The sequence below is a fragment of the Aptenodytes patagonicus genome, chromosome 4 (assembly GCF_965638725.1).
Source record: "Aptenodytes patagonicus chromosome 4, bAptPat1.pri.cur, whole genome shotgun sequence".
Taxonomy (NCBI): domain Eukaryota; kingdom Metazoa; phylum Chordata; class Aves; order Sphenisciformes; family Spheniscidae; genus Aptenodytes; species Aptenodytes patagonicus.
In genome coordinates, this window is record NC_134952.1 from 83031608 (window position 1) to 83142957 (window position 111350).

The 111350-nt window shown below is 45.0% G+C and overlaps 5 protein-coding genes and 2 long non-coding RNA genes across 11 annotated transcripts; 3 read left to right on the plus strand and 4 right to left on the minus strand.

Moving 5' to 3' along the window:
- Nucleotides 1-437: 437 nt before the first annotated feature.
- Nucleotides 438-50756, minus strand: ALPK1 (alpha kinase 1). Its single transcript, XM_076337394.1, has 14 exons — nt 50705-50756; nt 32864-33096; nt 27929-28083; nt 17308-17506; nt 15383-15442; nt 14066-14152; nt 13284-13360; nt 11619-11714; nt 10996-11100; nt 8524-10564; nt 7598-7751; nt 6361-6523; nt 3514-3700; nt 438-2888 (listed from the first exon to the last, which is right to left on the minus strand). Exons 2-14 carry the CDS (start codon nt 32982-32984, stop codon nt 2692-2694), a joined length of 3642 nt encoding a protein of 1213 aa, XP_076193509.1. The 5' UTR covers nt 32985-33096; nt 50705-50756; the 3' UTR covers nt 438-2691.
- A 1220-nt stretch (nt 50757-51976) lies between these two features.
- TIFA (TRAF interacting protein with forkhead associated domain) lies at nt 51977-56282 on the plus strand. Its single transcript, XM_076337679.1, has 2 exons — nt 51977-52157; nt 54929-56282. Exon 2 carries the CDS (start codon nt 54946-54948, stop codon nt 55510-55512), a length of 567 nt encoding a protein of 188 aa, XP_076193794.1. The 5' UTR covers nt 51977-52157; nt 54929-54945; the 3' UTR covers nt 55513-56282.
- A 2389-nt stretch (nt 56283-58671) lies between these two features.
- AP1AR (adaptor related protein complex 1 associated regulatory protein) lies at nt 58672-79891 on the minus strand. 2 transcript variants are annotated; one of them, XM_076337395.1, is made up of 10 exons: nt 79639-79891; nt 74476-74524; nt 72820-72846; nt 71932-71957; nt 70923-71019; nt 70042-70140; nt 66771-66832; nt 65635-65708; nt 64556-64684; nt 58672-61283 (listed from the first exon to the last, which is right to left on the minus strand). In XM_076337395.1, exons 1-10 carry the CDS (start codon nt 79713-79715, stop codon nt 61024-61026), a joined length of 900 nt encoding a protein of 299 aa, XP_076193510.1. In that variant the 5' UTR covers nt 79716-79891; the 3' UTR covers nt 58672-61023. The 2 variants fall into 2 exon arrangements, with proteins under 2 accessions (XP_076193510.1, XP_076193511.1); XM_076337396.1 differs by lacking the exon at nt 70042-70140.
- Nucleotides 79892-80355: 464 nt separating this feature from the next.
- LOC143159874 (uncharacterized) lies at nt 80356-82741 on the minus strand. Of its 2 annotated transcripts, XR_012995257.1 has the most exons (3): nt 82033-82741; nt 81846-81941; nt 80356-81205 (listed from the first exon to the last, which is right to left on the minus strand). It is a non-coding gene; the product is annotated as an uncharacterized LOC143159874 (long non-coding RNA). The 2 variants fall into 2 exon arrangements; XR_012995256.1 differs by having other exon boundaries at nt 81846-82741.
- An 82-nt stretch (nt 82742-82823) lies between these two features.
- LOC143159875 (uncharacterized) lies at nt 82824-84873 on the minus strand. Of its 3 annotated transcripts, none has more exons than XR_012995258.1 (3): nt 84814-84873; nt 84179-84233; nt 82824-82986 (listed from the first exon to the last, which is right to left on the minus strand). It is a non-coding gene; the product is annotated as an uncharacterized LOC143159875 (long non-coding RNA). The 3 variants fall into 3 exon arrangements; XR_012995259.1 differs by having other exon boundaries at nt 84174-84233; XR_012995260.1 differs by lacking the exon at nt 84814-84873 and adding an exon at nt 84472-84540.
- CDKL2 (cyclin dependent kinase like 2) lies at nt 84421-100292 on the plus strand. The gene is made up of 13 exons (XM_076337398.1): nt 84421-84969; nt 89279-89473; nt 90370-90548; nt 91449-91561; nt 91882-92021; nt 93079-93167; nt 93693-93819; nt 94703-94965; nt 95438-95528; nt 96294-96405; nt 96527-96633; nt 97363-97458; nt 99129-100292. The coding sequence occupies exons 1-12, from the start codon at nt 84802-84804 to the stop codon at nt 97420-97422; spliced, it is 1644 nt and encodes a 547-aa protein (XP_076193513.1). The 5' UTR covers nt 84421-84801; the 3' UTR covers nt 97423-97458; nt 99129-100292.
- A 963-nt stretch (nt 100293-101255) lies between these two features.
- On the plus strand, nt 101256-106787 carry RCHY1 (ring finger and CHY zinc finger domain containing 1). Its single transcript, XM_076337399.1, has 9 exons — nt 101256-101312; nt 101433-101552; nt 101679-101794; nt 101915-101993; nt 102526-102570; nt 102675-102733; nt 103715-103741; nt 104020-104140; nt 105170-106787. The coding sequence occupies exons 1-9, from the start codon at nt 101256-101258 to the stop codon at nt 105296-105298; spliced, it is 753 nt and encodes a 250-aa protein (XP_076193514.1). The 3' UTR covers nt 105299-106787.
- Nucleotides 106788-111350: the final 4563 nt, after the last annotated feature.

The following is a 111350-nucleotide window of genomic DNA, read 5'->3' on the forward strand; positions in this document are numbered from 1 at the left end:
TTTGGAGGGGAAGAGGAGAATTTGAAACGAAGGCAGCTTTTCACCGCTCATGGAGCGGGAAAGCTACCTACCGTTTTTCAAGTTAAGAACCCCGTAATACACGTGGGAGTGCACACGCGTATGCGTGCGCGCACACGTATTCTGGAGGTGCTGGCACGGTCTTGGAAGAGTAAAATCTAGGTCTCATCGTAGTTTCTTTCGGCTGGAGAGGCAGCAACAAATGTTAGCTCCAGTCCTCTGTGCTATTCCAGTCGTATGTGGCACTGTTAAGGGGAATACGTGTAACTGTTGCTTCAACTTTCCCAGAAGTAGGTTCTTCTGCCTGCCGGTTAGGCTAGTAACACCAGGGAAGATGTGCTGGAAGAATGTAAGATCACTTTCCTTCTCCTGTGGAACAGAAAAGCAGCTGCAACCTGTAGGTGCAAAGATATGCCCTCCGCTTTTAATGAAAATCTGCATCTCTGACAGAGGCTGAAACAAGCATCTTCCTGTAAGCCCATGCAGGTTAATCACCCATTGGAAACGAAGGTTGAAGCCCACTCACCCTGGCCAGGTAACTCATTAAAAGCCTGTCCGCAGCAGATGTCAAACGGACAGCGGAATTTTTTAGGACAAAATGCATTAGTCAGCATATTTGATTTGAAAATGCGTCTTTCATCATAGTCTGAATTTGGGTAATATTGCCAATAGTTTTAGGGTTTTTTATTTCAACCAGCCACTCCAGTTGGCTTAATTCAGCATTGAAGGGGCGCAGCATTTCGTGTGAGGAGCTCCCATCCCCTCCTTTTTATGGCTGTTTTCTCTACAGCGTATGTATACGTTATCTGACCATGCCAGCAGGTTTGACTCTTCTCAGCTAACCAGCCCGTGCAGGAAAAAAAAATAAGATTTCAGCTGTTCAGCTAGAATTCACGAAGTTGGGAGGGCATTGCTTTCCTCTATGTGCTTCTGAAATCTGCTGTGACAGAGTAACTCTGTCTGCTGGGTCTCTTGGAGGTAGGCGAGTGGTTATCAGTACGTGAATCGCTGTAGGTGTCGAAGGAGGTCACGCGAATGAATTGCAAGCTTTAGTTTTAAAAAAAACCCAACCCAACAAAACAACAACAACAACAACAACAAACCCTCACAAAAGATTGTTTCATAAAAAGTAAAAGGCTGCAGCTGCCTCTAACCCAGGCAGGCACTACTGAAGCATGTGGCCAGCATACACGCCGCGGGCTGTTCAGTCCTGGTGTTAAAAATCAGGAGCTCTCCAAGTATGCTCGGTAACAACCACAAACAATAACAAAACTCCTGCTAAAATGTTGGTGTTGAAGGACTAAGTTGCAGCTGTTTGCATGTGTGATAGCAAAGCGTGTTCCCAGCGCAGGCAGAGTTGTCAGGAAACCCCCCCACCGTGTAGGTACAAATTTAGTCTTCGGCTGTTTGAGTGGAGTGGGGTGGGAGGATCAGGGTCTCGGTGTGGGCTGTGGGTAGGGGCAGCGTGTAAATATATCACTTAAATATTATCGGACATCTGTTTTACTTACATAAATGTATTTTCTGGGATGTGCCAGAAAAGCAGCCGGCTGGAAGCTCTGCAGGCCGTGCCTCCACCAGCACTGAGGCACAACCCATCGGACGCGTCGTCCTTGCTACTGGCAGCAAACTGCAAGTCTCCTGTCTGCTTCTGTCGGCGACTCGGCTGAGAAAGGCACCGCTCCCTCCTGAACACCTTGCACCTCGCAGCTCCGTGAGGTTGGGTGACAGAGGCTCGAAGGGAGGGGGTGTTTTGCCTGCCTAGTTGGAACCAAAATTGGCACTGAGGCTGCTTACTCTGTGCTTATTAGATGCTGGACTTCCCCCCAGAACCGCTCCCTTGTACAAGCGGCTACACTCATGTCCAGTGAGATTATTTGTGGGAATTAGTTATGGTATTAGTCACCAAATCGGTGGTGCTCACAGTTCCATTACAGGCAGAAGAGATGTGCTGTCCTTAACTGAGAACTGTTCTTCTCTTGGGAAAGTCTTCCGAGAGTTTGTTAAATGTAGCAGTCCTAAATTATTCATGCAAAGCATCTCTTGGTTCAAGAACACTATTTTTTCCTTGCAGAGCAGCAGAGTTTTATTGGCTGTTACAGTTAAAACCGTATTTCCACCTGTTTAGATGTTGTGTGGTCACATATGCACATACACATGCACACCTCTGAAAGAAACTTTGTTATTTTTGAAGCAAACCAAAACAGTACCATTTGTTCCCTGAAGCATTGATACAAGTTTTTGAAAATTTTACAGATGGTCGAAGTACAAGTCTCTGCTTCTGTCTCACTCCATCTCATACTCCGTTTCCAAAGAGCAGATGGTGCCTATTGCCCTTACTGGGTCTGAATGGATTAGAAGTTTATACAGTCTTGTAGCACACCTCTAGCTGAATTTGGGAGGCTGTTTTCTTACTCTCCTTATGTTCTTAATTCTTACAGATGGCTCTAACAACATGAGGTTCAGAGGGTACACAAGACGGTATCATGGTATTACCAGCCTGGATGCAAAGGCCAGAACTCGCCAAACTCGTGCAGGTAATGACTGACCCAACTCACATGGGTATCGTCTCAGTGACGCTGTTCTCACAAAGACAGTATGCTCCTAAAGGTGTGTAGGATAAAATACTCTCCAGCTTATGGGTCATTCTTTGTGTGACTGTCTCGTGCGAGTCTACATTGGCAGCTCTACTGAGGGTCTTGTTAAAGAAAGGCAGCGACAGATTTCATTGCACTCCACGTGTTGATTATTAAAGAAGTAATAAATTCCTTTCTTCCCGAAGTTGGAGCGTGAAACATCTTTGCTATTAAGAGAATGAATCTGGGGGTCTGTGAGGTAGATGAGGCCTTTCCCGTTACCTGTCACCCAACCTGTGGAAGAAAGGATACATCTTGGTATCGAACATCACAGCCTTTGTATTATTTGTACTCAGGACTGTCTGCTTGGCACAGCCCACACTCTGTTAACGTCACTTCAGCGATTCCCAGTTTGCACCCATGTCAGCAAAAGCAGAACGCCAAGAGGTACATAATGAATATTTAATTAAATTAATATCCCAAAGAGACTTGTGTGCTACAGGTTGAGTCTGAAAGGTTTTATCCTTGGCTCTTAACCAAAGAGCTCAATTCTCCATTAGCTGAATAGGGGACCTTTTTTTAGGCTTGCCAATTTTAGGAAGGAAGAAGCGTGACAAAACCCACTGCCTCTTTTAGCGGTTCTCCTTTAGATGGTTCCACAAGACACATCCTTGCAGACTGGCTTTAGTCTAATTGGATGCAGATCACTCCATGGCATGAAGCTGTGGCGCACTTGGGAGCATGCGGCTTACGCGCTCTTGCTGTGATGCAGTGGAGAACAAAAGCACTGCTCAAGGCAAAAACATACCTGCACACACCTCCCTCACTTTACGTCATTTAAAGGCAGTACGTCCTTTATATAGCATATTCTGCAACATGAGAGAACACGCAAGAAATGAAGTTGACTGTGATAACAAACCTTGCAGATCAACAACAACGTCTGTTCCATTGGAGAACTCATAGGAGAAATGGCCGTAGGCCAGACCGTACTCCGTGGCTTTGTACTCATTCTTCACTACCTTCGTGTTATTGGACAGCTTCACAAACTCCCCAAGGATGTAGGGCTCCACGCTCACACATCCTTTTATAGTTCTGTCTTCCAGTATCTGAAAAGAGAGTGTTAACAACAGTCACGCAAGCAGAGATATGAAAACAAGGATGCTAAAGCTCCTCTAACTGAAGTCTTGTTTTTCCTCCTAGAACTTGCCATCGTAAGACGGATGGAAAGAGTCTTCATATTAACCCACTGCTGATTCAAAACACAGGCTGTTTAGATGAGGAGCTCACATTTAACTAGAACAAAGGGTGGTACAAGATCCAACACGCGGTCAGCCTGACAGGGCAAACTCCGCGAGCAATGAATTCTAGAAGTATCTAGTTTGTCCAGCAAATAGGAAACTTCTTTCAGGAGACTATGTCTAAAGAATAAGATAGAAAGCTGAAAAGATTTGGGTAAACCTGCACCTGGTCCTTCTTCAGTGTGTAAATAACCAGTGGGAGGGTTTTGGGTTTTTTTTTAGTCATTTCTACGTTCAGAGACTTGTAAGTACTGATGCCAGACTCTCATTAGGCCTTATTAGGGAGTGGCATAGAGCCAGATCTAGGGCCAGAATGGCTAAGAGAAACAGTAATATGCATAGCATGCTATCATATACCTACTCATAATGAAATGGCGAGTTCAGCGCTGCACTGTGGAGGGTAGCTCTCCATTTGAAACACAAGTCAAATGTGTTTGCTTGTATTTGAAACTTGTATTTGAAACACAAGTCAAATGGAAAATTAAGCATAAGAATAAAGAAAATAAGAAATAAATTTAAAAAAAAAGAAGTAATAAAAGAAGAATAAAGCAAAGATCCTTTACTTTCCCACTGGGGGCTGGATGCCAGCTTTAACCTCTGTGCCGGGTCACCCAGATGTGGCTCCTGCCTCTAACCATCAGGCTGGGTGGTGGCACAGCAGGGCCATTTGTCTCACGGCTTTGCATGCTGTCCTCGCAACCACCGTGCAGCAGAAAGAGGGCAGAAGCAAGACCTGTCCTGGCTACAGTTACCTGAAACACATCAGGCCAGTATGATCCGTGCGTTAAGAGTTGAGGGCATGTCTAATGCAGCCTCCTCAAACTCCACGTGTTCAGAACCGAGTAGGCAAACAAGCATCTCCCACAACCAAAAGCGGCTGTTGCTTTGGTTGAGTGCTGGGTATTTTAGCAGCTGGTTTTTGTTGTTTAAAGAGACTAACCCCAAAGTGCTTTTTCTTGAAACTTTTACCTTCAGGCTCCTTGTTTTTTCAACCCACTTGAGAGAGAGTAATTCTCGTGACTTTGCTGCCCCTTCTTCCCAGGCTCTCTCAGATAACTCCATACCTTGGCCAGCTCTCAGCAGCCCATCTCTGAGGCTGGACCATTGGGATGGAGAGACAGAAATGCTCCTCAGTGAGAGATGACCAATGGATCCGTGGCCTCACTGAAGCTCATGGCCCTGCCAATTCCACCAGCCTTTCTTCACCCGTCCACGTATGCTCAGCTGCAGAGAAGGCAACACGCATTCCCTTCTCATGACTGAGTACGGCCCGCACAGGTGGAGAGATACTGGTTGTGCCATCAGGGACAAGCGGAAAAGGAGCAGGCTTTTCCTGTAGGGCATGGATCAGTGGTGAGGTTGTATCATCAAGTTAATTGAACTGTGGTTTAAAGGTGTCCTAAGTCTATGCTAAGGGGCTGTTATTGAGGAAAAGAGCTTTTGTGATAGCCATTTGAAGGATGACTGAGCTGCCAGTGTGATACAGCCATGAAAAATGCAGGTCTCGCTAAGGGTAAGGATTCCTGTTGCCTCTGCAAAAGAGGTGGAGGGGTCTCAGGTGAACACTGTACAATTTTGATCATCAATATTTAAATTCAAAGTAGAACAGGCTCAGGGCTTCACGGATGAACAGGGGAAGAGACACCTGTATCTTGAGGTGACACTAAAACGAGCTTGGCTTCCCTAGCCTAGAGAACAGAGGCTATGAGGGGATGTTATTGCTGCTCCTTCCTTAAAACTAGCCCTCCAAGAAGTTGCAAGAAAGACAATAAATACAAATTGACTAATTTTAGGTTAGAAAATTAGCAGAAATTTTCCACACACCAAGAGAGCAGCTCTAGAATGATTTCTTATTGGAAGCAATGAAGGTTAAAACACAAAACACAACACGGCTGCTTTTAAGATAGGGCTTAATGAGTACAAAAAGGGATTATGCAGTGTTGTTGCCTGTGATATCAGGGTACTGGACCTGATGAGTCACGAGGAGGTCCTTTCCAGTCCTGTGTTCCTGAAATTCAGCATCATGCAGAAAAGGCCTCAAAGCTGTCCTGCAGCAAATCAACTTGTCTGCAAGAACCTCACTTGCTGGGTTCTAGTGAGGTTTAGACATTTTTGTGGTGCTCAAAATGGGTCCCTTTGCTGTTCAGATTTCATGACTACCCCTGAAAACAGATGTTCATATACTGTTAGATGATATAAAAGGCTGGGTAACTCCTGGGCTTCATTTACAAGGGAATTTCTGACTTCTAGAGGACACAGCATCTTTTCTGCCAGTTCACCCATGAACCTGTAGCTCTGCAGGTAAGTGTCTTCTGTCCCAAAATGAGCAAATGCAGCTACCAGGTAAGATCACATGAATGACAGTGTGTCATCTAGAGGTGGCTTAACTGCTAGTATTTTAAAATCAAAATTGACTTAAGACACTCTTCCCACCAATTCCTTTGTATTGCTTAGAAGACAGTTCTTACCAGGAGTACTGCAGATGGGATATAAAAGATTTGGGTAGGGACCTTCTGCTCGTACAGCCTTTTGTTGAATTCCGTCACATAGTACTGGGCAGTCATTTGCCGTTCCACGTCACTGAAATGATGAAGAAGTCCTTTTTCTTCTTTATATTCTTTCCCAACATACCTAAACAAAAAGAGAAGTGTTTGGCGTAGCCAGATTTGCAGCAGACTGCACTTGGGAAGCCCTACTTGTGAGACAGAAACATCACCACAAAGCAGAGCTTGGCTGTTCAGAGGCAAAGCCAGCTGTTGGTGATGCATTTAAAATGGCAGCAGTTAAAGTTGTGGGCTTTTTCTTTTATAGCTCTTACCGGCATAAAAGGCTGTACTGATCAATCAAATCCTAGGATGGGGGTTTCATAACACTAGAATGTTTAAAGTCAACTCTTCTTGACTCTGAAGGGAGACCCGACTTAAAATGCTGTTCTTAACCCATAATAATTCATAAGCTACTTCTAATAACAATCCAAAATCTGCAGTTAGCGGGTAGCAGAGCTCTCCTGGAGCAGAGGCCTTTATGAAGCAAATAGGTGATTTTAATCCTGCTTTCAGAGCAGATGCATCCATTGCATGAACCTGCTGCTAAACTTGAAGAAAAGCAACTGAAACACCTTTCTGCCTACAGGTATTGTGAGATAGACAGGTACAGATATAGATAGCTATATTGCTAATTCTCCAATGCAAAGCTAGAGGTCAAATAAAAAGCAAGCAACATTTAAGCTCCCATGAGATTATCCCAGCACAGACAAAGGTGAAGTCAGGCCTAAGAGTTGTCATGAGCAAATGGACACTGACATGGCCGTTAGAAGACAACAGTGAAGTAGCTTTTTCTTCCCAGAAATTAAAAAGCAGAGAGTTACATGGGGTGATGGGAAAGATTGCCAAAATGCCCAAGAGATTTGGGAAAGCCATAAAACATTCTTGCTACAGAAAATCAGTCAAAATCTAACCAAATGTAAACTAGGTTGAAACAGACTAAAGAAACAATCTTCTCCCACTGTGACTACGATTTCTGTAGTCGTCCAAGTAAAAACTTGTACTGTCTTCTGAAAATACTCGATAAAAGCTACCGTCTAACAAGGCACTGGACTAGCTGAATCATAGGTATAAGACTAATCTTACCAGACAGTTTTCATTCATATTTACACAGAAGTAGCATTGATAAACATTTTGTTTCAGAAATTGGTTTGGTCAATACCTTCCCAGGCTTTCTTCTTGGTGCAGGAAGTGTATCCAAAATGCACTTCTCTGTTTGCCTTCCTTTGCCACGTTCAGGTAGTCCCCAATGAATACAGCCGTTTCTTGGCCTCTCCAGAGGCCCGATTTCTTTGAGTATTTTAAAAGGAGAGCAGCTACAAAAAGAAAACACCACGAGTAGAATGGACAATTCCACAGGACTGCTCTAAGCCTGTGCTGAGGGATGAAATAACCAGCACCCAGGAGAGAAGATATCCAGGCTCCTCTGAAAGCAAAGTACGGGGCTACAACATATGTGCTAAGAGGTATCTAGGTGCAGAGTTGGATATTTTACATTAAGGACAAAAAATTGCTAAGCAGGCTTGAGACATGCAAGATGGGATGAGCCCTAAGTGGGTTTTACTTAATGAGCTCAATGAGGCAGCCTATAGTGGCGTGGCTCCTAGCTTCTGTATTTCTTAGTATATTGATCAAGTGTCTGCATATTAAGGTATGGCTGTTATTTCTGATTAATGTAATAACCATGATCTTAAATACACAGTTTGCAGGGATGAAATGTGGAATCTAAATGGGCGACAAAACCAGAGACTACTCCAGTAATGGGGTAGAAAGGGCTTGATGAACTGGCACAGGGAGGTCAAGCAGCCTAAATTATCTCTTGCATGAAGGGACTGAAGCATGGAGATGGAGCCCATTTCCATGAAGCTGTGACTGATGTGCAGATGGGTAAGAAGGACTAGGAGAAAATGGTTCAAGGGAGTGTTCTTCCACCGCTAAAATTCTTATACAAAAACTCATAAAACAATAAAAAATTAAGTCCTAATAAATGATGACTAAAACATTGTGTTAAAAAGCCTGAGTCAAGACTGTTCTCTGCGGGAGTACCTGTTGCTGTGTGAAAATGCCCATCGCTGTGTGGAAACTTACAGTATGCTTTACGAAGCTGTTTAGACTTAAAAATTCCAGTAGGCATCAGTCTCTGGACAAGCCAATTATGTTCTACCCCTGCCAGAAGCTGCATGTAATCACTGTCCCTCAGAAATCGAGCGTCAAGGATTTCTTCCTTCGTTCTCCCAGGCATGAAGATAAAACCACTTGCCCTTGGGTTCAGAAATGGACCTTCAGGGGAACTCTTGGGCATCTGTGCTGGTTTGTACCATGAACTCAGAGATGAACTGGATTGTCTCTTGCTGCTCACCATGTCCTGAGACCTTTCTTCATCTTCTTCAGTAGTGGCACAGCCAAACTGCTCCGTTATGGATACCTTTCCCCCCGAGGGCAAAGCTGTTGGTGCACTGGGAGTTGATTGATGCTCTGGAACAGATGCCGTAGGATAATTGTTTACTAAGTCTCCAATACTGATGAAGTCAAATTCAGTGTCATCTATTGTTTCTGCTTGGGTGTCAACTTCAGGCACTTCGAGAGATCTGTTCCCCACCACGTCAGATTTCCTCAGCCAGTCACGCACAGAGGAGTCGCTGGCCATTTTCGGCTCGATGCTCACTGATAGTACAGAAGCAACCCCATTCGTGGGGGGACGTGCGTCAAACGAGGGATCCCCTGTGCCATCTGCAGTTTCTCCTTCTGGGTGGACCCACGCAAAACGGCTCTGGGACCGGGACGCGGGGCCGCTGCCGCCCTCCCTGCCGCTGTCCTTGGTCCTGCAGGCCAGCTCCAGGCGGGAGGAGGACTTCTCCTCCTCCTCCTCTGGCCTGGTAGGAACAGAAGAAGGGGTGGAGAGGGAAGGAACTGCCTTGTTCACCTCCCCTGCTTTCTCTTCTGAAGAGCTCTTTCCACGGTGTCTTCCCTCCCGCAGCTCTTCTCCGCAAAGAGACGCCTTCTCTACCAGCCTCCCAGCTAGGGGCGCATCTCCCCCTAAGGAAGGCTGAGGAGATCCCCAACAGCTATGTAGAGGCTCTCGAGGAGAAGGATGCCAGGCTCTGGGAGGCAATGAGCGCAAGTACGCAGCTTGACCGTTTTCATCAGATTCTGTTGTGCAACATTGCTCTTCCGCTGAGCCCTTTTCCTGCTGCTGCCCTTCCCTGGGAGACTCTCTGCTGCTATTACAATTCAGTGCCTCCCAGCTGGAAGAGTAACTTGATTTTGACAGCTTGCACCAAGAGCTCTCTGAAGTAGTGGTTTGACTCCTGTTTTGCCATCTGCTGAAAACACTGTTTTCATGATTTATTTCTATTTCTAATGGCTCAATCTCTTCATCGAAGGAAATTTTTATCACATCAGAACCGATGTATTTATTTTTTCGGCCACTGAGTCTCTCCGAGTTACCTCCTGCTGTCGGTGAATCCAGCATTTTCGCAGCGCCTTTCCTCTGGTACGCTATTTCTTCAGTAGCACACACAGTGTCTATGTTTTTGGTTTCTGTTCTTAAGGTTGTGATACAAGCTCCCACTTGGGTTTCTCCCGGTGCGGTTTTATGAATCTTGCAAGTATTTTCAAACACTTCACACACTGACAGATGATGCTGAGAATGCTTGGCCAGGATTTTCTCAAAGTTGACTTCCCGTGGCAGGATAGGGTTTTCCACTGTGCCTTTGTAACTGTCTGGAACGTAAGACCTGGCATCAGAATTAGGGAAGCTTTCCACTTGCAGGCGATTCTTCACGGATGTGATCAGAGACATGATCTCTTTGGCAAGCATTCCTTTCTCTTCCTCTTCTGTAAACGAAGAGCTGTACGAATGCAGTTTTCCCATGGCTTCTTTACATAGTTGGCTCACCTCACGGAGTTTCTCACTCTCCCCATAGAGCCATCGATGCACTGTTGTGAGGCAGAAAGCCGCTTTCATAAAACTATGGAGCTCCTGCTTGCTGGTGACGGGACTCTCATTGTTCTTGGTGAGGAGGCCGATCTCAAAGGATTCTTTGGCTTCGGAGAGGTAGAACTTTCTCTTTTCTGGGGGACAGTCCTTGGAGTGACTATAGGACAGCAAACACACCCCACGGATGTTCTGGGAGGGGATGAAAGAGGAATGAAGGATTTAAAAACCTGGACTTCTGTCAGAGATAAATAAAGGGAGGAAAAAATATGCTTATTTCCCTTATACAATTTGAACCAAACATCGGCTCTAACTGCCGGCTGCTGTGTTTCCTGGAGGAAATAATCTTGCTCTTTTTCCTTTGAAATACAGCTGTAGTTATAGGAGAAGCAGCATTCCCAGATAGGCTTGAAAGCCCGTCCTCACTCTGTGGACAGATACTGCTTTCCGCTCATCTGCTTAGCTTCTGATTGGAGTTCAGAGCAACATATAGCATCATACCCACAACACAGACACAATACCCTGTGTGATGCAATGTTTGAAAGCCAGATTAGAGCCAAATTTAACAGCCTGGACTCTCCTCTTATACAAATAACACTTTCAGAATGAAGACTAATACTTACCACGGCTGTGAGGACAAACAGCGGGGTGTACTGGCTGTAGGCTGCCGCTAGTTTGCAGGCCTCAGCAGCTGATAATAAGCGATGACTGAACTCTCGGAGAAGGCTCTAGTGAAATCAAAAAAACAAGAGGGAAAACCTCATCTCAAAGGCTTTCTTTTCGAAGAGGTGGGTCTACCTGGTAAGCAACCCTGTTAGATTGAAGCAAGGCAACTTGGGATTTGTTTCTTGTCTGTTGTAGGTTCCCTGAGCTCTCTGAGACCTTTGAGTCTTGATAGAGCGGGACATCTATCTTAAACAACAACAGCCAGGTCTGTTTCTGCAGGAGCCTTTTTGCTCAGATTTACCATCGATGTGTCACTTTTTGACCCTATAAATATTCTATATATTACACAGACACAGACATACACACTCTGTAAATACTCTTAATGTTTTCTTTTTCCTGAGGCAAGGCATTCTTCCGTCTAGGTGCTAATGAACTTTTTCACAGGGAGCAATGGAAGTTTCTTCAGCCCTCTCAGCACAGGAGAGGAACTGGAGGAAGAACAAAGTGTGGGTGAATTTGGGACAACAACATAGAGTCCATCTGAAGAATCTACACACACAAATACCAAACCAAGTCTTACCAGGTCAATCTCAGCATTCGTTTTAAAACGTATGTAATCCTTCTCATTCATGGAAGCAAAGATGTCTGCCATAATACCCAAGGAAGTAGCAATTCCCTGAAAGAGAAATGGAAAGTTATCATAGGGTTTTCCCCCTTGTATTTTGAATTTTACTGCTCACAATAAAGCAGGTTCTGTGTAGAACATACCAGAAAAAAAACCACAACAAAACAAGATCCAAAGAGAAGCACTGCTAAGAAATTCAGAGACGTCATCTTGGTAGGTTTTTATTAATTTCAGTTTGCAGGAAGTGTAGCCTGGTGGATACGTATGAGTTCCCATGAGTGGCAGCTATCCCTATTATCACTAGCTCTAGGTTTCAACTTAAGTAGCATTGCATTTTCCTTAGCACTGCATTTTCCCAAGGTGCTGTTTGTGATAATGAAAGTGAAGTCTCGTGATATCGCCAAAAGCTGCATTAAGCCTTTGGCTAATCACATCTGGAAAAAGACTCAATCTGTTTTACCGTTGTTTTTCAGAAAAGACCACAGAAAGCCAAAAATAATATTTAGGAACTGGCCAGTTGATCCCAGTCTTTCTAAAAAATCCAGGGTGAAGATGTTTAGAGAGGTGACAGAAGTAATAAATACTCATCACGCATAGCCTAAGAAAACAAGCATCTTTTTTAACACACTTTCCTAGCTTATTGCACTGTTTAAAAATCAAATAAACAGAGTTGGACAAAAGTCTTGGTGTTGATACAATTGGGGTTTTTTTGGTAATTTGTAATTGGTTCTACAGAATCAATTAAAAAATAAGACATGAACATGTAACATATAGATCTATGAACTCATTGTCTCCCTCTGGAAGATTTGATCTATATGTGCTAGCTAAGGGTCTGCCCAGCTAAATAGTTAAGAACGCCATGAAGTACCTGGATGCTTTCCGCAAAATTCACTACACATCTTTGCTCCCATAGAAATGTTCTGAGCTTGAGGTCAAGCTTTAAGGTATGGCAGAGGAGAGGTGACGAGGTCTGGTTTTGTGGTGTATCTTATGCTGGGGTACAATTACAAAACTTCTTAAAGCATCACCCTAGGACTTGCAAGACTTAGGTTCACATTCCTGTTTAGCTACGGACACGTGGTGTGACTGTTGCTTCATCTACAGTGGGAAGATGGGTGCGGCCAAGCCTCACAAAGGTTTAAAGACAGATACGGTAGCTGTTGCAAGGTGTTCAGATACGGCAGTGCTGGGTAACATCCATCACCCACAACAGATAGTGTAGTGCAGCTCAGCAAATAGACATGCTTGGTTACTCGGGAAAAAAAAAATTAGCCTTAGTCCTAATAAATAAATAAAATCTACGGCTGCATTCTGGGATTAGTCTGTCCTTTTCAGGGGCACCTGTGACATCCTAGGTGACGGTTCACTTCAGATGATTCTGCTTAATGAAAACTATTACTTTCATTCCCTGCAGGAAAAAAGGTGTCCGTAAGTCTGTGTATGCATGCGGAAACAATGTGCAATACAGACTTCGGCTAGAATATTTGTCCTGCATGTTAACCTTGTCTGAGGTGCGTAATTGAAACATTATTGCTAGAAGACTTTTCTGAAGTAAACAAAAGCTAATCTGGAGTGATTATTAGACTGGCAAGAATATCCAGAGTGAAAAGGAAATACTACCTTTTTATCTGGTTGAGGAAGTTTGAAATATCCCACAATTGAAGCCCAAATCAACTCTGCTGCCTCATACCACATCCCTGAAAGAAATCAGAAAAATAGTCACTAAGCAGATTACTGCTACAGATGGCTTTCAATAGTTTATTTTACACCTCCTTGAGTCAGGAGCCCTCAAAACAGTATAAAACCATACCATGGCATTTTTTGCTTTGGTGACACTGAACATTTATTAGTTTCCTTTAGCTTTTGGATGTGCACAAACACACATTTTATGCTCATAAAAGACTTCAGCTCAACAGTCATGGAAGATGAAAGGTCACATCAAAAGCATAAAATTCAGGCTGTTGGCCTCAAGTACCAAGCCCTGAATACAGAAGCCCATCATGCTGAAAACAAGGGGTTTTCTTGTCTTGAGAGAGGAAATTGCTGTGACGTACCTGTGATAAACTACTGCATGCCTTTGGGAACAGCAAATTTGGGAAAAGCGTTAGCAAACATGGAGTAGTACAGGGAAAAAGGGAACAACGTTTCGGAATGCTCCTCGATCTCTGGTAAGATTAGTAATAAAGTGATAATTTCTAAAATGCGTTTGCTTGGTACGTGGCTCTAGGTCCTTGCTGCAAAGAGATGGGTGTACAACTCATCTTCTGTGGCTGTTACGGGCATCAGGTTCTACACAAGCTAAAACTTGGACGTATGCCAAATGTACCATTTTAAAGCTTGACTGCAAAGACAAAAAAAATAGGGGAAAACCTTGAGCAGACGTTTATAGAAAAAAGCCTTACCAAGCTTTTGCAGAATCTGTCCTCTGATTTGTAAGCAGACTGACTGAACGAGAATCCTATCGCTTTCCTTAGCGTATCGCCAGGTACCTGCAGAAAGAGTGGAAAAACTCAGTAGAGAATGACAAACGTTGCTGCCATTTTAAGCCTCTGAGGGTAACCTAAATCCCAGTAAATTGCCAGGATTCTCCCCGCTGAATTCAGCTGGTTTGAGTCAGGACTTACAGTCAGAGAGATGACAAAGTGACAGCGCATTAAGGAATGTAAGTAGACAGCTATATGGGCATGTAGCTTGAGTGACAGCTATTTAGAGCATAAAAACAATCTAAAAAGTGAAAGGTACCTCTCTTCTCTGAAGTAATAAAAAGTCATTGTATATAAACATTGTACAGAGTTCCACTAAAAAACAGTCAAAAGGATTAATATGGGATATCTTTGTTGTCACCAGTATATACAGCAGAGCCAAATACCTTTAACCATTAGCAAAACACATTTCCTTTTCGGATATCAGTATCTCATGAAGATTAAAACGAAAGTTTTCATGTTAACACAGTATGATTAGTTACACAAAGTCTTTCATTATCAAATCTATATTGGATTTCAGAATAGAATATGAAATAAAATCACTAAGCTTTCCTAAGTAATGTGAACATTTCACTGCAATTCTCAGCATGAAGTATCTGTTCAACAACACATCTTCAGTGTTAAACAAACAAGTATTATCATTGAATATTATGAAAATAATCTTAAAAGAAAAGCATAATCCCAAGGGAGATGAAATGCAGTGTTTTGCATAGCCAGTTCTATTTTAATAGTGATAGCTAGTATTTTGTTTAAAGCCCTCTTGCATGAAGGCCCTTCTTGTAGGAGAATCTCAGTTTCACATGAAAAACAAACCAACAAAACCCAGAACAGGCTTCTTAAATTTTCTAAGTTTCACGGTTGTAGAGAAACCTGAACGTATTGACTAAATAAACCCTGAAGGCTAAGAAAATGGAGAACAGTTATAAAACCCTAAAATATATTGACTCAAAAGCATAACTAAATAATAATTATGGATGTCTGTCAAAATTAATGAATTCTTACCATCAGAAATACTACACATCCCTCCAGATCTGAAACAAGCCACATGACCAGCAGTACAGTCATTTGACAGAAAGAAAAAAAAAAAGTAATTGCTACAAACATCATCAAAATGATGTAAGGAGTCATTACTGAGGTCAGATTGGCTGTATTTGAAACTTGTGTGACTGTTAAAATGAGCATCAAAAATCCCACCAAAATAGCAACTATGAAATTGGAAAAGGAATATATACGTACCTGTTGCTCCATTGTCATTAATAAGGCTGCTTAGGATATATTCTGCTTTTAAAAGTTTACCTGATTAAAAATAAAAAAAAAAAGATAGAAAATGAATATAAAAATGTATCGCGTGGCATGAAGTGAACAAAAATATTCATCAGTGAAAGCCCCTGCAAATTGTACTCTTCTTCCCAGCACTGTCAGTGTGTTGACACCTAGACTAAACTTTCCAATGAAGTATGCGCTGCAGATGCCACCTCCTGCTCAGGAATCTCTTTGACGCAGGCTATTTCACATATACAACAAACATTGCAGAAAACGCTGATGAGGCAACTGTTTCTAGCCAGACATTTGCTTCAGAAAACCTCATCGAGAAGCTGTATGATATTTAACCTGATACACCCTGATATCACCTGCACATAGATTTGTTGCTCTCAATAGTCATAAATGCACATGCGCTACATTCTATAATATGTGGTTGCACAGTGAGATGAAATTACGTGTGTATCTGTTTTACTTAACACAATATACATTCCTGGAAGAGTGCTTAATCTTAAGATGTGAGAAAGTCTTCCTCGAGTCAAGCTCTGGTATTTCTGTTGAATGTCTGTGCACGCTGTCTACGTTCTACAGTGCGCCTTCAGTGAACCGACCGCAAGGAGAAAACAACAGATACTTCTCCTTTACGGGGGAGGCTAAGGCTGCGCGTTGGTTTTAGAGTAAACCCAAGCCCCGCGGTGTAGGCAGATGGCTCCAGGCACTCATTTCTCGCTCTGCTCCTTCCCATGCCTTGGGCTGCTGCAGGATTCAGAGCAGGGGAGGTAGCAACAAGATCGGGGCAGGCACTGAGCTGCTGGCCACCCCACCGGTTGGGATTCCCTGCTCTTATTTCTCTTCCAGAAGCAAGCAGTCCAGTCTGCTTCCTTCAGCAACAGAGCTGCCGGTTTCTGTCCCAAGGAAACACGGGTTTTGGAAACCCATTTTGGTCTCACTAGGGAGTTCACCAGGAGGGGAAGCTCTGCAGATGCACCTCAAAGCCAGCTGACTTAACGTCCCACCACAGAAAGCGTAGCCGCAGGCTATGCTGCCTCCCTGTCGCAGGCTTGATGGGCTGCAGGAGACGCCTTAAGGTCTAATTTGATCAGCTTGATTCATGTTGAACCTTGCTTTCTGTCCCAATTGTCCAGCTGAATTCAAGAAGGCTGCTCCAGCCAGTGAAGCAGTGTAAGTGTTGGCTGAACTAGCTCATCAACTGGAGTGTGCCAGTACCCAGGCACCATGGCAATGGCAGCACAAGAAGTCCACAGCCACAAATAAAAATGGCTGTGCAGAGAACTCATAGTTCTCTTTTCTGCAAGTAAAATATTCCTCAATTGGGTTTTTCAGAGCAGGGTTGTCTGGCTTTGTTTTCTTCTCCCCAACGGGACAGTGGGAAGATACATTAAACATCCTTCAGGTGTTGCCCACGTTACAGGAATGATGGAATTTTTTTTTTAAAATCAGTTTATCCTCGCGGGGTTGTAAGCTGCATTGTTTGCATAGTCAAGTGGTCCCACTCTGAAAAAAAAAAGCAGCTGGGACAGTGCAGAGAAAATGCCGGGATTCTAATTTACTTTTTAAAGACCCTTGGTCAGAAGTATAGCAATTCAGATATCCCTGTTTGAAACCAGCAGGGAAGATTTGTTAAGGAACAAAAGCTCCAATTAGTATTTTCCACACCCTTTCACAATTTTCTCTCCTGCTTTTGGCTCTGAAACCCTTTATACCAGCCCCTTTGTGCTAGTGAGAGGAGCTGGGAGGGCTCAAGGGGGCTGGGAGTGGGCTGTGCGTTTGAAAAGATGGCACCGGGGCCGTAAGCATGTCATCCTCAGCAAGGGACAAAGTGTCTCCTTCAAAGTCAAGTAGTTCCTAATTGGGCTTGAGCTGAGAAAACGGAGCGGTACCTGTGTTGACGGAGAGGCGAGCCTGGCGGATGAGGACCTGAGGACCGATTGGCGTGGTGGGCTGCAGCCTGTGCAGACCCTTGGCAATCTGAAGAAGTTTGCTGGAGGCATCAATCCAATAGAGGAACCGGTCAATCAGGAACACAATGGCAGTTGCCGTCACGCAGTCCTTGACCATGATGGAGGCTTTCAAATAAACCTGAAAAGAACACCAGTGCCATAGGGCAGCCTGGGAGAAACCTCGCAAAGGCTCAGTGAACCGTCCACAGAAAATATTCAGCTTTAGTAACCCTCTGCCTCACGGTGCTGCCTACGTACCGTTTCAGAACAGATGGGATATCCTTAGCTATTTGCTCTAAGGTGGCTACACAGTTTTACAGCAAGTGAAGTACTGAACATTACGAGAAGCAAAAATTCACTAGCAATTAAAAGGCTGTCTCAAAATTTCTACTCACCTTATAATCTTTATGTTCCTAGGCGTTTATAGAATGGAGAAAGTCTTTGTGGCAGTGATCAGATAGGATTTATTATAACCGATAATTATGACTATTCCTGATCATGTTTTCATTTTTAAGATAGGAAGGTTCCAGCTGTTTATTTTGTTTGAGCAGTAGATATAAGTCCTAATTTTTTTTTGATCTTTCTAATTGTTGTTTAGTATTTGGAACCACATAATTTGGTGGTCTGTTAACGAATTTAAATCACGCCCAACAGATTACTAGCAGTAATAACAATTAATTCAAAAGGAGGACATGAGTCTGGAAAGACTGGAAATGGTCACGATAGCCATTGTCCCAGATGGAGCTCAAGCCATCCACTCCTTTGTACACCAGAAACAAGCAAACAGGCCAGGAGTCCAATGTTTTTGCCCTGCAGGTCATCTTTAATGACTACTAAGTCTGTATGAACTCTCTTGGACTCCCACAGCGGTTGAGCCATCACACTGACACGAGGAATCAGCTGGAGCTCCTGAGATAGCATGCTGTTAAGAGGACAGGAGGCCAGCAAAGACAGCCATGAGGAGGCACACAGCCTCATCGCGGTTGCGGAAGTCCACATGGACCTGGGGACATCTACCGAAAACCGACCCCTTCCCACGGTGGGCAGGGGTTGGTACTCCTGCCCGGTGGAGCAAGGAGGTGCTCCACACACTGACATCCAGGAGGTTCCCTTTTTGCAGGTTGGGGATAGGGAAGATGGCATCCAGTCATTGTTTCACTGGAACATCTGCCTGAAATACAGCCATCGGCCGTAAGGAAAGACCCATCTCTTCAGCTGTGGAGCCTCGTGGGTGCCCTGACCTGTCTGGTCTTCATGGCTACCAGCCGTTCAGCAGCCTCACGTTGCCTACGGAGAGCCCGGCTTCCTGCTGCCCAGCCTGGCTCCAAAACCTGGGAGCTGGCAATGGTCGAATACTGCTTTGCAGTCAGTCACAAGAGGAAAGAAAAAACAGAAAACACCTTAAACCATACAAAGCCTCCTCAGAAAAAGGACGCGTTTCTCATCTCACACATGTCAGCGGGTAACTCCACTCATGACAGAGTAAAAGCAACACAAGGGAGGGATGATCAGGCCCCACGGCACCATCAGAGGATGAGAGACTGCCAAGAAAACTTTGTCCAAATCCCCACTAAAACATCAAGTCTGACAGCTATCTCCCATTTTCGTCTTAGCACGAGCCTACTTCCCTTGCCTTCCTTGTGTAAACGCACAGGCAGAGCCAGAGAGACAGCAATGTCCACGAACCGCTTCAGACACCGCTCAGGCTTCTTGGACTTCTCCCCAGCCTCATTCCTATTCTCTTTGCTTTTACCTCAGAGTCCCACAATCTGACAACAAGACTTGTTCTTGATTTTGAGCAGCATAACCACCGTCTGAGGTGTACAGGAGAAAGCCCATGTCAAACCGTTTGGAGAAAAGCCTAGAGCATAACGCACGAAGGCCGGCTTGCAGCACCGATCCGTTGCAAGCATTTGCTAGCTTGTTTGCACTCCAGCGAGGGGGATTTGTACAAATTTCCTTTTTTTCCCTGAGCCCGAGTTGGATTTTCTAAAAGGATGGCACTTGAAAAGGATTCCTGGAGCCGGGCACGCACAGCTCCGCTTGTGCCGGCCAACAATGGAGGAATCCCCCTCTCCAAGCACCTGTAAACTGACACTGCAAACCAGCCATTCGAAATGCTCATCAACAGGCCATATATTTAAGCACAGAGCATCGCCTAATCTATTTTTTTTTCCTCCCCTTCTCCCTTTAATAGATTGGAGCACAAAAGCCTGAGAGAGGGTGACCTACCAAACAAAAGGGCCTTTGAGTTCCTAGGAAAAGTAGACTTGGAGGAGGATGGAAGGAATCCAAGTGGCCCTATTATTTCCACTTGCACTAATTAGACATTTTTCTGTCAGCTATTGAGCACTGCTGAGAGGCCAAACTCACTGAATTCATTTCTAAAGTGTTTACAGAAGTTTGCATCTGTTTGTGTCTCTTCAGGAGGAAAATAAGCACTTCAATAGCATTGTGGAAAATCTAAACGAAGCATCCTATTCTGAAGGGCTTGGCAGTCTTGCAGCTGCATAATTTAACTCTCCGCTCAATGCCGAAACCTCTTGTGTCCCTCTCCAAACCCAAATGGACACAAAATGTAGAAAAGTCAAGCCAGGGAGAGAAACTCGGCTATTTTTTTTTAAAAGGCAGGGCTGCATGCTGTGTGGCACACAGAAACACGGTTCGATGTCAATCTTTGCAATTACGTCCCCCCTGTTCCGAGCAGTACACCGAGAAATTAATACCCGCTCCTTTCATTCCCTGCCAACTCGTGTGGCTGGAAAATTCCTCAGCACCTACAGCTAATGCACCGGCGTGCCGGGCACGCACCCAAACCACGCACAAAGACCCTCCCCATGCCACTCTGAAATGAAGCGGGGGAGCGGCTCCCCGTGACCCAGCCCAGACCCAGGGAAACCCTATTGCCTTCCAAGATGTCACAGCCTACCCCAACACAATCAGAAACTCAGCGCCGCCCGCCGCAGCCGGAGACTTTGTTCTGCGTAGCGGGCTAGCGCCCTAAACAGATTTACTCACTTTCTTTATCGCTTTAAAGCCGGTGTAGGTGCATCTACACAGAGAGAGAGAGAGAGAGAAAGAGCGAGGTACGTGCCCACTTTGTTTTCACATCTGTGTCCATGATGTGAAATGCGTATGTCTAATTGAGTTTATGACACAAAGGGAACCTCGCGGCTGGGAAGTGGAATCAGGTGGTGAGAGAATTAAATTTGCACCAGATTTCTATACATGGACCATTGGGGAAAATGCAAAACAGCCTTTAGTGAAGGGTTTTTTTCCTTAATGGCGATGAGTGGGAGGGTGTGCTGTTTGCATGGTTTCCTGCATTAGTGGGTTAGCTCCTCCTCACGCCGGGGCTGAAGTTTGGGTCCCAGCTTTGGGTTCAAAGCCACGACGCCTCCTTTGCATTGACAATAGGGGCCGCTCCCAAGAGAGGGGAGAAGCTCAGAACCGGGGCCATCTGGCACTAGAACTGGCAGGAAAGCGTCAAAGGGAAATTATTGGTGCATAGTGAATGAGGACGAGGAGGAGGGGAAGAAAATAGGGGAAAATCTTTATGTGGCAGCTGAGGTAAGAGGAATTACAAGCCCACATAAATGAAATATTTAATCCACTCTCTCTGCCCTCTTTATAAAGTGAGGATCCCGGAGGCAACCCCCCCACCCCAAGCCTGTGGGCTCGGGAGGGTCCCCTTTGGAAAAACGCCTCGGCAAGCGGCGAGGTTAGAAAGCAGGGGCAGGAATCATTTAATTTTCAGAGTGTCCCTGCAGTTTTGCAGATGCTCTGCATTTCTGTGTTTGCTTATGTCCATTCGTCTCAGACTGTTTCAGTCTTTGTTTCATTTGTAACTGCAGTTGAGGTTTAAAATCTTAAAAAAACCCCAAAAATATAAGAGCAGTCAACAAAGAATTTCTAATTCTGTGCACAGGGCAGGAGTTTCAGTGGCATGTACTTCCAGGTGCTTCCAGTTTTCTCCCAAGAGCTGTTCCTAGTTAGCACTTCACTGAACCCTAACAAATTGCCCGGTTTTCTTTCCCCCTACGTTCATCCCCTGTCAGATTAAACACAGAGTCACAACACCAATGGATTTGGCTGAAGTCTTTCACCCTTTTACCCCACGCGCTGTTAGCAAAGCCTGTCTTTCCAAGAGACCAAAGCTGCTGTCACCACACGGGACTTCTCTATCAATCTCTGCCTTTCAGCTGGCAATCAAAGCCCACTCGACAAATAACAAGGAATTAAGCCTCCTACCACCTCTGTGATGGGCAGAAGAAAGCATGTCCGCGAGGTGCAGATGGATACGCTTGAAACACGGGACAGTCAAGTCACACAGCAAATAGCTGCAGACTGAGGAATAAGAAGCTCCTGGACACTTTCCTCTCTGCTCAGAGCAGCGGAGGACCCCGTTTAATGGCTTGAGCTTCTGAAGCTGTTAATTAGCTCAAGTTATTCATCCTGAAGGCAATGGAGAGTTGGGTGTTTATTCAATGGGAGCAGCATTAGGTCCATTATTAGCAGCTCAAAACACCACAGAATGGGTCAGTTTTTTACAACCGACCACATCTTGCTTCACCAACTGAGAAAGTACTAGAGCGAGAATAACCCCCGAGCCCCTCTTTTCTGCAGTTTAACTTGCCACTGATTTCATTTCACTGCTGTTGGGATGTTCCACGTGCTGCTCTCGGCTTCGACCCTCTAACTGAGGGCCATTGCTGCTTGCAGGAAGCAGAGCTCCAGCAGACCGGTGCCTGGAGAGTCCCGCTGGCAGGACCAGCTCCGTCCCTTGCAGGACGGAGAGGGCCTCCCGCAGCCCATCAACGCAAAGCAGAGAGGGCACCATCCCTGATCAAGCTGCTGTTGGCATGTAGCTCTCAGCACTGGGTTGCGGTAATGAAGGGAGTGCACCTACCCGTGGGGGCAAGCGGGAGAACCATCTGTGTGATGAATTTGAGCAGTCTCAGCAGGGAGGAAAGCAGCAGGAGGCTCTGGGTGCTGAACAGTGGCATTTTGGGGCAAGGACAGAAGCAGAACCCTTTAAAGTGCCGAGGAAGCTCCTCGAGGGGGAGTTCCTGGGGGCCTCACGTATCTGACAAGGCAGCAGGGATTTGGGGGACCGCAGCCATCTGCAGGAGTGCCTGTTCTTAATTATTACCAAGGATAGGTGCAACAATCATTTCGTGGTCCTGATCTGTCCTGCTGTGCTCAAGCTCTAGACTATTTATAAACTATTGCGGCAATCCCCTGTGGTACGTTAAAATACTGTGTTGAAGGGGATATTTTAATACTTAAAAATAGCTAAGTGCCAGTGCCAGAACCCGCCCGAGAGGGCGGCATCAAGACCATTATAATCAGCCAAAAATCCAAGAGTCTCTTTCCTAAATCTGCGTCCTCAAAACATCAATCCATTTGAGAAGTAGTTTAATTTGGAAGGAAAGCACAACATAGCAATCTCAGTAATACAACATTTAAAGCCTTTTCCAGGGAGGAAATACTCCATGAAGCTGCATCTGAGAAGGGGAAATCCTACCCATGAGCAAAGTGAACTGACAGCCCTACAGGTAGCCAGGATCAGACTTCCCATTTTTTTATTTGGGGTTCTAAATTCATAAATTCTGCTGTAGTTTTCCCACATAGGCAGCGGAAGACCGAGTGCTTTGCAGCGTTGCGCGCTGGCGGCGTCAGGGCGGTCAGCCTGGAGAGCTGAAGCTCTCCTGCCTGCACCTGATCTCTGATACTTCTCATTTACAAAGCGTCAGGGATTGCACAGCGTAAGGGAGGCTGGGGTGCCACGGATTCCCTCTCCGGCTGAATTCAGCCCACAGCCACAGCTCTCCCTTACATCACTCTCCGTTTCACTGGGATCACCCAAGAAGAGCTCTTATGAGGCAGGTAGCAAAAGGTCAGCCTGAACAACCGAGATCCCAGGGCTATGATTTAGGGCTTTAATTCTCCTGTTACCACATCAACAGTTAGAAGGAGGAGAAAACTAAATCCTCAGCCCCCTCTTTAGTTCTTTTTCAAAGGCTCCCAGCTCTTAAGTGCCACACACACACCTAAGGGTAGTTAGGGCATGTCCCTCAGAATGGTTTCCCTAATGGCAATCCATCAGCACGTAATTAGCCAAGGCCCAGGCAAGGGCTGTGGGGCCTTATTTTCCACTCTTTTCAATATTCCCATTAACTCCCATGAGATTCTGTGCCAGCAGGGCCAGGATCCGCGCTCCCCCATCCACGGCAGGGAGCACGGGGTCAGCCTGCACAGCTCCCTGCAGCGGGTACAGAGGGACCTGCAGGAGCCCTGCTCCTGGGGGCTTTTCCTTTTGTATTCGCACCGTACCTATCCCAGCAGATCCTGGTCCATGGCTCAATGCCTGAGCCTGGATGCAGGAACTAGTGATGCGTACGATAAAAATGAAGTAAAGCCCCACATCATTACAATGGGTTTGCAAACGGGCTCCGATCTTGCAAAAAAATAATTAAAATATTAATGTGGCACGAATCATCCCACAAGAGAACTACTTGTGTGCATAGAGTTGTCCTTCAATGAAACCCACAACAGGGTTTGTGGGATCAAAGCATGCGTGTACATGGGCATGTTGCCCTCTATTGGCTGGTCACCGAGCATAAGGCTATTTCCATCCCTTGGGATAGCCAAGATTTGCAGGAAGGGTAACCTTCCTGGCAGCCTCCCTTTCGGATCTGCAGCCCCGGTCCGAACCCCACAGCGCGTGCGTTATTTAGGGAGAAAAAGTAATCCCTCCTTATTTATACTCGCCAGCAAGGATGCTGTTACAGTTCTGATTTTGCTTTGATTTGTTAAAAACAAAAATCCCAGTGCTTCCCAGTTTTTGCTTTGGACACATGTTGGTTGGTTATCACCCTTCAAGTCTTAGCGCAGAGTCCCACCAAAGGGGCGTTCAGGCTGAGTCGGGGGCTGCAGGATGGGCTTGGTTTGCTAGCCGATGGCAGCCGACCGGGAGGCTCTATTAAAACTTGCGAGGAAAACATGGAAAACGGTATGCTGAGCTTGTTGAACCGGGGTGGCCTTTATATTGGTCGGTGAATCCCCGGCGGGGAGGCGGGGGGGGGGGGGGGGGACACACCAAATCAAAAAACCCCACCTTCTATAAGATGCAAAGATTTTGTAAAACCAGAAGTGCTGGTTTGCCTCAAGGATTACAGTAAATCTGTTGCCTTAAAATCCCTAGGGAGGTTTAGTAATTTCACATGGAGAGAGAGGGGGGGGGAAAAATGATAAGTTTACGTACATTGCCAAAATCTGCCCTGAGCCCTGCTCCGGCAGCAGCGTGGTTCCCATTGAACCGAGGCTGAAGCGGGAGAGCGCTGAGGAAAGCCTGGCTTGCCACTACCCCCTGCCCCCCCCCCAGCTGGTTTTGCCATGCCTTCCTACTGCTTCGGCCAGCGTGCAGAAGTAATGAGCATCCCACAGCAAAGGCGAAGAAGAGCACTTTAAAAGGCTGCAGGTGCAGGTGGCTTTGCTTTCTTGATGTGTCAAACTAGCGTGCAGCCGCCAGCAACGGGTATCCCACTTTTTAAAGTGCAACACTAAGGCAAACCCTTGAAGCCAAAACCTAATCCGCTTACTCACTGTGCTGGTCTCATGGAGCTTTTCAGCCTACTCACAGAGTAAAACATCCTCATGGTGAGCCCTGGTAGCCAGCTCTGCCTCCTCGTAACACCACCAGTGTGTTATGGTAATGAAGTGCCTTTCATTCATGGATCTCAAAGCACTTTCTAAATGTAATGAATTACGGTTTATGAGCTTATTCTAAGCATGGCAAATTAAAATAAACAGAGATGAAAAATTTTAAAGGTTTTTCTGAACAATAAATCGACAAAGACTTATTTTTTTTTCCTCCAGGGAATTAGATTATCCTTCTGTCCCTCATGCCAAAAAAAAAAAAAAAAAAAAAGAAAAAAGTTGCTCAGACTTTTATCTTTCCTCATCACACTGTAATCACTTCTCTTCAGCCTCATTTCCCCCCAGCTTTTTATTCAAAGAACTGAAGCAGCCTTTGCTCTGCCTTGAAATTTTATTTAAAAAAAAAAAAGGGGGGGGGGGAAAGGAATGGATGAAGGGGAAAAAAATCCCTTTTCCTGACTAATACTAATAATACAGGTCAAAATGTCAGTCTATCTACAATTAAATGGAAAACAAAAAAGGTTTTCCCTTTTTCCCATGGTACAATGGCACTGGAATATAAATTACCGATGAAGATGAAATAATACTTCAAAGCACATGGGGAAAGGCAGCACAACGTTTACAAAGTATTTTCAACCGCAGGATGAAACATTGAAGACAACGGTAACCAATGGACTTCAGGGGGTGTCGGTGAATAGTCTAAAACTAGCATGCGGTAGGATTTTAGGTCCCTATAGTCTATGACCCCATGATATGCTTTGTTTAACAAGGGCAGCTGCAGTTATCAACAGATGTTTCAGCAATAAATAATTGGTATCATCTCAGAAAAGATCCATCTACCTGGGGAGAGGGCATAATGCTGCAAACACTGCTCCACTATTACAGCCACATTAATCTCCCATCTAGCCAGGTCTCTCAGGGAGTTTACTGCAGGTGTTTATCCTGGGAGAGAGCAGACAAACGCTCCAAAGTTAGAGCGCTGCGCGGGGATTGTAAAGGAGGTCAACCTCTGCCATAAATTTCTGTCTAAGGCCACACACACCAAAGAGAAAAAGAAAATAAATACCCAAGAAGCAGCCGCTCCCCGCCCCCCCCTCCGCAAGCAAATTCAGGATCCCTGCGACGTGGGATGCTGGCGAGGGGATGCTGGGGCTGACGCCTCCCAGCCCTGCAGTTGGCTTTTCTGAGCTTCTCATTGCTCAGTGCTATTCAAAGCAATCGTCGTCCTCGAACAAAACTTGCCGGCCTTCCTTGGGCAGGGCTCTCTCCGAAGCAGGTGAAATCTCCTGGCCACCTCGGAGTTAACAGCAGTTTCGCAGCTGGGATTTCAGCAGGGCCAGACCTCCCTGCCCCAAACCCCAGATTTTCAGGCCGGACTGCCCCTTCCCACGAGGAATGGGACTGTGCTGGCTTCAGACATGCACCACAGTAAGAAAAAAAAAAACCCAAACCCTCACAAAACTCATCTTTACTTTATGTCCGTCCTGCCAAAGGGATATTCATTAGCCTAGATATTACATTTACCAGTGAAAAGGGAGTCCTCTATTTGCTACAAGTCATGTCTGACATGACTCCAAGAAAATGAGAAAAGCGAAAAGCAATCCACATTTCTTGCCGCTTTCTAATCTTTAAGCTCAAACTCATCACCTTACAGGGTGGGATCCCAAGCACCTTTTGGGTCCTGCAACTCCTTATGCAGCCAAGTATCGTTTACTCACAGGAGAAGTCACATTAAATTGTTGCCTTTCCTGCCTAGGTTTTGGCCAGCTTTGGTCCTCAAAGGGATCCTGTCAAATAATTTTCTTGAAAAAAGAAAAGCAGGTGACGAATTGTGCAAACCCTACTAAAGTGAGTAATCCTCATTGCCTCCTAGCAGTGCTGAATTACAAGGCACAGCATTCTTGTCAAATTCGTAGGGTTTTTAAAACTTTATGTAAACATTGGGCATTTTCTTACAATGCCAGTTCTTCAGGGAAGAGGTAAACATTACCTTAGTGGAAACAGAAACAGAACTGCCGTGTGAAACCAGAGGAACAGACAAAGCAAGGGCCCAAACTAGTGTGGGCTGAGCATGAAAGTGAGCAGAAACAGCATAAATGCAGTCAAAGTCATCGTTGCATGTTTCAGTGAACGAGGTGGTTGTTCTGCAAGGTGCTCAATGCATAAACAATCTCTATATACCTCTGGGATCACTTCTAGACAGGGCAGAGCCAGTGCCCTCTGCTCCGCAATGTCTTTGTCGTTATTATCTAGGCACTTTTTTCCTTGCACAGTGACAGCCGAACGCCTGGACACACTCAAAACTTTACCACTTGAATCCATTTTATCTTCCCTGCACTGGGAGAGCCCATAAAACTGCAGGTACCAGCAAGGCCTCAAACCAACAGCCTTGCGTGGTGTTGCACAGCCATCCGCCGCGAGCTACATAGCCAACCGACCAGAAGCCTAACCCCGAGGCAGAGCTCCCACTGATCTCACAACCTTGGCTTGGTTGCAGTGGCAGCAGAGGGCAGGACTTTCCTTCCCTTGGAAGATGCAGTGGTGACATGGAGACGAACTGTCTCACGAGGAGGAGGAAACGGTGATTCACACATGTTGCTTCATAGCAACTCTAATGAAAAAAATGGGAAACTATATGGAGCTTCTGGGACCCTCTCTTGTCTGAGGACCGAAACAAATAAAAGTCACGTATCTACTTTGGCCCTTTGGCCTTTGTGAGCAGCCCCATCCCAACACAGACTCGCTCACCTCTGCTTGCCAAGCAGTTCCTCACCAGCTGCTGCCACCGTGCAGAAAAACAAGCCCTTGAACCCACAGGTGATAGTACCTACCAGGGCTCTGCGTACCCTCAAGCACCTCAGTGGGACATTTTACGCAACAGGTGTGTTGAGCGTCATACCAGTAAATCGAGGAGCCTCGTGCTGATCATATCTTGCAGGTTTGTTTTGTCTTCTGGGCCGAGGTCTTGTTTGTATTGCCACTTCTCCGGCACAAAGGGCCACTTCATTTCCTTTGCCTCCTCCAGAAGGGTCCTCAAGTCCTCAGGAAGCAAAGCTGAAAAGGTCAAAGAGCAGGTAAAGATATTGCAGCGGGTTCAGCCGCAACACTTACGACAGAGCACCTACCCTGCAAAAAGCATACCTCCCCTCCCTCTCCGACCTTTTCCCAGTTGCTACCAGCTCTTAGCTCTTACCACCAGCCTCATCGGGAGGGAAGGCAAGCTCGCCTGTCATCCGTTACCCTTGGCTGCTCTGCCCTCCAGGTAAATGGGAGCCATCAGCCATTAAAAAGGCTTTTAGCAGGAAGTCACACCGGCTGGTGGCTGGCTGGGCGTGAAGAGCTGCTCCAAGAGAGACAGGAGGAAACCTGTTCCCCCGTGTGAGGAGGGGACTCCTGGCAGAGCAAACGGGGCCAACAGCGCAGAAGACCTGTCCCCCTTCCTCAGGGCTTGCTGGTGACAGTGGCAGAGCCAGCTTGAAAAGCCACATCCAAACTGGGAGATAAACCCGGACCATATAATGCAATTAGACAAAAATCTAAAGGGATATAATGAATAACAAGCATACGCTCTTGAGAATAATTATTTCACTGATGATTCAGTAAAAAAAAAAAGTTGTTGGCCTGAGTTACTTAACCTGCTCTCAAAGCAGTAGCCGTAGACTACAGGACACCCTTTCCCTCAGCACAAGAGAGCTCACTGCTGTAGCGAGACAAAATGGTTTAAGCCACATGCCTGGGAACCGCTGTTAACATGGCAGTGCCCACGGACGCGTGGCAGATACCAGCTGAAGCCTCGCTATGGGATTCCCTGTTTGAAGCTGATGCATCTTCTTTGAAGCCGGCTTAGCCAAGTAATTCACACTAGCTGAGGAGCTGGCCTGAGCTTCTGCATTTCTCTTGCATTTGCAACAGAAGTTAAAAAGAAGTTAAGAGGAGAAGGTGCCCGTGGTCCAGGCGTGCTCCCACCCAGGCACGGCCACCCCGGAGCCGCATGGAAACCCCAGTCCTCACACCTTTCACCCGAGGGTTTCCAAACCCTACCCAAAGCACAGCTTCCCTCCCAGCTGGAAAGGCCAAGCACAAAGGAGTCAAAAAACAGATTTTTTTTTTTTTTTTGACGAGGGCGAAGTACTCCCACCTCCCATGCCCGGCCCCTGATCCTCCAGCGACGCAAGGCAAGAGCGCAGTTTGGCCCATGCCCATGCCCTGCTCCCTCCCCGGGCTGGCCCTTCGCTTCCCGTATAACCATCGGCTTCGGTTGGATCTCCAACCTGACCCGACTAAGGATGCAACTGCTCGTTGGAGCACACAGCTAGAGATCTGGGCTTGGATTTGCCCCTTCCTTTCAGCTGCAGCCCATGTTTTAATTTTCCTTGAAACGGGGGTGAAGCTGCAGCCTGAGCGTGCTGTGCTGTGCTAACCACTCGGCCGGGCAGACTCTCTGGCCAATAAAAGTGGATTAACAAGGATTATTGACCAGATGGGGTTAATGGTGATCATCAGCTGCAGACCTAGCCCCTTCTGGCCATTAATCCCCAGAAAAAACCCTGCTCAGAGACCATCATTGCTTTAACGAGGCAATGCAATAAATGTATTACTACGTATTTTTTAATCAGTTCTTTACGGATGACTGTAGAAAATGCACTACATAAAAAGTCCATTTCCTGCTTATATTACAGTGCATTCACCGGTCCGTTTTTCCTAAGAAAAAGTGGCAAGTCAGATATTTAGGGCCCTTTTTCCAAAAGTCACCTTTAAAAAGATATCCCTTTTTCCAACCCACGTTTTCTCACTTGTTGCTGCAGCTCTGGACACGCTCTCCGTTACACATCGCAGCTTCGCGCGCAGCCACGTTTCCCTGCCCTTCTGAAGTGGTGTCTGGAGGGGCTCAGCCCTCCACGCCGTGGCAAGGTGGCCAAGCGGCAGAGCTGGAGGGGAGAGGAGGTCGTGATTCCACCCACACACCTCTCACTGCAAGATCAGCGCGGGAGCAGGGATACCCATCTCATCACAAGGAATGCAAAACGACGGAGAGAGGGTTTTATCCCCCCGTGTAGAAGGACCGAGCTTCCCAAAATCTTTTCCAAAGGAAGATGGGGGGGGGGGGGCCTGAAGGCACTTACAGCAAGCACATGTTTCCCCATATGATCCCATAGGACTGACGTTTTGGGGAGGGATCTAGAGAAAGAGAAATAGGATGCTTACACAGACAGCCTTTCTGTCTCCTTCTCTACCTTCTTCTTCTGTCTTTCCCACACAAACTCACGCTTACTTAACACTAAAACAGGAAAAAAATAATAGTGTCAGCAACTATGAAAATAAACGTTGGGATAACATGGACGTTGGTGTTCTCTCTAAAGCATAAAGGTATTACTGCTGTCCTCTTGTTCCTGTTTTCCATATTATCCTTAATTAAACCTTAATCCCCCTCCTACTTGACGCACTAAAGAACAAAGAACATGGCCAAATTCTTTAATATTGAGCTTTGATTTTTAAAGAGGCATCCTCAGCAGTCACTACTGCCGAGCTGGTTAGAAAAGGAAACCAGGGTAATATTTTCAGAAGGATTTGGCAATCTAGGAGCCTTCAGTCATCTTTGGGGTTGGACATTCGTGTAAGCCTAGCAGGATACCGCTTCGAGCCTCGCTGTGACGTCTAGTTGTCACCGCATGGAAATAAACACAATTAGCGTGTTAATGACAATAAAATGACGTTGTATCGCAAGAACATCCACTAGAACCACACCAACCAGTTGGGGAGCTCGTGTGAACAGTCCTGCAGCTTTCAGCTAAAATCCAACTCCCAGGACAAGAGTTTACTCTTGTAACAGATAGCTGTTCTCACTGCTGGCAACATAAATTCATTAATTAACCGAGGTTGCACCAGCACAGAAGTTGATTGGAATGATTTCTAGCCTAAAAAGAAATAAAAAAGCAATCCAGACCCATCTAACACCCATTCTGCCCCCTCAACTAGAGCGAGATAAGGATGCGCTCCTCTCCCCTCTCCCCCCCATTTATATATATTTGGCTTTCAGTTCCTCCTGCGCCTGGTCTGAGAAAGCCGGGGCAAACAAAGGCAGCCCCGGGAGGAGAGGGGGGCGAAGAAACCCCCTCCGCCTCTGCGCTGGGAGGGTCCCCCCGCAGCCGAGAGCCTGCCTTCCCCAGGCAGAGAGCTCCAGCAGTTATTAATGTTGCTGTCACCGCCCCACTGCTGGGTATTTTTCTTTCAGCTGATGGGAACACGGTCCTCGGAAAAGCCTGAGCATCACTTCTGGCTCTGATCGCCCATTTCCTGAAGCAGTTTACCTGAAGGACCATGTCTAATCGAGTGATTATAAGGGCACTGATTTACCTTATCTGGAACTAAACTGATTATTTCTCATACTTTGTGGTATTTAACAGGAGAAAAGGAGGGAGGAGGATGAGGGAAAAAAGCGCTACCTGATTAGGAGTTCAAGAGCCTATTCTAAGGAGCCATAATAAAACTTAAAAGAATTTGTGATGAGGAAACAAAGTACCCTTTGTTGAAAACAAAAAAAGAAGAGAAAAATCTTCCAGTATCCATAACAGAAACCTATACGCCACCATCCACCGCAAACAGACTTAGGTGCTTCAGAAAAAGGCAGCTGACCTCCCAGCAAGAACAAGGATGGTCGGAAAAACATATTCTCAACGGCTCCGCGCTCCGAGACAAACAAAGGATTTTAAAGATCAAATTAACGTTATGGCTGAGTCATTCATGCAAAGCAAAACTAAACATTATTAACACTGAACTGGAAAATGGACAGTACTGCAGATGTGTCATGCAAAGGAAAACCTGCACATAAATAGATTTTGGGGGTTTTTTTGCTAATGCCTTTGTTTCCCCCCCCAGAAATTCCACCTTCATCCTGTACTATATTCTTCCGTACTTGCTGAAGTTGTTTATCTGTGTGGCAGAAAGGAGTACGTAACCTCCCTACCCTGCATCGAAAAGGTGTAATTCAAACAAGTTCAGCAATTCAAACGTGGCTTTTATTTCATGAATAAAAAAGCTGTGGCAATGAAGTTATGTAGCCCTCTGAAAGTCTGAACCTAGAGAAAACCGAACCGAGTGTATTACATCCTTTCATGATTGACAGGAACTGGACTTCCACTGGAATTAAGAAATAAGAATTTTTTTTTTTTTTTTTACAAACCACTCTCAAAGGACCACGGCAATACCAAAATAAATGCTGGTTTCCAGCAGGTAATGCCAGCATTAAAACAAATGAAGAACCCTTCTATTGCAGCTCTCGCTAAATACTGCTTCCTTTCCCGGTTATTTATTCCAGCCATTAGCCGGCATGGATTTTCCTTTCAAGAGGGATATTGCAAGTTTTTTTCCTTTGGACACCACTTATAGAGGTCACACACATTTTACAAAATAAAGATTCAGGCAATGAGCTCTTTAATATATTAGGAGAAGCTGACAAACAGAAAAGGCCCTCCCCCAGTTCCTATGAAAGGAGAGGAAATCTGTGCCCTTATTCAGAAGTTGCATCCTTTTTTTTTTCTTTCTTTTTTTCTTAATAACTGAAATTTATGTGCATCAGCAAACTTTTGGGCATTGTTCTTCCCAAACTAAACTGTTCCTTACAGCCTCATGTTTACTGAAGCCTAAAATTAGAACTGACAGCAATTCACTGCAACAAAGTGGACTTCTTTCCCTGCCTGCCTGTAGCCCGCGTCCCATTCATGGCCTCGAAATCCAGGCATCTCTTGACACTCATCTGCCAGGAGAAGAAAAATAGGGCAGGGCTGAGGACCGGCGGCTGCTGCCGTGGTCCTGCCGCCTCTCCTGGGGACCTCACCTTGGCACCGCCGGTATTCTCGCTCGTCTTCCTCGCCCGTGTCAGCCTTTGCCGACAGGAGCGCGTCCAGAGCTCGCTTGCACTCCTGCAACAGCATGGCCACGGCGTTTTGATTATTCATGAAGGCTGATCCCACTCGGCTGTGAATTGGGTGTCCCCGGGTGCACGGTGATCAATTACTTAAGAGAAGACACGGATTCTAAATGAAAAGGATCCCTTCAAGGCTGAGGTACCTGGCGAACAAAGGAGGGGGAAAATGATTAACTAAAGTATCATCAATTATCTGAAAGGCTCAAGCAGGGAGAAATAATAGGGGAAATACATGAAAATACATGACAGCCTCGGAGGACTTTATTAGAGCAGTGTGCGAAATTACTGCAGGGTCTCGGTGACAAACTGCGAGGCGAACATCTCCGAGGTGCCAGGGAGAAAGGACGGGCTCTTCAATGGAGCCGTGAAACCCCAAGCAGGGAAGTGACTAGCCAGGCTGTGCCGAAGCCCTTTGCACCTGGGAGGCTCAGGCTGTCGCACACTGTTAGCTGGGATTGAATGGCAGAGCTGTGCGTGCTCTGAACTCACAGAGGATGCTGTGTGCATTTACCAGACCACGAGGGCCGTCTCTTTTACCCTGGGGCACAGGAGCACACTGCTCTCTCACCTCCTCTCACGCTAGCCCTGCTCCTGCCACATAACACGGCATCGTACCACAGTTTGGCTGAGGCAGTGGAGCAAAAACGGTCTTTGAAGGAGCCCGCCAGAATGAAAAGTCTTTTTGCTGGTGGAGCTCACCTAGCACAAAACCTCAGGCCCGCAGGACGAGCGCTGGAGTTGATCGCAGCTTCACCAGCTCTGTGACAGACAGAAAAGACTGGGGCTTTCGACCACCTTATCAAACACACACCAGGCTTGTTTTTGTCACAGACGGGTCTCCCGCAATCAGACCAGCTCTCAGGAGCCTTTCCAAACCTGATGACCCCTCCTTCCCATCTCCCGCACCGACGCCGTCCCTCTGCCTCCCCAGGCTGCCCACCTCGTGCCCCCACCCTCAGGAAGCGCTCCTGGCACCGGCACTGCCCGGGTGCTGCTGAGCATCCTTCGGGGCAGGGGCCAGGGGCACCCACGAGCACCCATAGCTCAGGGCTGAGGAGATCAGCTGGTAGCAGACAGGCACAGGCTTTGGGTACGCTGTAGAGCAACTCACGCGTGATGTGCAAGGTACCAACGCCAAATCCTTCCCAGTCACTGCAGTAGTTTTGGGGGAAGTCCCTAGTAGCAGAGGTCTGCCAGCCTCTGCTTGGACTACTTCTATCCAAGGCCGGCTCTCTGTACATTCACCCGGCTGTCTGGCCTGCCGTAACCTTTCCACTGCAAGTCCTTCAGGTGCTTATGACATTGCCAATGGCGATGCAGAAAAAAACCCACCATTTCCATCCCAGCTATCCGGCTCAGCATCTGCCAAAACAGTCGAGCAGCTTTCAAAAATGAAGCACGAAAGATATACTTTGGGTTTTTTTCCCACCAGTTTGGTGATGGTCTCACTTAGAAAACTGCTCCCACAGTTGGAAGCAATGTAGTCAGAAACAGCCTCTGTGAAAACATTTCTAAAATGGGGAAAACAGTAAGGCTATGAGGGAGGAAGGGGAGTGAAAAGGAACACGCGTACAGGCACAGTTTGCTCTGCTGACTAGAAATGATTTACATGTTAGCAGCTAAATTTCCAGACAGTTTTTTCTCCTTTCTGTTGCAGCTCTGGGATCGCTGGATCCCGGAGCTGGTGGCAGATAGCCTGCGTTCTCAACGGCACCAAGTAAGAACAAGCTGCCAGATTGAAAAGCGGAGGGCAAAAGAGATGCACTCATGCGAAAGCAGAGAGGATCAGAGAGCCTGCCGTGGAAGGGCAGGTGGAGCAGGGCAAAAGATGGGATTCATCAGCAAAGAGCCTGGAGGCAGGAGCTAGTCAGTGCGGCTGTGACTGACTCTGCAGACAAATGTCAGAGAAAGAAGAAATTTAAAAAGTAGACATAAAAGGGAGACTGAGGACAGGAGCACAGGCATGTAAGAGCAACTGGAGAGCAGGGTGGACAAGGAAAAGATCAGCTAGATGCAGAGCCATGGATAAAAACTTAGGCAAGACTAACACAGTTAAATGCTCAACATTTCCTAGCATCTGAGGCTTGGCTTTGTGATTGCAGTGGTGTTTTGTTGGTGTCAATTCTTTCTGTGCAAACCACAAGTGGAGCACCTCGACCGGGCTTCCTTCTACTCCAGCTGTGCTCCGGAGCATGGCACGAGAAGGTCCTGGCACAGTATACAACCAGCTGCAAAAGCAGACTGTAGTCTTCACATTCTGGAGGGTACAAAACATCCTCTGGTAAGAATTAGAATCACAGAATAGAATCATAGAGTATCTCGAGGTGGAAGGGACCTCTAAGGATCATCCAGTCCAACTCCCTATGTAGGGAGTCTCAAGGGCACAGTGTCGGACTGAGATACAGAGGAGCTAGCTTCAGTTCTTAGGTCTGCTGCTGATGTCCTGGTGATGTCAAGTCACATATGCTGTGCCTCATTTCTCCTTCCACCGTCACATACATGAGAGAGGAACAGAGATGCCAGCTGAGATCCGGCCTGTTTGCTGGGCCACCCAACGGACTGCTAGAAACCTCGGGTGCTGTGAAGTCAAGTTTGTCAGTGTCTGCGAGATGTCTACTGTATGAACGAATAAAAAGCCCCTATAGTGAAAAAGTGCTCTGAGGAACAGCACAGGTTTCACTGCTGTGTTTGTGACTCTCAGGCAATCAACTCTGTGCTCAGAAAGCTGTTAAAAAAGAGCCTGTCCTTTCTCCCTGGCACCTCGGAGATGCTTGCCTCCATCAGGAAAAACAATCAAATAAAATATACAATACAGGTCAGAGTTCTTATAATGAGAGCAGGTTAACGTCTGCACTCAGGTTCAGTTCCCATCCCTCCAACAAAACATCGAGGTGGGACTTCTGGCATTTTTCCTCCCCTTCATAGCTCGGCCCAAGCTGATATTTCTACCTTCCTTTTCTCCAATCGCTTTGGATTGTAGAGGATTTAGAGGTGTTTTCAGAAAACAGGTGCACAGGCAGGTATCAACACAGTCCAAGAATACAACTCCTAAGCACGGCAAAGTTAAAAGAAAGCCAAAATTGCAGAATTTGTAGCTGAAGGCCTCTCCTCGTGTTTCTCTCCCTGTCCTGGTAGAGGACATTAAGAAACAAAGTAGAAGGAAAACCCAGAAAGGGTTCTCCATCTTTTTAAGCTCCAAGTAAGAGCGAGCAGGGCCACCCCACGCAGGGCACCGTCCTGCAGGGTTTGAGCCAGGTGAGCATAGCTGGGTGCTGGCAATGGGGTGCTGGGATCGCCCCCCACATGGCAAAGGGATGGATCAGGCACAGGGCCCATTTAGGGGCTCCCGTCAGGAGCAAAAGGAGACGGGGCCAGAGACAGGGCTGGAGACACAGCTACAGCGAGGTCCAAAGTCCAGCCAGGAGACGGGGGCTGAACTACCTGTCACCGACAAAGATCGTTCTAAAAAAAAGGCCACCACACTGATGGGATTTGCTCACAGCACAAGGTCCGAGGCCACATCCTAGTTCACAAAGGTCCCCTCTCCCCAGGCACCTCCAGGTCAGCAAGGACAGACATCTGAACCTGGTGATGACACCCAGAAAGCAGACTCTCGGGAAAAGCAGAGTCCTCTCCTCCTACCCTGCCAGGTCTAGAAAAGCTGATCCAGTTGCTGGGTATCCATCGGGGAAAAGAAAAGCAGCCCCCTCTGCTATAATCACAGCAACACACCTATGCTAGTGTTGCTTGCTCTGTTAACTGCACTGACATCTGCTAATTGATTTATCTGATTACCCAGCCCTGCGGGAATGAGTGTGCGGCTGTCCCATGAGTACCTCCCAGGTTGGGATGAAGCATCCCTGCCATCTGGCCCTGACTCCATTCCTTTGTGTAATTGATTTCTCAAAAATCTCGTTTTCTAGGGAGTCCTCTCTAGTAACCACCGAGCACATATACACGTATCTCAGATCCACTGCGAACATCAGTCCGAGTGAGCGGAGGAGACTGCTTCAAGAGCATGCAGAAGCACGTCGGAGAAAGCCTGCATTCGACTGCCACCTCGCAGCCCTGGTAAACGTATGTTCATAAACACAAATTTCTATGAAGACGCACTAAAGCGAACAAGTGCTGGGATACTTGCCTTTACAAAAAATAACATAGCATTAAGAGCATCCAAGGGAGCTTGCAGACGTGCTCCAACTTATCTATCGATGTTGCAGTCCAGAGCCCAAAATTAGTCTTTTAAACCCAGCTCGTGGAAAGGCTGGAGGCCTGCAGTGCTGCAGCCTGGAAGATCACATTGGGTCTTTACTGTAAGCAGGAGGGCCCCGTGGCTTTGTGAGCCACACAGGCTGCGAGTCTCACAAAGAACTGATGGGGCTTAGCGGGGAAGCTTAAATTAGTGCAGAAGTACAGCACTTGGCTTCCTAGGATTGTAAAGATTTAACTCACCGGGAAACTGCCAGATCTATAACAGTGATATATGAATGTCAGCAGGTGAGAAATTTTTCTTCAAGTACATTTTTCCAAAGAACTGAATAAACAGCAAGGACACTTAGAGTAATAAATAATGATTTACAACAGCAGTGACAACAAAGTGCTGGAACCATACAGAAAAGTGCAATAAACTGTACATTAGTACTCAGAAGGAAGATAGCCTTTTGAGACCCATCACTAGGGACAATGACTCGCATCATAAAATCAGCTTAAAATGCACCGAAGAGCTTTAAACTATAGCAGCATCCTTTACGCAGATGCCACTTTGTAAGTTGTGTTTTGTGACAGCTGTAGCATTGAATGACAGCTGGGACGTGAAAATAACCAAGCACGCAGCTTACGGACCTGGGGCAAATACAGGACCTGAGACTAAAGCCGAAGAGCAGAACAAGCAAAAACTTCTAGAGGCCTTTAGAACCCTCTCAGTGCTTACTAATTAGCTTTCTTAAAGTACCGTTAAATCCTAACAAACAGTACTTTAAGGAGACTACAGTTTTGAAGTGATAAAAATTGCAGCTTGATATGCTGCAAAACTGTCTAGACAAAAATGCTTTCTAAGGACGCACTAACAAATGCTGTAGCTACCGCTTTCAAAACACATAATAAAAACAATTTTGCATCAGACTGAGGACTTAAGCATTTTTTGATGACAGGAAAGCTCCTTTACTCCAGCTTTGGGCACAGAGTGTTTTTAAATGGTTGATGTAATTGTTAGACGCTTTAAAACAGAAATGATGAAAAAAAAATCTGTGCCATTTCTGGTTGGAGCCTGGATTAAAATAACTTCTTGCACCAAATACGATGAAAAAAAAATTGCAAAGGTCTCGGGATGAGAAAGTATATTTCTGTGGCTGCCCTCTAATTGGAGCTGGGGTTCAGAACAAGAAGGCAGGAGGAATTGGGTGGGCTACAGTGAAATGATCTCTTTAATAAGAAATGGGCCATACTGTGACATTTCGGAGCCCTTGGGCTAGAAGACCGAAAGATCTGTCAAGAGAAAGGAATTTTAAGTTCTACTGTGGATAGGAGGAAGCCTGGGAGTCAATCTAGCTAGTTTAAGACCGCAATTAGCTTTGGAGGCTTTAAGAAAAAGAAGATGTAATTGCCGCATTCAAACTTCAAATACGGCAAGCATAACAAGCATTGGTTTCTCAGACAACATCATTTGGGAAATTTTCCACAGCATTATGGTCCTGAAACACAAATTAGAGGTCGCCAGACCTTTTCTCTCCGAAAATATATTCTCCTAATTTTCATCTTATTCAGGCTACCCTCCAGTTCCAGGGAGACTAATGAAGAGGAAGCAAAGACCTGATGAGTTCCATGTGGAGACTACATTTATGGATTAATCCCAACAGGGAGCAAATAAACCTTATTCCCAGAGCTCTCGGTTGGGACTCGACACAATCAATCGAGGAATGGATAGTTATTTATGACTGAGGCTGTTTTGACTTTCAAATAAACATTTTAATTATTTTAAGTGCTACACTGGAGCTTAGAATCTGAGCCCTGTTTTCATTTTGATGCCTTGCTCTCCTCCCTCCTAATCCCAAACCACGCCGGTCATTATGATACCGTGCAAATGATACTGATTTTCATGCCTATAACATTTGGAAATGTCTGCCAAGCTAAAATCCACCGGCCGGACAAACTAGAGAAAAGGTAGGAGGAAAAGGGAGGAGGATCCCTCCGAGCGGAGCCAGTATAAATGAAAGGAACACCCTCAAACTACGCTGGGCCTAAAGAAGCAGAGGTGCCCAACTCTGAAACCCCCTTGTAATCTTGTCGGCACACCCTGATCCACCTTTGTGTGCTACTTTTCTCTGCCTGCTCTTACAAGCAATTTTAATAACCAAAGTACTTAAGAGTGTTTCTTTTTTAACAGCTGTTTTTCAATTCAAGTATCTGCACCACTTGCACTTCTAGCTTTTCCCTCCGGTCTAATTCAACAGGCTTTCCCGTACACTTTAGCCATGCCAACACCACGGGGCGGGACAGCATTTTTCGTGCGTGCTGGGGTAGGAATCCTTACCTCTGACTCTATGAAATCCAGTCTCCTTGTTCTAATCAAGTAATTCACTGCCCAACACGAAGACTGCACACAGCAGCTCGTGGTGTACCGTGGCCTATCTAGACGTAGCTTCACTAAGGTTGATGAAGCTACACTAATTTTTGAGGGAGCTTTTTAAGCTGGTATAGTCTCTTGCTAAATAAGGAGGACGGGTGAAATCATGACACCGATGAGCTGCACCCCCTCCTGCAGCTGATCGAGTTATGGTCTCATCTTCCCTCCATATTATGATATTTTGTCTCCCCTTGCTTTCTGTAGGGAGACTGAAAAATCGTAGAAGACTCTCCCTAGAAGAGGGACTGAACATTGAGGCTGGTATTTTTTCCTTCAGCAGGTAACAGGGAGCATGCAGATCGCACGGCACCCTCCGCTGCTCTCCCTCCTGCGGATTTGCGCACAAGCCTTCTGGAGTCCTTCCCATTACATGTGTCAAAAACAACAGGCTCAACTTTATTTTCAGATTTGGCAGCTTGAGGGAAAAAAAAAAAACAGAAAAAGAAAACACGCTTACGAAAATTCAGCAAAGGTTTCACTGATTGAGTTAAATATCATCTTCCACTGAAAGCAAATTCCGTTTCCCGACTATTTCAATGCACACATGCTTGTGTTTTCCTAGAGCATTTACCTTTCTTCTCAGTGCGCAGAGGCTTTGCCACATGAAAGAGAAAAGATGGTTTAAAAAAAAAAAAAATCGATTTGCTAGGGGCTTTATTTATTTATTTATTTAGTTTACTTCTCTGGCTTAAAGATTAGATGTTTTCTTTCGGTAAAGCTGGATATACCAACTGGCATTGGCTGTATTAAAATAAGGAAGAACCTCAATCAAAAAGCCTCTCCTAAGGCAAGCTTTCTTGTTAATATGCACCAACATGAAAGGCTTTCTTTTCATCCTATACAACTACAGTGTGTGTAAATTGCAGGGGGCTCATTGGCATAAATCTTGGCTGTGACCTCTGAGGTAAACTGGATTTACATTACTTTCTGACAAGAATTAAATGAAGGCCTTGTGGATATATGAACAGCCTTCTAGACTGCAACAGATGGGCATGAATGTGCTCCCTAGGCAAACTATCAGTGACATCTGTGTCCTCCAAATTCTGGTGGTCTCAGCCAATTAGCAGGCAAAAGGGAAAAGAAAAAAAAAAAAGCCAGCCTCTGCACAGCTACCCCAGCCAGAGCTGAAGCAGCAGTGCTTCTGTTTAGATATGGGATCAAGAACAGCCTCCAGCAGCAAGGAGGTGGTTAGCCGGCTGGGTATAATACGGAGGTAATGTTACAGAAAAAGCTGAAGTAATTAGGTAGAACAGATATTAATATTAATACAGAACAAATCCCAGCCTCAGCTAAGCCTGCATAAGGCTAGTGTAATGGGCTACCGCGATGGATTTACACCGCTAGGGCAAAGAACAGAGTTTTGTCAGTCGTAAAAAGCAGAGGAGGGGTCAAAGCGGAGCCCGGTGCCTGGCACAGCTAAGGCAGGCATTGCAAAAGCCCAACTCTTGATCCATATTCAAACCTCCACCACATCCCGCTCTCCCTGCAGCAGCGCGAAGCAAGTAACCGAAGAGAAACTGCCCGTGCAGACCGGCACTTAGGAATCACAGGGTATCTCGAGCTGGAAAGGACCCATAAGGATCATCAAGTCCAACTCCGAGCGTGCCTCCTCAGGTGGATGGGGTCGGGCAAGCGACATACTCAACGGCCGCTGCACCTGCCTGCTCCAAAGCTGAGCTTAGCGCTTTGTAGAAGAGCATTTAAGTTGCAAACAGACCAGGAAAAGAGCTTTTCTGGTTTTCTTTGTTAGAATGAGGTTTGGGATTTCTTAGTGCAGCACAGACACAAAACGGAGCTTCAGGAAAGTTACTCCTATTAAAAAAAAAAAAAAAAAAAAAGGAGCTCCGGAGCTTGACTTGAAAGCTACCCTTAATCAGAGAAGGTCGTTTGCCAGCACTGTGGTAGGAGCAGTCAGGGTGTAGGGTCTCAGGGGGGTGGCAGGTGGGGGGGGTGTGCGTGTGTGATTACCCACAGAAAGCTGTAAAAGCCAAAACCACACGGCAAGTGCCCACCGCCTGGAGCTGGCAGAAGGGGGTACCGGGGAGTCAAAACTGATCACCGAACTACACAAACTCCAGTTTGCTAAACGCTCGCTGCCCAAGATCCATGTTTTCAGGCCGTTCAATTACACCGGAGGAGCGACCCGGACAAACACAAAATGTGCAATAAGCCATTCCTTATGAAACATATTCTCTGTCTCCCAGTTTTTAACCCAGCTCTACACCCAGCCGCGCACCCTTCCCATGGCAGGAGCAGGCGGGACCTCTGGCTAAAACCAGATCTGTGACGGAGCCGGCGCTGGGCGCCGAACAAAAGCACCTGTTGTTTTGCCCTGGTCATGACTTTTCAGAGAGGCCATGTGGGCACTTTCCCCTCACCATTGCTATCTCATGTACTACCAGGGGATGCAAAAAAGGGAATAATTGAGGGGCAGATCAATAAATTAAAAAGTTCTTTAAAAAAAAAAAAAAAAGACATAATGAATTTGGTACAGCACATATTTTTAGATCAAAGATGCCTTTGAAGTGACAAACCCTTAATCCATAAACTACTGAAGCACTTCCTTTCTCTCCCAAACTACTTGTTGTCAAATAAAATGGAAGTTAAGGAAATTATCTTTATCTGAAAATGGCCAAAAGAAGCCATCACCTAATGACAGCCTTGTCAAAATGACAATTGGGGAAATTGTTAGGAAGGGGAGGCCTGACGACTGGAGGAATAAACTTGCTGTTTGCTCTAATCTGGTCAGGCAGGCCCCACACAATTCCAGTCAGCTTGCTCTGTGAAACAGCTAAGTCTTTGTCAATGCGAGCAGGGGCTGGAAAGACTTCTCTTTCATGAATATGTATCACCACCCTCCACGTCTAGAGAAAAAAACCCTTCCAAACGGCAAAATAATAATAAAAAAACCCAACCTATCCACCACCATAAAAAATAAATCCCAGAATAACAAAATCCTAAGATATGGAGCTGTGCGGAGAGAAAAAACTACTAAGTAATGAAAGCGGACATTTTGGAAACGGAGCCAGGAGGATCTTCTTCCCAAAGGCTTTCTTTGGACTTTTATTCCCCAGCAGACTGGGATGAGGCACTTCAAGTCATCACTTTGTAAGCACACAAAAGTAAAATGGCCCATTGGGGTATATAATATCCATCACTGTATTTTATATCTAGCATTTGTCTGCATGTGCTGCGTGGGCATCAAACCCCAGGCCACAAATACACACCGCTGGGCTGGTAAGACAAAGTCTCACCTGAATGCCTGCTTACTTGTGTGAGGAAGAAAGCACCCAAAGCAGGTCTAAACGCTTCCATGGGCAAAGGTTTCAAGTCCAGGCACTGAGTCAGCTTCGTATCAGGGTAACAAATTGCCTGTGAAGCTTACAAATGCGCGACATCAAAAATAAAGATGATTTTAGGTTTAATAAACTATGTACAGCGCATTAATACAGTAAGAATGAGTTCCTTTACATGCAACAACACAACCGAGGCTTTCAGAAGCGGCCAGTGATTTCCCAGCGCTCCCACTAAAACAATTTTCTGAGAGATGTTCGTGACCTTCTGCAAGTAAAATCCTTTACAACATCTCAAGTCAGACAGTTTGAATTGCGGGTCCTCTTGAAGTTTGGGGGCTTTTTTTACATATATACAATATTAAACTTTAAGCATTCAAAACACTGGCATAAAACTGAACTAGGAGAGCCAAATCAAGCCTACCGGAATGCTAGTTGAGGCTGATGCACAGACAGAAAGTGCCTTAAAAAGACAAAACGGCTCAGAAACGCATGTCAGAAATATTGTCTCTCCGCAGGACTGACGCTGAAACTCTTGTAAGCCCAAACACGGTGTTTAAAGCAACAGAAGGGCAGACGGGGAGAGAACGCAGGATCGAACCAAGCCTATGCCTGTTGCAGAAAACCCAAATGAAGATATTTTAAGGTGTGGTGGATTTTGTCTCTATTGGAGAGCTATGACATCATTAAAGCATTCAATAGTGTTTGAAAAGTTACCTTCAAATGTTTGTTGTTATCTTTTTAACTTTGCTTGTAAAACTGCAAACTAGATCTTAATTTACTATAGACAGCTTGTGGTGATATTACAAACTTCAGTTTTTCTCCAAGTAACAAACAGAATATGAAAGTTTGACTTCCAGCAGAGATATCAAGACACAATGCTCAATTTTGAGGTTTACAATATTATGCAATGTTTGCTGTAGACATTTCCATTTCATTAGCATATTCTACTTTACATGAAATCCAGCAATGAATGCTGTCCCTGATCTAAGGCTAATCCTCTTTAAAGAGCTACAGGCTATATTACATGTGGCCACAGCCACGGTTATGCCATGGCTGAATCACTTTGAAGCCTACTGAACAGTGTTCCCTTGTGAGGCTATACACAGAGCCATAAACCAACGCTCCCCGTGCTGTGAAATCCTACTGTTTTCATCACCAAGAGTTTCTGTAAGGGACAGAGCCTCCCCAGTCCCAAGCAAGAGAGAAGAGAGACGCGGCTGCCTTCGCTACCTCTCAACGCCAATTTACAACCAGAGCCTATGTGCCTACAGTAACACAAATGCCTTGTTTCGAAACATCATCAGACAGCAACTGCTCCGAGGGAGGGTTACCAGAACAATAAAAGGTAAAGATGAACCAGGCACCTGCTTCCTTGGGCAAATCCTCTCTCTCACAGTCCAGCAAGGTTTCTGAAATACAGCAGGTTACAATGGCTCAATCTGAAAGGGCGACAGCCAACGTAAGCCGGAGCGAGACAAAGATGCCAAAGTGAGAATATTTATTGAAACGTGGTTCCCTCCCGTCTTCTCTTTCTGCCTCTATTCCACCTTAGATCCCTTTCTGTGGAAAGGCTCACATTTATTTCAGCAAGGTTCACATTTATTTCAGGCCTATTTTTTCATCATTTAGTTTTAGGATGCCAGCTAGAAAGCAAGAGCGATACCAAACTGATTCACTAGAAACTACAATTAAAGCCTACATCCGAGGAAAACGGATAGTGTTGCATTGTGCCATAAGCTCCACAACATAAAGACATCGCAGGTAGAGTAGTCTGGGACACGATCATATATCTATCTTTAAAGGAAGGGGGGGGGGGGGGGGGAAAGGGTCATGTACCTCCAAGGCAGGCTGCATCTCTCACAGCTGGGTGCCCTTAAACACTATAAACTGAGATAACGGAATAGAGTTTTTATTGCCACACAGCACAGAACGTGGAATCTTTAACACCTTAACATCTATACAAATTCAAAGGGGGGAAAAAAAAAGAAATGCTATATTCACTGGTCCTGCTATGTATCAGCAAAAGACAGTTTATTTTAGTGCTTATCTGTAACTCTTCAAAGTAACATTCTTTGTTCAGTCACTGCTTTTGAAGGGAGCTGGAAAGGTTGGCTCTCTTCAGTCTCCATTGTACACTTGAAATTATCTCCATCTAAATGGTGTCAAACCAGACAGAGCGAGCAGATTCAGTCTCTCTGGCAAAATCTTGGTCCCAGGGAAGGCAATGTTTAAGCTCCTTGCTATCAAAACAGTATCTCATCCAAAATGTTGATAAACCAACACATTTAGAATTGCTGCTACATACCTAGGAGACAAGACCACATTGTCCCTCGTGTGGCGAATGTAAAGAAGTACAGAGATGGTGCTTTGGAGGCTATTCCAAAGTGCGCTGAGGTCGTGAAGCTTCTGCTTTCAGCCAGACCATTTCACTGGAGTCTATATCAATTGTCACAGTTTTTAGACTCCAAAGGATTTGCTTCAGAGCAAGAGGAAACAGATTTTTTTAATGCAGCAAATAGATTTTATCATTGTTATAGAACCTTATCAATTCCCAATACAGTATTTAAAATACTTGCTACTAGCCGAACTAGGTATTGCGATGCCTTTGATTACTGCTGGTATCTGGCCACTTTGAGAAAGTGCAGCTTCCACAGTTTAGTTCTCTAGAAGAGGAAACAGCAAAGAGCAGAGAACATCAAACTGAAATGCAAGGGTTATGACCTAGGGAGAACATACTTACCTCTACTGTAATCTTTGTAGGAAACCTGGACTGTTGTTCCAGTTCTTGCAAAGAACGCCGTTGGTCTCTTAACGGTCACAGTTGATCAGTGAGATTATAAAGGTTGATCAACCCTCACTCGACGGTTGTAACACACCAGTTCAAGCCTTCCCTCGTTCACATCTTCAACGTGAGATTTGACGTGAGAGATGGAGCTTCCACTCCCTGACATGCCCTCTATCGCACAGAACTCAAGTCAAGGTGTCACACTGTGTGCTGGGCTACCCACAGCAACACAGACTTCTCTTAAGCAAGCCTTGATAAGGTCCAGTCTCATATAGCTTGTGAATCTGACAAGGTCAAAAACTGAGCTATCGTGAAGATATCATAGGTCATATGTAGGAAGTTCACAGGGTATCTGTGTGTGGGGGGAAAATCACACATGAATTGCATACTTCTTGGAAGCAATTACAGAAGGAAAAGCCTTATCTGTATGCCAAGTATTTTCTCTTCCTAGCTCGAGAGAAGTTCCACAAAGTAACAAATGTAGGGAGATGTATACGCCAGCTACAACTGTAGTGACGTACAACCAGGGCAGCAAAACTTCAACTGGTAAATCACCTCCACATACAAAGACGAGAGATGACCACCAAATACTGGAAGCTGGACTCACGGTTATGGGTAAACAAAGAGAACTCCGCGAGGGCTCACCAACAAAAAGCCCACAGCTTTCTAACTATTATTAAAAGACAGAGGGGAATCCTGCGAGCACAGTTACAATCAGCAGCTGTGCGCAGACTACTCATCCCCAACATGTTTCTAAGTTGTACAAATTATTTTTTCATTGTCAGCTCTACTGGAATTCATTCAGACACTCTTCTCTGAGAAACGTGATGCTCCGACACGCTTAAGACTCCAGGCTTTGTTCCAACTTCAAAAAAAAGACAACAGGGAAGAGCTGACAATTTTTCTTCTGTATCGGGGCTTAAAGATGATTTACTTTTAATTTTGAGCAAGAAGCAAGCACCTGCTCTATGGCATTGAACCTCCCTTACTCTTCTTTTTCCGACTCTTGTCTCATGATAGCTGGAATCAGAGGAGCTTCTCTCCCACCAAGCTGCACGAACCTTCCTCCAAAGACATAGCTGTCAATAAGAAGGGGCTCCAAGTCACAAGGAACACCTCCACCTCCTTCCACAGTGTCCCTGCTGTGCTTTCTTTTTCTAGCCCTGGATCTCTACCAGCTATTTATAGAGAGGGCAGCCGTCCTTTCAACAGAATAAGGAGGGAAATGTTGAGGACACACTACTGGGTCTTGCTGCGTGATGCCAACAGACAGATCAGTCTGTTCCACCTCCCAGTCTCTTCCTGGTGTTTGTTTCCTTGCTGCCCCATGACCGCGCGGTTTCACTTGTCTTGTAAGTCACTCCACAGGTGTCTAGTCCTGAGCAGCAAAAGCAGACTGGGGAGAAAGCGGAAATAAGGGCAGTGGGATGGATGAAAGGGAGAGAATCCAAATGGAGGGAAGAAAGGCCCCAGGGAAAAAACAAACCAAGGGTGGGGGGAGCGACAGAGGGGGTAGAAAAAACAATCAGGAGGATGGCGAGAGGGAAGAACAACGGACAGCAAGAGGAGCAGGAAGATGGAAGAGAATCTGAGATAGCAGACAGGCAAGAAAGAAACAAAGGGAAGAAGCCAGAGGGGTTCAGAAGGAGGACCAAGGGCAGACTGTGATGTAGAAAGAGAAAGAAAATGAGAACTTGAAGAGTGGCAGAAACAAAGTCCGTCTTGTAAGAAATAGTTCTCTTCAGTAGTCAAGGTGAGCTTCCTCATCAGTTTATTCAGGTCAGATGAGATGGGAAATGGAAGAGTTCTTTTTCCTGAGTAAGCAAGGAGCAAAGAAGTAAATAAAGACAGAGGGAACTGTGCTCTCTCTTCTTCCTTTGGAAGACCTCCTCTCTGTTTCATGGAGCGGAGCTGTTCTTAGCACTGGGATCTGGAAGTTCAGTGAACGCACCTCCTTCCCATGCATCTCTCCTCCCTCTCACACTGAGATCCAGCTGAATATCTTGCTTTATCTTTGGAATGCATGTGTCTTTGAGAAGGGCCTATTTCTTTTCTGTTTTAACATGAGGCACTTGGTTGCTGTACGGTAACAATAACTCATTGCAGAACCTAGCTATAGGTCATTGCGTACTCTGTTAATGCCTTTCCCAAACAAACTCTTGGAAGTTACCACTGCCATTATTACTATTAACTTAAAAGTACCACAACAGCTCTTGCAATATCAAAATGAAGTTTCTGACTTTAAAAAAAAAAAAAAGCCAAACCAGCCGCCCCCCCCCCCCCCCCCCCAAAACACCAAAAACCCCAAAACAAATGATGGCTCCCCATGTCTGGTCACACATTGCCACCTACTGGCTCCCGCCCCTGTACCCTCAACAGCGCTAAGGTGGTTTGGATCAAGAAACAGTCTGTGAAGCAGAGAGGAAGAGCAGCAGGAGGGCACGGGTTGGTATTTGAACCCTACACGAGCGTTACAGGTGTAGGCAGTGAATATTACTACACCCTAGCATCGCTTACGCACAAGCAAACACGTCCACCAGCCTGGATTTTATGGCTCTAAAGCAGCAATCAGCTCTCACCAGCTTCCTCCTCCGTGTCTCTGTACATCCCTGAAGGAGTGAAGGATGATTTCACGTCACCCCTGTACCACCCCAGGAGAGCAAGCCCCGAGACAGGGGAGGTACTATGGCAGCATGCCCCCTGCCACCCAGCACGCCCAGGCCCACGAGACAGGCCTGCCGCAGCAAGACAAGAGCGAGGCATTTAATGCCGGGGAAAGTCAGCAAACAGAGCGCACATCCCTCGGGAGCCGTGCCCGCGGGGCTGCACAAACCAGGGGAATACGGAGAGGGCTGGGGTGGCAACTCGCTCACCTCTTGCGCTCTTCGCAGGCTTTCTGCTAGCCTCACTACAGAGGCTGCACGTCACATCTTTCGCACGCATGACATCGAAACACGAGCGCATTGCTTATGTCCCCTTGTGGCGAGAGGCCAACCCTGCAGAAAAACGGCATCTCTACATATTTGTCTTAAAATCAAACCCCAGCGCATTCAAATCCACTGCAAGTATTTCTAATGCAAAGTTTGACATAAGACATCTCACCAGGTCACAGCATCTGCTTCGGTATTCACATGATGACACCACTGACAAGCTGTACCAGTGAGTGGGAAAGCCGGTAACCAAAAAAAGAGCCACCAGAAAACCACAGAAATCATACTGACACAATATTTACAAGTGCAGTCGCCCTTTACACCTGCATCCCGTCCTGTCACACAGCTGGCAAACCTAAGCACTACATCGGCAGTTTTGATAACCACATGTAAAATCTGGCCTTAGGAGGGAAGGACAGAACCATGGTGAAATCTCAGCACCACTGAAATCAGGCTAGACTTGCTGTTGATCCAACAGGATAAGGATACTTTCATTGTGTTAATTTAAACAGCAGAGAGAAATAGAAAGTTTCAGACTGGTCCAGACTACTGCTGGTCTCATATCTCGCCTCAAATGTCCACAGAACGGCTTTTACACAATAAGAGAGACAGCACTATAAAGGACATGATTCCCGAGTGTCCGAGAAACGTTATCACAGCGTTCCCAACTTGTGGCCGGCCAGGCAGACCATTAACAGCCACGCCAACTGCACCATGTGCCAGAGCACTCAAAAAAAACGCCAGGGATGTGCCGGTAATGTTTCTTACGGTGTGTTAAAGCATAGGGAGGAAGCTCCTGAAGGAAGGTTACATGTTGAGTCATTCAGAAAGAGTTAGCTGGAACAGATATCCAAAACCAGTCCTTCCACTCACTAACCCGGAATACACTTTCGGTAACTCTTCTGACCTACCATGAATATCCCAGAAAGAGAAAGGAACGTATTTGCCCTCACTGACTCTCAGATTTTCAAAGACGATCGTGACTGAAAGCAATGTAAGAGTTCCTAGTATTTTTCCATTTTCCAGATGTGCCTATTGAGGCTCTGGAGTCATCCGAAGCCTTACAAATCAGTTGTTAGAAAAACAACGCACCACCGCAGCCAAGCCAAAACCACCTCAGTCTTTCAGCCTACGCAGTACAAATACTTAATTAGCCCAAACGGCTAGTGTCGATAACGTGCCACCGATAATTACACAGAGAAGCCACACCGGGCATACGTAAGCAGGAAACATCCATTTAAAGTAACAAGCATGACTTTTCCTAGGCCTTCCTCGTCTCTAGGGAATGGCAAGGCAACGAATACAGGTGTCCGAAAACCAACCAGCTGGAAGGCAACTTGAAAGGAGAGCGTGGTTCTGCTCCACCTTTATTTTCATACCCCACGCTGTCTTCGTAATCCAGGGGAATGCTGTGTGCCACCAGCTTTGCGGTCCAGCGTGGGAAGGCTCAAATTTCCACCACCTCGATTATCCGTTGAATAACTCCAGGGACGCCAGAGTAGGTTCACGCTCCCGAAAGCAAAGCACATCTGGGGAGAATCACAGCCCCAGGGGAGGAAGGCGTTGTGCAGACAACACAAAACAGGACAGCAGCAAGAGCTACTAGGTTAACATTGGCATCCGCTCCCCTGGCCCAAGTCCCAGCGGCTTGCTCACCGCGCAGCGCAGCTCAGCCCTGCAAAGCTTTACACATTTACTTGCAGTTTCGCTTTTGACCAAAGACATTTCAATTAAAAAAAGAAGTTACTGTAATACAGGAATGAACTCTAGTAAACCATTATTGTAATACAGGAATGAACTCTAGTAAACCACATAACCATTTTAGCAGGAAGATCACCCAAAAAACCCACAAGCACAGAGCGCCTGATTTTTTTTTCTCATACGGGGCAAACCTGGAGTTGTTTTTCTGAAGCTGGCAGCATTTCAACTAGTTAGAAACTTACGGAAGAGAGGAGCAGTAAATCCAGTTCCTGTCCTCTCCTGTATGAAACCATGCAGAGCTACATTTAAATCATACACTAATAAGGAATATGTAGTTAATATGAGGTTACATAATCCTAGGAAAAAAGAAAGGGTACTCACATACCTCAATAGGTACAAGTATCAAAATAATCCTACCAGAAAAGCTCTCTCGCGGCCCGGGAAGCTGTCTGTTTCCGGAACCGAAGGGCTGACAGGAATTACAGCTATCAACAGATGCAATAAATACCAGGGTTGCACAACTCTGGCTTTTCCAGAAGACAGCCAAGTGCTTTTGTGCAAGCACACACGCCCAGCCCTGCCTGCTGCAGGAAAGGCATTCTGCTAAGGGAGAAGCTTAGAAGAATCTGTCTTCCTTCTCTGCTTTTCAACGTGACTTCTCGCAAAACACAGTCTAACCCCTTTTTTTCTGATGTAAGGGGAGAAGGACATACACAGCAAACTTCTTAGCCTGTGTACAAATAAAAGCTATTCTACAAGAACTACAAAGGAACTTATCAACCCACGAGTAATTTACCTGTTTGTTGAATAAATAAAAGGAACCCGCAAATGAAAAGCAGTTTATATGAACCAACACAGTATTTCACCGCCCGTGCCAAAGCAATCAATCCTACAGTACTTATCTAGGCACAACACCTTGCTAGTCACAACACTGTACAGGCACACATAAGGGAGAACACCGACTGTCTAGGATTCAGACCGAGATGAAACAGTTTTTTTCCTGCACTCTGCCTCTTGTTCTGTGCTTAGGAGTAATCTTAAGAAAAATGAAGCAGCTGAATGAGAGAGAATTGCTCATGTTTTCCTACCAGATGGCAGGGCTGCCTCAGGATTTCTAGTAAAATGGAAAGTTTTCAGCTCAGCTTAGATCAGCAGCCAAGGAAAGGTTAGTTTTTTCCTGAAGGCGGTGCAATGAAGCTGAACCACTGTTGCTTAAGGCAAATAAGCGAGTATTTTAAAATACTCGATTTAGGAACATCATCAGTCAACTGTTATGTTTATCACGTGCTGCTTACTAAAGTGTTTTACTCTTCAAAGTGTTAATTCGGGGGTGGGGGCCAAAACCGAAATGATTTTGTCTGAAACCTGAGCCTGCAAACCCTGGATCATCTCCTTGACATCGCTGCGACTACGGGTTTGAATAAGTTACGAGCGCGAGATTTTTAGATGCCCACATAAAACCCCAGACAGAGCCGAGGCTAATTTCCCCCCCCCCAGTTTATTCCCTATAATAAGAGGAGAGCTCGGTATGCTTTTCGGAAAAATAACATAGGTTCATCCTCCGGTCCCAAGGCAGCCCCAGAACTTCCCGCCCTTATCCCGGCCCGCTGCCCCCTCCTTCCCTCACAGCCAGCCCCCGCCCCGCTGGCGGGAGGGCCCCGCCGGCGGTCGAGCGGCTCGCGGCGCCGCGACCGTTGGCCGCTCCCCGCCTCCCCGCCCGACGACGCGCGGACTTACCGGGCGGTGAGGAACCGTCGGAGTCCGTAGCCCACCCCGCGCCGACCCTCCGGCAGGCGCCTGAGGCCCGCTCCCCGCAGGACGGAAGGCGGCCGGAGGCGGGGGGGAAGCGCTCCCGCCCGCCCGCCGACAGGTGAGGGGGAGGCCGGGCCGGACCCGAAGTGCGGGGAAAGGGGGCGTGCAGGGGGGGTGCGGGGGCGGATCCTCGGGTACGGGCAAAGGGGAGAGCGGGATTTCCTCAGTAAGCTCCGACGGAGGTGGCGGCTGAGGCGGCGAGAGCTTTCGGGAGCTGCCGCCCGCTCCGTGCGTTGTAGCGGCTGGCGGGGGCACAGAGCCCTGCTCCGGGAGCCGGGTGCGTCCACGGGTGGGCAAGAGCGTGGGCCTGTTCTCACGTAACGGCAGTTAGGCATCCTTGTCCTTCATGCTCTGCGTCATTCACCTCACTAAGAGGTGAGATCACAATTTGTTTGTCTCCGATTAAGGTACAGACCACAGCAGTGCAATGAGCAACCTTGCAGTCGCAGGGGGAATCTGGATTTATCTATGGGAAGTTTCCTTCTCCAGTTAAAGAGTTCCCTGAAATCTTTCTCCTGTCCAATACAATCTAGTAATTAGAAACTCCTTCAGTATTTACCTGAAAGTACGTTCAGTCCAACCTCATTAAACTTTTAATGCAGGACTCGGCCCACAAGCGGATCATGAATAGCTAGCAGGGTCTGTGGGAGCTGCTGGGATACAGGTGCAGCAAGTGCTGCCCAAGCAATCGGCAGCAGTTCTTCCCCTCCCCTAATTCATAAATGTAGCCATTTGTGAATAAAGACATTGTTTTGCATTGATCTGATACACAGTGGTATAGACTGCAGATTTCTCTAGATGTATTTCTTCGTAGTCCTGTGTTTTGCCCAGTCCTGATGCGTTTCAGAAACCAATTAAGGAAGATACTAACGGAAGCAGAACATGCCTTTAAGTGGGTATCAAATTCAGCCCAAGTCCCAAGACAGAAAACTGTCGCTGTAGGCCCATCCGCAAACTAAGTGAAATGACTTTGTTTTCCCCTTTAACCAAAGTTGACCTCATATAACATCTCACATCCTCTTTACTGGTGCAAAACAGCAAAGGGCAGAACTAAGCGTGGAAAGAGACAGTCCATCCTCCTGCTCACAGAGCCGCTTCCAGCTCAGCGGAGTTGAAGCATGCTAGTAGGAAGAGGGATGGATACCGATGCCGCTGCAGCTTATCTTACAGATGGCAAAGGAACAACCTGCCATCAGAGTGTCCGCCTGTACTTCTGTCAAAAGGGCAGATGATATTTCCTAGCTTGTTTTAAAGCGAGCTCTGACTGCTACTTGAAATTTTGTATTTCTCTAACCATCTAAACTAGGCAGGAGCACTGATGTAGCCTACTTCAGTAAGCAAGCCGAGGTGGCTAAACTACTGTGTCAGAACTGTTACTGTGTTCAAGGAACAAGAAGGAAGCGATTTTGAGGTTTCACACAGAAAGTGACACACTGACACACCACCATTCACTGTGTTTGGTGTTTATGTACAGTGGTATTAATTCAGCCTTAAAAAAAAAAACCCACAAGTCAGAATACCTAACTGCAGTGATGATTCACCTACCCATAAAAAACCAGATGAAATTATAAGCTGCTTTTCAGCATCATTCACTGAAGAGAGCTAATGAGAAAGCTCGGGATCTGTGTGTGAAATGTCAGGAACTTACTGCAATCCAGAAGGAGAAACATGACAAACATCTGCACTATATGATTCCAGTTAAATGGCTGCTCACATGTTTCTCAGGTCAGTAACTAAGAACTCATTCTCTGGTTCCTACTTTAAGTACCTAGCCTTTTCTTTCTTTAAACTAAGTTTCAGTGAAGGAAAATACTGGCCTTGCATGTATAGAGGACCAGATCACAGTGTCTCCTAAGGTGTCTCATGGATTTTTTTTTTTTGGATGCACTGCAGTCGCTCAGACTTTGGAACAGAATTTAGTTCATAAGCAAGCGTGTCTGTGCTGCATGTAAGAAGCTTAAGAAAAAAAAACCAAAAACCAAACAAACAGAAAACCCAAAAACCAAAACACAACAAAAGTTACTTGTTATTTTTAGTGCCTAGTTAAGTACTTCTGCAGCAGATAGCTGGGATTTTCCGATAGGCAACGGGGAAATACCCAGAGTTGGTGACAGTTCCTCCTTTAGGTCTCACTGATATTCCAGCTTTTTGCATTCATTTTACACACTCCCACATCAGTCACTTCCAAACACTGTATTTTGTTTCATACAAGAGGTAAATTCTGCCTAAAGAGCCAAAAGAGTGCTTTATACACATTTGAAATATTACTGCCTACAGTCAGACCGCATTTGTAAAAGTCATTTGTCTGTTAACTTCTCGTCAAAGGGCTGCACTGTAAAACAGAGCACACAGGCCCAGACGGTACTACTTAATGCTCCATTTTAAGTCCATAAAGTAAACCTTACTGTCCCTGCTAAGTGACATATTTCTTTCAAAGATAAATCTACCTGTGAGATCCCCACGAAGAACTAGTTGGCAGCGATCTACAGTCATGGGTGTTTTTCGGAGTTCTGAAGTGCTACGCAGCCGTTGCAACAGATGCGAGACCGACTGCTGGGAAGAGCTCAGCACAGAGCGATCCGTCACTTAGCTGTGGTCACCGAACGAGTCTTTGGCAAAGCGGTGGGAAAGGGTGGTTGTCATGGCCTGGGTCGGCTCAACTCCCACTTGGTCGTTCCAGTGGTTTCATTACATTTACCGTCAGCCGATTTGCTATAAGTTATATACAGTCACTATACAATAGTATATGAAGTATTTTAATGCCATGCTGAGGCCAGTTTTTTTGGTACTACAGTGATTTCATGCTGTGATTTTACTTCTTTCTTGTAGTTCTGAGTGCTCACTTCATGATGACCTCTTTTGAAAGAGCTGAAACTGAAGAAACAGTAACATGCCTCCACATGACCTTTTACCATCCTTGCCAAGACAACAAGATGATGTTTCGTTGCTTGAATTTCTGTAAGCGAGAACAGGTCAGGGCAGATGAAATGGCCAAGTTTGGCCGCGATTCTAACGTCTGCCGTTATAACTTAGTGGATACTCGTGTTTCTCGGATTCAGTTTTCATTGCAGTTTTACAGAAAACTGAACAGCTCACAATTTTGTTTTGAGATAAAGAACATGAGCAAGAAAACAAAACTGATTGTGGACCAAACAGAACTGGGTTACTTAAACAAAATCGACCTGCCCTGGAAGTGCATCATTTGTTTTGGGGACTACCAGATTTTAGCAGAGGTTCAAGAAGGGGAGTCTGTGGATTATTTCGAGACTCGTTTACACTTGGCTGAAGTGCCCATCTTGCAAGAAAGATGCCTGCCATCGCTGCAACCTATACCAGAGAATGGCATTTCTTCTTCCATGTTTCCTTCCCAAGGCAAGAGCCCCATAGAGATTGATGAAAATGAGTCATGCTAGCGGGGAGAAGGAGGCTGGATCAGATTTTGATCATCTGAAACCTGCGCAACTTCCGAAATCGAAGGCTGTCGTCTCAGTCCACTGTTCTTGATGGTTCTCATCGCTGCACATGTCTTCTTACTTGGTGCTTTCAGCACAGGCATACCAGAAGATACTTTGTTCAACAGAAACAGATTCCTGCCACTGTCTTCACCGGGGCATGCGTGCTCTCTGATCACCACTGTTTGCAACATAAACACGTGGAAGACAGAGGGCCACTCAAATCCATTGCAGCAGATTCAGTTCAAGAACCGTGACCAAAGGCCTTGAAGGTTTATTTAACAGGCATTAATACAGCGCATGCAGAACAGTGTTTTAGCCCCAGCACTGGTTAGCTAAGTAAGGACGTCATGTCTCGCTGCATTTTTTATACCTTGTGCTTTGCTTTTGACATGAAATTCCAAACAGTATTTTCAAGCCTAGGTTGTAACTTCCCAGATTTTGCAGCTTAGAAACACTTTGTCAGCATAGTCCTTTAAAGTTGATGTTTTTATTAACTTGACAGCAAGATTTTTCTTCTCTTTTTAAAATTAATTTTTGTGGTTTTTTTTTTCCCAAGTTAACTACTTTTGCTTGTGAATATAAATAAACATGCAGCGTCAGTGATCATGGTATGTAAAAATCCAGATAAATTTTGTAATAAAAGCATTTAGTTACCTAGTAAGGGTTTGCTGTCTTCTACAACTACAGTCTAAAAGCAGTTATGGTGAATAAAATTATTTCCAGGACAATCCAAGTAAGAGTTTTTTTCACTATCACTATTCTGGGCTTTCTAAAAGTGGCATTGCTCCAAGATAAAGAGTTGACTAAAATCCTTTCAGCAAGCTTTCTACCTCTACCCCCCACCCCAAGCTCTCGTACAATTTTGTTTTCATTTAAGTATTTCTCAGGTTATTTCAGTTTAGTTTTTCTTTGTTAGGGGCTCAGCTTTTCATTGGCACTCGTTTTTTGTCAAGTATTTTAGTTTGCTTGAAAGACACACTGGAAAGAACCAGAACAGAGCATACATAAGAGTTACCCATCTTACCATCCCTAAACATTAGCATGCATTTCAGCATTAATCATTACAAGAAAACTAGAATTATAACTGAGAGGAGGCAGCTGAATTACACGACATAACCTGAGATTAAGGCAAACAACCACAAGTGAAAGAAAGTCACGGGAGAAGCAATGAAGCTCAAACACAGGCCTAGGTAGGATTTCACTTGCCTATTCATCTCATCCTTGCCAAAAATACCTTGTTCCCATGTTTTCTACTCTTTGAACTAGGCTCTGGTACTTACTTAACTTTTACAGTCTTTGGCCTAGATGCGTAATTCAGCTGCCGTCTTGGCACAAACGCCTCTGTCACACACCCAGCCCCTCACCTCAACAAAACAAATCTGAGCAGGTATCGCCGTGTCACCAGACACGGTGCTACTGGTTGCACATCTCCAGTAGTTGTTGGCTGCTCGGCTTTTACATGCTTTTGACCCCGAGTCTTCCTACTCTTTTCTTAGACAGAGTGACCAATACCCGCAAACACAAGCTGTCTTGAAAAAGAGAGTAAGATGCAAATATAATCTGAAACAAGCTCTTACATATAAAAGCTTTTACATGAAATCAGCCTCTCATACAAAATGCATGGGATTTCTTACGTTCTCTCATTTGGCTCGTGTGTGAGGGAGGAGGGAGCATTAGTTGTGCATTCCCAGGAAACAGCTCTCTTCCTATTAGTGCTCTTAAATTATTATGGATGACATGCAAGTTGTTGTTTTGCACTGCTTTGGGCTTAAAAAAACAGATTGCTAACCAAGCAGTATTGTTATCCAATTTCTATTCACTGGCCCTATCAACCTAAGATATTAACCTATGGCACTGATCATATTAATTGCTTACACTTTCGGGGCTATTATCTAAAGAAAAAGTGACAGCCCCAAACTCAAGTTTTCAAGTGCAATATATGAACAGAAGCATCTACAAACAGTACTTATCTGAGAAAATCTTCCATCTGGTCTGCAGAGTTCAGCGCGCTGCGTCTCAGTAGATTTTGTATTCGCTCTGTACAGAGGGGCTCTATGGATATCCACAGACCTAGAGCAGAGCATTCCTTAGGCACATCTCCAGGAACCAGGAGAAAACCTTGGGAATGAAAAAAAAACAAACCAAAACAAATCACCAGCAATTTAATGGTTTCCAAACACTAATCATTTCTACAACTGTATTTACCCGGGGCAAGAATCAACCCCAAAATACACATTAAAAAATGAAACCTCTCCTAGGAGGATCCTGTCACTGCGTTGATTTGACCAGCAGAAGTTAGTGTGACTGAAGAAGAGTTGTTTCAGTATAGACATACCAGAACGTACTTTGTTCACCAGAAACAGATTCCGCTTCCACCTCCCCCCACCCCGAGGCTGCCATTAGTCATACACTGCTAACTCAATTGTGAGAAATACTACACACACAAAGGCAGCTAACATTATTTCCAAGTTTTTGCTTGGCTCAGCTGTCCTAGTATTCACCATCACGGAATACTAAAAGACAATGCTGAAACACCAATTTTATGCTTAACCAAGTAACTCCGAACAGTCTGCCCAAATAGTCACGTCAAATGATTTTATATTGGACAACGGCTCAACTTTAGCCTAGAAACGTTATGTATAACCAGTAGATGAACAACTTAGTAAAACACTTCCCCAAGATTAATAGTTTCCTATTAAAAACACTGTCTCTCCTATATACAGGCACGATCGGCTACGTGATTTCACATGGTGCGCTAGCTCAGACAGACATGAAGACAGGGAAGCTGCTTGCATTACACAAGGAAGGTTCTCTTACCTTTGAAGTACGAGGGTACAGCTGCTCGTTTCTGGTAGAAGAAGGGCTCCACGCTCCAAGTTCCTCAAGTCCTCTGTTATCGCAGCTTGTTAGAGCTTCCCTTCCAAAGCAACAGGTCTCAAGAAGGGATGCTATGGAATTCACTAGTTAAAGACACAGCTCGTTATTTATTAAAACCTTCCTTAGTTAGCCGACGCATAGGTAACTTCAGGTAACGTTTTAACAATTCATCTTCACACACTGCTTTCGCTATGTATGACATGGCAGCCACAAAACCAACAGATAAGACATTGCCAAACGTAAGACCGACTGAAAGTTTTAATGACTTCCAAATTTGTACAGGTATGCATTTTACAGTACTGTTGAATCGTTTCACATGAGCTGTTTATATCATCTTTCAATTTCTTACTTTTCCACAAACATCGACCATCATTTCTTAAGTCACTCCGTGTGGTGCACTGAACTCTGGAAAGCGGAATGCTATTAACCATGGCTACAGGACGTGCCTGTTGCAGTAAAAGCCTTCCGCTGGAGTCAGCTTCCTTTTTCCTAAGTGCTTGTTCATTCTACAAGCAAGACTATCAGCTAGTTTACTTCCTCAACGCATGGTCAGGACGAGTTAACCTCATGTTCACTGGTGAGGAAAAGTAGTGACCACTACAGGGTAAGTTACAGTTTCAGCAGGTAAAAAACGTGTTATTTACATGTTGAGAAAGTTGCCTTCCTTTCCGTAGGAATACAGTATACAAATAAATGTTCAGAAGTTAGACAGTAGTAGCTTATGCCAAACCAAAAATATACATTTGATGTGTACAAATTCTTAAAGCTTATTACAGGCATTGCAAATAGATAATTACATTAAAATATTTTCAGTGACATAGCTACAATTTAAATTAAGAAATGGAATGTTATCAACAAGATTTATCTGTTCATTAGCGTTGATATTTGTACATATTTAATCCAAGTGTGCAGTGTTTTTTTTCAAGTTATCATGAAGAGGACCACGCTGTAGTGACCCTAGTATTACATATAGGCTCATATGATCTAAAACAGTGACACAACTTTCACCGACAAATTCAGTTCTTACGATGCAGGTTTACTACTTAACACAGCATGTTGCTTTTACTCCACAAAGGTGAAGTTACACCCCGTCCCCCTTTTTTCAGGGGAAAAAACAAGACAGCTGCACAAAATAACAGTACAGTAGAATGGCTTTACTGAAACTTTGGGGAAAGCTTGAGATCTACAAGTGTTTTGCACGTTCTCTTCAGTGAGCTTCTTCTTTTCTTAATAACTTACATTAAATATCGGGGGAGACCACACAATACGCTACACCAGATTCGCAGTAACTGAACACCTCCTTGAATTTCAGTCCGTATTAGCAGTATTAACCATCCAGTTTACAGGCACAGGAAAGCTAGAGCACTTAAACACACTGTTTTGTAACTTGGAACTTTTTTTTTTCCTTTTTAAAATGCAGCTAGAAGAATTCAGCCTTTAGGTTCTCGTTCTTCACACCCCAGCAGCAGAGCAATCACCCCTCCCCCAGTTTGCTCAGAGAATGTTCCTTTTCAATAATTGTTCCAGTTGAGCTGAATTACAAGTTTTCCACAACTGAAGAATTTCCCTATGAGGGTGGTGAGGCACTGGCACAGGTCGCCCAGAGAAGTTATGGATGCCCCACCTCTGGAAGTGTTCAAGGCCAGGTTGGACGGGGCTCTGAGCAACCTGGTCTAGTGGAAGGTGTCCCTGCCCACGGCAGGGGGGTTGGAACTAGAGGATCTTTAAGGTCCCTTCCAACCCAAACCGTTCCATGAGTCTATTAATTTTAATGTAGTAACAGATGTTGGTCTGTTCGGGGGTGGGCGGGGAAATCAAGACTTTGGTCCTCCCAGTTCTCCACTAGATACCAGGTAAAGTTTCCGGTTTGACGCATAAAGAATTTTTATAGTTGTTTTTCTATCTAGCACACACTAAGTCTGGCATATTATACAAGACAATATCTTACCTAACCTGATGATTTATACTATGTTTATTGAGGTTAACTGTGCTTAGCATAAAGTAATAAAAAAATAAAATAAATGGAAAGAGGACAACGCAAGGCTAGGAAGACTATAAGCTAGACAGGGAAAAACTGCAATTTACCATGTGTGAACTTTGCTTTGAAGCCGGCTAAGTACACCCTCTAAATAGCTAAGAACAAGTCAAAAAGCACGTATTGGAAATAAACATTTTTTAAAATTATTTTTCTATATTCAAGTATTAGATAAATTATGTAAGACTGTTTCTGAGATGTGAGGCCAATGACGAATTTTAAAAACAAAATCAGTAGAAACATCATCCAGAAAAAAAGGCTAGTTAAAATATAGATATGTCAAGCTATGAAGCTTAAATTAGTGCAGATAATTTTATATTAAATCCAGATATCCAGAAATATACACAATAGAATCATCCCAGTTTTCATAAAAGTTTAGAAGGTAGATGATAAAATTGCACTTAATTCTGAATTAATTCAGATAGCAAGTCATTCCCATTCCTTGCTGATCAATTTGTAAGAAAAAGGGAACCATGTTATAAAAGAGCAAATTGGTTTTGTACATTCTATTTCACTTTTCATCTTATTTGGTCATAAACAAGGGCCACGCAGTTTCACTATCTGTCTTGACGATCAGATATCCTTACATCTGATGCAGACAAATCTAATACAGGATTTACAAATCCAGCATATTCTGAATTGCCATTATCATCCATTTCAGCACTAACAAAGTCATTCTCCCACTCCAATCCATTAGAATCGTCAGAGGCTGAAGCTGGATTACTTCCCGTCTTCTTGCTATTAAATTTCAGTGCCGCCCGGAGTATATCTTCTTCTGTTTTGGAGCGTTCTCTCATTGGAATCATTCTGTTCATGCCTGCGATTTAAGACATCTTTATGAGAAAGACGTAATTTTGAGGGAAGGACCTTTATGTTTGCATTAGAACACTGGAAGAAACAACGAGAATCCTCTAGAGATCCAGACTCCGGTATCTCCCAAGATACACTCCCAAGCATCACCATATTTTTCCTGGTGGTGGTGTTCACATTAAATCCATAGTTTGCAGTCAATTTGGGCCCAAATGAACACAACAGCCAGTGACGTTGTTTTACAGAAGACAGACAACATAGTGAAACAACTCACTAGCACTGTTTATTTCTCCTATATATGCAGCCCACTGCCCTACATTACGAGCATGTAAATACTAGAAGATTTTAGGTTCTGTGCCATTTCCAGAAAAGCTAAATGTCTGGGGAATCCTCTAATACTCCCACAACTTACTGACAAACAGATGAAACATCATCACGTGAAACATTTTAAACAGCTGCTAAAATTTAGATAGATACTGGGTGCATTTGTCTAGGAAAGGTCTTCAGTTTGTCTGAAAAGGTATATTTAATTTCACACAAAATAAGGCAAAACATTGGTCAGAAAACTGCACAAAGACATCAGAGATGCTATTTATTTTATCAGTAATTACAGACTTGCTCACGGTGTATCAAAACCCTCCCACACCACTGGAATGGAGAAAGGAGAGGATTTACGGTACTTTTCTTACTCACTGGACTCCTCATACATTCCTAAATAAACTCCCCTTTTAAATTTGGAGTAACTATCTAACTAATTAATTATAATTAAAAAGTTACATACTGCAAGTGAAACACACAACTCTTGGCGGGGGGAGAGAGCCACGGGGCCGGGAGGGGGGGAATATGAGAGGTAAATTTTTCCCTTCATCAGACTCAAATGATAGATTTTATGTTAAATGGTTCACGGGTCTTTCAAAACATAGCTATTTTCAACTCGATTATTCCTTTGGTACCAATGGCTCACTGAAGCTGTTCTCCATCTCAAGACACACTGCCGAAAATACCAATATAACATTAGTACTACAAGTTCCTTGTCTGTTATCTGTACATGACACCAAAGAATGAAAACAGAATCCACCATCTCAAAAACCTGTATTTGATCCAGGACAGTTACCGTTTCCATTCTCTCCTCACGCCCTTTGTCTTTCTGTATAATACTCTTTATAAACTACAACACTGCAGGGCACAAACTATGCATCTGCTGTGCTCAGACAGCTCCGATCCACAATCCCATTTCAGTACTACCATTACGTAGTGATTATCCGCTACCGTGAGGAGTAGATAATCATGCCTAGTTCAGGATCTAGGCATTCCCTGGTAAGAACCTCCTCATTTGGCAACCTTTCAGTCAAGCAATGTCATCTTTTGTTACTATTCTTAGTTGTTGTTTTTTAAAAGGCTAATAACCCTTTCAAAACACCGGTTCTTCTCTACTTTGTGTTCAGCCCCCGTGCAGCTTTGCCTACTAACAGTAAAAATCTGTGACTAGACCATAAATTAATATCCCAGATCACTAAACCCCCCCCACACGCTTACTTTTTTGGGGTTGTTCAGTCTCCCTAGTATATTTTGACAGCACACACACTAACTAAACCTCTTATCCCGAGCAAGCAGTCAACCCCTTCAGGGAGATGGTTTTAATACACTTCAGTTGGGCCAGACCTACCAAGAACGTGCTAAAAACTACTCGAAGTCCTTGCAATACTCACTAGTACTTCTTCCAAATGACCACATTCCTTCCTTGGCAGCCATGAAAACAAGTTATGTTCTGAAGCATAAGCAATCTCCCGTAGGTTCTCTTACCACCTCTCCCGCTCAAGATTTGAGGTTACTAGGGAGAAGAGATGTGCTGCCATCTCAGTGACCAACTCTTAAAAATTATTCCCCTTTGTAGAACACAGGCTAGTAGGAATCAGAAAAACGGAACTACGCAGTAATTTTGTTCTCTGTTGTTAGGCAGTTTTTGGCACTTCTCTGCACTTACTATTTAGTTACCTCAAAACCAGATGAATACTTACGGCTAAGTCAGTGTGACAGTGATAACAGAACAACGAAAAGCAAACATTGCAGATTGTTAACTCTATACACAGAATTAAATTTCCCAACAGCAAGGATAACACAAGCCCGCATGCAACAAGACCCTCAACCAGTCAAATGAACAAGATAATTTTGCGTGCAGGTATGCCTGGTAAAGACTGAATCTTGCTCTCATCTGGTTTTCAATAGTTATTTAGATAGATATTACATTAAACTAACATCTAAGAGTGGGAGGAAAACTCAATCTGTAAAAAAAAAAAAAAAAAAAAAAAAAAGGCAAAGAATGCAATTTTCCCATTTCTTAAGCACGGTGTAGACCCAGAACACTGTTTCTGCACTGGTGCTAATTAGTCTCAGTGTAAAACCCAGTGTACTTCAACATACATCATCCTGCCCTAGCTTCAGTTCTTCTAGAAAGCTAATAGCTCTTGCACACACTAGCTAAAAAAAGATGCTGAGTATTTCTGGGTAAATATGTGAAAGTTAAGTCTTTCAAAACAGGTTTCTGTACTAGACATTTTAGTGCTCTTGATAGTGCTAAACACTTAAACTACACACAGATTGTCAAAAAACAGTCTATTAAAGCAAAAAAAAAAAGTGCTATGAGTTGGCTAAAAGAAATCCTAGCTTATTTTTGGTGAGCTTTTTAAGAGTCAAGATCTCAAAATCTTGGATTAACTTTGAAACAAAGACAATAGCTTTTGCAGATTTACTAAAAAGAACAGAAAAGATCTAGAGCAAACAGCAGCAGCAATTAAGATAGTTGGGATACTCACCTGGAATGCAGACCTACGTCTCCAGTAGAGGTTACAATAAAAGTAATTAGGGTTTAAAGAAGCAATGCCTCCCGAAATACTTCAGTCAGAGACTCCTGACCAACTTCCAGATTTTGAAACAAAGAACAAGCTGTCCTTCTGCTTCTGGCTCACAAGAGGGCAGCATTTCTTTACCATTAGTTTTGTTGTGAGTTTACAAGTCAGTTCCACAAAATGCAGGAAAAGACATTTACTGAAGGATCCAAAGAAATTAATTTATCAGACAGATAACCACATTTATCAAAATAAGCAATTTTCTAGGTAAAAATAATTTACAGTTTGATCATTACCCACTGGACAGAAATTCCATCAGAATTTTTAAATCACCTTCCCTTTTGAAAACGACAAATTTACAATCAACATGGTTTAAACTGCCAGCATTTTTAACTTGTAAGTTCAGAAAGAAACTGAATGGCAGAATAAATACCTTCTTCGTCTTCCCACTCTAAATCTAACGAAGTGCTGTCATCATTTCCGCTCGTCGATTTTGTTTTGGTCATTAAGTCACAACTGCTCTCTGTGTTGGGCGTCAGCACTGTAGCATCAGATGAAAGTCCTATATAAAAAAAAAATATTTTTAATTTGTAAACATACTTGAATTTGAGGTTCAATATGCAAAACTAAACTTTCCAAGAAAGTTTTTGTTGTGCTTCGTGGCCTTTAAACCTCAGGAACATTTGAAAAAGCACTTCGCCCATCACTTCGAAGAGTATACAGTAGCTTTTTAATAGTCAACATCACTAAGATATTACAAGAGGACATTTAGCAGTACTGTCTAATTAGAACTATAGAGGAATTTAGTAAGCTAGACTTGTGTGAAGACTTGCAAAAAACTCAAAAAACAACACCACCACCCTCCCCCCCCCAAAAAAACCCCCACAAACTACAGGCAGTGTTTCCCAAGAATTAGCATCAGTCCTCCAACTTCTAAGTGACTATCACATACTGTCATCAAAACTTACGGATTTAAGTTTATAAAATTGTTCTCCTCTAAATTGTTAGTGGAATTTTTAAATGCAGGCAGCCAGATCCTCTCCTGCGCTTCATTAGAAAAAAATTAACCATTAGTATGATTCTAATTATTTTGCTAAGAGATGATTAAAAAAAGCTATACACACACATATTTGCATCTTTAACACACAGTTAGGTTTTACAAGAAAAGTTCACGGCATTGATGTTGCCTCCACAAAGATGATTGGAAAGCCTTAGTAAAATAAAATCCATGCACAGGACTTGTTTGCTTACAGCATTTGCTTTTGAGAACTAGAATGGCTGTAGCACAAGTTGTATACGCTGTGTTTTTCAAACACTTGAAGCGTCAGGGATTAGAGGGGAAGATAAGTTTCCATCAGATTTTTTTATACAGATGTATGTACAGATATTTTATACATGTGTGTGTGTATATAAAAATATAAATAAATTATGTTTATCTAGAAAAAGAAATAGCACTCTGTGCTCCTCAGTCACTTAATATTTAAAGACATGCATAAGAAAAGGAAGACTTACTACTACTTCGAAAAGCTTCATACTGGAATTTTGTATTTCTTAAGAAAGAATCAAGATCTTCCTCTGCCACAGAGCTGTAAGAACAAGGCATGTATTGTTTTTAGCTTTATAAACCTCTAAGAACACCGTAAGAGATGTTAATCCACATGCCCCCAGTTCTACGCTACAAAGCACATGCACCTTAAACTAAAATCTTTTGAGATGATCTACAAAATGCCTTTCCATTCCTACTCCTCACATCCTCTCCCAGTCTGAGCTTCTGCTCAATTTTTAGTAGTATTCAGTTTAAAATGAATTAACTTCTGTCACAGAACAACTCTTCCCCTCTCATCCTTTGTCACTTTAGATAATGCCTCCTTAATTTTCAACTCCTTTTTTAACTAATGAATTCAAATCCTGCTATTGTTTCCAAAATCTGGGTAGCTCCTACTCATTCCATAAAACCTCAGTTTTCACAGCTCCTTTTCTAACTGTACCTCCCTAACTGAAAATTCCTCCTATCCCCCTTCTCTTCCATTCAAAACAGGTGTTTGATTTTAGAGCTTTTTCTAAACTCAAATACCGTACCACAGTAAATTTCTTTAGGGGGTTCCCACCCCCCCCCAACACTGAACACAGAAGGTGGGAGTGAAGAGAAATAAATGAGTAATATTAATGAAGAAACAGGCAGACTATATAAACCATTCAATTCCCCACTTGGTTAGTGTGTATTTTTATTGGGCATTTCAAACAGGGTTCTGCATAATAAAAACATTTTTATATTAGCTGAGATTTTACATATAAACGCCTTTTTAATATAAAACACTGGGGGGGGTGTGTATTAGTAGCTGGGAGTAGGTCCAATTTTGTATGCATCAGTCGAATAACTACAGTGAAAACCAGAACGAATGCAATCTACCCTCTAATTTTGCAGATTAATGGTAACCCGTTTCCATTCAGTAACTATTCGGTTGAAGAACACTGCAGTGAATGAAAAAAACTCTGACTTAGAAATGCTGCGTGTGTAAAGTTTGGAAAACACGTGAAGTTGGTTTTTGTTGGGTTTTTTTTTTTTTTTTTTATAAGGGGGAGATGAGGAAACAGGAGTAAAAACAGTCATGGTTCTCGATTACCATTAATAAAATTTTGTATCTTACCTCTGATATTCTCCATTATTAACAGCATGCGCTCTCTGTGTTATCCTTTGCTGTCTACGTTGCTATCGAAAGAAGTAAATTATTGAAAAAGCTGAATGCAATCGCTCAGAGTAATCTACTCAATACACTAAGCATTCCCTTAACTGCGACATTAGAAGGAGCACTGTCCCGGTCCTTGGAGCAGTCTAAGTACAACTCAAGAAAAGACTGACTTTCATTCAAATAAAGATCAAATTTTATGATATGAAGGGACTGTTACATGCAAGTGGTATCGTTTTCAATCTCAGAAAACTCTCCATTTAAAAGAAGGTAGCTTTGTGAATAGAGCTCTCAACATTTTAACCTATTTCATGCACCCCCCCCCAAAAAAAAGCATCAATTTGTCTAGAAACATGTGAACACCACCTCATTCATGATTACATCTGTCCTCTTCTCTATTGTCTTCTCTTCTTAAGCCACGGTTTTTTTCAACGCACAACTAACACCTGGGTTACGTTTGATTTTTTTTGCTCTGTGCGCAAGAACAGTCAGCCTACCATTTAAAAAGAAACGTTTCCTACAGGTCCTTTTATCCCTGCACAAAGCAATACTGCCATCTCCTCTGGTTGTCTGTAACAGCATTAAGTGCTTCATTTATATTAATAATAGCTTTGTTGCCTTTCTGAGCCAAAAGTATTAATACCTCTACACTCTTAAGGTAGAAAGCTTTCACGGTATCGCCAGGCAAAAAACAGAAGGCAAAATGCATGACACAAGCCATAAATGCACTTATTTTGTAGTTACAAGAGGAACAACAGATGTCATGAAGTAGGGTTCTGCTTAAGTTTTAGGGTTTAAACAACTTAAGTTCTCTCAAGTTTCTTTTCTCTGCCTTGAAAAAATGAGAGCATAAAAACTGGGCACATCAGCTATGTGATTAAAGGTAAATCAGTTATGAAGCAGTAATTGTTCACTGATTATGACAAAGACTAAAATAAAAATGAACGAGCTAGTTTTAGAGACAAGTCTGTTGTATCCAGTTACTGTATTTTCTGGAAAAAAAATCTATTCTCAGCCTTAATGGATCTGTCCCTGCAAAAGATAAGCAGGGGTAAATAAACCAGAATTTTTTATGGCAACTTATACTTCATCTAAGAATTGCTCTTCGCTGGGTAAATAGTCTCGTGAGATAACTGCATTGGATCAGCTAGTATTTTTCAATCCCAAAACGACGATGGCTTTGTTTCTTGGCACACTTTCCACCTCGGGTATTTAAATAAGTATCAGAATAAGCAGATTGAAACCAGTAAGGAAATGGGAAGCGTAGCAGAAGTAGAAATATCACATAAAGGCGGTTATAGGTGAGACGACTTAAGTACGCAGGGAGAAAGAGACAGGAATTTGGCACCAACATAGTTAACAAGTCTGTAAAAATAAATTACTGACATATGCAACAATTTTCTTTCACGATTCATATACCCACATAATATCCAATTGAAATTATCTACCCATTTTGCCAGGTCACATACAAATATCCAGCACTGGAAGTTCCAGGATACATATATATTAAAATGCTCCTGACAATTTAGTAGGGCAACATGAGCAAGCCAAATTAGTTTTAAAGGGATGCCATACTTCCAGTGAAAAAGCCCTTTTCTCATTTAGAAGGCTTCTGCCCACAAACAGCAAAGAGATGAGTTACGTATTCAAAAATGGCTTCTACTTTATTTAGAAAGGTTAAATGCTTGATGCGTATCTATAAAAAAATACTTCCTCAGAAATCCTTATAATCCTTATGGGTTTTGGGGGGGGTGTTGTTTGTAAAGAGAGATAAGTGGTACTAATTTTATGCGAGGAAAAAATTAAAATCTCTATAATGCGTTCTATCTTAGGTCCTGACTAAAAGAGGTGCCTATTAAAAATACTGAAAGACAAGAAAAATAGCATTACTTGCACAGAACTTCTACAAAAACCAGTTAAAGCCATATAACGATCTACTTTCGCTGACTTTATATAGACCAAAAGCATAAAAAAAAAAAAAAAAAGAGGCAGGCAAAAAGAGGTCAGAAAGAATTAACCCTCCCATACCAAATGACAAGAGGATAGAAAGAGAAATGTGAAATGAGACCTATACTTAGCAACCTAAATATTAGATGAAAATTCAGTCATCACTATCAGTCTGGAAATAACAATTTTCAATTCACTCGCTTTTCAATATAGACAATACACTGGGGTTACACATCTCCCCTATACCTTTTGTAGATTTCAGACTTTTTCAATTAATCTAAATGTGAACTTTTGAAAATCTACTTCTAACTGAACACGTATCACATGCCTAGTGGACCGCTTCCTTGAACATGCTACAACTGCAGCCATACACATTATAGATGAACAGATAGCGAAAAGTGAAAATGTTCTTTTTAACATAAGCATTTCCGGCAACCTGAAATTTGTGTGAGAACACATACTTTAGTAGCTTATTAAGATGGCAAAAATAGTAAATGCACTGATAATATGTAACACTTGGAACTGCAACATGAAAACCATCAGTAATAAATGCTATGGGGATACAGAACAGCATCTGTTTTCAAAAACGCAGGAAAACATAACGTGGCTTTTGTTTTGCTTGACCAAGCTCCAAAAGCATGGACACCAGACATCTGAAAGTAGGCACAGATATATTAAATAAAGACTACTTGTTAAGTCATTGCTGGACTTTGGCTACTACACATACAAATCACAAAGTGATAGAACAACTCGGGTTGGAAGGGACCTCAGGAGGTCATCTGGTCCAACCTCCTGCTCAAAGCAGGGTCAACAGTAAGTTCAGATGACTTGGAAACACCTATCCCCATGTTAACACAAACCACAGAGATAAGGAACAATTAAGTGCACAAATATATAAAGTACATTTTACAAGTCTAAATGATGTCATAATATGTGCTCAATTTCAGGGTTTTTTACTAGAAAACCATTACAGATCACTTTACATTAAAGATCAGTAACTTCTATATAATGCAAGAAGTCTGTTAAGCTAATTATAGATTAAAAATCATACATCTCATTCAAAATCTATACTCTGCAACATAAGCCGTTACAAACAATTCTGATCATTTTCAGCTGTTCCAGTCAGCTGTACTTTCTAAATCGTGTATTTCTTTCTCTACTGGAATTTACAAGCCAAAGCAATTTCCTCATTACGTTTCCTGAGATGTAAAGGATATTAAGAAAGTCCGCATACATAGAAACAGAACAGAAGCTCTGATATATATTGGGGTCTTTTTCCCCTCACCTCCAAGAGCTTTTTCTGCTTTGCTGCCCTGGCTGCTTCACGTTGTGCAGCATATAAAGCCTCCTCTTCTATTCTTAACTTCTCCTCTTGTAAGGCTAACTGTATATGAACAAAATAGTAATGGTTAACAAAAGCAGAACCTATCTATCTTCCTATGAATAAAGCCATAAGTTCAATAAAACAAAAGAAGAGCTACCAGAAAATAAAAAAAAATAAAGTAAAATTGACTATAGCTAAAACATTTTTCTTCATTAACTGAATCTAACGGCTTCCCCCCCCCCAAACATCCCAAGAAATTTAGATAACTAAACATGACCCTACTGAATAAACATCATTACTAGTGAATTGCTGTAAATGCATGTTGCGTCTTATTATGAACTGCACCGTGAAAGATTTAAGTCTTTGCAGTTGCATGTTTCATTGGTACTTTATTAAAAATCATTCTCGATTTCTACGTTGTATTCCGCACCATATTCCATTAATTGCTGCAACACACTACAACAAAATGACAAATTATGGGGGTTTTTTTCCCCCCCTTAAGAGAAGCTCTGGAAAAAAGCGAGCACAAAAAAGTTGAATCAAGTATACTCCCCATTTTGCCTTTCGTAAAAAAAAAAGTTCAAATTTAACAGAGCTCGGTCAAGACAGCCAGCCTATTCAATTTTTCAGCTAAGAGGCCATTAAAAAAAAAAAGCTCTCTCTGATGCAAACTTAGTTGTGCAGCAATCTCTTTGCGTATCTTGTAGACTAAAAAATACCAAGTGATGAACAAAACCCAATTGTTTCGTTCATGCGAATGGAATCTCCTCGTGTTCATGGTTGATCTTAACTACTTTAAAAGAAAAACTACCCGTACCATACTAGTCGTCATAACTGCTTACCTCTGACTGAAGTTTCATATCAACAACTCTCTGCTTTTCAGCAATGGAATCGTAATGTCTGTCTTTCAAGTCAGCAATTTCTTCCTCAGTCAGAGGTCTAAAAGCACGGGAGAAACACAAAAAGACTCCATCTACTGTTTACGCATGACAACCCTAAGTTGCACTTAAACACATCCATACAGTCTTTCTTGACTTGTCCTTCAACGCAAATTCAACAAGCTGTGCTTTTGGCCTGCTCCTCCTGGGAACAGAGTTCCAAAGTTCCAGCTTACTCAAGACAATGCTGTCTCTCCTTACTCTTGCAAAGCATTTTTTGTATCTTTACAGAAAGCGTATTTTCAAAACATTGTTTGCTAACAGAACTGCTCGAATAGAATGGTTAATATCATCGTGGTGTAAATCTCACTTTTTTTCTTACTTGTTTTGGTCCCCTAATTGTAAATTGTTCCCCTTTCATCTGTTGCCTACTTTATGCCTACTTGTATGTATCTGACAAACAAGCGGAAAAGCATTATCATAATTCTAATGTTTGCTATATCGCTTCTTTAGGAACATTGACAGGGAACAACATTTCGGGAACTATCAAACTTAAATACTACAAAATGTCTAGAATTAGACAACCAAACCATACACTTTGGTGCCTTCATATGCTTCCTACAGAGCAGACCTTTAAGTTTCTACTGCTTACATAAATATTAACATGCTCACAAAAAAATTCACTGGAGTTGTAGCACTAACACCCGTGTAACTTTAAATGCAGACCCTGGGAACAAGAATAAAGATTCTCTTTGTAACATACTGTTTTAACTGCCTTGCACAGTTTTTGCATGATGCATTATCATCTGAACTGTTTTGACGTGGTTAAGCATTAAGGTTAGTTTGACATGCATTCTTTCCACGTATCAGACAACTAAAAAGACAGAAAGGGTTTTGACAGGAACTCTGAAAAATTTAATAGTCACAGTGGGAGAGCAGAGGGAAGAAGAGGTCCTGAATCTCTAAGTCTTACCTGTGACTGCTTCCTGGGCTTTCTCCCTGTTTTAAAAAAAAAAAAAAAAAAAAAAAAAATCTGAGTTTTTGAGAATCCATCAATCAATCAATTTTAAGATGGGAAAAAAACCAGCATGAAATCATACTTTCTCCCATATATTGGTTTTACAATTAGGGGGGAAAAAAATCCCCTGTTTTATTCTGGAATTTAAAAAAAAATAAAATCTTGTCATGCACTCAACTGAAGTGGCTCACTGAGTAAAACAAGTAAGTCTTTCCAACTGAAAACAAATATTCCGGTGGTGTATTTCAGGAACCAAACTATTAGTCTTCATGTTTTTAAATACAGGGCAGGGTGTTGAAAACGTGGTGTGTGTCCCACCCGTTATCAAGCTGTATTAAATTTTTAAGAGCAAAGTTTTAAGGACAACTTCTATTTTTCTGAAGTACTGTTCAGCCAGTTCACCCATAACTGTACAGACAGAGCACTCCCAAAACTTTCCTTACCAAAGCAACCCAGGTCCATTTATGTTCTCAGATAGAGAGCATGTGCTGAGTCTTATACAAGAGTTATACCAGGAGCAAATTCTCCTTCAAGTCTTCCCCTCCCTTCCCCCCCCCCCCCCTTTTATCTTTTCTTTTCGCCTTCCTAATGTCCACAGTGCTCTCTTACTGAAAGGGTTACCTCCCATACCCCCCCCACCAGTTTTCTCTTCTCTTAGGTCTTCATCTCTCCCAAGGTGTTAAGTATTCATTCCTATAGCAAGCAAAACTCAAAGTAAAAAAAAAACAAACCCACCTGCAATTTAAGTCTACAACATAGCATAAAGTGGGAAGAAGATACAGATCTTGGAACCATTTTTAAGGGTTGTACTAGCAGGTTTCACATTATGATCCAGGTACCTACCTCATCACTTTCCACTAGGTTCTCAAACTGCAGAGAGAAAAAGAAGTAAACCATCTTTACAATTCAATGTAACAAGTCACTAAACACATACAGCAAATATGATTACATATTTAATCTGTCTTGTAAAAACACTACTCCAATGATAACAGTGGGACTGCAATACCATTTATGAAAGCCCCTACTTTCAGAGAAAGCATTACTTTTAGAGTAGGACCTATCTTCTTGCCAATGTTTCTTTCCTTAAACATTACGTTCTCCTAAAAGGAGAAGAGTCAACATTAAAAAACATTCATGTAATTCGCTACAACTTACGTGAGGGCCCTGATAAAAATGAAATCTCATTAGCTTCTAAGATTGCTAATAATTCTGTGTATCCAAAGCATTATAATACAAGCAGTGGAAGGAATGGTATGGCTCTGACCAAAGCACCCATGCAATTTAAAAATCCAGAAGATAAGGGGTAGAGTGCACGTAACCTCCACCTCACGTGGCAACTGTGATGCTTATCAAAAAGTATTTGAAGATGTATTTAATTTACAGAAAATGTACAGTTACTTTCTACCCAGAATTCCCAAAAAAACAAGCAACAACAAGCCCCCTCCCAGCTTCTCACAAAAGAAACTAAAGGTCAATAAAGGCAATGTAACGCTTAATGATAGGAAGCCAAAAAAAGCCCAAACCGGGCAAGAATACACCAAGCATTCTAAGCTGCACAAACTCGTCCAGCAGAAGTTCAACTATCACATAAAAACAAAGCAAATGGAAATTCTCCGTACTATTTTCAGTATAGTAATCTTACATGTGATCAATACATCAAACATGGAGGCCAGTACCTACAGCAAGACTCCTTATTGACCTGTACACTGACTAATTGCTGTAAGCAGAATATGAAACACAATTTGGGAGGAAGACAGCACCTTCTTTTCCCTATCAGATTTCTGCTTCAGGAACACTCTCTCGCAAATGGAAGTTGTGCGCTAAAACGGATTTCCCCCACCATATACGTCTGCCCCGGCTCTTGAAAGCCAAAGCGGTGATTACAGTTATTAATGTTACTCTCAGTAATGGGGGCAACCTGAAAGGTCTAGGACTTTTAGACCATAAGGAACACTCAGGGAAAGTAAACCAGGTTATTCCGAGAATCTCAGCTTACACAAATTAACCTTACGCTACCCTTGGCAAAAAGGGGTGACATTCGGTGGCCGAGAAAGGACCTCTGTAGCGAACAAAGCGGACTACGAATGCAACTAACTATAAAGTAACTTCATCAGATTCTAGCTTTTTGTAGAATCATATTCATGATCCTGCCATCCAGAACTAAATATCCCGCACTTATACAAGCAGAAAAGAAAAATCACTCCCAACACAAGTGATGAGAGATGCAATAGGCAGACTTTAGAATGCTCTGGTGCTGAGTATCAGATCACAACAGATACTTCTCTTCTTTCCAAATGATAGATTGGAGTGACATGATGTATTAATGTTCTGAGGTGCTATAAGAACCACTATCTCGCCACCCAGTGCAGCATCGATTTGGTCTGGAATAACCCCGAGTATTTCAGTGTACATAAACTGCAAAAAGTGTTAAAGGCATTGCTAGAATTCAGCTTTTCCCTTTTTTTTTTTTTTTTAATCACTAGAAATGTAAGCACTCACCTCTATAGTGAAGTGTTCTCCTGTTGAACATGTTCTAAAATACTTGGATCTGGAAAAATAAGTCTACAGTTACACTACGGAATAGTCTTCGATTCACAGCAGAAGGAAAACGAGCCTGATAATTTTCAATAGCTTTTGAAACATGTGAAGTAAGTATAAAATAAACATAAAAATCTTCATGTATTCAACACATTTACTTGTTAACCTGTGCTCTGCATCGCTACCAAAGCGGAACAAGGCAAAAGCATGTAAACATCTTCTACAGAACTGGAGAAAAGACAAACACCCTCCGGTGAGAAGAAATTACTTATCGGGATCCTGGACTTGACATTTACAGACATTTAGCGTGTTCTGCAATACCTTTAATACATGTTTCTCAAAAAAACATTATTCCAGGCAATTTCCAAAAACACTGTTGCTCATCACAGCACTTAACTCTTTACTAGCGCAGCATCTTGTACAACATCAATGTTAAACAAGACATTTTATTTTGACAGCTTGGCACAGCTAGAAGGTTGAACCTCAGAGAAAAATGTCTACAGAGAGATCAAGACAATGCTTTTCAACTACAAAAATTTACGCACAGTCTGTAATTTTACACAGGGAATCAGTCTCCTCCTTGATTCTTTAACTATCTTAACACTGTCCTCTATAACAAACAATACAGTAATGTTACCCGACTACATTTTTTACCTAGTGAAAGAGGTTTGGCTGTCATCCAAAAGAACATTCAAACGTATACCGGTGCTTCAGTACAACATCCATTTCATCGAACTGTTTTAAAAACCAGAGTTTCCAGTTGCAAGTGCTGACTGATGTCAGGAGTAAACCCAGGGCCTCAGGCATTTCTATACTTGTACAGAAGATCGTTCTGTACTTGCAGCCAACACCTACTTCTACTATACTAAAAGCAACACACCAGCCGAAGCCCGAATTATTTTAATCATATCAAATTTCGTCTCCATCGTATTTTTCTTTGGAAGTCAGTCGGGGTACGTCTCCCCTGGCAACTTGTTGCACAACCCACTTCTTCCTTGTTGCAGTGTACCTCACAGTGTAGAGCTGCCACGAAAGAACTGTTCCCATCGACTCGTTGCTATGGAACCAGAGGCGAAAGGCCACTTTAATTCATGCACCACATCGCAAGTATAAACGGGATACGTGGCATGAACACTTAAAGTAATTTCACATTTTGGCGTGCAGGAGCCAATACCATTAAGAATCTAATTTAATAAAACTGCTACAGGAAATCGTTTCGGGACTATGTTGTTAACAAAAGTGTAATTCCAGTTTACAGCATCAGGCCCTACCTAAATTACGCTCCACTTTACAAACACATGAGCCGCAGTCAGATTAGCTGCAAGAATTGAACAGTGAACCTATGGAAAACTAAGACAATGCAGTGCAAGCCTACTAAATGTAATTACAGATAGCCCCACAGCAATGACACTTCAAGGAAGATCTACACTTTCTGCTACCTGCTGAACAGGGACTCGATAACAGAAGACCTAATTCCATGCCAGAGTTTGAACCCTTAAATCCCAGAGCAACTATGGAGGATTGAGGTCATTAGGGACAGAAATGGAAGACCATTCAACTTCACCCCCGTATGTAACAACTTCAACTGAAATAAAACAGTAACCTATTAAAATGCTTACAGCTTTTACTATTCTCCTTTAAGCTCTACTGTTTCATTATTTTTTAAAACAGACTTGAGAAATATTTAGGTTTGCTAGGTACTAGAGAAAACAGTTCAGCCAATAGGCCACAGGACCTGTAGGAGGCTGTAAAGCAATCTTCAAAGATCTAAAGCTATTATAAAGACTAACTTTTCGGCTCTCTGTACATATATATGCTTTATTCTCCTTTATGCAAAGTCACGTTATCATCATCTTCTATTTTTAAAAAACCCAACCAATTTACACAGATTAAGCGTGGAAAACAAGTCACTAAAAATTAACACTTAATCTATTAAAACCAGGGCATGAGTTAAAATTACTTTTCCACACTACTGACAAAAAGGATTGTGCCAAATTTGCTACATGATAACCCCTCCCAAACTAGCCAAACAAATAACAGAGACAAATAATATTTATTCTTCTCCCTCTTGACCCCCCCGCCTTCTTTTAAACACTCCTCTAGGAGTAAAGAAGAATACTTATGGTCGAATATAGTGACAAATTAGCTATGACCTGCCTTCTAATTATGGCTGCAGCTTGTAGTACTTTAAGCAAAACTATTTCAGCCAAATTGTAAGGACATTCCTTAAGAAAAAAAAAAAAAAAAACAAAACAAACACACACAAAAAACCACACCACAACAACAAATTACCAACTGAAAGTTTGTATTTTTACAGAAAGTTAAACTTCTACTACACTGAAGAAGGCTTTGGTATTTCATATCTCTCTACGCATGCTCAACATGAACTCTAAAATCATTGCAGCAATTCATACACAAATCTCCAAGATTTAAGCACAATTCTAAGCAAAGGCAACTTATAATCTTGCAGGATATCGAAACACTTGTTAAGAACCGTATACTTAATTATTTAATTCAGAGTTTATTTCTCACAGTTAAATCTTGGAGCATCTAAGAATAATGAAACACCAGTTTAGGGGGGGAATCTGAGTGATTAAAATAATCACAATTAACTTGATAAGCTACATTATTGCATTATGCTGTTCCAGAAGTAGCCAAATCTGCAGAATCTGGTAGCAACCTAACTTGCAAACTTACAAGATTTATGAGACACACCTTACAGTTTTGTTTTTAATACAATTCCCTGCTCCTCCCACCACACGGTGGAAGGAAAACACCTGAATTGCTCAACACTCCAATACTGTTCTGAAAACTACCAGCACACCCAGAAAATGAAGATGACTGAGACACGTGCCAGCTATCTGCAAGAGGTAGCACTGATGATCTTTTTTTCATAAACTGATCCCTGTATACAATATTCCAGGTTCAGGCTTCAAAAGTCAATCCAAACCCGTGCAGCCTCTTAAATTGGAAAAGTCTGTTTTCTGTACTATCATTTCATTTTTCTAAGACTTTCAGTACAGGCTATGGAAAAACGTACGTAACAGTTTAACATAACAACAGCACACAGCAAGATTTATTTCACCGGTAAGGACAGTCTGATATTGGACTAATAGAAGCAATACATGCACGTATGAGTATCTAAACCATCATGGCAGAAAAACTTCTCCTTTGAGGGTATGCTCATAAAAACTTCTACATGAATTCCCTGCCATTTAAGAGAATGGCATTTCTCATAATTCCGTGCCTCGGCATTCATATTTGCCATTCTAAAACCCAAGCAAGCAGTAAGCCAGTAGTTACATGAAAGGCACCGAAACACGATGAAGTCTGTCAAGTAAGCCGGTAACTTCAGCAACCGTCTGCTGAAAACCAGTTGGAGACTATGAGACCGTGTGGCAGGAAGCTAACAAACGATGCTTCATGAATCAAACACGCACCAAAACCAAGCATTAGAACAGACGACGCTGCAAACACCAATGAATACACAAAAGGGTAACAGAGTATTGCAAACATACAAGAAAAAAAGAATACAAGGGGGAAAAAACCAACACCAACAAAAATATATAGGCAATGGTCACTTTAGACCAGAGGGAAAGACAAAAGATAACCGTGTATCTAGAATTTGCTGTTATAGCCGAGACAATCTTGTGCCTTTTTGGACTCTGCCTCCTATCCAGTGCTCGTAAGTCAGTTAATAAGTCAGTTAAAAGTAGTCGGGGGGGAAATAAAAGACCAAAGAGATGCCACAACCAAAGCAATAACTTACAGGGTAAGTACACGTTGCCGGAGACTTACTGTCACTACCCCCGACTGCTAAAAAAAAAGGGGTGTTAGCCTATGAGCGGAGACTCAGCAAAAAACACATGTGAAGCAAGAACCTTTCAAGTATTCTGTTTTTCTCAGAGTATAGCACAAGAAACAGATACTTAAGTGCCCGCTGTCAAGGCATTTCAGATGTTCTCACACCCTCTGCTAGAGAGTACTAAGAATACAGGCGGGTACCCTCCACACACGCCTTCACCCATTTCTCTGAAAAGTATTCCTAAAAGATCTTCAGAAGCAGAACATCAGACTTGCCCTGCTAGAGCTGACGTGAAATAAGAGGCCGCGAGTGTGCAACATGTAAAATGCTCAGTATATCTGTCTAGAACGACTTCAATCGTAATACATCAGTGAAAAATAAGTGATAAATAGCTATCGAATACTGGTAACTATATGGAAGAAAACCAAGTTCTTGTACAGGGAACGTATCCTTCCCTGTTTGTACACTGTTCTTCCATGAACTGGTTGTTGCAGAACAAAACACGGATCACGCATTTACAAGATAAATAGTTTATTCGGACCGTTTCGCTCCTTATCTTCTATAATAGTCACCCTCTATCCCAACAGAGCCTCAGCCTCTGACTCACAGAGAACACAAGATCACATTCCAGAAAATATGGTGTTTTTCCATCTTTGCACAAACACAGTAGCCTGCACAGATTTTGGCAACCGACCTGAAAAAAAAAAAAAATCTTTCTAAGCTGCTGCTTCTGGAAAAACAACCCTGGAAGAGGGCTAAGGAGTAAAAATGTCCCCGCAGCCTAAGCCATCCCTGGAAGCGTTATTACCGTCAACCGTGCGAACTGCACCAAGGCCAGCGACCCTTCGACGGCACTTCACCAGCTCGAGCTGTCAAGGCAGACGCTAGGTACGCGTTTTCTCCTTCCTCACTCCCCTCTTCAATCTAGCCGCCCTGCTGCTGCGGGGAGGGGGCGAAGGGGGCAGCCTAAAACCCGGGTGTACCCCGACCCCGCGTGAGGTGGCAGGCGTCCACCTCACCTACTGACCCACCCCGCCTCCCTGCTGGGCCCACACCGGGCACGGCAACAGCTCCCCGGCCTTGTCACTCCCCCCCCCGGCTCCTACCCCAAAACAACCCACGTCCCGCTCGCTGTCAAAGCCCCCGCCGGGGGACGGGGACCGGCCGCCCCGAGGCCCGGCCGCCTCAGGGCCACCCAGCGCGGCCGCCCCTCCTCACCTCCCGCCGAGGAGGAGGTGGGGGGAGAAAGGCGGAGCCGGGCGGGCCCAGCACCTCCCCGCCCCGGGGAGGGGAAAGGGGTAGCCGCGCTGCCCGCTTACCCTCCGCCTCGCTGGAGCCGGCCGGCTTCCCTCCGGAAGAAGAGCCCGCAGCACCACTGCGCCCAGCAGTTCCCCATCGCATCCTGGGCAGCGGCGGCAACGGCTCCTCCTCCCTTCAGGCGGCTTCACACCGCCCCTGCCACCAAGGGCGGCGAGGGAGGGAGGAGGGCGGAGAGGAAGGACGGCCGCTAACCCTAAGAAACAAAGGGCCGGGCAGCGGGGGGAGGCTCCGCGCCGACAGCCTCATGGCCGCGGCCGCTGCGCAGAGGCGGTATGCCGCATGCCCCGAGCGCTGGCACCGCCCCCGGCGGCAGCGCCCCGCCCCTCCCCGGGCGCTGAGGAGAAGGCGGCGGCGGCGGCGGCGCCCGGCCGCTCGCCTAAAGCCGCCTAATGCAGCTGAAAGGAAAAGACCGTATCCCGCCAAACCCGGGAAGGCTCTTCTCCATAAGGGCCGTCGCCAAAGGTATTTATTTCCCTTCTAGGTGTCGCCTCGAGGGAAGAAACGTGACGGGAAGGTGAGGTGGAGGTGGTTGAGTTGTCTTCTGCGGGTGTAACCGAGGTAGGAAAGGTCCTGTGTGAAACCGAAGCGGGTGTTGAGGTTCTGTCAACTGGGAAAACAGGATGGGTAAAAAAAAAACCAAAAAGGCAGTTTACCACAAAACTGCCTTGGAAAGAAGGCAGTAACATCTCATGATCAACTGTATCGTCACCACCGCGTGCCACAGGAGTGATTTTATTTTTTTAATTTACTTTATTCCCCCGCCATTTTGTGCGATGAAGAGAAATAGGGTATATTGTGAAATCCCGTATCTCGGCATATGTTCACTACAGCTTGTATGCAAACAAAAATTCCTTAATTAAAAAAACCCAAACCCCACTGTTGTAATTTCAGCCCTAAAAGATCACTCGGGGCACCAGACTACTTCATCCTTAACTTCTCTAAGTCGTTGGATACTTCGTTATCAAAAATGTTAAGTAACTAGTTGTTTGTGTGACTCATCTAAAACCCAACATCTAAACGATAGGGGCCATCGTTATTTGTCTTACTGAGGTTTAACTACAAGATCTACGATGGATGATTCTGGCAGATACCACGATGTCTGAAAATTTCTGGCAAACAAAACAGAAAAACAAAATCAGAACTGACGCTGCGTTGACATTCTCTAGATGAACATTTCTGAGAGCTACAGCAAGACAAACACAATGTGGAAGGCACACAGCAAAGCCACATATTGTTTGGTATAAAAAGCTAAACAATATATAAAAGAAATGCCATTGCCCCACATTCAAAGGATCCAGAATCCATATTGACAGAAGTCATATCAGTTGCACTCGGCTCAGAATACTGAAAATGTCTAACTTATACTGTAGATACTTAGAAAACGAAACTATCCAGTTATTCATTGGTTTAGATACAGGGCTGTGTTCACTGTAAGACCACCAATTTAATTCTCAGAAAAAGAAAGCTCTTCTAGCTATTGACTTTAAAACTCTTCTGCCCCTTTCTCATTAACCTGGTGGGTGTCCTTTCCTGTGGTCATGGGAGATCAGAAGAGCTCACGGTAGCCTGCATTCAAAAGAAGAAAAATATTCCAGGGTTCCAAAGGCCGGTATGAAAAAGCATCGCCAGTAATCATACCGTTGAGGAGAGGAATCCAGTTCAAGGTCCCCGTTGGCTATAGGCATCACATAATGAGAGAAAAAAGGGTTTCTCTCAAGTTATCAAGGCTGAACTCGGTCAATGCCACTGAGATACCAACAGGCTGCCAAACATATCTGGAGCACGGGTACCATATGGTTTAGCAAGATGTCTCACTCGTTCTTCACCACCTTCAATCTCTCTGGCTTTAAATTATAGCACCACACATCATGATAAGTTAACAGTGACGTTTATATATATATATATAAAAAAAAGTCACATGTATATTTATATATATTTATATAATTTATATTTTATGATTTATAATTTTATATAAATTTATCATATAGATTATATAATATATACATTTATAAATAACATATAAAATATTATATATTATTTTAATTTTATATATATTTATATATAAAATATATGTATGACATTATATATATATATATATAAAAAAATAAAGATCACTCAAAAAACAAACCCCAAAGCAATCTATAGCCAAAAGAAATCGTTGTCATCTGTAAGGTAGTTGCTGATGGTAAAAACCAGCATTACTCACACAACAGCGAGGCGGCTGGAATCACTGATTAGTAGAGATCCCATTGACACTGGACGCTGTCCATAAGTGAGAAAGGCTGGTCCCCCATATTGTTTGCTACGATTAAACAAAATAAAATTGAAGAACCATCTGTACTGACAAAGTGAGTTGTTGAAGTCTGCTGTGCATGTGTGGTTGTGGTTTGTACCTTTCATTTAACGAAGCCAAAAGTGGTATCTCAGCAGTGGAAGAGTTAATTGGTTGCCAAGTTAGCTATCTACTAGCAGCGCTGAACAGATGCCGGGACCCAGAGAAGGCACTTGCTACAATAACGATGAGCAGTAGAAGGTGGGAGGAATGTAATAAATTAATGCCAATTGAGCTCCGATTTTTTTTCCTGGAAATGTGAGGTCAGCCTTGAAAGGTATATTACAGTGATCGCATATAGGAGGTGAGAATGAGGGTGAATGAGAAGTAAAAACAACCAGAAGTGAATTACAGAAGGTGACGCATATCGACGTGACTCAATAGAAATACGATAAAGGTTTCAGAAAGTATTATTGGAATATATGATACCTCCTGATGCTGTTTTCCAAGGAACTGGCATTTTGGCAAGGTTGCTACTCTCCCAGTGTTGCTCCTCTCCCAAAGACAAATGTTGCAGTAGTCAAACCTGACAGGTCTTTGTTCATAAATTTCTTCAGAGCAATTGGAGACCTTTACTTCTGCGGTGCCCTAGACTGTGCAATATCGGCCACCGAACTGAGGAGATAAATGTCTAGGAATTGATCGGTAAAAACAGAAGAGGGAAAGTGGCTCAGCCCTTGCATGATGGCCATGGGGTGTGACATTTTCCTAGCGACCTGACAGGCTAGGAGTTAGGCAGCTTTGCAGTCCTTTGAACAGACACAGCTGGTCTCTACTCCTTCCTCCCTGTTGCTTTCATCTTCCCACTCCCCCCCCCCCCCCCCCCCCCAAACTCTAACACAGCACCTTTGTTTCGGGAATATCCATGCAGAACGTCTTCGTTTCTGTAGTTTCAGTTTCTGATTGCTTTCTCCATCATGCATCCTGCCATGCCACTCATGTCCAGAGCAAGACAAGTCAATGTCAGCAAAAGACTCACCGTCACAGGTTGCTACATCGCTCGCCGTCTCCTTCGCTGGTGTACGGTGGAAAGAGCAAGAGTATGTTGGATTAAGTCTCAATCGGTAAACACACACACATGCTTCAAAACACACACACACGCTTCAACTTTGCTAGAAGAAGCCCCTACTGAAGGAAACAGGTTACCTTCACGCCTGGTGCCAAGTTGCACGTGGTATGTGCAGAAACTGCCACGTTTTTAAAATAAAATGCACAGCAAGGGCACTGATACAGACGTCTATTTTAAGGCAAATTATTCCACCTTTATCATTGCCACATTGCTAGCGACATAAGCTGCCTTGCAACAGCACACAGCTGCTCAGACACAGCATAGTCATTAGATGAATTCATACTGGTGTTTTATTTTGGCACTCTTCCCACTGCACATTTTCATGCCAAGGTAAGATTGCTTAGTCATTTGTTCTTTATGTGTCTTAATGGCTTTAAGAGAAGAACCTCAAGGGAGAAGGTTTTACAAGGCCTTTTTACTCATTATAGCCAAGTAGATTTCCAGCACGTCTTGGGCACTCGCTTTGGCTGGCTTTGTTAGGAAGGAGTCAGGCATCTCTTGTGCCATCAACTCACAGATTTGTTTCCCGGCTATTCCCGTCTTCCTGATCCCTTGGCCCAACGCTGAAGAGCAATCCTAGACTGCGGGGACGGGGATGCGGAGGTCTTCAAGGCAAAAGCAGAGGAGGAAATTTGAGGAGCAGCGGGCCTTGAGGAGCAGGAGGCTGTTGTAATTATGGTGGACAACGAGGTCATTGAAAAGGGGAATGCCCAGTACAACCAAAGGGCTTCCCAAAAGGACCTCTCAGCCCTATGGTGCAATCCTTCCCTTTTGTGCAGTCACTACTGAATACAAAATGTTTTCCTCTTCTTCTGATGAGAATCCGGTCTTAAACCTTTTAATTAATGAACATAATCACCCCTGTCTAATAGATACAGGGGCAACTTTTTTTAAACTTAAATCGGTAGACCTATTCATCCGGGCTTTCAATACCTTTTTTTGCGTTTACTTGGGGAAAGATACAGCTAACATAGACAAGGCTCCCTCAGGGCTCCGCTGGGTCCTCCACTAGCGTTCTAAAATTTTAGCAAAAGATTTGCAGCGTGTTGCGTTTAAGAAAACGGATCTGTTTTGATACAGTATGTTGATGATTTATTAATAGCCAAGGAACCTTGTATAGCTGACACCCGTACCTTACCGTTCGCCTTAGCTGAGAAGAGCCATCAAACTTCTCCACATCAGTTACTGTTTTTCTGTAAGAGAAGTGTAAAATACCTGGGTTACATTCTCCAGCGAGAGGAGTGGCGTTACTGCCTGGTCGGGTTTGACATCAGTCCCCCTCAGGGGGCTGGCACAAACACACAAGAGGTGGGCCCGGTAGCAAACAATAAACGAGTAAACCTCGCCGGCTCCCGCTGGCAGGGCCTCAGCCCGCACACGACTACCGGTAACGAGCCGCAGCCCCTCGCCGGGACAAGGCGCAAGCCGTACCTGAGGAGTCCCGCCTCCGGGACCGCCTTCCTCCCTGCCTCCCTCACGGCGGCCAGCCCGCTCTCCTCCTTCGGCTGCGGCGGGGCTGCCGACCGCTTACCGGTAGCGCCGGTTGCGGCCGCCCGCCTTCCCTCAGGGCCGCCCGCCCCGGGCGTGCGGTGCGGCTGGGCCTTACGGCGGGCCGTTGCCCTGGTGACGGTGCCTTCGGTCCGGGCCCGCCGCCGTCCGGCAAGCGGGGCGTGAGGCCCCCGGTCCCTTCAACCCACCCCGGCCGCGGCCTAGCGGAGCTTCCCCCGTTCCCCGGCCTCCCGCAGGGGGAAAGCTGCGGCCATGGAGAAGTACCAGGTGCTGGGCCTCGTGGGGGAAGGCAGCTACGGGGTGGTGACCAAGTGCAGGAACAAGGAGAGCGGGCAGATCGTCGCCGTCAAGAAGTTCCTGGAAAGCGAGGACGACGCGGTGGTGAGGAAGATCGCCGTGAGGGAAATCAAGCTGCTGAAGGTGAGCAGGGAGCCGCGGGGGCTGTGAGGGCAGCAGAGGGGAGCGGGCCTGCGTGTTCCAGCAAAGTCGGACCAAACCCCATGGCTTTTTGACGGCTTTGTGTTTAAATTCGTAGCTTCTCGTTCAGCTGGGAGACGTTCGTGTCACGGTACAGCGTCCGCCGCGAGCTGCTGCACCGAGGTGGTTAATACAGAGCGTGACCTTTTTATTTTGAAGCTGCCGCAGTTATTACTCTAGGAACCTGCCCTGCTGCGGGCAAGGGGAGCGATGCAGCTCAGCACGGGTGTTCCCTGGGGAGGGAGAGCGGCGGTGTGCGGGTCCGGCCTCCGCCGTGCTCGAGGCGCCGCTTCACGGCGTATTTTGAATCCTAGTCAGGTGTTTAAATACCTTCGTGAAGGCAAATGTCTCCTTCAAGCAGAATAGGAACCTCCGCGTCTGCGGTCTAAGTTTTTCCTGCGGTGAGGGTGCCAGTTGTTTAGAACGGTGGGTGTGGGTGAGGTCTACCTGTAGGGAGTTGATGGGTTCCTGGGAGGAAGCTGCCTCTTGAGACTCCTTACATAGTCCTTTAAGGAGTGGCGTTTATCCGGTGAAGTTGCAGGATAGGTGTAAATTTAAGCCATTGGGTCAGTTTCGAAAGGCAAACACAGTTGCTTCTGACCACGATTTACAAAGTGTAACTAACAAAGTCCGAACCAGAAGAGGCTTGATTGGGCCCTGTTTGTATTTCCACGAGCAGCCAAGCCGTAGTAGATTCGTTTAGCCTTTCAGTTGTAGCCTTGCAGAGCTGCTTTTCCTTTTGGCTGGGTGCTGTGCCGGATTTGCCTGCCTAAACCTGACTTGATTAGAAGTCTGTTGATGTGCCCTGTATTTAGCAGGGAAAGGTATGAGGAAGGGAGTCGCGACGTCTCTATTGCCTCCTGGTGGTAATTGTCTCCCCCTGTATTGCGTACCAAATTCGAGTACCTTGCTGCTGTCAATTTGCTGAGAATGGGAGAAATGCTGAACTTTTAAAACCTGCGGGTGAATGGTGACCTGAATGTGTGACGGTGAGCCTAACCAGACTGGGTACCGGTGTTACCTGATATGGAAAAATGCTTCTAGGAAAGTTTTGCTTCATTTTATTTTATTAATGGCACTTTCCTGCCAGGCTTGTACTGCCAGCGAGAGGCTGGAGGAGGACAGGGATCAAATTCCCTGAACCTTATCAATTAACGGCTAGCCCCTAGGCTGAAGCCAGCTGGCATAACTTCCTTTGCTGTTTGAGTGCATGATTTGCCTGGTATCAATTGTGGGTGCTTTATACTCACCTAAATGTCCAGTCGTACTTCAGCCTGTTGGCTTCTTATCGGCAGTGTTACGTGGTGTAGCCTCATTGTGTGGGTTGCTTTATTAAAGGTACTTCTCTTCATGGGCTGTAGATTGTCTGGGAAAATACCCAGGAGCTTGAGATAAACAGGGGTTTGTGCGTGTGCTCTTCAGTGTTTTGTCATATGGTCTTTCTGCTTCCTCTCTTGGCTTTGCTCTTCCCCTACAGAAGCTGTTGCAAGTTCCTAAACTCTTTCACTGCCAGGTTTTTCTGCTGTGTTCCTTCGTGAATAGGATGCCAAGGATGCAGGGCAGCATTCCGTGCCAGGACATACATCTGTTGTTCTGCTTGCCTTTTTTTTTTTTTTGACCATCTTCAGCCCCTGTGCTTGTCACCGTAACCTCTAGCAGTAATTGCAGCATTTTCCTTCCTCCCTTGTCTCACAGGTGGTGTGCACAGGAGAATGCTTGTCTCTGTGCATGGGCACATGTGGTAGTTTAAAGTGTTGGGACAGGGCTGACGTGTCTAGTGAAGAAATGAAGAAAAGTCTTATTACAGTTGGAGCGCATCTAGGCTTTTCCTCTGATGCGGGCTGTTCTGGAGGTGGGAATACGTGTGAGCCTGTCTCCTCTTGGCTGTCACAAGGGTCGCTTCGCAAGTCTGCCAGACTATAGTCCCTGTGCTGTGAAGGGAAAAAAAAGTGATCTCTGTTATCACTGCAAGAGCTATAGACCCTTAGAGTTAATAGAAATGTACGTGCTGGAGCTTGAGACGCAGCCAGCAGCTCCAAGCATTGTCCCCTCAAACTCTTTTAAAGCAGAACTGTCTGAGTCTGGATCGTACCTGATGGGTTGGCCAGGCTCGCTTAGTTACTGAGTCAAAGCACGTACTGCCTCCCAGGTGTGTTGGGAATTAACTTGTTTTCCTGGGTAAATGGGAACTTAGCAAGGGGAACATTTCCACAAATAGCTCAATAAATGTGGCCTCTCCCAGTGAAAATAAATACCTAGAGATTTAATCTTTCTGTAGTTTCTTCACCCGCATGCTCCCTGTGAACCTAATTCCCCTCCCACACCCCGTTCTGGAGTTTGGGCAGAAATTTAATCGTGGCTGAAAAGAGCAAAACCTCTTCAGGTCTCCTGTGCTGCGAAGAAATTATTCTTGAGAAAAGATCTTTTTTCTAATTGATCATCTTTTTTTAAATCTTCACTTTTCAGACCTTCTAAGAAATCTGGGTCTTTGACAGACCCAGGTGCAGGTTGGCTGGCACTCCCTCTGGACTGGCAGAGCATTTCCCCTACAAGTCCCCGTGCTCCGCCGTCTTTTTGCATCTTCCTTGGGCGCGATCTCTGGGCTATGGTGCTGCCTTCAGGCAGACTCCGATGGTATTTCCCTGGTAGGCTCCAAGCTAATAAATAACTGCGCATTGTAGCATGGTCTGTTTTGTTAAAGTGGTGTGTGATAAACCAGTGTTACAAATGTGTAACGAATTGGAGATGACAAAATAACTAGAGAATACAGCTGCTTTTTTTTCCTTTTCATTTAAGTTGCAGGTTTTTTTCTCTAAACTATCTTCAGCTTTCCCCTCTGCATAATATTGGGGGAAAAAAAATCTCTTGAAGTCCTTGACTGGTCAATTTTCACTCTGAATCCACTAGACACAGTTTAATAGAAGCTGTTTAATTGTTAACACTATTATAGGTAAGAATGCTGAACTTTTATCCATTCAATGTGCTTGTATTCTGGTACGTGTTAGTTAGTGTAAATGTTTATAAGCTGGCAGTGCCGACAGAAATGCTTTGGGTATGGAGGGAGCTTAAAAGAAAAGTCTTCTATCAGCCTTATTAGAAAAAAAATTAAGATACAGACAGGGAGTAGTTGGTGATGAACTGGCAGCTAGGTAGAACAGAGAGGTACTGCAGCTGCTTTTGTTTTTCTTTTAAATGGGGATGTAAGAGATTTTTTGAAAAGAGGACCTAGAGAAAGGAATGACAGAGAAGAAGAGTAAAACTTCCCGGAAACGTAGGAGAAAAGATATGAATCAGCTTTGGGTTGTTGGGAGAGGCAAAAAGTTTTCTTAAAACATCGAGAGCTGCCTTCAGCAATCCTTTGAATCCTGTCTGGAAGGGGTAGCTAGCGTTGTTCCTTGTGCCCTGCCCTGAGGGAGCAGGCAGGGTAGCACAGTGTTACTTGGTCACCTTGATGAGAGTGTCTCCTAAAGGAGTTTGAGTCACAGATACAGCCCAATGTTACGGGAACAAGCTGTGTTTATTGCTGCTTGAGCTGTTTGTAAGCAAAACCAGGGAACTAGCAAGGAGTCTCTGCAGCTCACCAGTCACAGTTAAATGCCCTGTTTTTCGCGCAGTGGTCGGAGACATACTTGGCAGCATGCTGAACTTTCCAGTACAAACCGTCCTGCTTCGTCTTTCCTGCTAGCTCGGGGACCTCTGGATTTTCCTTTGCCAGGGCAAGTCTTTGTGGGAGATGCTATTAGGTGCCTGCTGTCTCTCATGTGTTAACCACATGCTCCTCTGGAATTCTTTCTGACTTCCTCAAGATTTCTCTCATGTGGAACATAAGCTTGCTCTAAAGCTTCTCAAGATCAGGGCACGAGTTAATGCGACCTGTTATGTGAGGAGAGTATTGTGAGAAGCAGAACGCATGAGATTTTCCAACAACAGAACAGTGTATTTTGAGCATCCCCATTAAAAAGAAATATCCTTAGTCAGTGTTTTATTTATTTTTAGGTTACAAAAACAGGTGTCTGCATATATGAGGTGGTGGAAATCCTCCAGATAATGTTAAAAAAAAAAAAAAAAGGCAAAATAAAACCTATTCTAAAATATCAGTGAGCTGATTTTAAGAACAAATGAATGTGTGTGCCATGACAAGAAGAGCATTCCAGGGCAATGCACCAGCTGGGTTGCCGTTAAAAGTATCTGGTCGTAGTTTACCCATTATATGCTATCAAGCTCTTATAAAATATTTCCTGTTTTATAACAGCAACTCAGGCATGAGAATCTCGTGAACCTGCTGGAAGTCTGTAAAAAGAAGAAACGGTGGTACCTGGTGTTTGAATTTGTGGATCACACGGTGCTTGATGACCTTGAGGCGTTTCCAAACGGACTAGACTACAGCAGGGTTCGGAAATACTTATTTCAGATTATGAGAGGAATAGCGTTTTGTCACAGTCATAATGTAAGTATGCCCAAGAAGTTAGCTCTGCAGTTGACCTTGAATGAGTAGATACTGAAGCATATATTTTCGATATACGTTAAAACTTACAGAAATAAAGCTGTGGCTAAAAAGGAAGAGGCAGGGCGGAAGGGCCAGACTGAATTTCACATAAAATGTCAGAGCTTGATGTCAGCTAATCCAGCAGTCTGTCTCTGATTGAGTTGTGAGAGTGTTTCGAAGGAAGGGTCCAAAAGTCCATGGGGATTCAACACTTGGTGGCGCCTTATTGTAGGTTGGCTTATCTTGCAGAGGGAGATAGTCTCTCTTTCAAAAGTTTGATTCTGATAGTGTCTGTGTAAACATGTAGGCCTGCTTTTTCTCTTCAGTATTTTTAGGTTTTTGTTCTCAACTGATTTCTAACAGGTTTGCTAATTCAATCCTCGTTGTGTAACTATATATATGTAAACATACACGTGTTTATTTTTATGTTTGGGAAACTCTCTCTCTTACGAATCCTAAAATACTCTTCACATTTAGCTGCAGGACGTGCCCGTGGCCCTTGCAATACTTACAGCTTTTAAACTTGTTGTCAAGGCCAGATTTTCAAGCGTAATAAATTGTACCTGTTAAAATACCTATAGTAAATACACCTGCAGAACATATGCAGAGAGATACGTAAAATAAACGTTTCTGTGTGCAAAAATTAGAGGTTTTGTGTTTACCTGTGCACTTGGGTCGGCACTTGTTCATCGACTGTGTGCACGTAGCTGTATTTTACAGACTCCGTATGTTTCCCTTGCCTGCAAAAATGTAATCTTCTACCTGGATGTGAGAAAGCTACTATTTTTGGTGAGCCAGTCAATCGACTGTGTAGAAATGGGGAATCTATTTGCCTTGACTTGCTTTTCTCTGTGCAGATAATACATCGGGATATTAAGCCAGAGAACATACTAGTCTCCCAGTCGGGAGTTGTAAAACTATGTGACTTTGGATTTGCCCGTACCTTAGCAGCTTCTGGGGAAGCTTACACAGACTACGTGGCAACCCGATGGTACAGAGCTCCAGAGCTGCTGGTGGGAGATACCAAGTATGGCAAGTAAGACTGGCACGCGAGGCTGCAGAAGGGTTGTGGGCTTGTGGGGAGTATGGAGGAGAGTGCTCTGTTTTTTGGGAAGGCAGGGGACTATTGCTTGGCAAACAGGTTAAAGGGATGCTGTTCAGCATTCCCTGGTTATTCACTTGTAAAGGTTTAAGCCTTCCTCTTCTCTCTCGCGCTCTGCAGCTAACTACTGCCGGTGCTAGGCTTTCCTGGCTCAACAGGCAAGGAGAGCCCTCAGCATTCCCGGTCTGTTGTCTATAGGAGCTTTTCGGTTGCCAATGCCAGTATTGGAGGAGGCTATGATTAGACTTCCCTCCTGTGCAGTTGGAGTGATGGAGGGAAGACAGAAGAGTCCCTCTGAGCAATTCTAGATGGATGTTTCGGGAGGGAGGAGGTGGGATGAATGGGATTTTTCTTAAGGGGATCCCCAGTGCTGCAAAACCAGGTCAGAACTTAAACTGTGTTATTCACAGGTCTGTTAGTACAATTGTGCAGGTTTATGTATGTCCCTGTATTACTTAAACTTAATTTTCAGTAAATGTGCCTGAAGAGCGGATGCCTGCAGAAAGAGGAGCTGCTTACCTTTGTGCTCTCCAAACTGCAAGATTCTATTAATGTGTTGTGTTGTATTAGTATTTTTGAAGCATTGGGTTTTGGAACCTGATTTTACATCTGTCAGGCTTCTGCTAGCATTTGTCTGCTTCAAGAGCTGAATCCTTGCCATTCATCAGAGCACTTGTAAACTTGGAAAACAGCTGTCTTGCTGTTTAGGGGGCAAAGCTGCCCTGGGGGCTTGTGACCTGCTGAGGATGTGCTGTGCACTGGCCTGTCTCAGCCTTTAGATCAAAGAGACAAATGAAGCCGTGCTGAGCTGGGGTGTTGTGGGTTTTTTTTCAGGGCTGTGGACGTGTGGGCTATTGGCTCTCTGATAACAGAAATGCTTACAGGAGAGCCCCTCTTCCCTGGAGATTCAGACATTGACCAGCTCTACCATATCACCAAGTGCCTGGGTAAGAACAGCCTGTTGGGCTCCTGGTGCCTGCTCAGTAATGAAAGGGTCAAATACGTTTTGACGGGGGGAGGAGGGTGTGGGGAGAAAGGCTGTGGCGTGTGCTGAACTATTTCTGAGAGAGTGTACTCTTAGCGCCTTTTACAAAGGGGGAGCTAGGAGCTTGTGAGTACAGCATCAATTCATGGCACGCAGGTAGAAAGAGAACGACCCAGACTGTAGCCCTTACAGTAGTGCTGACCCAGTATTTCAGCCTCTCAAATGTTTCACGGGAATGTTCTGTATTTCTTCCACGTGGTTGCTTTGTTTGTGTGATTTCAGGTAATTTAATTCCAAGACACCAAGAGTTATTCTATAAAAATCCCCTCTTTGCTGGCATGAGATTGCCTGAAGTGAAGGAGGCCGAATCTCTGGACAAACGATATCCCAAGCTCTCTGCTGCAGTGCTAGATTTAGCCAAGGTAATTAACTGATCATTTACTACGAACGTTTCTCTGTTTACTTGTCCTTCGCCTTGGGAAGCTGAATACAGCCTACAGAAAGGGCTGGGGCTCTTAAACTGGCTTTCTCTCAACTACCCATGCAATGAACAACTGCTTGGGCTGGTAGCTTAGTGAGGACTGCAAGGATACGACAGCTACCGTCCTAGGTGACACGGGAGACGAAGCCAGTCATCTCCAGAGCCACAATGGTCACTGCATATCCTCCAGGGAGGATTTGTAGCATATAGTGCCCCAATGATTAAGTTTTCCAGGGAGATTTGAAAGGTGAAGAAGGGCTTGTGTGTCGAAAGCGTCCCCCGTACACCTCACTGCATCAGTTGATCTTTTGAAAGGTCTCCCAACAAGCTTTGCCCCTCATCTGCTACCTAAGTGGATGCTTTGTAGATAGTACACAGCCCCTTACTTCTTACTTGCTAGCAGAGCTGTGTGGATATAGTGTTTTCTGCCAACCCTCCCTCTACCCGCTGGTGGAGGCACTGCAAGCATGTAGGCTTGGATGGGATGGCATCCAAACGTGTCGCTTGCTCTTGGAGCTATGTGTCTGCTATGTGGGAGTTAGGAAGCCTACAACTTTGTTACAGATTCTGAAGAATCCTTCCAGGGAGTGATTTTGTGCTTTCACACAGTAGTCTGGAGCACCGATATGTTGGGTAACTAAAACAACTTAAAAACCACGTGGCTGTATTTGAAATGCTTAATGATCGAAACAGATTCTAAAGCCCTAGACAAACAAATGTAACTGAAAGCCAGGGAGGTTTACTGAGAGCGGAGCGATCTATTTGTATGGCAGGTATTCCCCATGCAGTGAGTCTCTGTGAGCGTTAGCGATGGGAATGGAAGCAGCCAGCAAACGTGAAACTTTTTTGGTAGTGATGTCTCTTGGGCTCATCTCAATATAACAGGGCCTAGAAGGGGGAGTTTTGCAGCTTTTTTTCCTTGACTTCACGCGGAAATGCTAGAGCCTTTGTTTCATTTCTAATGTATTTGCCTTCTAATGTTTACGTTGATTTGACAGAAGTGTTTGCAGATTGATCCAGAAAAAAGACCATCCTGTGCTGAACTCTTGCAGTGCGATTTCTTTAACAAGGATGGATTTGCTGAAAGGTAAACAGTTCATTTCTTGCTCAAAGCAGGCTAATATTAGAAGGAAGTTAAGCAGTTGCGCTTGAAGATTGCATGCTGGATTTGCAGAGCTGACAGCCGCTGAGTGTCTTGGGTTTTGTTTGGTTTTAGCCTTCCTGGAAATAGAACAGTTGAAAGGGAACGCATTGCAGCGGCATGTTTGCCTCATTACCTTGTCATGACATTAATTCATCAGTGTGCGCACCCAGTGTCACACCGTATTGGGTAGTATAGTCTTACACTGTATTCACTGTCTGCATCTACACCAGACTGGGATACAAACACCTTTATTGTTGTAATGGGAAAAGCGTGTGCTTGTAAGACTTTATTTATTTTCATGGATGCATCATATTTGGCTGGCTTCTCATTAGTTAAAAAGGCATGGTTTGTTTGATTACTTAAAAGGCTATAGGAGCCTGTGCTGAACACCAGCTGGTGATGATACTGAGATTAACAGAAGCCCTTTTTTTTTCTTTTTTTTTTTTTTCCTTCTCACATGGAATGTAGATTTGCTCAGGAGCTTAAATTAAAGATTCAGAAAGATGCCAGAGACCATCAATTACAAAAAAAATCAAAAATCAGCAAAAGGGACAAAGATGATGTTTTAGAAGAAAGAAAAATGCTTGGTGTCCAGGTTGGTCCATCTTTGTTTTCCAAACCTGTATTTTTTTTTTTCTTCGTGTTTTAAAATCACTATATAAGTATGTGCAGCAGTTTAAGTTCATAGCAAAAATATAAGCATAATTGTCCATTTCATTTTTTTAAAAAAAGACTAGCTAAGTGTCATGTGCCAGAGAAGCTCACCTTTGGAGGCCTCTGTTAGTCTAAACAGCGCTGAAGACCTTGTCGCCCGATTCAAAGGCAGTACGTTAGGCCTGTGGCCCCCCCTCCCCAGCTCTGACAGTCAGTGCAATACAGCCTGCAGGCTGCTGTGTAGAAGTGCTGTGCCTTTGATTCTAGCTGTTTGGCTGCTGCTAGGTTGCTCTAGCACTTGGCTCGGCGGTCTGCAAGTCGCTATTTGGCCGGTTCCTTGCAGGTAAACTACGTCGTGATGCAGTTACTGGCAAATACGGAGCTGAAGGGAGAATCAATTAGGAAGCATAACTCATGTTGAATCACGAAAACATGCTTGTATGCTGTTGTTTACCTGTGTTAAAGCCCCGTCTCCAAAATGACATATTTTGCTTTCAATCAGATACTAAGAGTGACTTGGAGGTGACATTGGGCTCAGTTCTTATTTCATTTCTTTGGAAGTGACACAGGATACGGCTGTCCTTCCTCCATCATTTCCGATCCCATTCTAAGGTGACTTATTTACAGAGGGTGCTGGAACCCTGACGAGTCTCCTCCTGTTTGATGAAATCGGAGGTTTTCTACTGAAAACAATTCCATCTCCATCAGATCCTTGCAGAATCATGCAGGTTTAGGCTTTTGACTTTTTTTTCCCGCATGCGCTGTTCTAAGCTACTTTTTAAACATGACCATAAGAGAAAGACGATGCTTATCTTCCCAAACAGGATTTCAGCATTGACCCGAAGAGCAGAGATGCAAAGCTATTAAAGGCAAAGCACTCTAAAGCTGATGCAGAGAAAGCAGACCGATCCTCCAACCTGAGCTCCCTCTACAACCCATTTAAAATAAGCCCTCAAACCAGCCTAAAAGATTCCGGCAGCAGCTTGGACTATGCCAAGAATGCAAGCATAGTTATCCCTCCCATCAACCAGAACCTTTCTCCCACTACGATTGGGATGGGGCCTGTGCCTGGGAACCTTAATTACAGGTACGGGAGCAGAGCTAGAAGAGCTTGTATCCATCGTCCCTGTTGCCTAGGAACTGTAGTGTCCTGAGAGAGGTGCAGGGTGATGATGTGGGAACGCGAGATGTGGGTTTGGGACAGGACACGGCTAGGAACAGCGCTTGGGTGGAGGATTGAACGTGGATAAGAAAGCCCGGCTTCACCTCGAGCAGCTGTGCGTGTCCACACAGGCACAGGGTCTCTGCGTTTCTGCGTTTGGCAAAGCACTACTGGACAGCAACGGTTTGCCAGCTGCTGTGACGCTGGCCTTTCTTTGACTCGCGGCTTGTCCTTTGGACCAAACTTCTCTGTTGACTGCGCTCACGAAGGATATTCTCCCCGTGAGCCTTCTTTCTAAGCATTTAATGACAGTGTTTCTGGGTCTCTTGCATTTGTTGTTTTCATATTCACCGTGTTACCCCAGTTAATACAAAGTTTGGGGCGTTTTTGATTACAGAGTTGATGAAAAGAGTAAAAAATACTTGAACCCATTTCTAAAGCAACGGAAGCATTCTCCAGCGGGCCATTACAGCGTAAGCTTGACATCGGTAAGTCGTCTCTTTCCCCCTTGGCAAAGCAAAAAGAAATTCTGAACTCAACTATGTGTTTTATTGTCAAGAATCCCATCTGTTGCAGCCTTCACCATAAATCCCTGCTAGAAATACTATTTTCTTTACCCCTCTTTTCCTACGAGTGTGTCGTCTGTTATCTTTTGCTAATGGTTATCTTATATGAAACATATTTTGTGTCAGAGGGCAATTTTAAATGAGGGGGGCGGTCCAGCACAGGATATCTGTGAGACGTCGAATATATCCATGGCCTCCTGCCTGGCCAGGAAAAGTAGACCATACGTGCTGCGCTACTGAAGCAGAATTTAGGTTTTGGATTTAACATGGTCAGGGCCTTATTTAGTCATGTCATAAATGCATTAAAAATTGATAATGAAAACAAGTGAAATGGAAATCTTTCCACTGCACTCACTACCTAGGCAATATTCTTTCCATGCCAGCAGGAATGTTTGCCTTTTTACAGATAACTAATCCGAGCCATTCTCCAAGTGTTTTATCTCCCTGAAAGCAGTCTCGCGTAGATGATTGGTTTTTTTTTTTTCTCTGGCTGTTCTGTTGTTTTTAATGTATAAATGACACTTGAGCAGAATGGATTCCTTCACACACATTAGAGTCTTTTCTTTTATTCTTGCGCAAGTTCCAACTACAGCGGAACATTGCTGTGTTGATGCATTTTTAAGCTTGAAAATAGCTTTTTTTTCCCCCTATATTTTCATGAGCTGGTATTTATGCCCTTGATTACAGGTTACTAATGAAAAAAACATCCTTCGGGCAAATAGGAAAAAATGGGAATTCTCCAAGACAGATGTGCGTTTGCCAGAACTAAATCATCTCCCTGAACTGAGAGGAGTGGAAGGTATGAGCTTTGATGTCCTCTAAATAAAACCTGGATCCTAAATAAGTGGCGGGAAGCAGCGTGCATTAGAGCAGTCAGCTCTTGCTTCCTTAACATGGTATGCATTGGTTGTGTTTTGCAGCGTGGCATCCCAGATTTCTGAAAAAGGAAAATAAAACCGTTTCAGAGTCCCGTGTCCCCTCCCTTGCCGCGATTGACCTCCATAACCCAAGCCTGGCCTCACAGCAGGTAACAAGGCAATAAAACGGTTTGTGCTGCTCTGTATTTGTTTGGTTTGTGACTTTGTGAACAGTGTGACCCACAAATTTCCAGGGTGACTCTTAACAGAAGCAGAACTTGCCTTGGTTTCTTAACTGTCTAAGTAGAAGGACGTGAGGCCTTATGCTGGGGGAAAAGAGAAGGGTCACGGATGAAACACGGGGCTCTATTTGTCTCTCTGAGGTTAGCTAAAAACTAGATTCTCACTGCTAAGACAGACAACCTGAATTGTTGCTCTTTCAGCTGGCTGGATCAAGGTGGAAGTAAGCCTGATTTACCAGAGTTGAAGAGAGACCAGGAGGGACACATGTTTTGAGGAGAACTGTTCTGCCTGTGTTAGGTGTTGAGGGGCTGAGCGCAGTAGGGAGGGAGAAAGCGTAGGAGCCAGGCATAGGGAGAAAAGGGGAAAACTTGCAACTCTCTCAAAGATTAGTTCCTCAGTAACATTGAAATGTTTGGGAGTTAAGTAACTCCATAGGCAGTCACTTTGGCTACCTTGCTTCCAGCTGAGGTTTGGCAGACCGTGTTGGGAGGGAGAGCATTTCTGAAGTCCGATTTGATCAAAGAACAGATGTGTTTTAAGTTGCACGTCGGCATTGCATATGTCCCTAGAAGGCAGTTTCTGATTGTTCTCTCTATTTATACTACACTTAGAAATTGACCTCTCCTGGGTTTTTTTTTTTCCTTCCCAATTTACAGCTGTCAGGGACCTTGATGCCCGATGCGTCAGAAGCCAGTTTCCCCAGAGTTGAGCACTAGCCTTATGGAGAAGGAGATCACACCTGCCTGTAAAAGGTAGGCTTCAATTTCTGCAGTGTAGCCTTCTGGTGGCTTTCAAATGGATAGTTTCATGAACACTTACCGAGTTGGGAGGTGCAATGGGGAAATCCTTTTACACTTCACATTCTCGATTAGGACTCCTAGCTAGGACAGACTTCTTACGCAGGCAGCACGCAGCCTGCTTTACAGATACTGAAGCTGGCTGCGGCAGGCAAATCGTTTTGCTGAGCTGAGGTGCTGGGCATTGGTGTTGGAAATTAAGCAGCTCATGAAGTTGGGGGTTGAGGAAGCTGATAGAGTAACAAAAAGGGGAAAGTGGCTGCCTTCACGTGAGGAGTGGAAAAAATGGGTTGTGTGTACAGCACTGTCAACTGCATCACAGAAAATGGACTTGCAAGAGGGAGAAAAGCGTTTTGGGGGGCCTGTCAAGCTTAACGTTAGGGAAAATTTTTAGTAACTGTGTCATGCAATCTAAATTTATTTAAGGTAGCTGTTAATACCTCAGTGCTCTCCAAGCATGAGATAGGAGTCTGGGAGAGAAGGAGGCTTAGGAAAAGTCCTGGCTGTGTGGTTGACTTGTAGTCTTAAGATTGAAGTACTAAGTGTGAACTCTGCCACGCTATTTGTACTTTCACTTAGCATTGTGACTTACCGTTCTAGATTGTTTTAAGCTGAGGCTTTTAAATGTGGTTTTAATAGTTTCTCATCTTGCCCATTGAAAGACATGCAGTTCTCTAAGTCATTTTGTCTGAAAAACAACCCTGTAGAAAAAATGGTATGGTTTTGTTTGTTGTTTTGCTTTTTTCTATTGGGGTATTGTTACCTCTTGCTGCTCAGCATCTTCCGGGGAGTCTGCTGTATGTGTTGGAGTGTCTCATCCTCTTGAAAATGAGAACTGCAGTGCTTAGCTGAGGGTTTTTACTCTCATGATCACTCCTCTTCCCTCACTGAGGCTGGGCAGAAGGACTGCACCTTCCGGAGGGAGCAGAAGTTGGGGAGAATAAAGAGGGAAGGAGACAAGGTGCTCCGAAAGGGTCTTCAGAGGCTGCGCTCCAAAATCTCACTGGCTCTATTGGAACTGCGTCCCCTGCATAGACGGGCTTTACTCAGTGCTCTGGGTACCCTGGTGCTGCCAGCCTGGACGCGATCCCATACCTGTCCCTCTGGGGATTCCTCCTGTGGCCCCAGGGACCACCAGGCACCGCAGCCTCCCTCCTCTCTTACTCGGTGTTTGTTACAGATAGCCGCGAGCGTGTCATGGCAATACTGTTAACATGCAGGTGCAACATGTGCATCTTAAGTTTTTTCTTTCGGGCTCTGGTGTTTCCTTTTTGAGGAGAGGGAGCAACTGCTGATTCTGAAATCTCTGCACAAATGCTGCACGTGCTTTTAATCTATATGAGAGTATTTGGCACTTAAATTCACGTGATGCGATGGCTTAATGCTACTAGGAAGAAAGAAGAAAAAACATTGGGAATGGGAAGCAATCCTGATAATAGAACTGGGGGAAAAAGAAAGCTTACTAAAGTTGTCTCATCGGTGAAGCACAGCGGTGTAAGTGCACAGCTTTAGCAAGGTAAGGACGTGTAATAAACCAAAATAAAGGAAGCATATCATCAGGGAGTACCTCTGCGGTTTTGTTAGCCTGTCCATAACATGGTTCTGCTTTTCTCCTCTCGATGCAGGTGGCTGAAGCAGTGGGAACAACCCACCTGAGTTTCCAAGTGCGAAAGCTGCAAGGTCTCTGCAGGAGAGAGGAAGATCCCTTCCTCTCTTGTTAGTGCAGCGGACTGCCGTGGGAAGCGGCTCAGGTCCAGTCCGAGGACAGAGCTCGCACTGCCATTGCTGCTGGATTCCTTGCCTGCAAAACCGCTCCTGAAATGTCGACTTTCTGGCCCAGGGCCAGGTCTTGTCTGAGGCTGCTCAGAAAAAAATACTGGTTACTGGTGTGTGACAAGGGCAGAAGCTAGTCTGGAGGATTTTGAAGGAAGCTGGGCTTTCTTTTGTCTAACTGCTGCCCTCTTGAGGGTTTGCTTTTTAAATGAGTAGTGAAGAGAGTAGGTAGCTGCTGAATTTGCCATGTTTTGGTGGGCTACCTGATCTCTATTGGAAAGCACCTTTGCCTTGACAAAAACGTCAGTGAAGAAAATGTCTGTGCAAGAAATACGACGTTTAAATGTGTAAATGTTCTCAGCTGTTCCTTTGAAACCCTTGCTAATGCTCAGCAGCATGTGTGACCCTGTGTTAGGTTCCTTTTCCTTCCATGCTTTCGTGTTCCCCCCACCCCGGCCCTGTCTTTGGGCAGTTGGCTTTCGGGTGTTTAACTGGGCCTGTTGTCTGGCCGCGCTGGGTGAATGTCTGGGTGCTGCTAATGGTGAAGGAAGAATATCAGTGTAAAATACTGAGCTGTGATGCAGGTGGCATGTAAAATGGCTTCTGTGAGCGCTCAGTAACTCACTTAAGTCATCAGTCCTTTAGGTCCCTTGGGGGGAATGGGACATGTAAGTGTAAAACTCGACAGTGGCTTGCGGGGAGAGAAAGGTGGCATCGCTTTTATCTTGGGACCGTTAAGAGACCATTTTTGCTTAACTGCCCTCGAGTTGGTTGTAGTCAGTTCTATGGTGTCCCTACATTGCTCACAACTCTTTTCCGGCAGCTCGAGGCTGCTGTCACAGCTCACAGCCCTGTACGGTGTAGTTAATTTTGGAACTTGTCTTTCCCCAAAACGTGGCCTTTCCCATCGATGTCTCATGGCGGAATACAGTATGAGTGTCATCGTATTTAGAGCTGTGTGGCTATGCTGTGTTTTGACGTGCGCATTACAATTTGTAAATAAAAGGATATTCAAATTTCTTGGTACTAGTGTGTGCTTACAAATGTGAGATGTGCTCACTTAGTCTTGCCTGGACTTGGTGTTACATCTGCTCATCTGTACTGGTGCCATTACCTGCATTGAAAAAGGGGACTTCTGAATCAGTTTTTATTTAACAGTTGACATGTTTCTCGCAACCGTTTACAAGCACAGGTTCTTACTGTCCCTCAGCAGCACCCGGACAGCACGTAGCTGGCTCATCCAGTGTTCCCTTTACCTTTCCAGCTCGGCTGGCCTACTGGCGATAGCACTGCGACGTTCCCATTGCCCTGCTTTTTCTTCGCCCCTAACCAGGAACTGCTCCAGGTATCCCAGTTGTACCCGTAGCACGTGTTCCCAGCTGGCCACAGCAGTCATTTAGCTAGCCGTGGGCAAATTCAACCAAGCTACTTGCCTAAAACTGACCTACTGAGAATTGACCAAGGCCGCAGGGGACGGAGCAGCACCCAGCCGGGGCCGCGTGCCTCTCCCAGCCCGAGCTCCAAGATGCTCAGCCTCGACACCCGCGGGCGGTGGGTCCTTGTCTCGGGAGCAGCAAACAACTCCTCCTGGAAAACACGCAGGGGCAACCTCCCTGCCGCCCACCTGCGGGTTGCTGTCCCCTATGCTGCATCCGCCGGCCAAGATATTTGGGTTTATGATTTGGGGAGCGGGGAGGGGTGGGGAAGGAAGGTTTTGGAGGGGGGGAAGGTTTAAGGTGACGAGCAGGGGAAAGAAATGTTTGAGGGAGAATGAAGGTTTAAGGGGGGGGGGACACCTAATTTGACAGCGCCGAGCGTCACTGTTACACACCGCTGTCGCTGCCTCCTGCTGCAAGGAGCCACCCCGGCTGGGCCCGGCCCTCAGGTACGGCTCGGGGACGGCAGCGCGGCGCCGGTGGAGGCGGCGGGGCGGAAGCGGAAGCGGCGGGGCGTGCCGGGCTGGGCGAGGCGGGGGCGGCATGGCGGCGGGTGGGGAGGAAGGCTGCGAGCACTACCGGCGCGGCTGCCTCCTGCGGGTGAGACGGCGGCGGCGGCGGCGGGGCGGGGGCAGGCGGCGGGTTTGCCGGCGGCGGGCTTGCCGGGGGCGGGCTTGCCGGGGGCGGGCGCTGAGGTGTGCCGTACCGTGCCGTTCGCAGGCGCCGTGCTGCGGGAAGCTGTACGCCTGCCGGCTGTGCCACGACGGCGCCGAGGAGCACCGGTTGGATCGCTTCCGCGTGGCCGAGGTGCAGTGCACCCGCTGCCGCCTCCTGCAGAAGGTGGGTCCGGAGGGGGGGGCCAGAGGGCGCCGCCATTTTGGGGGGGCGGCGCCGCCATGTTGCGTGTGGGTCCGGCGGCGCCCCTAACGGCCGTCTCCCCGGTTCCCCTCCCCGGTGCGGCGGCAGGCCCAGCAGCGCTGCGAGGGCTGCCAGAGCCTCTTCGGCGAGTACTACTGCGGTATCTGCCATCTCTTCGATCGCGACAAGAAGCAGTACCACTGCGCCGAGTGTGGCATCTGCAGGTGCGTGAGGGGCGGGCGGGCCGGCCCCTCGGCCCGGGCCCTGCCCCGCTCGGGTGGGGAACGGAGCGGGGCGGTACGGCAAGGAGGGAACCGGCCTTGGCCTGACGCTTTTCTCCTCAGGATTGGTCCAAAGGAGGATTTTTTCCACTGTTCAAAATGCAATTTATGCTTAAGCTTGAGTCTTCGAGGAAAGCACAAGGTAAGAATACGTCAGTTAACTCCGTATCTTAAAAAAACCCAAAAAACAAAAAAACACATTGAAAATGAAAACTGGTAGTGCCTCGGCTCCATCCAAGGCCGTACGGACAAGGGGAGTGACAGGTTCTCTTTCTCGGAGTGCACCTAACAGCAACACAGAGCGCTCCTGAGCTGGCTTCGCTAGCAGTTGAAGCTATAGGAAATAAACATTTTGGTCTCCTTCTTTTCTTTTAAAAGGAGCTGTCGATTGCAGATCTGACAAGCGTGTAAGTTTGAGCTCCTGTTCCTGCTGCAGTATAGGAAAAGCTAGGCTGCTTGCGGCTGCGGGAGTTCTGGGAGCCCTTTTCTTATGTATGCTTTCAAGCTGTTTGTTTTTTAATATGCTAAGCCAGCTGTTAATTCTCAGAAGTTCAAACCTAAATGCAAACAGTAACGTTTCATACATCTTTTTTACCATTCTAAGGCAATTTTAGAATTTAGAAAAATACAGATATCCATGCAGTAGGATAACTTTTTTTTTTGTCTTTGTAAAGTGTATTGAAAATGTCTCCAGGCAGGACTGTCCGATATGTTTGGAGGTGAGCTGCTGCTTTTCATCTCTTGGATTTGTGTGTGTGGCTGTATTTTTGACTGTGTTTGAATTAATTTTCTTGTCTTTTGTCCGATACTTGCTTCGAAACAGGATATTCACACATCTCGCGTTGGAGCTCATGTTCTGCCGTGTGGTCACCTTCTTCACAGGTAGAGCGTTGCAGATACTTGAGAAAGGGGAATAGGTGCTGCCTTGTGTGTGGCGTTTATTCAGCGGCACTACAGGCCTGGTTAGTCTGTATCAGCTACTTACAGCTGGTTTCTAAGGGAGCCACACGGTAGGGGTCAGTCTCCGTTTCATCAGGAAATACTTTCTTTAGAAGGGCTGTCTTCTTTCTGCAGTAAATTGTGGCGGAGGGACCTGTGTACTGTTCATTCTAAATTTTCTCATGCTGAATTTCCTTCTGTTACTACTTAAATTTCAAGAATCCTGTAGAGAAGGCCCTCCTTGGTGCAGAAAGCAGTTGCACAATGGTTTTAAGAGGTTGGTGACAGCTCATCAGTTAAGTTTTGGATTCTTTCCTTAAGACAGCCCCCCCCAAGACAATGGAGCGCTCTGTTGCGCTACAAAAACTGCTGGCTCTGTCGGGTTTTTGAAGCGATGTGATATATAGCATTGGGTGCCTTTGGAGGAATAATTACCACGTTTCCCTTCCATTTTCCCTTTCTGCTTCTGTCTTGTGTTACAGACGCAGCTTTTTGTTACTGTGTTGGCTCTGTTGTTTTTCCCCGTTGTCTCTGTGCGTTAAGTGAATGGCCTCTGTGTTTGACGTAGGTCTCCTCAGAATGAATCTTCCTTCAACTCCTGTCCATCTTAAACTTACCTTGTGATGCATCACACTCCATTTTTTCAGCAAACTTGAACCACACAATCCTTGGCTAGTGTTGACTCTGTTCCCTCGTGTTAGGTTAGAAGACCTTAGAATGGAATCAGATGTGCTTTGTCTCTGGATTTTTGCCCAAGTACCCGGTGGTTTTGATGGGAAGCTTTCTTCTCGCTTGGACTCAGGATATTTTTTAACTTCTGGTTTGGGGATAGCTGTGTGCCTTTTCCCTTTGTTCAGTCCAAATGTGTTACCAGTCGGTAATTGTATTCTTGTTATTGAACTTCTCATTGTGTTTTCTTTTCAGAACATGTTACGAGGACATGCTAAAGGAGTGAGTATTTCTAAACATCTCTTCTCTCAATATTGTTGTGGTCCAAAGAGATTACTCCAAGAGGCAACGATCACCATGCCAATCCTGTACCAAATAACTTAAAGCCAACTCCTAAAGGGATAAGGGGCTTTTAATTTTCAATTGTTTGCAAGAACTTCTTGATTTGTGGTGTTTCTCTTTGACTGGTATGATATGAAGCTTGTCCTTTTGGGTGGACTTGTTTCACAGCCCCACTCCATCTTCTGATTTAGACTTTTTTTTTCTTTCCTTTCTGCCAGAGGTTACAGGTGTCCTTTGTGCATGCACTCGGCTTTAGATATGACAAGGTACTGGCGTCAGCTGGATGACGAAGTAGCGCAGACTCCTATGCCCACAGAGTATCAGAACATGATGGTGGAGGTAAGAGATGAGACTTGCACCGATGTCTGTGTTCTTGGCAGATCTGTGCCTTTGCATTGCTGGCAGTAGAGGGCACTAGGGACTTGTCCTGGATCAGAAGTCAACCTGATGGTTAGGGAATGATGAAGAAATGTCGTGTGTAGGTTTACAGTATTCATCTACTGGGTTGATAAACACAAAAAAAAAAAGCACACCCACACCCCACCCACAGTCCAAAAAAAAAAAAAAGAAACCAACCCCAAAACCACAACCTCTTAGTGCTGTAGTATCACACAGCGGAGAAATGGCTCGGTCTCTGGGAGCATCTTGCTTTCTCCAGTAGTGTTAAGCGCCGTCATAGCGAAAAGCAGAAACAGTTGTGTTTTAACAGCTTGGAGCTTCATGTTCCAGACTAAACACGGTAGGTTTTCTGCAGAAATATTCAGCTGTTGATTTGTGCGAGGCTAGCACATAGAGATGTCTTCTGTTTTCTTTCTGTTTCTTTGTGTTAACTCGGAACTGTGAAACTGGTTGCTGTTTGCAGGTGACACTAAATTAAATGGCACCGGTCGTTGATGTTGTAGTTCCATCTGTTATGGTTTAGACAGCCTGTCCTACCAACTCTTGGGAGTCAGGATATTTGGAAAAAATCTCTTTACTGCCTGTTTTGAGAAGAACGCTCGCCTGCCTGTCTTGCACAGCAGACTGGCTAATGTTGCTAGCTGCTGTTAGTCTGCCCTCATTTTCACTTGAGGGTTTCCCTGCTCATTTCCTGCATCAAGAGAAGAAGCCAAAGCATGTCTGTCCCTGACTTACGCAAGGATTCACCTTGCCATACTAAACGTAAATTCTCTGTGATTACAGAGTGTGATCTGAGTAGTTACAAATGGAAATGTTAAATCAGCCCTGCTGTCTTCAAAAGGAAGATATTTTCTGCTTTGTCCCCTGATGGCAAACCAGTTCTGTGGTTGCTAGAAGCACGGTTGTAGTATATTGTTGAGTGTCCTGCTGATGCTAAAGCCTCTCTCTCTTTCTTTTCTGTGTGGGTAGATCCTTTGCAATGACTGCAATGCCCGGTCTACGGTGCAGTTCCATCTCCTAGGCATGAAGTGCAAAAACTGTGAATCGTACAATACTGCCCAAGATGGAAGATGCCGGCTGCCTTTGGAGGAGCAGTGACCAAGATACGCGCTGCATTCGGCTGGACGAGGAAGACTCTGCCATGGAAGAGACTATCTATTTAAAAAAAAAAAAAAACAAACCACCATTTGTCAGTAAAAATTTGTTCAAAGTTGTCACGGCACCAGTGAAATGGTTACAAGATTCAATTAACGCTGATGCGAAGGAGTTTTGCTAATTGTGCCCCCCTCCTTAGTACCCGGGGCACAGCGCGGTCAGGCCCTTCGGGGAATTCCCCGTCGAGCAGTGTGATGCCCACTGAAAGTTAGTTTCTAGAGAGAATGGCACCCTTTAAACGAGCCGTTCACTGTGTCGGAGAAGAGTCAGCCTAGAAGAATAACTAATGAGATGCAAAATGAGAAACGATAAGCAGCTGACACAGCAGAAGATGTTTTGGGGCAGCTGAAGGTTGTGAGAGTAACAGGAGGTGGAGGTACAGCTATTCTGGTTGCAGCTGTTGGGGAAAATTGGTAGCTTTGAGAGCGGCCTTTTTACATAAAGCTGACATCTGCAAAGTTTTAGGCGGGTACGTTTTGTTCCTTTTAAATGATGTGTTTGTTCTAGGGCCTCGGAGCCTTCGGCGCAAGTGGATGGAGAGGGTGAGCTTGCAGAAATTGCATCCCTTGGCTTGATGCGTTGACATGTACGCGCGTGCAGCGCCCGCACAGGACTCGCTTTGGAACAAGGCTGGCCTGCCCACGTACGTGCAACGAACGGCCTAAAAATCAAGCCGTGAGGCCCCCCTTCCCCGGGCGCCCATCTGACCTGCTGTCTCTCCACTCAGATTCCTTTGCCAGCTGCAGTCGCGTTTACACCCATTTCTTCCTCATTTTGCTCTATTCGCTTACAAAGGCCGAGGTGTCGTAGGGTTTTAGACACGTACGTAGCTTGATGTTTTGCTGGTGGAGTGCACTGAGTGAAGTACATGCCATTCTCTTGTCAGGAGTGACGTCGGGCCATCTAATCGGGCTGAGCCTGATCTGTTTGCTATACTAACAGCAGTTCATAGAGGCACTCGAGTAGTGCAGGGACCAATTTTCCGTGGTTTTGGGGTTTTTTTAAATGGTATCTGATTTCATGGGGGGAGAGGATGGAGGAGTGTTTTGTTTGTTTTTTTTTTTTTTAAAATCAAACCTCCCCACCCTTCATGTAATGTCCTGCCCAAGGTGTTCTGCAGTCTAAGTATTACAGGAAGTTCTTTGTTTCTGAGAATTTCAGAACATGCAAACAGTGTTCAATAATGAAATAAAATATCTAAAAAAAGGACCCAGGTACCCTTGGCCATACAGCTACTTGTTTTTAACTTGTTCTACTGTAAAACAGCAGCTTTTCTTAATCTGACGGCGCCCCTTTATGTATGAAATACTAGGACTCGGATGACAACGTTACTGTAGCTTGCCTTTACTGGAGAATCTTTTTTCTGAAGCACTTTTCTCACTGCTATAAATAAATGTAAAATAAGGTCTCTATTAAAACAAATTGTACTATGTGTGATGTGCTCTCCTTTTACACACGTACTGTCTGGCAGTTCCCGGCCGACTTTAAACTATGATTCAATGCTGAAAAAGGAGGGTTAGATGTCCGCGTGTGTGACCCCTGGGTCTCTATTATGACAGCAGTGGTCTCAACAGCCCCTCTGTTTCTGTATTTTTTTGGTACGGGGGGGGTGTCCCCTTGGCACGGGGCGGCGGGGGGGGACTGGTCCCAGTCTGGGCTCCCCGGTTCTGGAAGGGCTGGGATGAGCTGGAGCAAGGGCAGCGTGAGGCCGCTGGGCTGGGCAGGGGCCGGACCCGGGGGGCTCTCCCGGCCACCTACAGCGGTCCTCGGGGAGAGGATGGAGCCAGACCCCCTCGGAGGTGCCCAGCAGCAGGATCGGAGGAAACGCATTTTTGCCGTGCGGGTGGTCAGGCGCCGGATCAGGCCCAGGGGCTCCCTCCATCCCACGAGGTGGTCGAAACTCCAAAGGCAGCGTGCTGTGACAGGTGTTGTGGCTTAACTTTAGCAGGCAACTAAGCCCCACCCAGCCGCTCGCTCACTCCCCCCCGCTGGGATGGGGGAGAGAATGGGAAGGGTAAAAGTGAGAAAACTCGTGGGCTGAGATAAAGACAGTTTAATAGGCAAGGCAAAAGCCGTGCGTGCAAGCAAAGCAAAACAAGGAATTCCTTCACTGCTTCCCATGGGCAGGCAGGTGTTCAGCCATCTCCAGGAAAGCAGGGCTCCATCACGCGTAACGGTGACTTGGGAAGACAAACGCCATCGCTCTGAACGTCCCCCCCTTCCTCCTTCTTCCCCCAGCTTTATATACTGAGCATGACGTCCCATGGTATGGAATGTCCCTCTGGCCAGTTGGGGTCAGCTGTCCTGGCTGTGCCCCCTCCCAGCTTCTTGTGCACCTCCAGCCTTCTCAGTCGGTAGAGCATGGGAAGCTGAAAAGCCCTTGACTAGTGTAAGCACTGCTCAGCAACAACTAAAACATCGGTGTGTTATCAACATTATTCTCACCCTAAATCCAAACCACAGCACTGTACCAGCTACTAGGAAGGAAATTAACTCTATCCCTGCCGAAACCAGGACAATGGGACTGGCTCTGAGCAGCAGCTTGGACCTCACCTCGGCTGCAGCGTGACACCAGCTTTCGGTTACCCATGCTCTGCTTGTGTCCCGCCGCGGGGAGACTTAAATTTTTGCACGAATACTTAAATCTGACATAGCAGAGCCCCTCCTGCATCGCTGAACCTCTCCGGCAAGAGCAGGAGTGCCTCTGCCCAGGACAGCACCACGCCGCTTGTCCCCTTACTCCTTCACAGCGCTGTTTTATGGGCGAGCGGTGAGTTAACCGTGCCGCCGTGCTGGAGGGGAGGCCCCGTTAAAAGTGAAACCAGAGCGGCTTGTGACATCCCAGCAAGCTGCGCCAGGAGCAGAGCAGCTGCCAAAACTCAGTTTCTTCAGGTCCCAGCCCACGTCTCTGCTCTCCCACTCCAAACCTGCCCCCGCCATCCCGCCCCTTCCTAACTACGGTACAGGAGACATGGTCGGCCGTAGCTACCTGCACGGAAGAGCGGGCGCTTTGGGTTGAGGCTGGCTTTCTCCACCCTCCATGGCAATTTGGAGGAGTCCCATGGTGGGGAACCATGTGTGGGGCCAGGTGGGCTGCATCAGCTCCTCTGGAGCCCATAAATAGCCTCGGGGCGGTGCTGGGGGGAGTAGGGCATTTGGAGATGGAGCAGGTAAGGCTTCTTTCCTTGGTTGTGCTGCAGCACTTCCCTGCCTTTGAGGGGGTTGCTTCTAGGGAAAAGTGCTTCTTAGAGATGTTGAGGTTGGGGGGGATATGGGCTGTGCTGGGCACCAAGTGGTGGTTTCCCCTTGGGGGCTGCTGTTAAAATGATGGAAGCTGGGGGGACTGCGTTCTCTTCGGAAGTTGAAGTGCGGAAGGAGCATGGCTTTGCTTCTTGCTGTCTCCCCCATCCTTGCATGAGTGGGGTTTGGGGCTGGATGTCCTGGGGAGCGTCTCCATGAGGGGGTATGGCCTGGAGAAGGGGCTGGTTTGCTATGGGACTGTGAGTGCTTGCTGCCACGGGCCTATTGAGTGAGGTGTTCCCATGGTGCTGATACCTTTGCTTGACTTTAAGGTCCTGTAGATGGTGAGAAGGACTCTCCGCTCGCTTGTGGATGATGCTTTTGGTTTCTCCATTGAAGCTGCCAGCAAGGCTCCCTGCTGCTTTGGAGCGCCCTCCAAATGTGTGCCGTCACGTGGTGGCTTCACTACCCTCCCTGGACAGAGACCTGCTCCTAGGTAAGCCCTGAGGGCCAGTGGGGCTCATAGCAGCCTGCAGGAGTTCTCATCTCGGAGCTTTGTGGTCTTGTAGGGGGATGCCCAGCTCAGGCAACGGGGCCATGCAGAGCATTTTTTCTAATGGGGAAGAAGCAGCAGCCCTGGGTGTGCAGGGGAATTTGGGTGCCTGCTGCCAGCAGAGCTCATCCCACCACCATCACCTCCGCTGCTGCTGCACTGGCTTTTGCTCGGAGGCTGCTGCTGCCTGGGGCCGCAGGGCATGGCTGGGGGCACCTGGTCCCTGCTGCCCAAACAGCTCCAGCCCCCTGGTGACTGCCAGCGGCTTGGTATGGTGTTTTTGGCTGCCCAGAAGCAGGACAAAGAAGGTTCAGGTGATGCCATTTAGATGTTTTCAAGGTGCTCTTCTTGCTTGAGTGTTACTGCTTGAGAAGTGACTTCCCTCTGGCTTTAAAAGGACAGGCAGGGTTAAATGAACTGTAAATGGGATAAAAATGTGATGCCAAACGATGTTTTTGAGGTGAATCTGAGGAATGTTGTTTTTTCTGTATTACTGAAGCAGTTATAGTCCCTCTTCTCCCAAAGAGGAAGAAAAAAAAAATCCATTGACCACACTCTTACTTGACACCTGAGAAGCCCGCTGATGGCAAATGCTGGGTTAGGCACCGTTTCCATAGGCAGTGCTGGTAGCAGGGGCTGGGATTCGGGTGGTGGCTGGAGAAGCAGAGGTGGCATGGAGATGTGCTGAGGGCATACAGGAAAAGGAAAAACCATAAATTCCTTCTTCTATCAAAAAAGCCACTAGTGAATGGACGCTCAGAAGAAGGTTGGGGAGCTATGACTAGTCCTCGCGGGCTCCGAAACCGAGGCAGGTTGTCTCTGCAGATGAGTGTGGCAGCGTCCCCGGCTAGGTGATGAGTGCTCTGGGCTGATGGCAGAGGTGCCCCCACCTTCTGCTGCTCTGTAAGCAGGCGATAAAACACTTTTTTTTCTTGGGTTCCTCGCAAGCAAGTCTTGCATGACACAGGGTTGTCACAGGTACTGTCTGCGCTCCCTGTGCGGATGGGGCTCAAGGCTGGCTTCGTTGGCATCTGGTAGCTGCTGCCTTCAGAAGGTGGTGAGATGTTGAGCACACCTAAAGTGCTGCTGGAGGTGGAGGACGCGGGCAGTAACTTGCCTTTTACGTGTCTCTAAGGATTTGCGCTGGCGGGTGGAGAAATGGAGACTGGGAGGTCCACACCATCTCCTTGGGAAGGGCTGGGCTTGCCCACCCTGACTGGGTGCTGTGTCGCCACCCCGACGCCTGTGCCGGTGAGCCTTTGGGCAAGGATGCTGTTATCCCACCAGCTCCGATAGACCTCATGGTTCTTTCTGGCAGGCTTTCTCCTTCCGAGAGGAGCACTGTGGCCGTGAAAGCCTGAGCGCTGCCGGTGATGGTGGGCCATGCCGGACACGAACCTCTTCAGCCAGCAGACGCTGCTGGGGGCAGCTAGGAGCAGCAACCCAGCCTTAACTAAAAAAACAAAACCAGAGCAGGCAAATTCTCCCTGCGAGCAGCTGCTAGGGAGAAACAGATGCAGCAGCTTGTTCATTAGCTCAATGAAATATATATTTAAAGAGGTATGCTATTCCAGGGCTGCTGCTGAGGTCGTGGCTTTGCAAATGCAAGTGGGGACAACTGATGGAGGAGGGGATCGGCTAGGGCTGAAGGATATACGTACGGTGGGCATTGCTGCCGGGGAGCACAGGGGGACAACACGGGCTTGTGGCTTGCCAAGGTCGAGGCTGAATTTCTGTGCATCTTGCAGCTATCATTGAGCGCAAATTGTTTCCCGTTTGTGGTGTGGGTTTTTGGTTTGTTGTTTGGTTGTTTTTTTCCTGCAAAAGTACTGTCAGTTCGTTTAGCTGATAAATAATACCGTGGTGCAGCTGCGAAGCCAACTTTGGAAAACTCCATAGCGAAGTAGCCTTTCACTGCTAATTGTAAAACCGTACTGGTCAAGTCCATAACCAAGCAGATTTGATGCTAAATGGTAAGCTAATTTTATCCCAGCTGGAAATATTCCTATTTGGGTTCCAACCACAAGAGGAGGCTGAAAGAAAACCCTTAGTTGAGCTGAGCCTTGGAAGAGCAGCTCCCTCCCCAGCTGGACTTCTGCATTGGGTTGAGAAGGAAAATGATCTTGGGGGTGGGATCCAGCTGACTTTGACCTTTTGCTCTCCTGCTTTTGGTATTTGCCTCTGCAAAGTGAGGGGGGCAGC

Coding starts and splice junctions, on each gene's coding strand:
- TIFA (XM_076337679.1), top strand. CDS start 54,946: ATGATGACCTCTTTTGAAAGAGCTGAAACTGAAGAAACAGTAACATGC.
- AP1AR (XM_076337395.1), bottom strand. CDS start 79,715: ATGGGGAACTGCTGGGCGCAGTGGTGCTGCGGGCTCTTCTTCCGGAGG. Junction 70,141..70,922: donor ATATGAAACTTCAGTCAGAG/GTAAGCAGTTAT, acceptor GTTCATATACAG/TTAGCCTTACAAGAGGAGAA. Junction 61,284..64,555: donor AGAGTGGGAAGACGAAGAAG/GTATTTATTCTG, acceptor CTTAAATCGCAG/GCATGAACAGAATGATTCCA.
- ALPK1 (XM_076337394.1), bottom strand. CDS start 32,984: ATGAATAATCAAAACGCCGTGGCCATGCTGTTGCAGGAGTGCAAGCGA. Junction 14,153..15,382: donor TAATGACAATGGAGCAACAG/GTACGTATATAT, acceptor CTCTTTCTGCAG/GTACCTGGCGATACGCTAAG. Junction 10,565..10,995: donor TGTTTGTCCTCACAGCCGTG/GTAAGTATTAGT, acceptor ATCCCCTCCCAG/AACATCCGTGGGGTGTGTTT.
- RCHY1 (XM_076337399.1), top strand. CDS start 101,256: ATGGCGGCGGGTGGGGAGGAAGGCTGCGAGCACTACCGGCGCGGCTGC. Junction 101,313..101,432: donor GGCGCGGCTGCCTCCTGCGG/GTGAGACGGCGG, acceptor TGCCGTTCGCAG/GCGCCGTGCTGCGGGAAGCT. Junction 103,742..104,019: donor TACGAGGACATGCTAAAGGA/GTGAGTATTTCT, acceptor CCTTTCTGCCAG/AGGTTACAGGTGTCCTTTGT.
- CDKL2 (XM_076337398.1), top strand. CDS start 84,802: ATGGAGAAGTACCAGGTGCTGGGCCTCGTGGGGGAAGGCAGCTACGGG. Junction 93,168..93,692: donor AAGGATGGATTTGCTGAAAG/GTAAACAGTTCA, acceptor CATGGAATGTAG/ATTTGCTCAGGAGCTTAAAT. Junction 95,529..96,293: donor ACAGCGTAAGCTTGACATCG/GTAAGTCGTCTC, acceptor CCTTGATTACAG/GTTACTAATGAAAAAAACAT.